Source organism: Cibotium barometz, chromosome 50 (assembly GCF_041138505.1).
Source record: "Cibotium barometz isolate CiBa-2024 chromosome 50, ASM4113850v1, whole genome shotgun sequence".
Taxonomy (NCBI): Eukaryota; Viridiplantae; Streptophyta; class Polypodiopsida; order Cyatheales; family Cibotiaceae; genus Cibotium; species Cibotium barometz.
In genome coordinates, this window is record NC_141095.1 from 43,646,981 (window position 1) to 43,791,159 (window position 144,179).

Below are 144,179 nucleotides of genomic sequence, written 5' to 3' on the forward strand. Positions count from 1 at the left end.
TTGGCACATGTGACAGTATTCCCATTATCAAGAGAAGTGAACATATCACGATGCGAGGTAATGTGCTTTGTAGCACCACTGTCAAAATACCATACATGAGAGTCAACAGAAACTGCCAAACATGCATCATGTACAGATGGGTCATACTGGCAATAGATGCTAAACGCCCATTCTGTATCCTGCACAACATTTGCAGAATCTGCATTTGTAGAGGCATCCGCTATTGTGGCTGCATTTGACTCTTTCTTCTTTGCCTCTTCAGCCTTTTGCTTAGGGCAATTCTTAATGACATGATCATTTGCCTTACAATAGTTGAACCTGATCTTTTTCTTACCTTTATCAAGAGCCTTCTCAGACTTATTGTTGCTACCTGTGGTGGAAGGAGAAGAAGTTGCAGACCTATTAATAGGAGAAGAAACAGTGGAAGGGGTTGCGTTACCACTTCTTCTCTGCTGGGCAGCAATAAATGCTTGATCAACTGCACGCTGCCTGGCCCTGTTTTGCCTGGACTGCGCTTCTTGCAAGAGCTTGTTGACTAAAGTATCATACTTGACCACATCAAGTTTGTCCTCAATAACAAGTCTCCACGTGGAAGCAAAAGTCTGATATGACTCTGGTAAAGCATCAAGAACAATCTGCACAAGAAGAGAATGATCAGGAATAATCTCACCTGCAAAAATCAACTGTTCCTTGAGATCTTTAATCTCAGCAAGAAAAACATTCATGTCATCATCTTCCTGCATAATCTTCGATTCCAGCTCTTTACGCAGATAAGAGATTTTTGCCTCGTTATATCCCAAGCCTGTTTTGCTGTTTTAGCTGAACGAATATGTGGGGTGATGTTACGTTTGACAGAAAGTGCAATCAAGGCATGAGCCTGCACATCTTTATCATCCCAAACAACGAGCTTCTTCAGCAGTGGGTAAAATAGCAGCAACAGTAGAGCTGCTAGAACCTGCAACATCCTCAATAGATCCTACATCCACAGAACCTGGACGTACATCCATACCCTGCACAATGTTCCACACTCCTTTTGCAACCAAAACATGCTGCATCATGTATGCCCAAAGTGGGTAGTTGCTGTCTCCATTCAAATTGTCATCAGCAGATAACATGCGAAATACATCATTGCTGTTATCAGCCATGGCCACTGACTGAAACTGATGCAAAAGCTACCTGTAATGAAGCAAAAGCTACCTGTAATGAAGCAAAGACTGAACAAAAAACAACTCGTGCTATGTAGCACGGTCCACAATAGAACACGTATGCCTGTTTTTTGCAAAAAACTGCACTGTCGAAATTTCTGCAAAAAAATGACGAAATTTCTGCAAAAAATGACGAAAACACGTGCAGAACTTGCAATGCAAAAACGGAGCCCGAAATAACCTCAGATGCGATTTCTGAGAACGCTTATTTGCAGAGTATAGGGAACTGCAAGCGCTCGTGAAAGCTCACCTTAATCGGAGAACATGAGTCGGAGGGTGCTGGCGGTGTAGCCCTGGGAGCCGATGCGCCTGCTCTGATACCAATTGTTGGAATTAGGGTTGTAGGAAAGCACACAAAGCTTGGAGAAGAAGAAGCAAGAATGCACACAACACAAAGTGTATTAGATTGTGTCAATGTACAAAAGATAAGTTAGCCCTAGAATGATAGGCGTATATACAAGCCGCGGGAAAAAACCTCTCCTAAAGAGGGAAAAAGTGCCCTGGCGGTCCTAAGTGTGTTCACCACATCACTCCCTATATATATATGGCAACAGGCTCTGATACACCAAGTTAAATTTGCAATAATGTGATGAGCTATGGTGGATCAAATAGAAGAATTAACATTGTTAGTGAGTGATTAGATGATAATTAAGAGATAAGATTAGTGAGAAATTAACTGATAGCTTAATGTAGGCATGGATACTCAAAAACTAGCAAATTACTCATTAGGCCAATGCCTCAATTTATACAAGTTTGTCCATGATTTGCTCCACTGATTTGTTCCTTAATTTGTGCCACCTCCCCTACATATGGGGGGACACCTCATCCTTGATTCACTCCACCTCTTTTGCTTGATTCTCTCCACCTCTTCACTTTTCCCATAATATCTTCACACATCCTAGATCTTCTCATGCTACCCTTTATTCTCTCCCAGTAGTTAGTAGATACCTCTCACCTTTTCACTGCTACCCACTCATTACTGACTCTCTTTTACAGTCTCTTGCTAAGGGCTTGTTCCCGCACACACCCATTCACCTGTATGTTTCAACAATAGAATCCATAAAAGGAAGAGTTTCATGTGGAAGGGGAGAGAGTGACATATGGTAGGGGGAGATGGCTGGAGAGAGTGACATATGGTAGGGGGAGAAATTTGTGCCTATATAGATAAAAGGAAGAGTTTCATAAAGCTACCATGTGGCTAAAAATTTGGAGGTTCGGGAAGAGGAGGAGGAGGTTCAAGGAGGTTGGGGTAGAATTTGAATTTGGAGGTTTGAGGAGACGTGGGAAGCACGAGTTAGTCCACTAGTCTAATATAAAGGCCTCAAATTCATTTTTATGCAACGTTACACACGACGTACATATTTAGTGTTTTCCATAAGTTCGTTGACTATTTGGTGTAGAGAGAGAGAGAGAGAGAGAGAGAGAGAGAGAGAGAGAGTTTCAGCCTGCACAGTGTTTGTATATTTGCCCTAATTTCTCAGTGGGTGAGAGAGAAAAGGTTCCACCAGTCGTGTTGAGGTTTTACCACCCTTTTGGGGCCATTCGTGCAGACATATTTTCCATCCGAGCAGTGGAGAATTCACAAACGCGGCCGCACGACGCAGAATTACAGCCTGCATAATGTTTGTGTTTGCCCTAATTTCTATGTTGGGTGAGCTTGAAGCGGTTCCAATAGTTGTGCTAGAGTTTTACCCCCCTTTTGGAGCCATTCGTGCAGACAGATTTTCCATCCGGGCAGTGGATCTTCTCCTCTTTGCTTGCAGGGCTGAAACATAGCTCTTCTCTGTCTTCTGATGGAAGCATTAATTTTCGGTGTTTAAGTAGTGAAAATGAGTCATGGAACCATGCATATGGATTTTGTAGAGCCGCATGTCCTAATAGAAGATGCAGAGAAGTTTGGAGGGTGGAGGGCCAGAGCCCGAGCCTAAGCCTGAAGATCAGACTAAAAGGCATAGAATGATCGGAGGTGAATATGGAGGGAAGAAGGCTCATCGAATGCTTCAAGATACCTTTCTTCTTGTTGATACACCTCAGGAAGAGAACCATGAGGTGGCTTTTGACTTTTGAGTTACATAAGCTAATCAAATTGTGCAGCCATATGTGATGGAAAATCATGTTAAGGCTACCAAGATTCCAATAGAGGAAGTGGTAGATGCCCGAGTGGAAACATGGCGGTTTGTGGCACAAGTGGAATCCTTTCATAACAAGGCTACAATTTTATTGGACGAATTCCATTCTTCAACAGGATTATAGATTGGTTACATGATTTATTAAATATGGTAATTTTGTGGATAAGATCTTTAATGGTCCTAGAGAATTCTATGAGGTCCTATTCTCATCTAAAGAAGTTCGAGATTCAGTCATGCAGAAAGTTTCGTTATTTCTAGATAGATAGTTGTGCATGTTATACCCTGGCACCCTATGGCAGAGTATAGAGATATATTGTGCCAGGCATGCCCTATTTGGGTTGAGGTTGTAGACTTTTCATCAACTATGTGGAAATTATTACTATTGGCCATGCTAACTATCGGGGAGGTGTTGGTGGAGCCTAGAATGTCGTCCAATAATAAAAACAGGGTTTGCATGCTGTGGGATATTGGGAAGCCTTGACCTCAACAATTGAGGTTATGCGTGGATGGATTTGACCCTTTGTATTTCGAATTGTAGGCGTTGTGGTTGGGGAGATGTCACTTCATTTCATAGTGTCTAGTGGAGGCGAATGCTTAACCAAACAACCAAATACATCCTAGGTTCTGACTCATAAGGATACATTGGCTCCTATTTTTCCATCTAGTTTAAATATAGAGAAGTGCAAACAAGTAGCAAAACAAAGTGAGCAAGTGGTAGATAAAGGTAAACAAGTTTTGACAGATATAGTAGACCTTGTCTTGTGGTGGCAAAGAGAGACGCGCAGCTACTTCTAGTGGTGTAATCAAAATGTGGGTACTGGTCACGGTGCCCCTCCACGTCATTTCATCCTAGTGCCACAAGATGGACTCGAGAGAAAGATAACCAAGGCAAGGAGGGTATCACACTCTTGGTATAATATGAGACCTCGAGTTACGAAAGAAAATCAGGTAAATTTTCCTCTTCTATTTGATAAAAAAGGGGCTATGGTCTCAACCTGGGACAAGAAGTATCCGGATGTCAAGTGGAGACATGATCCATCACCTAATGATGCCCGTACTTTAGGTGAGAAGGAACCGGTAGATGTTTTGCTACGAAGAGTATGGGAACAGATACACAGAGAGAAGGCATTGAGTGTTAACCACATATTGGTTAACACATTCCTATGACAATTATGTCCGCACACTTATGTAATGGGTGCTCGTGCTATATTGTAAATCCCATCATATGAGGGAAATGCCCTAGCTCCCAAGTATTGAGCTTCAAAGGACAGACAAGAGGATTTTGGCCAAACCATAGAGAAAAACCTTGTAACTATGTTTTGGGCACCTCAGGTCACTTACTCCCAAACGGCCCAATGGGAAAAGGCTTGGAACTATAAAAGCCTATTTCTCTTGTTAGTAACGGATTCTTCCATTTGTGCAATAGAAGTGGAGTGTTCTCTCCTCTCCCTCTCTCTTGCAACTCTAGTCTAGCATGTGTGATATGCTTAGGGTTAGGGTTTGGAAGTGCTAATCACTTGTTCCCTCTTGTTTCCTCTCCCTCTCTCTTGCAACTCTAATCTAGCATGTGTGATATGCTTAGGGTTAGGGTTTGGGAGTGCTAATCACTTGTTCCCTCTTGTTTCCTCTCTCTCTCTCTCTCTCTCTCTCTCTCTCTCTCTCTCGTGATGATTAGGCTAACCAACACGATCCTCTTTCGCAAAGATCCCACACAGTCTTCACGAGAGATCTTGCATCACCCACCATAAGATTAGATCAACTACGTCGGTGTGACAACAAGTGTGGGAGGACGGCGGTGAAACAAGTGACTACGGTGGAGCTCTTGAGCCATGCTTGAGCTTGGTGGACATGCAACTTCCACGACATGTTAGGGTAGGGTTTCCTTAGCATTGAGGATCCTGTGTAATATTTTAAGGAAAGAGAGGCTGATGGTGGTACCTCTCATTGATTGAATTTCTATTTTGATGGATTATGAAGATTGCTCTTTGGAATGTAAAAGGTGTGTTCACTGTCCAAGAATTATTGCATATGGCATACTGTGTTTCAAGGTTAGTGGGATATGTTTTGTGCTGTGGAGCATAAACAACATTCCATGGTTGGACAAGTGTATGATTACAAGGAATTTCGTGTGTTTTATAGTGGGCACCCGACTACACAATCAAGGGTCATGATTGCAGTGAAATCTCAGTTTAAAGCCTTGGCTCAGGGAGTCCAAGATAGTGGTCTCTACAAGTTGACCGCTCTGCTTTCTTCTGGTGCTTCTTTTTTTTCTCTTTGGCATGCTCGGTTTGGCCATTTGAGCTATCAGTTTCTGTAGCGAGCTTCGAAGGATGGGTTGGTTGAGGGATTACCGACCATCAAGGCTCCTTCTACTGCTTGTTCCTCTTGTTTACAGGGGAAGCAACACCGAGCCGCCTTTCCGAAGGAGGCGACACACAACTGTGATTGGAGAGCTGAGGTGGAAAAAGAGACCGATCACTCGGTCAAGGCTCTCAGGACCGATGGAGGGGGTGAGTTCACATCCCAGGAGTTTAAGCAATATTGCAAGACACATGGCATTCGGAGACAGCTTACTACATCATATACTCCATCACAGAATGGAGTTGCCGTGGACTGATCTACTTCGGGCATGGCACTCCCCTATACATGAGTGCCAGCTCTCGTTCACACCATCACTCCCAGGGGGGATTTATTGCCATATATATATAGGCAGTGATGTGTGTGAATATACTTAGGACCGTCGAGGCACTTTTTCCCTCTTTAGGAGGTTTTTTCCCCCAGCTTGTATATACGCCCATCATTCTAGGGCTAACTTATCTTTTGTACATTGACACAATCTAATACACTTTGTGTTGTGTGCATTCTTGCTTCTTCTTCTCCAAGCTTTGTGTGCTTTCCTGCAACCCTAATTCCAACAGAGCCAAGCTTAGGATTCATCTGGATTTTAAGGCTAATTACCTTGCTAATAATTTTACTAATCATAATTATGAGATAATCTAATTTTTGGCTCTTTTTCAACTAGCCTCTGTACCCCCAGGCTGGTGGAGGAGCTCTCTCTCCCTTCACACATAACCATTGCCCAAGTCCTTTTAGAGGCTCATACTAGACTCAAGGACCTACACACAGCTCAAAGGAATCGGGTGAATTCGACGTAGAATGGCGGCGGCAGCGCAATTTGCAGAGGCGCTAAAAGATTTGTGGAAAAAGCTCCATGCAACACACCCCCTTCGAATTGGTCTAATTCCAGATAGGCCTGGGGGTTTTCAAGCATGCTCTACAAGCTGGTGTAGACAGTTTTTTATTTCATCAAGTCTACAGTGAGATCCTTTAAGGTTGCCACAATGTTTTCATATTCTCCTTTGTCCACACTTGTCAGAAGCACTGCTAGTGCCTCATCATCCTCTACCTTATTACCAATGGCTGCCAGTTGTTGCTTAATGCTTTTGTATTTGTTTAAGTGTGTGGTTAGAGGTTCACTTTCCTTCATGTCAAGTTTGTAGAATTGCATTAGCAGATTTATCTTTGATTTTTTTGCTTGAGTTCCAAATTATTTATTGAGTTTATCCCATGCATCTTTTGCCCGTTGTATCCCTGTAATGGGGTGAATGATTTCATCATTTAAACTGAGCAATGAGTCCTAATGCTTTCCCTTCCACTCATTCTCCTCAATCACCTCTGGGCATTCATCTCTTCCCTCAACTAGCCCCCACAGATTTTTCCTCATGAGCAAATACATGGTCTTTGTTTGCCATGTATGAAACTGCTCCCCATTAAATTTAGCTATTTCTTGTGCTGTGCTCATGAGATGATGTGAAGGGGGTCTTACCTCTTGATCCAATTCAAGATTCAAGGATAGTGTCTACCCTTTTACAACTCAAATCTGGTGTTAAATGATGATTACAATAAATTTATCAGCATAAATTTACCAAAAATTACATAAAGCCAAGTGTAGCTGATCTATATTAAATGGTTGGAGTATCAAACATTTCTCTAAATTGTATTCTGAAGTGATAGGGATCTGTATTAGATACCCAATGGTAAATTTGAATCCTCAATTGCACCAAAATATAGTGATTAGTACTGATAAATCACTGATTAGTGAAATAATCTCCTGTTTTGTGTATGCAAAAAATACACTGATTTGGAGGGATTAATCGGGGTAGTGATTATGATAGAAAATTCAATTTGAACACATAGACATGTGTAGCACCTTCCCAATGTTGGATTAGATCCACCAATGCCTAATTAACACCTTGATTAGGTGGATTAATTAAGCAATTTGCCAAGATAATTCATTGTTCATGTGCAAAAGATTGTCCCAACTTGGAGTCTTCAATTGATCCACTTGCACAAATCTAATCTCAAAATGCTTCAATATAGTGGTAGATAAATGTGTCTAGATATGTTTTGAGCCCACAAACATCAATATTGAAGCTTTAATGAAGAATCAATCAAGTGATTAACAGAGGCACTTCCCTGACTGTGCACAGTCAGGGAAGTGCCTAGATACCTTGATTAGGTGGATTAATTAAGCAATTTGCCAAGATAATTCATTGTTCATGTGCAAAAGATTGTCCCAACTTGGAGTCTTCAATTGATCCACTTGCACAAATCTAATCTCAAAATGCTTCAATATAGTGGTAGATAAATGTGTCTAGATATGTTTTGAGTCCACAAACATCAATATTGAAGCTTTAATGAAGAATCAATCAAGTGATTAACAGAGGCACTTCCCTGACTGTGCACAGTCAGGGAAGTGCCTAGATATGTTTTGAGCCCACAAACATCAATATTGAAGCTTTAATGAAGAATCAATCAAGTGATTAACAGAGGCACTTCCCTGACTGTGCACAGTGATGGATCTCACTGTAGACTTGATGAAATAAAAAACTGTCTACACCAGCTTGTAGAGCATGCTTGAAAACCCCCAGGCCTATCTGGAATTAGACCAATTCGAAGGGGGTGTGTTGCATGGAGCTTTTTCCACAAATCTTTTAGCGCCTCTACAAATTGCGCTGCCGCCGCCATTCTACGTCGAATTCACCCGATTCCTTTGAGCTGTGTGTAGGTCCTTGAGTCTAGTATGAGCCTCTAAAAGGACTTGGGCAATGGTTATGTGTGAAGGGAGAGAGAGCTCCTCCACCAGCCTGGGGGTACAGAGGCTAGTTGAAAAAGAGCCAAAAATTAGATTATCTCATAATTATGATTAGTAGAATTATTAGCAAGGTAATTAGCTTTAAAATCCAGATGAATCCTAAGCTTGGCTCTGTTGGAATTAGGGTTGCAGGAAAGCACACAAAGCTTGGAGAAGAAGAAGCAAGAATGCACACAACACAAAGTGTATTAGATTGTGTCAATGTACAAAAGATAAGTTAGCCCTAGAATGATGGGCGTATATACAAGCTGGGGGAAAAAACCTCCTAAAGAGGGTGTGTTTGCATTAGTGCATGTGCACGTGTACATGTGTGTGTGTGTGTGTGTGTGTGTGTGTGTGTGAGAGAGAGAGAGAGAGAGAGAGAGAGAGAGAGAGAAAGAGAATAAAAGTAGATTTCAATAAAATAAATCAAATTAAATTAAATTAAAAATATATGTGTATGTGTGTTTATTTTTATTTACATTTATAAATACACATACACACGTGTGTGTGTGTGTGTGTGTATACATAATAGATAGTATATAGATAGATATATTATATGTATGTGTGTGTCTATATGCATAATAGATATAGATAGATATATTATACACACATGTATATATATATCTATACACACATGTATAGATATATACATTATACATGTGTGTGTATAATATATCTATCTATATCTATACTATCTATTATGCACAAGTTTTTGGGAGGGGACACGTGGTGTTTGGAAGAGGGCCAAGTGTTGGGGGTAGGGGAAAGAGAGAAGGGAGTATGATGGGGGAGGGGAGGAGCCACGTGTTGGGGCACAGGAGAGAGCGAGAGAGAGAGAGAGAGAGAGAGAGAGAGAGAGAGAGGGGGGGGAGGCACATATTGGGGAAAGGGAGAGAGAGAGAGAGAGAGAGGTGTAGGGATATGTTGTGAGAAGAAAAATAAAATAAATAATATAATACAAAAATATAAAGGTATATAATATTTAAGTTTAAAATATACATGATAACAATATATAAACATATAATAAGTAAGGATGTTAAACAAATCTATACTAATATATTATAATATAATGCTATATATATATATAATATTGTAAATAAGAAAATTAAAGACATATATATATATATCTATATTATAATAATGATATATAAATCAATATACATATAGTTAATATATAATGATATTATAAATCAATATACATATAGTTAATATATAATGATATTATATACACATTCATATAGTATGCATACACAGCTACACACGTGCGTGTGGAGGGTGTATGTATGTGTGTGTGTGTGCGAGAGAGAGAGAGAGAGAGAGAGAGAGAGAGAGAGAGGTGTGAGAAGAGAGAGAAAGTGTGTATGCAAGAAAAGAGAGTGTATGTGCATGTGATGTATGTGAGAGAAGGTTCTGTATATGCATGTGACAAAGATGTAAAGAGAATGCACGTGAGAGAGAGACACATAGATATGTGTTTATGTGATAGAGACACATGCACACATGCATATTCGTATTGCTCTCCTATTGACTATTCTATCTCTAAAAATTCATAACTCCCAAACTACTAAGTTGATGAGAGTTTTGATTCCATAGATATTTTTTAAAATGCATGAAAAAAATTCCTATGGAGGAGAATTTATGATTGCTACCCTTAATATCTTTCTTTCTTGAGATAGCTGATTCCAACAGGTCTCTCTCTCTCTCTCTCTCTCTCTCGTCTTGCTGCTTATATGGGCGTAGCACCTATACCTCTAAAATGCATGCCTCCCATACATCGACACTTTGAGGGATGTTTTTATACTTATAACCATTGCTTATCACCAGTGAGTTTGCATTTCTATTCAAGGATGGCAGAGACGACAGCCTCCTTCTACGACTGGACACGTGCAACTGAGGCCTGCTCTTTGGCCAATACATTAGAATTATGCTTGTCAAGCCAAGCTTACCTAGAATTGCGGATGTGTAAAGACGCTTAATGAGCGTACATTTTTTGCCATTAATATTTGGTGCCGAAGCTACCCCTGCTCTATCGTGCTTTTCACTCGTGGTCGTCATCATCATTCATCTGGCGTAGTCGTCATGGGCCTGTGGGAAGCGTTCCTCAATTGGCTGCGCAGGTATGCGTCCGAGATCTGGCTTACACAATAATCTCAGATATAATGGTTAAAATGACGGTAACTGTTAAATTAATGGAGATTAATGTCTTCTGTCTATCGCCCAAGATTTCAGAGGGCGCATCTAAAGCAGAAAGCTTCTTGAGGCCTTTAAAATCACATAAATGCCAGAAAATCTCGTTTCGATTTATGTGGGCATTTTCCAGGTTTAGTAAACAATGCACTTTCTTTATCAAAGCAATAGTTGATGGATCAGGCTAGTATCTTATTGGCACAGACTCTTAAGGCATCAAATAGATGAAGCAGTGCAGGTCTGGAATTATGCCGACCCTAATAATCATTATGTGCTTGCAAAGCCTATCCCTGGGCTTATTCAATTTGGAGGTACTAGAGCTATGGTACCCTATCGTGTAGCAGGGAAGGTGAGGGACGTAGCCACATCCAATAAAGAGCAAACATGCACCTTGGAGATACACCCATGATCACCATGGTGTATCTAAAAATTGAGATACATGGTCCCACGAGACTTTTTGATGATAGATGGGGTGATTTTTTATGTTTTTTAAATTTTTTTTGAGTTCAAGGTCATGGAGAGCAAAAAAAGTTTTTTTTTGGTTTTTTTGGGTGTGAAACATGGCGGTGCTTGCACATTGAGTCCAATACTATTTTAAAAGCAAGATGTGTGGAACACAAGAAAATTATGTTTTACATCCTATGGCAATGGTAAGAAGGAAACACACATGTTGTGGTTACAACTTTGGCAGGACCAACCATAGCTGCTTGACTAAAGGGCATTATTCATGGGTATGCAATGCCCATCTTGTTTGATGGTGGCGTCTTGGAGGACATCATTGAGGATGGTGTGGTAGAGCGGTTGAAGCTGGGAACAGTGTAGTAAGAAAAAGAATTCGGCCCCTTTGGCGTTTGGGGAGTATGCAATGCCCATCTTGTTTGATGATGGGATCTTGGAGGACATCATCGAGGATGGTCTAGTAGAGTGGTTGAAGCTGGAAACAGTGTGGTAAGAAAAAGAATTCGGCCCCTTTGGCTTTTGGGGAGTATTTTGAGAGTTAGACATTCAAGGTGCCATAGTTGTTAGGTCCTGAGAGGGACTGGAAAGAGTACAATCTTTGAGGTGCCCAATGAGCAGCCAAGTGTAGACATAATTCTTATCATTATTTATTTGTTTTAATAAAACAAGATTGGCAGTCAACCAACCCTAGAAGCCAGCCAACTAGCCCATATGACACTATAAACAAAGGGCTAGGTCGGAGAGTCATTGTCAATTCAGGCATTCAGTGAGTAGTAAGTTCAGAGACAGAGGACAGCTTGTGGTTCCTCGACATACTGTGAGCTTACTTCAGCAAGTGCCATCATCATCATTGGCAGCAGCAATAGGGAAGCGCCCCTATAATCAGGCTTTGCATTTACCATACTGCAGCCCATTGTACATATTCATGCATAATGGAATACACAGTAGATTAAGGCGCATATCTCTCTCTTGTCTATTGTGTTTGACAATCACCTCTGTTAATTGTATTAATCTCATCATTAAGACTTCTGACTCTGACTTTGACTTTGATAATTTTTTGTCTGAACACTTTCCACTTTTGATCTCCTCTTCCAAGTCTTGCTAAAGTACGGAGCACTTGTTCCAATGTTGTCCCCATGTCTGCTATCCCTTTTACTTAACACAGCGGCGGGTCACCTGTCGGAACTGATCATGCTTGATGCTAGGCCTTTGGCAATGATTTGGGATCTTAATGATGTATTGGTTTTGAGTACATACCCTTAGGGAATGCTTTCCTCTAGCTTTGCCTATTGGACAGACCACTCCATCTGCTACCTCGTTGCATTCTTCCGATGGATTTGTGCACACCCCCTTGGGACTTATGCTTAGTGGTTGAGCCTAAATGCTCTGATACCAATGTTGCATCCACAGAAGCCTTGCTATACTGATCCACATCTCTAAGCTTGATTAAGAACAAGATGTTGATTTAAACATGATTAAGACAGAGAAGAGAGAGAAAGTTGGTGTAAGGTTTTCTTGTATTTCATATGGTACAAAAGTGTGACTTCATGTCTTCACATGGTTAGGCCCTTGGTCAGCTCGAAAGGGGGTCACCTTTGGCTCCTACTGTAACTTGGTTGAACACAATGCTAATCAATACACTTAAATACACTAAGATTTGATGGACACATGCTCAATACAAGAAGTAATTTGCTGAATTGACAAGACACACAATGAGCCGGAACGGCCGGCTCCTTTCTCAAATAAAGTTTATTGATCTTGGGAGAATCAAGTACATAGTGTCATGGGCATTTCTGACCAGATTTCCATACCAATGCATATGAATACAGTATTGTAATTGGGAGTGTGTAGGAGAGTGATTAGCACCCGAAAACACTCTTGGAAGCTTGAAAAACACCTTAGCAAGCTTGGAAAAGTACAGAAAATATAGCCCAAAATGCCCTCATGAAGGAGGCGCCAATCTCTGAGAGAGAGGAGTGAGGTGGTGTGTTTTCCAGTGTAGGTGGCAGGCAGCAGGTGCTTTGTGGAGCAAGCTAAAGTGGACACATGGCTGGTTACTCCCTTTGTACAAAGGGGATAAGGTCTGGGCGGTGGACATTGGGTTTTGTCCACCTTGGGACATTAGTGTGTGTGAACACTGGACCGAGTTGGTCATAATTTATAAGTGAGTTTTGGTCGCCCAAAACTTAATGAAGTGTGTACACACTCACTTATAAATTAGTGTTAACTCCTAAGGCTAGGTTTATGACCAATATTTACCACACCTATCACATGCCACATAACCATGTCAGCAGACAGTTTCACACGCACGGTTCGCAGGCAGACGTCCCCTTACCCGGAACGACACATTGGTCAAGCAAGCATGAAAATAGCATGCAATTTCAATTGCAAGCAAGCACATAAAAATGCTATGCAATGCAGCATTGGTATGGACAATCCCTGTTCATGAGACTACACCAAAATAGACGTGCTCCAGGCAAGTATACGAGGTATCAGACCCAATGGAACACCAATCCACCAGGCATTTCCGGGCATGTACACAGAGGCACAAGTCCCAACGGAAAGCCAAGTCCACAGTATCACATGAGTGGCATCAATCCCCCGCATATACAACTGCCATGGACACCAGTCCAATGTACATACATGATGAGAAAGCACGGGTGGACCAATTGGGTGGCCAAATGGTGACACCTACATATGCTTCTCTTGACTTCTATGATGACTTAACTGATGGATGACTTGAATGATTTATGCAATGATGACTTCTTGGCTTATATATGTGGAAGAGTGCTGGTCGGCCAGCTACAAGTGCTGTCAGCCTGTTCTGGACAAAGCATATTTATTTGATGAATTTGCTGGCTGTCGATAGGGTCCCATGCCTTCCCATGGTGATGGTGCTGGTGCTGATGTGCTGATGTGTTGATGCTCTAAATGCTGACTTAGTCAGGGATTCTATTGTTCACGTTGAGGAGTAGCCATGGCACAGCGTGCACATGACATTCAATGTCCTTAGTTCTTGAGGAGGCAGTGGCTAAGATAAACTAATCCTAAACTGCTTCCCCAAAGCACCCATGTTACATTGGTATCAAATCTAGGAAACATAGTGCTTTAGCTAGGGTTGCAGCTATGGAGGGTTGAAGAAGACAGCCATGGCTATGGAGTGTAAACAGTGGAGAGAGAGAGAGAGAGAGAGAGAGAGAGAGAGAGAGAGAAATGAAATGATATATTAACGTCTTCAGAAGGCCAAAATGACCTATGAGACCAAAAAGGTTACAACAATTGGTGGATCTGATACAATGTCTGTGTAAGAAAAGCTAAAAACAACTAAACAACTAACTAAAACTGAAACAACTATGAGGAAAAGTACGGTACTAGGAGCTCCTAATGGATAACATCTGGGAGGAAAACTCCAGCAACAAAGGTAAGCATCATACACATCACTATCCAAAGATGTCTCTCATCGGTCGATGGCGGATATCCTCAATGTCCTCCATGGTGAGTACTCTAGTCTCTGACTCGAAGTCTCCCATGCCGTGCTAGTATGGTCCTAATCCTCTGTTGTAGTCTCCGCTGGTGTCGAGATGGGCCTCTCATCTTGGGGCGCCTGAATCGCCCCAGCTCTATAGCCCGATCAATCAGTGTACCTTTGGTGCGGCTATACTCTTGGGCTAGCTGCAATGCCTGTTGGCCTGACTGCTCAGTCTCTGGTCGAAAGAAGTCTGTAATCTGCCTCTGTAGGTGTCTCTCCCTCTCTGATCCCCTCCCTCTCAAGAGATCCTCTATGTCTATGCAGCTCCAGCAAGTATAATCCGAGGCATCTCTGATCCTGGTATCTCATGACTCTAGAAAGTGGTCCGAAACCCTCTCTAAACAGGCAATGAAAATGGCCTCATATCTCATAATATACTGGACAGTGACATGTAATGTAACTCTGTCTCTGGCTCCATGTGGCATAGCTGACAAATCCTGGCCTCAGCCTAGTACTCCTCTGAATCTGCCAGTCTCAATCTCTAGTTGGTGTGAGGATGTGCGCATCTGACCAATAGCACACCGTACCCCATGAGAAAGATGAGTATCCATGTAGGTGGGTCTAATCACAAACCCATCCTCCGTGAGCTGGAGAAGATGATCTCTATAGAAAGCCATCTTCGTACCAAGCTCGTGTGTCGGCTGTATTCATGTCCTCCTAGTGTCCAACTGAGTCAAGTCCTGCCTGATAAGTCTGGTAATCTCTGCCCGTGTGAGAGAGAGGGAGGGTGCATCCAGGGAGTACTGAAATGGAGGTAGCCTATCCATACTAAAGCCATGCAGTTGGAACCAAGCTGTCATCTATGCATACCAACATGATCCGTCTCCCTGTGATGTCAACTGTCGTGAAGACTCCAGGGCTAAGCGAGCATATCTATCTCTAGGGAGAGCCCAAGTGCTATGTATAAAGGAGACTGATCGAGTGAGTGCCTCTACTACCAATGGGGGGCTAGCCATCTCTGCACGGATAATATCATGTGATACGGAGGCCTTGGCCCTAATCATCCGGGAAATCATAGAAACCAAGGGCCTCTCCATACGTCTCCATCCATCAGTGCTACCAGCTCGGCTGTGGTGATCCACTGAGGGTTCCCATATCTCCACTCCATACAGAATGGCTGAAGTGACCAAAGTGTCAAAGAGCCAGAGCTTTGTTCGAGGTTCCTCAAACTAAACCTGCGAACACATCCTCTCTAGTCTCCCCAATGCTACATAAGCTCTGGTCAATCTGGTCTCCACTGCTCTCCTCAAGGAAAATAGTGGGCCACTGAAAACCACATCAAGGTAAGTATATGCATCTGTATACTCCACTGTCTCCTGACCATATGTAAAGGTGGGTACTGACCTCCTAACCCACTGTGCTGTGGTGTTAAACACCATCACCTTGGTTTTACCAAGGTTAACAGACAATCCACTGTCCTGTGCAAACGTGTGCAATGCATCCAAATGACGCTGCATCCCCTCTGGAGAATCTGAGATCAGCACAATATCATCAGCATACAATAACAGCGGAATCCATGTCCCTGCTAGCTGTGCTCCTCTGTCACCCTCCCGCTCTACATAGTCCGAAACCTCATCCACATACATCCCAAATAAGGTGGGAGAAAGGGGGCAGCCTTGTTTCACCCCAATAGTGGAGTGAACCATCTCAGATATACCCTGAGTAGTACGTACCTGCCCCACAACTGTCCTGTATAAAGCCATGATTCCCCAAATCAGCTCTATGGGCACTCCCATCTCCTGTAGTCTGCGCATCAGTCTGGCTCTCGGTACTGTGTCAAAAGCTTTGCGGAAATCCACAAAGCAACAATAAATCCTCCTGCCATATAATCTGCCCTCCTCAATAATAGCTCGAGTGTCAAGATATGGTCAAGAGTGGAGAAACCTCTCCTGAACCCTGCCTGCCCTGATGCACGTATGCCCTCTCTCTCTGCCCATCTACTCAACTCCTGCTCAAGAATAGATGCATATAATCTAGCCAATGTGTGACCAATCATGATGGTACGATAATTCCCAGGAAGCATGGGATCCCCTGACTTGAAGATAGGCACAATCATGGACATATTCCAAGTCTCAGGAAAACCCTCACATGGCTTGGTTAAACATCATAGCAATAAGCTCTGCAAGCATATCTCTGGCATGAATAAAGTGCTCTGCTAGCAAACCATCATGATCATATGCTCTCCCAGTCCTCATCCTGTCAATAGCTTTCCTTACCATCTCAGCAGAGTAAAGAAAGCACATGTCTCGATGGGTCTGGCAGGGGCGGCTGTCCTGGTGCTGCTGTGTACAGGGATGCTGCATACTCACCCCAAATCTCTGTGGAGGTAATGGCTGGTGATGGTGAATGCTCATGGAATAGTCTCCATGCCTCGCCTGAGTCCTGCTGACTCATAAATAACTGATACAAATCCCTCTCTAACTGAGCAAGATAAGCCCTCTTCTTCCGTCGCACTAGGTGCCGGAAGGTAATCCGTGTGACGGTCTGTGAGTGGTAACACCCATGAGCACCTCTCTGTAATCTGATCCTCATCTCTCTCCACTCCTCACCATACCAACTGTTCTGGGGCATGTTCCCAGATCGTCTTCGTGTAGGCTGACTATGGGGATATGCCTCTGATGCTGCAGCATGAAGCGTCTCTATCAATATCTGAGTGAGCTCATCTAATGGCCGTCCCGGCTCCTCGGCACATAAGCGTCTGTATATCTCATCCGTGTACACAGTGTCAGTCTCCCTCGTAAAGGTATAACGAGTGTGTGTGGAGACCTGTCCCAATGGAGCGGTGCTGAACTGAAATGTGAGAGTGAAGGACAAGATAGCATGATCCACTGCTATTCCAACCGGCCTAGTGCCTACCATAAAATCCTGAAAAGAGGGAATGAGACTGGGCTGAGCCATAACATAGTCCACTGTACTAGCACCTTGCCGATGTGGAAAGCTAGTGAAACCGCCCGATGTCGGGAATCTCTGTAGGCCGTTCAGGATGGCCAATCCATGTGCAGTCCCCATGTCTATCAAATACCGCCCATACACTGTATGTTCCTCATCCTCTGAGAGTCTAGATAGGCCCATATCCCTAACATCAAGCTCCCTCAACATCTCCTCGGTCCTGGCATTGAAGTCCCCCAAGAGAATGATGTCACCATCCCTGGAGAACTGTCATCATTCAAAATAGAAAAGGGAGACTGCCCGCTAGGTGATGCAAACACTGATGTACTAGGAGCAAAATAGCATATAGCAATGTAGAGATATCTGCCCGTCTCTGCCCTCAGTCTAACCCACATGTACCTAGCGTGCTCATCTCTGCGGACTATATGTATCAGTGGTTGTAGCTCCTCTCTAAACAATACTGCCAGTCCTCCTAAGCCCCGTCCTCTATATTCCGAACGAGTCTCCTGTCTACAAGCTGTCTCCCATCGGTATCCACTAACATGTGGCATGGATTGTCCAGGAGCCTGATGCGTCTCACAGTAGAAGATGATGCGTCTCAGAGAGAGATTCACGACTCAAATGATGTGATGGTTAGTAATTTCTTCAATGAAAGTACAAGACCTTTATAGGTTCGAAGGTTCTCCTCCTGACATCATTGCTTATGTCAAACCACACACAAATATCTATATATTATTGTGACTCCTCTAAGAGGTGGTTCACACACATACACAAACACATAACTGACCCCTCTAAGAGATGGTTCACATGCATAGGTGAGACCATGATTCCCAACAATCCCCCCCCCCAAGGGATTACCTCATATTGTGTCCAGGATAAATTTGGGCTCTTGATTTCTCATGCCAGCTTTCTTGGTCAAGGATAAATCACATGGCTCTAGTTTCACAAGCCAGTTATGGGATCCAAAGAGTTTAGTACACAGGATCAGGTCACAGTTAACACAAACTTGGACTTTTAAAAAACCCATTCATCATTACAATAGTTTGTTTCCTCTGTGGAAAGCTCTGTCTCCTCAATGATGTTGGCATCTCTCTTTTTGTGGAAGCAATACTTTTCATTGTGGTTGTTTTTCCCACAATGTTTGCATGGCTAAGTGGCTTCTTTGAGTAATAGTTTGTCTTTGCATGGTTGTTTCTACCACAAAGGGAGCACTTGATATCTTTGTAGTTATTCTTGGTGAAGAAGGAGATGTCCTCCTTGCTTCTCTGTTCTTCATCTTCTTCTCCTCTTCCTTGAAAGAGGTTATGACCCCTTCCAAGGTAAGATTGGGCAAGTTCTTCAAGGTGGTGATGAGATTCCCATAAAGCTCATTTGGTATAGACTTGATTAGCGCGGCTACAGCCACATCTTCCTCAACCTTGGCTTTCAGTGCAACAAGCTAGTTCATCACGGACTTCATGTTATTCACATGAGCGTCAAAGCTCTCATGTGACTGCATTATGCATAGACCATAGAACTCTATTTGTAAAGAGACTTTAGGGTTCTTTCCGTGTGCTCCAAAGAGCTTATCTAGCATCTCATAAGCTTCTTTTGAAGTCGGGAGATCAGGAACATGGTGTATGAAATTGTCAAACAGGCTTAGGGCTATGAGGTCAAAGGCTTTTGATCCCGGAGCTTCCAAGCATTGTGGGCTCATCTTTTGCTTCAGCCATTTTCTTGTCTCCTTCAATGAAAGGCCAAAGGCCTTCTCTCATCAAACTAATTTTAGTTTAGTTTACTAGGTATGGGAATTATCCTTGTTAAATCTTTCAATGAATAGATGAGAGGCCATGATAGTTTGTGGATATGGGAAGGTCTTAGCGAAGGAATAAATCCAATGCCAATGTCTAGTTCCTTATCCAAAAAAAAGGCCCAAAAATTAGGGTTTCTAAATTCAGGGTTTTTTGAAATGATGCTATAGGAGGCTATAGCAACATCTTAATGTCATGTATGTGCCCTCAATTTTAGAAAATGGTGGTCCAGCTAAACAACAAAATGACATACTCGAGCAATTGATTTGAAGAAAGGGGGGAGCCTGCAAGCCTGCACCAAATCGACACAAAAAAAAACGTCTCAAGAAGCTACAGATTTGGGGCTTTTATCATTTTTTAAAAATCTATCTTAATCAAAGCATTAATTCCAAATGTTGAGGTGTATATCCACATGGCTAAGTCATGCTGGTTGGCTACGTGGAGGTTGTGTTTGATGGTTAGCTGGTTATGCAACATTGACGATAGTGTTGACAATCGAGCTGAAGCCGCTCACTATTGGTGGGAGTACACGTGGCACACAGCTGTTGCACATGGACGTGTTGGAGCAGGTGCGCTTAGGCGGGCAGAATGGCTGCTAAGCGACGGGCTGTACGTATCCAACAATGGGGAACATGCGGCAATAGGTGGCGGGTGTAGTAGGCTCTGATACCAAATCTAGAAAACACATTGCTTTTAGCTAGGGTTGCAATTATGGAGGGTTGAAGAAGCCAGCCACCATGGCTATGGAGTGTAAATAGTCGAGAGAGAGAGAGAAAGAGAACGCTGCCGATCTACCACACATTGGGTGATAGAAAGGTTAGCCCATTTTGTTTATTTACTCACACACCCAGTGAAGAACGATGTTTTAATGTCGTAGGAACAATCCCAAGAGACCAAACAAGATCTATCCGACAGGAGTGAGATTCAAACACAAGACGTGTTGAATAACAACTCCATGAGCTAACCGATCTACCACACATTGGTTATTATGTGATGGTTATTAATTTCTTCAATGAAAGTACAAGACCTTTATAGGTTCAAAGGTTCTCCTCCTGACATCATTGCTTATGTCAAATCACACACAAATATCTAGATATTATTGTGACCTCTCTAAGAGGTGGTTCACACACACATACACAAACACATAAGAGGTGGTTCATATGGCCTATAACCTCTTCCATTGCCTTAAGGTTTTGGGGTCTGGATGGCTAGACCAATTTGTGGAAACCTCTAGTTAAGCGTGCATTGGCGTGAACACAGTTGGGATGGGTGACCTCCTGGGACTTGGTCCCCCACCCAATCTACAACATGGCATCAGAGCCATGGGTTGAAGTGTAATCTCTGAGCCACGAGAGAAGCCAAGTTGAGCCTCTAAGGCAAGAAAACATGGACAAGTTCAACCTTTGAGCTAAGAAAAAGTGGATAAGTTGGCACCAAGGGGGGTATTGGGAAAAGTGGTGGCAAGTGTAGCACTAGGAGATTTCCACAAAATGGATAGACTGGATGTCCTCCATCACCTTAAGGTTTTGGGGTCTGGATGGCTAGACCAATTTGTGTAAACCTCTAGTTAAGCTCACATTGGACCTCCAATTAAGCACGCATTGGCGTGAACACAACTAGGATGGGTGACCTCTTGGGACTTGGCCCCCCACCCAATTTCCAACATCAGAGTGTCAAGGTTTGATGGAGGAAGGACTGCAATTTTTTCTCATTAGGGCGTGGAGATCCATCGCGAAGAACCCCATCATCAGCAGGGTTTTCACCTTAGGTTTGTGTTTTCTTCATTAAGGTTGCATTTTGCAAATTATGCACCATATAGCTCTTGTGTGGGCAAGGGGTGCTTAGCCAAAGAGCAAGAACGAGAGCCAAACGCACCACGTAGAGGTCGGACAGAGCAAGTAAGGCAAGCCGGCTTATTGGTGATTCCAACATAGCTGAACAAGGGTTGAGGAAGGCACATCAAAGGGGGACGAGTGGTGGGCACTCAACACAGGCATGAGGCCGGCTAGAATCAGCATTCAGTAAGGCTCTTTGCACAAATAGCATTACCATCATAGGGCCCCAACCACCCTGTGTGAAAGGACACCATATGGACATCATTTTATCATTATGCCTTGTACTTGTGGTTGTAAACATACAACCTTATCATTCTAGCACATTCAACATCGTGTTGCTCTACCACCTTTCTCTCTTTGTGCTGATACCTGCTCCCATTTCCTGCACGTTAGGGGTAAGCCTAACCCAACATGTTTTGGAAAGTGTTGCTTATGGTAACACCATTTATGCATATTTTCAATGAAGAATAAAAGCAGAAATTTGACTATGAAGTTCAAAACATTATTAAACTCAACAAGGGTTGGAGATTTACCCAAGTCAAACCAACCAACAACTCACAAGCTTTGCAATTGCCATGGAGAATATACATCTGAAATGGTTGCAAACACGGATGGATTCTAGCATGGACAAAGGTCAAGGCAAAGGTGATTATAATTAGTCCAATGGTGGACAACCTCCCAAAAAAGATATCAAAAAGTGAGAAGAGGCTTTTGAAAAGAAGTCTTAAGTTCCAGAGCCTTAGAGTCTCGACTCTCCTCTCACGCCTCTTGGAAATAGCGACTTAGATGTGCACAGATGTTGCACACACTCAAAAGGGGCTTGACCACAATCTAAATGGTTGCAAACATGGATGGATTCTAGCATGCACAAAGGTCAAGGCAAATGTGATTATAATTAGTCCAATGGTGGACAACCTCCCAAAAAAGATATCAAAAAGTGAGAAGAGGCTTTTGAAAAGAAGTCTTAAGTTTCCAAGCCTTAGAAGTCTTAAGTTTCCAAGCCTTAGAGTCTCGACTCTCCTCTCATGCCTCTTGGAAATAGCGACTTAGATGTGCACAGATGTTGCACACACTCAAAAGGGGCTTGACCACAATCTAAATGGTTGGCAATCATCCTTATGTTGAAAAGCATGTGTGAGAGTCCATACCCGGTATCTTTGGTGCTTTTTCTTCTAAATTTTGGAGTTTGATATTTGCCTTGAAATTTGTAGAGGCCCCTCGACTCTTCCCAATGTTAATTTCTTCTTAGAATTGGAACAATATAAGATGAAAGTTCAAAATAATCTTCCCATTAAAGGAGATCTTCAAGCTCTCGGAATTCAATTCGCAAGACACTCGAACGTCGCTCTTCTCCATGAGCGTACTGGTGTACCATTGAAACATAAAGGAGAGATGGAGATTCAACAAAATTTCAGAATTTAAACTAGCCCACGAACAACACAAAAGCAATAAAAACAAGATGAATGACATAAGCATTGGGTACAATCCTCCCCCCCCCTCCTCCCCAAATGTGAGTGACTTTGTTACATTCCTAATGGCCTAGGGTCAAGGCTAGGGACGTGTGCTAATCTAAGATTAGGATTAGGATTAACCCATGATTAGGATTAAGGCTTAGCCAAGGGCGTGTGGGTACCTGGAGGGTTCACATGTGGGCTAAGGGCGCTAGCAAGAAGAGGTCTCGGGCTATGGGTGTCACCATTTGGCCACCCAATTGGTCTACATGTGCTTTCTCATTATGTGTATACATTGGACTGGTGTCTATGGCAGTTGTATATACTGGGGATTGATGCCACTCATGTGATGCTGTGGCTTTCCGTTGGGTCTTGTGCCTCTATGTACATGCCTAGAAATGCATGGTGGATTGGTGCTCCATTGGGTCTGGTACCTCGTGTACTTGCATGGAGCACGTCTATTTTGGTATAGTCTCATGAACGGGGATTGTCTATACCAATGTTGCATTGCATAGCATATTTATGTGCTTGCTTGCAATTGAAATTGCATGCTGTATTTATGCTTGCTTGACCAATGTGTAGTTTCGGGTAAGGGGACGCTTGCCCGCAAACCGTGCGTGTGAAACTGTCTACTGATATGGTTATGTGGCATGTGATAGGTGGTAAGTATTAGTCATTAACCTAGTCTTAGGAATTAGCACTAATTTATAAGTGACTGTGTACACACTACATTAAGTTTTGGGCGACCAAAACTCACTTATAAATTATGACTAGCTCGGTGTTCACACATACTAATATCCGGAGGTGGATAAAACCCGATGTCAACCGCCCAGACCTTATCCCCTTTGTACAAAGGGAGTAACCAGCTGTCTGTTCTAGCTTGCTCCACAAAGCACCTACCTACCACCTAGAGTGGACAACTCACCATCTCACTCTTCCCTCTCTCTCTAGAAGAAGGCGCCTCCTTCATGAGGAATTTTGGGCTATATTTTCTGCACTTTTTTCTTCCCAACTCCATATCCAAGTTTGCTAGGGTGTTTCCCAAGCTTCCAAGAGTGTTTCCAGGTGCTATTTACTCTCCTACACACTTCCAATGACTGAAATTCAGCAAAACAGCTCTCTTTCTTGTTGTAATTTTTGGTCTTTTTGTTGAAAACTTTGATTTCAGCCTTCCTTTCTTAAGTTGAACCATAGGGGAAGCTTTCCAAGGGTTTCCTTCATCCTCTTGAAGACTTCTGTTGTGAAGAATTGCGACAAATCGAAGCTTTTAACACTCCAAGCACTTCCATCGCGAAGATTTCCGCTGTCATCAACTCTACTTGCAATTGGTAAGCTTTTATGCTTAAATATGGAAGCAAGTAGCAGGAGGGAGGAACCGGATTACAAGATCACATACCCTGTGTAGTGTTCTCTTGTCCTACGTGCTCTCTTGCAAATTGTTGCTACCATGTGTTGGTGGAACAATAGAGACCAGATGGTAGGGAACATGGACACTTGAGAGGGTAGTGTGAGTTACAAGTCTACACCGACAACCACTTTGTTTTCAATACTGTATTCATATGCATTGGTATGGAAATTTGGTCAGAAATGCCCATGACACTATGTACTTGATTCTCCCAAGATCAATATACTTTATTTGAGGGAGGGGCCAACCGTTCCGGCTCATTGTGCATGTCTTGTCAATTCGGCAAATTACTTCTTGTATTGAGCATGTTGTCCATTAAATCTTGGTGTATTTAAGTGTATTGATTAGCATTGTGATTAACCAAGTTACATTGGTATCAGAGCATACGGTTCTCTTTCATTTCTATCGTGAAAGACGATCACCGTGAACACAAGCTATCTCACAGTTAGAACACTATGGACAGCCATATAGTGAATGTTGAAGATGCTAACACAAGAGGCGGAGACAATGAAATGCATGCCTCCAATGCTTTACAGGATGAGCAAATTCATGTGGTGCACAATAGGGAACATGAATATGTGGGACAGCCATCCCATGGCAAAGAGAAGATGAAATGCATGCCTCCAATGCTTTACACGATGAGCAAATTCATGTGGTGCACAATAGGGAACATGAATATGTGGGACAGCCATCCCATGGCAAAGAGAAGATGCAGGAAGAAGAGTCCGTAGTCTTGAGGGCTGAACTTACTCGTATACGGCCTCTTCTCTATGCACAACAAGAAGAATTGAAGCTCTACCGTTGCGAGGATCCGTTGCCAGCCATGCCTTATGCTTACAGGGCACATGTATCTATGCCTTATGCATCACCTTTTGCTCCTAAAATGATGCTAGTCAGAGGGGCTGTCCCAATGAACAAACATGGGGGAAAACATGTTGAGATGCAGGCACATGCATCGAAGTCTCGTGACTTCAAAGCCGGAGCATATTATGGGAAATATGATGCATCAAAGGCACTTGCTTTTATTGCCCAGTTTGATATTGCTTTCATTGATGAGGATTTCACTTAGAAATCCATGATCTCGCATGTAAGTATGTTCATGAAAGGCACTACTGTCCATTTATGGCTCACGGAGAAGCTCTCACCGAATCTTGTTAGATCATGGGAAGAGTTCAAGGAGAGATTCTATGTCCAATTCGTGCCTCCCAATGCATTGAATGAGATAACAATGAAGTGCGATTGGGTGAAGCAAAACGAGGGGGAAATAGTGAATGCATATGTACAAAAGTTTTGGAAAATGCTTTTGGAGATGTCTCCATTTATGCATGTCACTGAAGCGAAAAGGAAGAGAAGGTTTCAATTGGGATTGCAACCCGTGCACAAAGCGGGACTACAAATGTATCCTAGTCACATCTTACACCAACTAATCGCAGTCGCCACACTGCCACTGAGCAATTGGAACTCAAATTGAGTCAATCCAACAAGGCTAAACCCTCATTTCAAGGCAAAGAGAGGGCTGTCCAAACTTGCAAAATAATGGACGGCCACCTAAAAAGGACCAAAACCAAGATAAAAATGGTCCAAAGGTTGAAAATAACTCTACCAAGAAGCGTCCCTTCAAAGTGAGAGACTATGGTCTCACTCCGGAGCAAAAAAAGCAATATATGAGTGAGGGAAAATGCTTTACTTGTGGTAGCACCGAGCATATTGTAAATGCATGTCCAAACAAGAAGAAGCGTGATAATGCAAATGCATCAAAGCCCAATGTATATATGGTTCCGGACGTGCAGGGCAACACTTCACATGATAGCAAAGACAGGGTTGTATGTAAAGCTTGGGGACAGCTTAAGGATCGACCTGCTTTGTTCATGTTTGATGATTGTGCAACTGAGAACTTCATATCTACATAGATGGCAGTTGCTTTGGGTATTGAAGTGGAGGACATGGATCCTTGATAGAATGCGCAGCGGAAGAAGGGAAACTGGAAACACAGGAGAGAGAGTGAGATAGAGAGATGGAGAGGAAACACAGGTATGGACCTGCTCTCAATATCATCAACCAAGAATACATGTCCCGAGCAAGAGGGGAGAAGGCCTCGTATGCGAGGGACTGCAGCAAATAATGCTAAGCAATCAGTAAAGAATGAGGGAGGCAAGCCGGCTATATATATGCCCATATGAAGGCAGCTGACTAGGAAAAAAAGGTCCTCCATGACTAGGGAAAAAGGCCCAAGACTCCATAAAATGGGGAATAATATGGGAAAACATATGAGGGGTGACCAGCCCCTCTAGCTAACATGGTTAGTCCTAGAGGCTAAAATAGGACACCAAACAGGAAGCGATCAACAAGGAGATGATGTCTAACACCCTCTCTTAGCACCGGATGCTGAGTGAACTCCAAGAAGCCAGAGATACCTTCCTCGATCAAAGATGAAAGACTGCAGAAACAGGTACCAAGAAAGCTCCACAAGCAATCTCTTCAGCAACTCAGCTACAAAAGCTACAGAACAAGCTGCCAGGTACACCGCTCCTCTGGAAGAAAACAACCATGGAGGTTGCGACTGTTAGAAGTCATCTCCTGTCTATTTGTATACACCAGGGCCTTTGTTGTGGGTTTGCCCGCCCTTATGAGGTGTTTTATCATTTTTCCACACTCCCCGTATTTTTTTCCTATTTTTTCCCATTTTTCCTAGTGGTGGGAGGGCTGCCAGATGATGCCAGGAGCACCCCAGTGCTGTTGGCCGACTGGATCTTCATCAGTCGTGGGCTTTAGGGCTGCTGGCCGACTGGTTTTCATCAGTCGTGGGCATCTGTATGCTGGTCGACTGCGTTTATGCAGTCGTGGGACTTTTTCTACAGTCGTGTGCACTATTTCTGCTGGCCGACTGTCCTATCAGGGATGTATATATAGCCCCTCAGCCCCCACCACTTTCTCATTCAGTTTTTCCGGGATCTTGTGTATAGAGAAGAGTTTACACACCTATCTCTCTGTGTTTCTTGTGCTGTTTATTTTTTGCAGTCTACTTGCTCTTGTCTACCCAAGTTTGGTTATCATTTTCGCTGCATATCATGGTATCAGAGCCCTAGGCTCTAGGAGATCTTGGGCGTTTTTCTGAGCAAGAGGGGGAGCAACAGGTTGCTGATTGGTGGACTGTTTCGGGCTGAACGGGAAGAGGAGGTGCAAGAGGAAGGCGGGCAAAAGTGCTGGACAGCCACTTGCAGATTTTCAGTTTTTTTTTTCCCACGCACCCACCCTTTCAGGTTACTCTCCGCGATGGCAGATTTATTAGAGATGGCTGAGAAGCACATGAAGATTTATTAGAGATGGCAGATTTATTAGAGATGGCTGAGAAGCACATGAAGATTCTGACTCTCCCCACGTTCCCAGTGGATCGTCAGTTGGACAGGTCCAATTACGGCATCTGGAAGGTCATGATGGAGTCGGTTCTGGAGTCATATGACCTTGCTGATTTTATTATCATAGGGGTGCCACGGCCGGAAGCTGAGGAAGGGGAGTTATTATCGACGAGGAAGGACCGAGAGGCACAGGCACACATGTGGGATCGTGTCAACGCCAGGGTCCGGTCGTTTATTTTCCTCAATTGCACACCACAAGTGATCAACCATGTGAAGCACATGACGCTGGCGAGAGGCATACGGGAGCACTTGGCATCTTTGTATAACAGGGTGTCACCCATGAAACGGATATCCTTGGAAGTGCAGATGCGGGTTATGAACCCTGCAAAGTCTTCGACGATGAGGGAACACATTAACAAGCTGCAGGCCCTTCAGCAGGAAGTCCTTCAAGCTGGGAAAGAGATATCATCCGAAGATATGGCCATCACGTTACTTTCCCACTTGCCTGGTCAGTATTCTGCTTTCTATTCCTCGTTGATCACAAGTGGCAGGCTCAGCACCATTACTTGGGAGGAGCTTGTGCCAATGGTCTTGGACCAGGAGGAACGTTTCACGAACCCTCCTCACGGCGGAGGTTCGGAGGCCTTAACTGGCCAACGGTCGAAAGGCCGTAATACCAACAAGGGCAAAGGGAAGGCTTCACTGGAGAAGTCTTCTGAGAAGAAGCCTGATCCAGAACGAGAGAAGCTGAAGGCCAAAAGATCTTGTAATGATTGTGGCGAGAAAGGCCACTACTGGAGGAAGTGCCACTCTACTGGAGGAAGTGCCCTAAGCGGACAGGGAAGAGTGCTGATTCCTCAGCCTCAGCTCCTGCGAAGACTCCGGCATTTGTGCACTTGGAGATGGTGGACTCCGATGCTTCATCATCTTCGAGCGAGGAGGCAGTTGGCTTCACCGCGAAGGATACCCGGGAATGGATTCTCGACAGTGGTGCTTCCAGGCACATGACTCCAACCCGTGACTTCTTTCTTGATCTGAAACGGTAGTCAGGTCGTATCTTTATTGGTGATAACTCCACTATTCCGATACATAGTGAGGGCCAGATGGAGATTATTCCCGACGGCAAGGGGGGCAAGCATGCTTCCAATGTTCTTTATGTCCCTGCGCTGGGTTTTCATCTTCTGTCAGTGCATGAGGTATGCAAGACTAGCTTTCGGGTGGAATTTGAGGAGCATTCAGTTGCTCTAAGGGACCGTGAGACAGGCAAAGTTGTTTGGGAAGGCGGTGTGGAGAATGGCATCTACAAGCTCTCTGTACTCTCCTCATTGATAGGCTCTCAGGTCCGAGATTTGTGGCACTTTTGTTTTGGCCACTTAAATGTGGATGCTTTGCGGCGCGCCTTCTGGGACCAAATGGTGGTTGGCTTGCCAGATGTTGGTAATAGGCAAGGACGCTGCAGTTCTTGCATACGTGGTAAGCAGCACAGGGAATCCTTTTCGAAGCAGGCTTCCAGGCGGGCTTCGAAACCATTGGAGTTGATTCACACTGACTTGTGTGGACCACAGCAGATACCATCCTTGGGAGGATCTCTCTACTTCATGCTGCTTGTTGATGATTGTACCAGATTCACGTGGGTCTACTTTCTTTCCCAGAAGGACCAGGCTTTTGCTCGGTTCAGGGATTGGCACGTGATGGTGGAGAAAGAGTCTGGATTTCAGGTCAAGACTCTCAGGGCCGATAAAGGAGGTGAATTCTCCTCGACTGTATTTTTTCGGTTTTGTGCAGATCATGGCATCAAGAGGAAATTGGCCAATACCATATCGCCTTCGGAGAATGGAGTTGTTGAACGTAAGAACAAGACTGTGGTAGAGATGGCGAGGACCATGCTAGAGTATCGTGATCTTCCTCGTCCACTTTGGGGTGAGGCTGTGGCAACGGCTGTCCATACCATTAACCGCTCTCCGACGACTTTTGTACCCCATATGACTCCATTTGAGACATATTTTGGTAGGAAACCCAATGTCTCGCACTTCCGTGTCTTTGGGAGTGACGCGTATGTACGTATTCCAAAGAAGCAGAGGGGAAAGCTTGACTCCAAGTCCCGCAAGCTGGTATTTGTGGGGTATAACTCTCTTTCCAAGGGATACAGGTCGTATGATCCAGAGAGGAACGATATTGTTGTCAGCCGGGATGTGGTCTTTGACGAGCATGTTCCAGCATCCACTGTCGAGGAGCCGCCACTTCTTGGAGATCCAGAGGAGTCTGATGGTGATTCCCCGTCTATTACTCCAGTTGATCCACCTCAATCATCACAGGAGGTTGAGCCCGCAGCTGGAGTTGAGCCCCCGCGACCACAGGAGGCTCCACGATCTGTTCGAGTACCTAGGTGGTTGTTAGACACCCTTCGGGAGTCAGGTGTCACGGAGCTACCCTCCGAGTGGATCACGGAGGACGGCCCTCGAAGATCACATCGAGTCCGAGATAAAAGCAACACGGCGGAGCTTCTTCAGGTGAACTATGCTTTGATGTCTCGTATCATGCGGGATAAAGAGCCCACTTCCGTAAAGGAAGCCCTTTCACAGGATACTTGGAGGAAAGCCATGCAGGTGGAACTTGATGCCATCGAGAAGAACAACACTTGGGAGTTGGTACCGAGGCCGTCGAAGCGGTCAGTCATTGGTGTCAAATGGGTCTTTAAGACCAAATATGCATCTGATGGGTCGGTGGACAAACACAAAGCCAGGCTTGTGGTGGCTAAAGGTTACGCTCAGTGGCCAGGCATCGACTACGAGGATACCTTTGCACCGAGAGCGCGGATGACCACGATTTGGACCGTTCTTGCCCTTGCTTCTTCTCAGAGGTGGCCCGTGTACCAGATGGATGTATCTTGGCTGGTGACATCTTGCTACTTTATTGTTCGACAGAGAACAATGTGGCGGACCTCTTCACGAAGTCTCTACCTCAGGCTACGCTCAGGCGGCACTCCAGCTCCCTTGGGTTGGTTTCACAGCCAGGAGCTGAGAGGGGGTGTTAGAAGTCATCTCCGGTCTATTTGTATACACCGAGGCCTTTGTTGTGGGTGTGCCCGCCCTTATGAGGTGTTTTATCATTTTTCCACACTCCCCGTATTTTTTCCCTATTTTTTTCCATTTTCCTAGTGGTGGAAGGGTTGCCAGATGATGCCAGGAGCACCCCAGTGCTGGCCGACTGGATCTTCATCAGTCGTGGGCTTCAGGGCTGCTGGCCGACTGGTTTTCATCAGTCGTGGGCATCTGTATGCTGGCCGACTGCATTTATGCAGTCGTGGGACTTTTTCTACAGTCGTGTGCACTATTTCTCCTGGCCGACTGCCCTATCAGGGTTGTATATCTCAGTCCCCACCACTTTCTCATTCAGTTTTTCCAGGATCTTGTGTATAGATAAGAGTTTGCACACCTATCTCTCTGTGTTTCTTGTGTTGTTTATTTTCTACAGTCTACTTGCTCTTGTCTACCCAAGTTTGGTTATCATTTCCGCTGCATATTCTGACAGCGACGTGCTGCTCCAAATAATGGTGCCAAACCCAAGTGTAAGTACACTCCCCGAAGTAGAATGTCATGTATCCAGCCTGGAGAAGGTATGAAAAACCTCAAAACCAACCAAAATCAAATCGTGTATCCAGAATAGAGAAGGTATGAAAAACCTCAAAACCAACCAAGATCAAATCCTGGAGATAATCAATCGTGGGAGAAGCAAACTGCTTCTCACTGGAACCCTCAAAAGAAATAGAGTCCAACTCTGTACCAAGAGTAGCCAAATGCTGTACAAAAGCATCCTCTAAAAAGGTCGGCATCGCAAGATGTAAAGAATCTAAATAAAAGTAAAAGATGGGGTCCATCTGCCCGAACTCCGTACCATGAGTTGCCCAATGCTGTACATAAGCACACTCCACTGAGGTGGGCATCGCCAAATGAAAGGACTCCACATCTCCCTCTGAAGCACTCCTCTGAAGCACTCTAGGTGCTGTTGCCGTGAACACAATGCAACTGATAGGTGAGGGGGGTATCTCAGGGGTCAAAAACTTGTAGAGGATGACCATGCGGCTGCAATGGAGAAGCACCTGGAAGAGGCAAACGACCAGTAGCAACCTGAGAAAAAAAAACGCAGATCTGACCACCTGAGGAAGCAGCCAACACTGATTTTCACCGGCGCTCTAATACCATGATAGAATGCGTAGCGGAAGAAGGGAAACTGGAAACACATGAGAGAGAGAGTGAGAGAGAGATGGAGAGGAAACACAGGTATGGACCTGCTCTCAATATCATCAACCAAGGATACATGTCCCGAGCAAGAGGGGAGAAGGCCTCGTATTCGAGAGACTGCAGCAAATAATGCTAAGCAATCAGTAAAGAATGAGGGAGGTAAGCCAGCTATATATATGCCCATATGAAGGCACTTGACTAGGGAAAAAGGTTCTCCACGACTAGGGAAAAAAGCCCAAGACTCCATAAAATGGGGAATAATATAGGAAAACATATGTGAGGGGTGACCAGTCCCTCTAGCTAACATGGTCAGCCCTAGAGGCTAAAATAGGACACCAAACAGGAAGCCAACAACAAGTAGATGATGTCTAACAATCCTCAAATTGAAGTAGGGGTTGCCTTTGTTGGTAGAGAAGTGCATGTCATGTCTATTATTGTCAATTTGCGCATACACATTCAAGGCTATGTGGATCATGAGGATTTTCTTGTGGCGCCTTTGAATGGCTATGATGTATTGCTTGGAAAGCCTTGGCATACACGCATTGATCCGTGCAAGGCTTACAAGACCAACATGATCACCTTCATGCATAAAGGCTGAGAGCATGTAATTGATGTTGGTAAAGAGGGTGATATCATTCCCCTTGTATCTCATGTACAAATTAAGAAAGTAATGAAAAAGAGTGTTTTTGCATACTTGATTTTTGTAAGGGATCATGTTGAGGAAAATAATGTACACGTAAGCACTCTTAGTAATGATAGGTTGAAATTCTTGCAAGAGTATAATGATTGTTTTGCTGATGAGTTACCAAATGAGTTGCCATCTGTTGTACGAACGGAAGATCATCACATTGATCTTGTGCCGGGTAGCTCACCACCTAATAGGCCAGCCTATCGCGTAAGTGCATCCCAAAAAGAGATCATGAAGCAGGTAAATGAGCTTCTTGAGAAGGGTTTGGTTCAACCAAGCTCTTTCCCATATTGTTCGCCCGTCCTCTTGGTTCAAAAGAAGGATGGATTCTTTTGTATGTGTGTGGATTATAGAGCTTTGAATAAGCTTACCATCAAGAATCGGTTTCCGATTCCACGCATAGACAACATTCTTGACAAGTTGGATGGATCGGCATGCTTTAGCCGAATTGATCTCAAGAGTGGGTATCATCAAGTGCGTGTAGTGCTTGAGGATGTACACAAAATTGCTTTCAGGAGAGCATTTGGGCTTTATGAGTATCTTGTTATGCCTTTTGGTCTTACGAATGCCCCGGCTATATTCAATAGAATGATGAATCGCATATTCCATGGGTATAGGAAATTTACAGGTGTCTTTTCTAGTCTTCTCGAAGACCAAAGAAGAGTATAGAGCTCATTTGGCTATTGTTTTTGAAGAATTGCGTAAGCATAAACTCTTCATAAATGCAAAGAAGAGTGAGTTCTTTTTATTAGAGATACATTATCTTGGGGGCGTATTGTGTCCAAAGATGGAGTGCGGATGGATCCTGAAAAGATTGATGCAATTCGGAATTGGCCCGAATAGAGTTTGGTGCATAAGATCCGTAGTTTTCTTGGATTATGCTCTTACTACCATAGGTTCATTCGGCACTTTGTATGGATTGCTTCTCCTTTGCATGATTTGACAAAGAAGAAGGCCACATTCAAATGGACTAATGTAGAGAGGGATGCATTCCTCAAATAGAAAGATGCAACTACTCATGGTCTAGTGTTCATCATTCCGGATTTACGAAAGCCTTTTAGTGTGGAATGTGATGCATCTGGAAATTGCATAGGAGCTGTTCTAAATCAAGGACGACATGCTGTGGCTTATGAGAGCCGTAGATTGCGTGATGCAGAGCTATCTCTTGGCATTTATGAGAAAGAGCTCTTGGCTGTAATTCATGCACTTACTATATGGAAACATTACCTTCTTGGGGCTGATTTCACTATGAAAACAGATCACTAGAGTTTGAGGTATTTTATTACCTAAACTAAATTGTCAGAGAAGCATATGAGGATGGCCAATTTTCTCTCTATGTTTCATTTTGGGAGGGGATGTCACCATTTAGCCACCCAATTGGTCCACCCGTGCTTTCTCATCATGTATGTACATTGGACTGGTGTCCATGGCAATTGTATATGTCAGGGATTGATGCCACTCATGTGATACTGTGGACCTGGCTTTCCATTGGGACTTGTTCCTCTGTGTATATGCCCAGAAATGCCTGGTGAATTGGTGTTCCATTGGGTCTGGTACCTCGTGTACTTGCTTGGAGCACGTCTATTTTGGTATAGTCTCATGAACGGGGATTGTCCATACCAATGCTGCATTGCATAGCATCTTTATGTGCTTGCTTGCAATTGAAATTGCATGCTATTTTCATGTTTGCTTGACCAATGTGTAGATCCGGTAAGGGGCGCCTGCCCGCGAACCGTGCGTGTGAAACTGTCTGTTGACATGGTTATGTGGCATGTGATAGGTGGTAAGCATTGGTCATAAACCTAGCCTTAGGAATTAGCACTAATTTATAAGTGAGGGTGTACACACTTCATTAAGTTTTGGGTGACCAAAACTTACTTATAAATTAGACCAGTCCGGTGTTCACACACAATGATGTTCCAAAGTGGACAAAACCCAATGTCCACTGCGCCCAGACCTTATCCCCTTTTTACAAAGAGAGTAACCAACCATGTGTCTGTTCTAGCTTGCTCCACAAAGCACATACCTGCCACCTAGAGTGGACAACTCACCACCTCACTCTTCCCTCTCTCTCTAGAAGAAGGCACCTCCATCATGAGGCATTTTGGGCTGTATTTTCTATAATTTTTACTTCCCAATTCCATATCCAAGCTTGCTAGGGTGTTTCCCAAGCTTCCAAGAGTATTTTCGGGTGCTATTCACTCTCCTACACACTCCCATTGATTGAAATTCAGCAAAACAACTCTTTCTTGTTTTAATTTTTGATCTTTTTGTTGAAAACCCTAATTTTAGCCTTCCTTTTTGTCAAATCTCCATAGGATCTCCTCGTAGAATGCTCCTGGTACGAGACTCGAAACCTGCAAACAAACCAAACAAACATGACGGGGGTGCAGGCTTGACTCACCTCCCAACCTTGACAACCGTCCCATACCGCCATGAAGCTACCCTTGCGAGCCTCGGCTACTGGCCTCGGTTGCATGAAGCAGGTGCACGTCTGCACTAGATCTAGGCTCTTGACCATAGAGCTCTCACAAAGACACGCGAGACTCTATATGACTAATGACTAACCTTGGCCACCCTTTTATAGGCTCTTGGCCTGTCATCCTCAACACGATCCTTCCACTTGATCTTGTATTGCGTGATAAGCGTATTACGCAATCCTCTTTCACGAAATCCAAGAATCTTCTCAGGTTCGTGTGGAACAAATGTCATGTCCTCGATATCTACGATTTTCTGAGGAGTAACTAACTGGTCTGTTCCACCTGGAACTTCCTTAAGTGTACTGACATGAAATAGAGGATGAACTTTCACATGAAAAAGCAAATCCAATTCATATGCAACTGAACCAATCCGTCGTGTAATACGAAATGGTCCATAGTACTAGGGGATAATTTCAAAGATCGACCTGTCTGTAAAGTCTCGGAATCTTTCGGAACTCGCAAATACACCATCGTTCCTTCAGAGAACTCTCTGGGTGAACGATGTCTATTAGAATAAAATCTGTCTCGGTCTTGAGCACGTCTAATAGATTCCTCTGCAACTTGTAACATTTCTTGCAAAAAATTACGTGTTGCATCATGCTGAAGTCCTGAGAATCCCACTGTAACAGGTGATCTAGGTTGAAAACCATACATAAGCATGAAAGGACTAAAATGTGTACTCGTATGCTTAATACTGTTATATGCAAATTCTAACATAGGAAGATAATCCTCCCATGAACTCTGCCTTTTGGATACATATGCTCAAAGCATATCCTCCAAAATCTGATTCACTCTTTCAGTCTGGCCATCAGATTGAGGATGATCTGAGAAACTTAAATTCTAAGTTGTTTCCAACTTCTCAAAAACAAGTTTCCAAAAATCACTAGTAAACTTAGAGTCCCTATCACTGACTATGTCCTGTGCGGTAACCCGTACAGTCTAAAGAATTGCTCGATAACTGCCTTGCTAATTGCGTAGCTGTAATGGTCTTCCGGGTCGGTAAAAATCTAGTCATTTTTGTCAAGCCATCTACCACAACCTAAATAGAATCGTGGCCTTGATGTGTTCTTGGCAATCCGGTAATAAAATCCATGGAAATACTTTCCCATTTATTACCTGGGATTTGCAAAGGATGCAACAACCCAGCCTGTCTAAAGCGTTCAGCTTTATTTGCTTGACAAACTTGACACTTGAGAACATGATTAATCTTCTACATACCCTTTCTTCTTTGGCCAATAAAAAGTGTGTTTCACTAACGATAATGTCCTGTGTACCCCAGGGTGTTCAGCAAAAGGGGTGTCGTGACACTCCTTAAGAATTTTGGACCTAATGTTCGAGATCTGTGGCACACAAATTTTGTCATCACGGAATAGTAAACCATTTCGAATCATCCACTGGCCTCCTGCAGCCTGAATGGTAGGCTGCTCAATCATTGAGTCTTGGTCAATCAATGAGCTCCCGTCCTAGATCTTCTGTCGAAATGGACCAAAATAACTATCAGTCCTGCAAAGCCCTCTCAATGACTGAAATAAATCAATAGAAATCTCGGTGAACGACAAAGTATTCACCTCTCTAATTCGACTAAGCGTATCTGCAACACTATTCATGGACCCTTTTCTATAACAAATCTCAAAATCAAAATCTTGCATTAATTCAGCTTTCCTTCCTCTCAAATCATCCGTATCACACACATACTTGATTGACTGATGATCAGTCAATACCACAAACTTGGAGCCATATAAATTATGTCTCCAGACCTTCAGAGCGTGAATCACTGCATAAAGCTCCTTCTCAAGGGTTGGCCAACAGAATTGAGTGTCGTCTAGCTTTTTACTTTCAAAAGCGACAAATCTATCATCTTGAAATAGAGCAGCCTCGATGGCGTAGTCTCACTGGCATCAGTTTCAAGAACATAAGGCCGATTAGGATCGGGTAATGCTAAGATAGGTGCTTCCTTGACTTTATCTTTCAAAAGTCTGAAGGCCATATCCAGATCGTTATTCCAAGTGATATGCTGATTTGACTTATGTCCACGACCTTTCAACAAGTCAGTCATCGATAGCGTGAGCTGAGAGTACTCCCGCACAGATTTCCGAAGAAAAACAACAAAACCGAGAAAAGAACGAAGTTGTCTCACTGTTCGCGGCACAGGCCAGGCCACAACCTTTTGAACTCGGTCATAGTCAATGCTCAATCCATCTCTAGTGATTTTTTGTCCCAAGTAAATGATGTCTGTCATGAAAAACTCACATTTACTTAATTTAGCATATAGTCGATTCTGTCTTAAAATAGTTAAGACAATCGCGAGTACGACTATATATCAAAATATCATCCAAGAACACAACCACAAATTTTTTCAAATGTTCACGAAAAAGATCGTTCATCATCTGCTAAAAAGTGGTTGGAGCATTGGTTAACCCAAAAGGTAATATGAGAAACTCATAAAGGCCATACCTAGTCCGAAAGGCGGTTCTTTCGACAAGCCTTTCAAGAATACGTATCTGGTGATAGCCAGTACATAAATCTATCTTCGTGAAATATTTCGTTCTTGCTAACCGATCAATCAGGTCATCTGATCTAGGGAGAGGATAACGGTTCTTAATTGTCAGCTTGTTCAATCTCTTGTAATCTATACACATTCTCTTGTTCAATCTCTTGTAATCTATACACATTCTCTAGGTGTTGTCCTTCTCTCTCCTAAGCAACATATGTGCACCCCATGGTGATTTACTTGGACGGATCTGGCCCATCTTCAAATAATCTTCGAGTTGTTTGGTCAACTCATCTTCCTCAGCTTGGCTCATCCTGTAAGGTGGAGTACTAACAGGGTGAGCACCAGGGATCAAGTCAATACGATGATCTACTGCCCTTTTAGGTGGTAAGTATGAGAGATAAAGTGAAATCAATACACAATGGAAAACAGTATACAAAGAAGGATCCATTATATTACCAAAATCAACTGTATTTACGAGAGGGATGTATACAATCACCTAAGATACTATACTGGGTGTTCCTATGTTCAAAAGAAAAAATATGACTAGACCAATCTATCTAGGCTTGAAGAGTCTTAAACCACTCAATCCCTAATAACAAGTCTACATGTTCTAGGTGCATAATATAGCATTCCAGAGTATCTTTGTAGTCCTGAATCCGGATCGGTAGCGTTTCCACCTTTTGATCCCATACTTGCCGACCCGCAGGTAGGCGTACCTCTTAGGTATGATCGCTAGTGGGCGTTGTTTCAAGACCCAATTTCTGCACAAGTTTGTAATTAACAAAATTGTGTGAGTTGCCAGGGTCTAGAGGAATGTGGATTCTATGGCCATTCACTTCTCCATAAACTCGAAGAAGATCATGCAAGCCAAAAACTTTAGAGTTGAACAGATAATCAGAACATGTACTAGGGCGAGAAAGTAGAGTAACTAACGTACCTGTCAAAGACAACTGGTTAGCTGCCTTTGGCTTGGGTCCTGCGTTGGTCTTTGCACCCTTTTGCTTCGGGCACTCGTTACGCATATGTCCTTTTTTCTCGCAGATGAAGCAATGTCTCTCCTTCTTGAGCTTCAAAGCCTTAAGGAGACGTTTCTTCTTTGCTGGTGTCGAAGTTGAATTCTTCGAAGGTTGGTTCGAAGACTTTCCTTCAGTCATGCTAGCCATTGGTGCAGAGAACTTTCTTTTGTGCTTGTTCCCCTACTCGGTTTAACGGGTTTAGACGTAGAAGAGACCATTGTATCATCATAGATACTAGCGGTATGAATGGCTTCGTCCAAAGTAAACGGTATGAGTCGGGTAAACCGGGTACGAAGAAACCCAAAAGAGTTGTGGAATCCATCTTCGTAGCTTTCATCTGCAAGTCCCTAAATTTCTAGAGATAGACCTCATAAGTGAGGTTCTGCGAGGTCATGGTCAAAGTAGTAAACCGGGCAACAACATCATAGTCATCCTCTTTCTTGAGGAATTCTTTCTTGAAGACGTCTTCGAACTGTGCCCAAGTCGTTGGTTTAGGGTTGAGTTCCTTCCACCAAAGCAAAGCTTTGCCTGAGAGGAAACCTGCTGCTAATTGGATCTTTTTTCCATCATCATATGGATGAAACTGAAAATGGACTTGCCACTTATGTAGCCAAGTGTCCACTATCTCCTTGCTACGCTGCTTTTTCTCGCCCCCAAACTGTTCCGAAGTAATATTGGGGCCTAAAGCAGATGCCAAGGTATCCATACCCGAAAGAGTAGATAGGGTAGTGGTCAACAAAGAGATGGAGTTCTGTAAAGCCTGCATCTGCGCGGCGATTTGTGCTTGACGTTCCGAGGAAGAAGCTTCGAGAGCAGCTTTAAACTCTTGGAAATCTGATTTTGAAACATAATCGTCGAAAAGATCGGCATCGGTGGCTTCCGTAGCCGGCAGGGCTTCACGTTCTAGAAAGGGCTCCAACTCGGATTCTTGGGTCGACATCTTGAAGAGGGCAAGGTGAGAGAAAAAGTTGATCTTGCACAAATAAGAGTGCTAGACAACTTGAGAGCTTGAGAGCTTAAGAGCTTGAGAGCTTGAGAGCTTGAGAGATGTGTGGCAAGAAGCCCGCTTAAGGGGAGTTTATAGGCTTCCCCAAAAGCTTACTTAGCTTTTGCTTTTGTGTGTTTTTTTGGCAAAAAAATAAAATAAAATATATATTTATATATTTATATTTATATATTTATATTTATATTTATATTTATATATATTTATAAATATATATATATATATATATATATGTTTTTGGTTTTCTAAAAAAAACACATGGAAAACAAGGCATGGGTTTTTAAACCCCTTTGCTAAGGTTCAGAAAAAAAAACGAAAGCAAGGCAAAGCGTGGTGTGGGTTTTTTCTAATTAAAAAAACAAAAGCTAAAAAAAACTCCACCTGGCGCTGTCGTTTGCTTTTCGCTAATTTCTGTAGCATCTTAGCGCCGCCTACCTACCACCCGTTGGCCTGCGTGTACCCACGAAGGTTGGCCGCCTGCGCCTGGCTGCGCAAAGCAGTCCGACTGCTTGCATACAGTTTGCCTACCAACGTGCACTGGCTCGCCCGCTTGCCTGCCTGTGTATACCAGCTTGCGCACGTGCACCGCTTGTCAGCGTGTGTGTATTACCCGCCTGACTAGTGCAGCGTTCATGTTGCTGGCCTCTTCATACAAGTGGGCTGCACAGCAACCATACAAGCGCTACACAGCTACGGCCCGGCGACCCCTCTCTCTCTCTCTCTCTCTCTCTCTCTCTCTCTTACAAAAACACAGCCGACTGGCTTTTTCTTTTTTTTTTCTCTCTTCAAACTGTTCATACAGTTGAAAGCATATCTAGCCTTCTTCTTTGCAAAGCAAACAACCCATAACAAGACCAAAATCCCCATGACCACGGATTCCTACGATGAAATTGAAAAAAACAGTAGTATACTCAAAAAAACAGCAAGCTTCTTGAACTCATACCTTTTCTTCGACCTCTTTTCTCTACCTACCGACTTGCTCGTTCACGAGGCTTGCTTTGATACCACTGTCAAATCCCCTTAGGATCTCCCGTAGAATGCTCCTGGTACAAGACTCGAAACCTGCAAACAAACCAAACAAACATGACAGGGGTGCAGGCCTGACTCACCTCCCAACCTTGACAGTCGTGGGCAAGCCCACAAGTCTTGGTTGTTCCCACCAAGCCACGAGTTGAGCTAACTAGATGGATGTACCGATCAATCTCTACCTCGTGACGTCCCATACTGCCACGAAGCTACCCTTGTCCATATAAGCAGCAAGACAACAGAGAGAGAGAGAGAGAGAGAGAGAGAGAGAGAGAGAGAGAGAGAGAGAGAGAGAGAGAGAGAGAGAGAGAGACCTGTTGGAATCAGCTATCTCAAGAAAGAAAGATATTAAGGGTAGCAATCATAAATTCTCCTCCATATGAATTTTTTTCATGCATTTTAAAAAATATCTATGGAATCAAAACTCTCATCAACTTAGTAGTTTGGGAGTTATGAATTTTTAGAGATAGAATAGTCAATAGGAGAGCAATACGAATATGCATGTGTGCATGTGTCTCTATCACATAAACACATATCTATGTGTCTCTCTCTCACGTGCATTCTCTTTACATCTTTGTCACATGCATATACAGAACCTTCTCTCACATACATCACATGCACATACACTCTCTTTTCTTGCATACACACTTTCTCTCTCTTCTCACACCTCTCTCTCTCTCTCTCTCTCTCTCTCTCTCTCTCTCTCTCTCGCACACACACACACATACATACACCCTCCACACGCACGTGTGTAGCTGTGTATGCATACTATATGAATGTGTATATAATATCATTATATATTAACTATATGTATATTGATTTATATATCATTATAATAATATATATATATATATATATATGTCTTTTATTTTCTTTTTTATAATATTATATATATATATAGCATTATATTATAATATATTAGTATAGATTTGTTTAACATCCTTACTTATTATATGTTTATATATTGTTATCATGTATATTTTAAACTTAAATATTATATACCTTTATATTTTTGTATTATATTATTTATTTTAATTTTCTTCTCACAACATACCCCTACACCTCTCTCTCTCTCTCTCTCCCTTTCCCCAATATGTGCCTCCCCCCCCCCTCTCTCTCTCTCTCTCTCTCTCTCGCTCTCTCCTGTGCCCCAACACGTGGCTCCTCCCCTCCCCCATCATACTCCCTTGTCTCTTTCCCCTACCCCCAACACTTGGCCCTCTTCCAAACACCACGTGTCTCCTCCCCTCCCAAAAACTTGTGCATAATAGATAGTATAGATATAGATAGATATATTATACACACACATGTATAATGTATATATCTATACATGTTTGTATAGATATATATATACATGTGTATAGATAGATATATACATGTGTGTATAATATATCTATCTATATCTATTATGCATATAGACACACACATACATATAATATATCTATCTATATACTATCTATTATGTATACTCACACACACACACACACACACACACACACACGTGTGTGTATGTGTATTTATAAATGTAAATAAAAATAAACACACATACACATATTTTTAATTTAATTTAATTTGATTTATTTTATTGAAATCTACTTTTATTCTCTCTCTCTCTCTCTCTCTCTCTCTCACACACACACACACACACACATGTACACGTGCACATGCACTAATGCAAACACACACTCTCTTACACATAGAAATTCTCTCTCTCTCTCTCTCTCTCTCTCTCTCTCTCTCTCTCTCACACACACACACACACACACACACATACTCCCTCTCTCTTCTCACACACACTCTCCCGCACATAGAAACTCTCTCTCTCTTCTCTCTCTCTCTCTCTCTCTCTCTCTCTCTCTCTCATGCACACACATGTAAATATATATTATATATAATATTATGTTTTACTATATTTAGACACATATACCTATATATGCATATGTGTGTGTGTGTGTGTGTGTTAATAAAATAAATACACACACACATACACATATAATCCTAATTAATTAAATTTTACTAGGTGGGGATGTGTGGTGAGGTGTGCTCACTCTTAAATAAGTGTATCTTACATACAATGTCTTATCTTTCTTTACAATGAGAGAGAAAGAGAGACATACCTAGAGGTTAAAGTTTTCATCTCATGAAGCTCACCTTTTAAGAAGGAGGCCCCTATTTTTTTCTCAAGAAAATCATTAGGCCCTTTCTCCCTTGGCTCACTGCTTCCTCTCCTTTGGCCATGTGGAAGGGGATATGGCTAGAGAGAGTGACATGTGGTAGGGGGAGAAACTTATGCTGAATAAAAGTTAAATTTACGGCAATGTGACGAGCTATGGTGGATCAAATGGAAGAATCAATATCATTAGTGAGTGATTAGATGATAATTAGGAGATGAGATTAGTGAACAATTAACTGATAGCTTAATGTAGGCATGGATACTCAAAAACTAGCAAATTACTCATTAGGCCAATGCCTCAATTTATACAAGTTTGTCCATGATTTGCTCCACTGATTTGTTCCTTGATTTGTGCGACCTCCCCTACATATGGGGGGGACACCTCATCCTTGATTCACTCCACCTCTTTTACTCGATTCTCTCCACCTCTTCACTTTTCCCATAATATCTCCACACATCCTATATCTTCTCATGCTACCCTTTATTCTCTCCCAGTAGATACCTCTCACCTTTTCACTGCTACCCACTCATTTACTGACTCTCTTTTACATCCTCTTGCTCCCGCACACACCCATTCACTGTAGCCCAGGATCAATGCCTCAAGTCCCTAACTCATAGTCCTGACACACTCTCTCTATGTGTCCAAGGCTTACTACAAGTACCTGTGACCTTGACTAAAGTGCTCACACATACATCTACCACATGGCCTACATCATCGGTGGCTCAGAGGTGGTTTTACTCTGCTAGGGCAGGTTACATTGGGTTGTGCGGTTTCTCTCTCTTTCTCTCTCAGAAAAGATGATCTGACTCCACTTCCTTAGAAGTCTCCATGAAGTTTTCTGATGTCAATCCTTCTTCACTGGGTTTGCTGTAGTTAGCAGTCTCTTGCCATGTGTCCTGGCGTCCCACAGTTGTGGCAAGTGAAGGTTCTTCCTCCTTCCCTGCCTCTTCCTTGTTCTCGTCCTCGTGAGAATCCTCCTCGGGTATAGATTGTTTTTTCCTCTCCAGTTGTTGGGTCCACCCTTTTCTTCTCTTTGTCCTTGGTCTCTTGCTCATCTCATGTAGCTTCAATTGTGGTACATTCTTTAAGGTTGCCACAATGTTTTCATATTCTCCTTTGTCCACACTTGTCAGAAGCACTGCTAGTGCCTCATCATCCTCTACCTTATTACCAATGGCTGCCAGTTGTTGCTTAATGCTTTTGTATTTGTTTAAGTGTGTGGTTAGAGGTTCACTTTCCTTCATGTCAAGTTTGTAGAATTGCATTAGCAGATTTATCTTTGATTTTTTTGCTTGAGTTCCAAATTATTTATTGAGTTTATCCCATGCATCTTTTGCCCGTTGTATCCCTATAATGGGGTGAATGATTTCATCATTTAAACTGAGTGCAATGAGTCCTAATGCTTTCCCTTCCACTCATTCTCCTCAATCACCTCTGGGCATTCATCTCTTCCCTCAACTAGCCCCCACAGATTTTTCCTCATGAGCAAATACATGGTCTTTGTTTGCCATGTATGAAACTGCTCCCCATTAAATTTAGCTATTTCTTGTGCTATGCTCATGAGATGATGTGAAGGGGGTCTTACCTCTTGATCCAATTAAAGATTCAAGGATAGTGTCTACCCTTTTACAACTCAAATTTGGTGTTAAATGATGATTACAATAAATTTATCAGCATAAATTTACCAAAAATTACATAAAGCCAAGTGTAGCTGATCTATATTAAATGGTTGGAGTATCAAACATTTCTCTAAATTGTATTCTGAAGTGATAGGGATCTGTATTAGATACCCAATGGTAAATTTGAATCCTCAATTGCACCAAAATATAGTGATTAGTACTGATAAATCACTGATTAGTGAAATAATCTCCTGTTTTGTGTATGCAAAAAATACACTGATTTGGAGGGATTAATCGGGGTAGTGATTATGATAGAAAATTCAATTTGAACACATAGACATGTGTAGCACCTTCCCAATGTTGGATTAGATCCACCAATGCCTAATTAACACCTTGATTAGGTGGATTAATTAAGCAATTTGCCAAGATAATTCATTGTTCATGTGCAAAAGATTGTCCCAACTTGGAGTCTTCAATTGATCCACTTGCACAAATCTAATCTCAAAATGCTTCAATATAGTGGTAGATAAATGTGTCTAGATATGTTTTGAGCCCACAAACATCAATATTGAAGCTTTAATGAAGAATCAATCAAGTGATTAACAGAGGCACTTCCCTGACTGTGCACAGTCAGGGAGTGCCTAGATACCTTGATTAGGTGGATTAATTAAGCAATTTGCCAAGATAATTCATTGTTCATGTGCAAAAGATTGTCCCAACTTGGAGTCTTCAATTGATCCACTTGCACAAATCTAATCTCAAAATGCTTCAATATAGTGGTAGATAAATGTGTCTAGATATGTTTTGAGCCCACAAACATCAATATTGAAGCTTTAATGAAGAATCAATCAAGTGATTAACAGAGGCACTTCCCTGACTGTGCACAGTCAGGGAAGTGCCTAGATATGTTTTGAGCCCACAAACATCAATATTGAAGCTTTAATGAAGAATCAATCAAGTGATTAACAGAGGCACTTCCCTGACTGTGCACAGTGATGGATCTCACTGTAGACTTGATGAAATAAAAAACTGTCTACACCAGCTTGTAGAGCATGCTTGAAAACCCCCAGGCCTATCTGGAATTAGACCAATTCGAAGGGGGTGTGTTGCATGGAGCTTTTTCCACAAATCTTTTAGCACCTCTGCAAATTGCGCTGCCGCCGCCATTCTATGTCGAATTCACCCGATTCCTTTGAGCTGTGTGTAGGTCCTTGAGTCTAGTATGAGCCTCTAAAAGGACTTGGGCAATGGTTATGTGTGAAGGGAGAGAGAGCTCCTCCACCAGCCTGGGGGTACAGAGGCTAGTTGAAAAAGAGCCAAAAATTAGATTATCTCATAATTATGATTAGTAGAATTATTAGTAAGGTAATTAGCTTTAAAATCCAGATGAATCCTAAGCTTGGCTCTGTTGGAATTAGGGTTGCAGGAAAGCACACAAAGCTTGGAGAAGAAGAAGCAAGAATGCACACAACACAAAGTGTATTAGATTGTGTCAATGTACAAAAGATAAGTTAGCCCTAGAATGATGGGCGTATATACAAGCTGGGGGAAAAAACCTCCTAAAGAGGGTGTGTTTGCATTAGTGCATGTGCACGTGTACATGTGTGTGTGTGTGTGTGTGTGTGTGTGTGTGTGTGTGTGTGTGTGTGTGAGAGAGAGAGAGAGAGAGAGAGAGAGAGAAAGAGAATAAAAGTAGATTTCAATAAAATAAATCAAATTAAATTAAATTAAAAATATATGTGTATGTGTGTTTATTTTTATTTACATTTATAAATACACATACACACGTGTGTGTGTGTGTGTGTGTATACATAATAGATAGTATATAGATAGATATATTATATGTATGTGTGTGTCTATATGCATAATAGATATAGATAGATATATTATACACACATGTATATATATATCTATACACACATGTATAGATATATACATTATACATGTGTGTGTATAATATATCTATCTATATCTATACTATCTATTATGCACAAGTTTTTGGGAGGGGACACGTGGTGTTTGGAAGAGGGCCAAGTGTTGGGGGTAGGGGAAAGAGAGAAGGGAGTATGATGGGGGAGGGGAGGAGCCACGTGTTGGGGCACAGGAGAGAGCGAGAGAGAGAGAGAGAGAGAGAGAGAGAGAGGGGGGGGAGGCACATATTGGGGAAAGGGAGAGAGAGAGAGAGAGAGGTGTAGGGATATGTTGTGAGAAGAAAAATAAAATAAATAATATAATACAAAAATATAAAGGTATATAATATTTAAGTTTAAAATATACATGATAACAATATATAAACATATAATAAGTAAGGATGTTAAACAAATCTATACTAATATATTATAATATAATGCTATATATATATATAATATTGTAAATAAGAAAATTAAAGACATATATATATATATCTATATTATAATAATGATATATAAATCAATATACATATAGTTAATATATAATGATATTATAAATCAATATACATATAGTTAATATATAATGATATTATATACACATTCATATAGTATGCATACACAGCTACACACGTGCGTGTGGAGGGTGTATGTATGTGTGTGTGTGTGCGAGAGAGAGAGAGAGAGAGAGAGAGAGAGAGAGAGGTGTGAGAAGAGAGAGAAAGTGTGTATGCAAGAAAAGAGAGTGTATGTGCATGTGATGTATGTGAGAGAAGGTTCTGTATATGCATGTGACAAAGATGTAAAGAGAATGCACGTGAGAGAGAGACACATAGATATGTGTTTATGTGATAGAGACACATGCACACATGCATATTCGTATTGCTCTCCTATTGACTATTCTATCTCTAAAAATTCATAACTCCCAAACTACTAAGTTGATGAGAGTTTTGATTCCATAGATATTTTTTAAAATGCATGAAAAAAATTCCTATGGAGGAGAATTTATGATTGCTACCCTTAATATCTTTCTTTCTTGAGATAGCTGATTCCAACAGGTCTCTCTCTCTCTCTCTCTCTCTCTCGTCTTGCTGCTTATATGGGCGTAGCACCTATACCTCTAAAATGCATGCCTCCCATACATCGACACTTTGAGGGATGTTTTTATACTTATAACCATTGCTTATCACCAGTGAGTTTGCATTTCTATTCAAGGATGGCAGAGACGACAGCCTCCTTCTACGACTGGACACGTGCAACTGAGGCCTGCTCTTTGGCCAATACATTAGAATTATGCTTGTCAAGCCAAGCTTACCTAGAATTGCGGATGTGTAAAGACGCTTAATGAGCGTACATTTTTTGCCATTAATATTTGGTGCCGAAGCTACCCCTGCTCTATCGTGCTTTTCACTCGTGGTCGTCATCATCATTCATCTGGCGTAGTCGTCATGGGCCTGTGGGAAGCGTTCCTCAATTGGCTGCGCAGGTATGCGTCCGAGATCTGGCTTACACAATAATCTCAGATATAATGGTTAAAATGACGGTAACTGTTAAATTAATGGAGATTAATGTCTTCTGTCTATCGCCCAAGATTTCAGAGGGCGCATCTAAAGCAGAAAGCTTCTTGAGGCCTTTAAAATCACATAAATGCCAGAAAATCTCGTTTCGATTTATGTGGGCATTTTCCAGGTTTAGTAAACAATGCACTTTCTTTATCAAAGCAATAGTTGATGGATCAGGCTAGTATCTTATTGGCACAGACTCTTAAGGCATCAAATAGATGAAGCAGTGCAGGTCTGGAATTATGCCGACCCTAATAATCATTATGTGCTTGCAAAGCCTATCCCTGGGCTTATTCAATTTGGAGGTACTAGAGCTATGGTACCCTATCGTGTAGCAGGGAAGGTGAGGGACGTAGCCACATCCAATAAAGAGCAAACATGCACCTTGGAGATACACCCATGATCACCATGGTGTATCTAAAAATTGAGATACATGGTCCCACGAGACTTTTTGATGATAGATGGGGTGATTTTTTATGTTTTTTAAATTTTTTTTGAGTTCAAGGTCATGGAGAGCAAAAAAAGTTTTTTTTTGGTTTTTTTGGGTGTGAAACATGGCGGTGCTTGCACATTGAGTCCAATACTATTTTAAAAGCAAGATGTGTGGAACACAAGAAAATTATGTTTTACATCCTATGGCAATGGTAAGAAGGAAACACACATGTTGTGGTTACAACTTTGGCAGGACCAACCATAGCTGCTTGACTAAAGGGCATTATTCATGGGTATGCAATGCCCATCTTGTTTGATGGTGGCGTCTTGGAGGACATCATTGAGGATGGTGTGGTAGAGCGGTTGAAGCTGGGAACAGTGTAGTAAGAAAAAGAATTCGGCCCCTTTGGCGTTTGGGGAGTATGCAATGCCCATCTTGTTTGATGATGGGATCTTGGAGGACATCATCGAGGATGGTCTAGTAGAGTGGTTGAAGCTGGAAACAGTGTGGTAAGAAAAAGAATTCGGCCCCTTTGGCTTTTGGGGAGTATTTTGAGAGTTAGACATTCAAGGTGCCATAGTTGTTAGGTCCTGAGAGGGACTGGAAAGAGTACAATCTTTGAGGTGCCCAATGAGCAGCCAAGTGTAGACATAATTCTTATCATTATTTATTTGTTTTAATAAAACAAGATTGGCAGTCAACCAACCCTAGAAGCCAGCCAACTAGCCCATATGACACTATAAACAAAGGGCTAGGTCGGAGAGTCATTGTCAATTCAGGCATTCAGTGAGTAGTAAGTTCAGAGACAGAGGACAGCTTGTGGTTCCTCGACATACTGTGAGCTTACTTCAGCAAGTGCCATCATCATCATTGGCAGCAGCAATAGGGAAGCGCCCCTATAATCAGGCTTTGCATTTACCATACTGCAGCCCATTGTACATATTCATGCATAATGGAATACACAGTAGATTAAGGCATACCTCTCTCTTGTCTACTGTGTTTGACAATCACCTCTGTTAATTGTATTAATCTCATCATTAAGACTTCTGACTCTGACTTTGACTTTGATAATTTTTTGTCTGAACACTTTCCACTTTTGATCTCCTCTTCCAAGTCTTGCTAAAGTACGGAGCACTTGTTCCAATGCTGTCCCCATGTCTGCTATCCCTTTTACTTAACACAGCGGCGGGTCACCTGTCGGAACTGATCATGCTTGATGCTAGGCCTTTGGCAATGATTTGGGATCTTAATGATGTATTGGTTTTGAGTACATACCCTTAGGGAATGCTTTCCTCTAGCTTTGCCTATTGGACAGACCACTCCATCTGCTACCTTGTTGCATTCTTCCGATGGATTTGTGCACACCCCCTTGGGACTTATGCTTAGTTGTTGAGCCTAAATGCTCTGATACCAATGTTGCATCCACAGAAGCCTTGCTATACTGATCCACATCCCTAAGCTTGATTAAGAACATGATGTTGATTTAAACATGATTAAGACAGAGAAGAGAGAGAAAGTTGGTGTAAGGTTTTCTTGTATTTCATATGGTACAAAAGTGTGACTTCATGTCTTCACATGGTTAGGCCCTTGGTCAGCTCGAAAGGGGGTCACCTTTGGCTCCTACTGTAACTTGGTTGAACACAATGCTAATCAATACACTTAAATACACTAAGATTTGATGGACACATGCTCAATACAAGAAGTAATTTGCTGAATTGACAAGACACACAATGAGCCGGAACGGCCGGCTCCTTTCTCAAATAAAGTTTATTGATCTTGGGAGAATCAAGTACATAGTGTCATGGGCATTTCTGACCAGATTTCCATACCAATGCATATGAATACAGTATTGTAATTGGGAGTGTGTAGGAGAGTGATTAGCACCCGGAAACACTCTTGGAAGCTTGGAAAACACCTTAGCAAGCTTGGAAAACTCCTAAGGCTAGGTTTATGACCAATACTTACCACACCTGTCACATGCCACATAACCATGTCAGCAGACAGTTTCACATGCACGGTTCGCAGGCAGACGTCCCCTTACTCGGAACGACACATTGGTCAAGCAAGCATGAAAATAGCATGCAATTTCAATTGCAAGCAAGCACATAAAAATGCTATGCAATGCAGCATTGGTATGGACAATCCCTGTTCATGAGACTACACCAAAATAGACGTGCTCCAGGCAAGTATACGAGGTATCAGACCCAATGGAACACCAATCCACCAGGCATTTCCGGGCATGTACACAGAGGCACAAGTCCCAACGGAAAGCCAAGTCCACAGTATCACATGAGTGGCATCAATCCCCCGCATATACAACTGCCATGGACACCAGTCCACCCAATGTACATACATGATGAGAAAGCACGGGTGGACCAATTGGGTGGCCAAATGGTGACACCTACATATGCTTCTCTTGACTTCTATAATGACTTAACTGATGGATGACTTGAATGATTTATGCAATGATGACTTCTTGGCTTATATATGTGGAAGAGTGCTGGTCGGCCAGCTACAAGTGCTGTCAGCCTGTTGTGGACAAAGCATATTTATTTGATGAATTTGCTGGCTGTCGATAGGGTCCCATGCCTTCCCATGGTGATGGTGCTGGTGCTGATGTGCTGATGTGTTGATGCTCTAAATGCTGACTTAGTCAGGGATTCTATTGTTCACGTTGAGGAGTAGCCATGGCACAGCGTGCACATGACATTCAATGTCCTTAGTTCTTGAGGAGGCAGTGGCTAAGATAAACTAATCCTAAACTGCTTCCCCAAAGCACCCATGTTACATTGGTATCAAATCTAGGAAACATAGTGCTTTAGCTAGGGTTGCAGCTATGGAGGGTTGAAGAAGACAGCCATGGCTATGGAGTGTAAACAGTGGAGAGAGAGAGAGAGAGAGAGAGAAATGAAATGATATATTAACGTCTTCAGAAGGCCAAAATGACCTATGAGACCAAAAAGGTTACAACAATTGGTGGATCTGATACAATGTCTGTGTAAGAAAAGCTAAAAACAACTAAACAACTAACTAAAACTGAAACAACTATGAGGAAAAGTACGGTACTAGGAGCTCCTAATGGATAACATCTGGGAGGAAAACTCCAGCAACAAAGGTAAGCATCATACACATCACTATCCAAAGATGTCTCTCATCGGTCGATGGCGGATATCCTCAATGTCCTCCATGGTGAGTACTCTAGTCTGTGACTCGAAGTCTCCCATGCCGTGCTAGTATGGTCCTGATCCTCTGTTGTAGTCTCCGCTGGTGTCGAGATGGGCCTCTCATCTTGGGGCGCCTGAATCGCCCCAGCTCTATAGCCCGATCAATCAGTGTACCTTTGGTGCGGCTATACTCTGGGGCTAGCTGCAATGCCTGTTGGCCTGACTGCTCAATCTCTGGTCGAAAGAAGTCTGTAATCTGCCTCTGTAGGTGTCTCTCCCTCTCTGATCCCCTCCCTCTCAAGAGATCCTCTCTATGTCTACGCAGCTCCAGCAAGTATAATCCGAGGCATCTCTGATCCGGGTATCTCATGACTCTAGAAAGTGGTCCGAAACCCTCTCTAAATAGGCAATGAAAATGGCCTCGTATCTCATAATATACTGGACAGTGACATGTAATGTAACTGTGTCTCTGGCTCCATCTGGCATAGCTGACAAATCCTGGCCTCAGCTAGTACTCCTCTGAATCTGCTAGTCTCAATCTCTAGCTGGTGTGAGGATGTGCGCATCTTACCAATAGCACACCGTACCCCATGAGAAAGATGAGTATCCATGTAGGTGGGTCTAATCACAAACCCATCCTCCGTGAGCTGGAGAAGATGATCTCTATAGAAAGCCATCTTCGTACCAACAAGCTCGTGTGTCGGCTGTATTCATGTCCTCCTAGTGTCCAGCTGAGTCAAGTCCTGCCTGATAAGTCTGGTAATCTCTGCCCGTGTGAGAGAGAGGGAGGGTGCATCCAGGGAGTACTGAAATGGAGGTAGCCTGTCCGTACTAAAGCCATGCAGTTGGAACCAAGCTGTCATCTGTGCATACCAACATGATCCGTCTCCCTGTGATGTCAACTGTCGTGAAGACTCCAGGGCTAAGCGAGCATATCTGTCTCTAGGGAGAGCCCAAGTGCTATGTATAAAGGAGACTGATCGAGTACTACCAATGGGGGGCCAGCCATCTCTGCACGGATAATATCATGTGATACGGAGGCCTTGGCCCTAATCATCCGGGAAATCATAGAAACCAAGGGCCTCTCCATACGTCTCCATCCATCAGTGCTACCAGCTCGGCTGTGGTGATCCACTGAGGGTCCCCATATCTCCACTCCATACAGAATGGCTGAAGTGACCAAAGTGTCAAAGAGCCAGAGCTTTGTTCGAGGTTCCTGAAACTAAACCTGCGAACACATCCTCTCTAGTCTCCCCAATGCTACATAAGCTCTGGTCAATCTGGTCTCCACTGCTCTCCTCAAGGAAAATAGTGGGCCACTAAAAACCACACCAAGGTAAGTATATGCATCTGTATACTCCACTGTCTCCTGACCATATGTAAAGGTGGGTACTGACCTCCTAACCCACTGTGCTGTGGTGTTAAACACCATCACCTTGGTTTTACCAAGGTTAACAGACAATCCACTATCCTGTGCAAACGTGTGCAATGCATCCAAATGACGCTGCATCCCCTCTGGAGAATCTGAGATCAGCACAATATCATCAGCATACAATAACAGCGGAATCCATGTCCCTGCTAGCTGTGCTCCTCTGTCACCCTCCCGCTCTACATAGTCCGAAACCTCATCCACATACATCCCAAATAAGGTGGGAGAAAGGGGGCAGCCTTGTTTCACCCCAATAGTGGAGTGAACCATCTCAGATATACCCTGAGTAGTACGTACCTGCCCCACAACTGTCCTGTATAAAGCCATGATTCCCCAAATCAGCTCTATGGGCACTCCCATCTCCTGTAGTCTGCGCATCAGTCTGGCTCTCGGTACTATGTCAAAAGCTTTGCGGAAATCCACAAAGCAGCAATAAATCCTCCTGCCATATAATCTGCCCTCCTCAATAATAGCTCGAGTGTCAAGATATGGTCAAGAGTGGAGAAACCTCTCCTGAACCCTGCCTGCCCTGATGCACGTATGCCCTCTCTCTCTGCCCATCTACTCAACTCCTGCTCAAGAATAGATGCATATAATCTAGCCAATGTGTGACCAATCATGATGGTACGATAATTCCCAGGAAGCATGGGATCCCCTGACTTGAAGATAGGCACAATCGTGGACATATTCCAAGTCTCAGGAAAACCCTCACATGGCTCGGTTAAACATCATAGCAATAAGCTCTGCAAGCATATCTCTGGCATGAATAAAGTGCTCTGCTACCAAACCATCATGATCATATGCTCTCCGAGTCCTCATCCTGTCAATAGCTTTCCTTACCATCTCAGCAGTAAAGAAAGCACATGTCTCTAGGCATGGCTCGATGGGTCTGGCAGGGGCGGCTATCCTGGTGCTGCTCTGTACATGGATGCTGCATACTCACCCCAAATCTCTGTGGAGGTAATGGCTGGTGATGGTGAATGCTCATGGAATAGTCTCCATGCCTCGCCTGAGTCCTGCTGACTCATAAATAACTGATACAAATCCCTCTCTAACTGAGCAAGATAAGCCCTCTTCTTCTGTCGCACTAGGTGCCGGAAGGTAATCCGTGTGACGGTCTGTGAGTGGTAACACCCATGAGCACCTCTTTGTAATCTGATCCTCATCTCTCTCCACTCCTCACCATACCAACTGTTCTGGGGCATGTTCCCAGATCGTCTCCGTGTAGGCTGACTATGGGGATATGCCTCTGATGCTGCAGCATGAAGCGTCTCTATCAATATCTGAGTGAGCTCATCTAATGGCCGTCCCCGGCTCCTCGGCACATAAGCGTATGTATATCTCATCCGTGTACACAGTGTCAGTCTCCCTCGTAAAGGTATAACGAGTGTGTGTGGAGACCTGTCCCAATGGAGCGGTGCTGAACTGAAATGTGAGAGTGAAGGACAAGATAGCATGATCCACTGCTATTCCAACCGGCCTAGTGCCTACCATAAAATCCTGAAAAGAGGGAATGAGACTCGGCTGAGCCATAACATAGTCCACTGTACTAGCACCTTGCCGATGTGGAAAGCTAGTGAAACCGCCCGATGTCGGGAATCTCTGTAGGCCATTAAGGATGGCCAATCCATGTGCAGTCCCCATGTCTATCAAATACTGCCCATACACTGTATGTTCCTCATCCTCTGAGAGTCTAGATAGGCCAATATTCATAACATCAAGCTCCCTCAACATCTCCTCTGAGGTATCATAAAATACTGTCTGGTTATGGGCGGTCCTGGCATTGAAGTCCCCCAAGAGAATGATGTCACCATCCCTGGAGAACTCCCAAATGTCATCATTCAAAATAGAAAAGGGAGACTGCCCGCTAGGTGATGCATACACTGATGTACTAGGAGCAATATAGCATATAGCAATGTAGAGATATCTGCCCGTCTCTGCCCTCTGTCTAACCCACATGTACCTAGCCTGCTCATCTCTGCGGACTATATGTATCAGTGGTTGTAGCTCCTCTCTAAACAATATTGCCAGTCCTCCTAAGCCCCGTCCTCTATATTCCGAACGAGTCTCCTGTCTACAAGCTGTCTCCCATCATCAGTATCCACTAACATGTGGCATGGATTGTCCAGGAGCCTGATGCGTCTCACAGTAGAAGATGATGCGTCTCAGAGAGAGATTCACGACTCAAATGATGTGATGGTTAGTAATTTCTTCAATGAAAGTACAAGACCTTTATAGGTTCGAAAGTTCTCCTCTTGACATCATTGCTTATGTCAAACCACACACAAATATCTATATGTTATTGTGACTCCTCTAAGAGGTGGTTCACACACATACACAAACACATAACTGACCCCTCTAAGAGATGGTTCACATGCATAGGTGAGACCATGATTCCCAACAATCCCCCCCCCCCAAGGGATTACCTCATATTGTGTCCAGGATAAATTTGGGCTCTTGATTTCTCATGCCAGCTTTCTTGGTCAAGGATAAATCACATGGCTCTAGTTTCACAAGTCAGTTATGGGATCCAAAGAGTTTAGTACACAGGATCAGGTCACAGTTAACAACACACAACACAAACTTGGACTTTTAAAAAGCCCATTCATCATTACAATAGTTTGTTTCCTCTGTGGAAAGCTCTGTCTCCTCAATGATGTTGGCATCTCTCTTTTTGTGGAAGCAATACTTTTCATTGTGGTTGTTTTTCCCACAATGTTTGCATGGCTAAGTGGCTTCTTTGAGTAATAGTTTGTCTTTGCATGGTTGTTTCTACCACAAAGGGAGCACTTGATATCTTTGTAGTTATTCTTGGTGAAGAAGGAGATGTCCTCCTTGCTTCTCTGTTCTTCATCTTCTTCTCCTCTTCCTTGAAAGAGGTTATGACCCCTTCCAAGGTAAGATTGGGCAAGTTCTTCAAGGTGGTGATGAGAACGTCTCAAGAAGCTACAGATTTGGGGCTTTTATCATTTTTTAAAAATCTATCTTAACCAAAGCATTACTTCCAAATGTTGAGGTGTATATCCACATGGCTAAGTCATGCTGGTTGGCTACGTGGAGGTTGTGTTTGATGGTTAGCTGGTTATGCAACATTGACGATAGTGTTGACAATCGAGCTGAAGCCGCTCACTATTGGTGGGAGTACACGTGGCACACAGCTATTGCACATGGACGTGTTGGAGCAGGTGCGCTTAGGCGGGCAGAATGGCTGCTAAGCGACGGGCTGTGCGTATCCAACAATGGGGAACATGCGGCAATAGGTGGCGGGTGTAGTAGGCTCTGATACCAAATCTAGAAAACACATTGCTTTTAGCTAGGGTTGCAATTATGGAGGGTTGAAGAAGCCAGCCACCATGGCTATGGAGTGTAAATAGTCGAGAGAGAGAGAGAAAGAGAACGTTGCCGATCTACCACACATTGGGTGATAGAAAGGTTAGCCCATTTTGTTTATTTACTCACACACCCAGTGAAGAACGATGTTTTAATGTCGTAGGAACAATTCCAAGAGACCAAACAAGATCTATCCGACAGGAGTGAGATTCAAACACAAGACGTGTTGAATAACAACTCCATGAGCTAACCGATCTACCACACATTGGTTATTATGTGATGGTTATTAATTTCTTCAATGAAAGTACAAGACCTTTATAGGTTCAAAGGTTCTCCTCCTGACATCATTGCTTATGTCAAATCACACACAAATATCTAGATATTATTGTGACCTCTCTAAGAGGTGGTTCACACACACATACACAAACACATAAGAGGTGGTTCATATGGCCTATAACCTCTTCCATTGCCTTAAGGTTTTGGGGTCTGGATGGCTAGACCAATTTGTGGAAACCTCTAGTTAAGCATGCATTGGCGTGAACACAGTTGGGATGGGTGACCTCCTGGGACTTGGTCCCCCACCCAATCTACAACATGGCATCAGAGCCATGGGTTGAAGTGTAATCTCTGAGCCACGAGAGAAGCCAAGTTGAGCCTCTAAGGCAAGAAAACATGGACAAGTTCAACCTTTGAGCTAAGAAAAACTGGACAAGTTGGCACCAAGGGGGGTATTGGGAAAAGTGGTGGCAAGTGTAGCACTAGGAGATTTCCACAAAATGGATAGACTGGATGTCCTCCATCACCTTAAGGTTTTGGGGTCTGGATGGCTAGACCAATTTGTGTAAACCTCTAGTTAAGCTCACATTGGACCTCCAATTAAGCACGCATTGGCGTGAACACAACTAGGATGGGTGACCTCTTGGGACTTGGCCCCCCACCCAATTTCCAACATCAGAGTGTCAAGGTTTGATGGAGGAAGGACTGCAATTTTTTCTCATTAGGGCGTGGAGATCCATCGCGAAGAACCCCATCATCAGCAGGGTTTTCACATTAGGTTTGTGTTTTCTTCATTAAGGTTGCATTTTGCAAATTATGCACCATATAGCTCTTGTGTGGGCAAGGGGTGCTTAGCCAAAGAGCAAGAACGAGAGCCAAACGCACCACGTAGAGGTCGGACAGAGCAAGTAAGGCAAGCCGGCTTATTGGTGATTCCAACATAGCTGAACAAGGGTTGAGGAAGGCACATCAAAGGGGGACGAGTGGTGGGCACTCAACACAGGCATGAGGCCGGCTAGAATCAGCATTCAGTAAGGCTTTTTGCACAAATAGCATTACCATCATAGGGCCCCAACCACCCTGTGTGAAAGGACACCATATGGACATCATTTTATCATTATGCCTTGTACTTGTGGTTGTAAACATACAACCTTATCATTCTAGCACATTCAACATCGTGTTGCTCTACCACCTTTCTCTCTTTGTGCTGATCCCTGCTCCCATTTCCTGCACGTTAGGGGTAAGCCTAACCCAACATGTTTTGGAAAGTGTTGCTTATGGTAACACCATTTATGCATATTTTCAATGAAGAATAAAAGCAGAAATTTGACTATGAAGTTCAAAACATTATTAAACTCAACAAGGGTTGGAGATTTACACAAGTCAAACCAACTAACAACTCACAAGCTTTGCAATTGCCATGGAGAATATACATCTGAAATGGTTGCAAACACGGATGGATTCTAGCATGGACAAAGGTCAAGGCAAAGGTGATTATAATCAGTCCAATGGTGGACAATCTCCCAAAAAAGATATCAAAAAGTGAGAAGAGGCTTTTGAAAAGAAGTCTTAAGTTCCACAGCCTTAGAGTCTCGACTCTCCTCTCACGCCTCTTGGAAATAGCGACTTAGATGTGCACAGATGTTGCACACACTCAAAAGGGGCTTGACCACAATCTAAATGGTTGCAAACATGGATGGATTCTAGCATGCACAAAGGTCAAGGCAAATGTGATTATAATTAGTCCAATGGTGGACAACCTCCCAAAAAAGATATCAAAAAGTGAGAAGAGGCTTTTGAAAAGAAGTCTTAAGTTTCCAAGCCTTAGAGTCTCGACTCTCCTCTCATGCCTCTTGGAAATAGCGACTTAGATGTGCACAGATGTTGCACACACTCAAAAGGGGCTTGACCACAATCTAAATGGTTGCAAACATGGATGGATTCTAGCATGCACAAAGGTCAAGGCAAATGTGATTATAATTAGTCCAATGGTGGACAACCTCCCAAAAAAGATATCAAAAAGTGAGAAGAGGCTTTTGAAAAGAAGTCTTAAGTTTCCAAGCCTTAGAGTCTCGACTCTCCTCTCATGCCTCTTGGAAATAGCGACTTAGATGTGCACAGATGTTGCACACACTCAAAAGGGGCTTGACCACAATCTAAATGGTTGGCAATCATCCTTATGTTGAAAAGCATGTGTGAGAGTCCATACCCGGTATCTTTGGTGCTTTTTCTTCTAAATTTTGGAGTTTGATATTTGCCTTGAAATTTGTAGAGGCCCCTCGACTCTTCCCAATGTTAATTTCTTCTTAGAATTAGAACAATATAAGATGAAAGTTCAAAATAATCTTCCCATTAAAGGAGATCTTCAAGCTCTCGGAATTCAATTCGCAAGACACTCGAACATCGCTCTTCTCCATGAGCGTACCGGTGCACCATTGAAACATAAAGGAGAGATGGAGATTCAACAAAATTTCAGAATTTAAACTAGCCCAGGAACAACACAAAAGCAATAAAAACAAGATGAATGACATAAGCATTGGGTACAATCCTCCCCCCCCTCCTCCCCAAATGTGAGTGACTTTGTTACATTCCTAATGGCCTAGGGTCAAGGCTAGGGACGTGTGCTAATCTAAGATTAGGATTAGGATTAACCCATGATTAGGATTAAGGCTTAGCCAAGGGCGTGGGTACCTGGAGGGTTCACATGTGAGCTAAGGGCGCTAGCAAGAAGAGGTCTCGATGGGCTATGGGTGTCACCATTTGGCCACCCACAATTGGTCTACCTGTGCTTTCTCATCATGTGTATACATTGGACTTGTGTCTATGGCAGTTGTATATACTGGGGATTGATGCCACTCATGTGATGCTGTGGCTTTCCGTCGGGTCTTGTGCCTCTATGTACATGCCTAGAAATGCATGGTGGATTGGTGCTCCATTGGGTCTGGTACCTCGTGTACTTGCATGGAGCATGTCTATTTTGGTATAGTCTCATGAACGGGGATTGTCCATACCAATGTTGCATTGCATAGCATATTTATGTGCTTGCATGCAATTGAAATTGCATGCTGTATTTATGCTTGCTTGACCAATGTGTAGTTTCGGGTAAGGGGACGCTTGCCCGCGAACCGTGCGTGTGAAACTGTCTACTGACATGGTTATGTGGCATGTGATAGGTGGTAAGTATTGGTCATTAACCTAGCCTTAGGAATTAGCACTAATTTATAAGTGACTGTGTACACACTACATTAAGTTTTGGGCGACCAAAACTCACTTATAAATTATGACTAGCTCGGTGTTCACACATACTAATATCCGGAGGTGGATAAAACCCGATGTCAACCGCCCAGACCTTATCCCCTTTGTACAAAGGGAGTAACCAGCTGTCTGTTCTAGCTTGCTCCACAAAGCACCTACCTACCACCTAGAGTGGACAACTCACCATCTCACTCTTCCCTCTCTCTCTAGAAGAAGGCGCCTCCTTCATGAGGCATTTTGGGCTATATTTTCTGCACTTTTTTCTTCCCAACTCCATATCCAAGTTTGCTAGGGTGTTTCCCAAGCTTCCAAGAGTGTTTCCAGGTGCTATTTACTCTCCTACACACTTCCAATGACTGAAATTCAGCAAAACAGCTCTCTTTCTTGTTGTAATTTTTGGTCTTTTTGTTGAAAACTCTGATTTCAGCCTTCCTTTCTTAAGTTGAACCATAGGGGAAGCTTTCCGAGGGTTTCCTTCATCCTCTTGAAGACTTCTGTTGTGAAGAATTGCGACAAATTGAAGCTTTTAACACTCCAAGCACTTCCATCGCGAAGATTTCCGCTGTCATCGACTCTACTTGCAATTGGTAAGCTTTTATGCTTAAATATGGAAGCAAGTAGCAGGAGGGAGGAACCGGATTACAAGATCACATACCCTGTGTAGTGTTCTCTTGTCCTACGTGCTCTCTTGGAAATTGTTGCTACCATGTGTTGGTGGAACAATAGAGACCAGATGGTAGGGAACATGGACACTTGAGAGGGTAGTGTGAGTTACAAGTCTACACCGACAACCACTTTGTTTTCAATACTGTATTCATATGCATTGGTATGGAAATTTGGTCAGAAATGCCCATGACACTATGTACTTGATTCTCCCAAGATCAATATACTTTATTTGAGGGAGGGGCCAACCGTTCCGGCTCATTGTGCATGTCTTGTCAATTCGGCAAATTACTTCTTGTATTGAGCATGTTGTCCATTAAATCTTGGTGTATTTAAGTGTATTGATTAGCATTGTGATTAACCAAGTTACATTGGTATCAGAGCATACGGTTCTCTTTCATTTCTATCGTGAAAGACGATCACCGTGAACACAAGCTATCTCACAGTTAGAACACTATGGACAGCCATATAGTGAATGTTGAAGATGCTAACACAAGAGGCGGAGACAATGAAATGCATGCCTCCAATGCTTTACAAGATGAGCAAATTCATGTGGTGCACAATAGGGAACATGAATATGTGGGACAGCCGTCCCATGGCAAAGAGAAGATGCAGGAAGAAGAGTCCGTAGTCTTGAGGGCTGAACTTACTCGTATACAGCCTCTTCTCTATGCACAACAAGAAGAATTGAAGCTCTACCGTTACGAGGATCCATTGGTACATGACCGTTTGAAAACCAAGAAAGCTGAATCTTATATGGATCATGCAATGGCAACGATTGATTTTAAGAGTTGCACATGCAACCGAGGGATGCAACACGTGCATACTTGGCTCGTACCGAGGATGTCTATGCAGAAAAGGTAACCATCCCACATGTCTTGGAATACCCACAGGTGCCCGAATAAGAATTTATGTCTAAGAGGATGAATCTCCATGGCACATGCTATGGGAGAGGAACCGTCGGCAACTTCATGCCATGCAGGAGTACCTTATGTAGCCCATGAAGGATACAATGTTTATGGCAGTGGCCAAAATGTATGTCAAATGACATTGTCGGTTGAAAATATGCATGCACAACACATGCAACATGGGCTGCAATTTTTTGTTGGTGTAGGTATTCCACGTATCTCTCATGCCACTCATGCCTTCGAGTGTGCTCGTGAGGAAGAAGCTATGACTGAAAATGCACCAATGCATGTTCAGGAGCCAGCCATGCCTAATGCTTATAGGGCACATGTATCTATGCCTTATGCATCACCTTTTGCTCCTAAAATGATGCTAGTCAGAGGGGCTGTCCCAATGAACAAACATGGGGAAAAACATGTTGAGATGCAGGCACATGCATCGAAGTCTCGTGACTTCAAAGCCGAAGCATATCATGGGAAATATGATGCATCAAAGGCACTTGCTTTTATTGCCCAGTTTGATATTGCTTTCATTGATGAGGATTTCACTTAGAAATCCATGATCTCGCATGTAAGTATGTTCATGAAAGGCACTACTGTCCATTTATGGCTCACGGAGAAGCTCTCACCGAATCTTGTTAGATCATGGGAAGAGTTCAAGGAGAGATTCTATGTCCAATTCGTGCCTCCCAATGCATTGAATGAGATAACAATGAAGTGCGATTGGGTGAAGCAAAACGAGGGGGAAATAGTGAATGCATATGTACAAAAGTTTTGGAAAATGCTTTTGGAGATGTCTCCATTTATGCATGTCACTGAAGCGAAAAGGAAGAGAAGGTTTCAATTGGGATTGCAACCCGTGCACAAAGCGGGACTACAAATGTATCCTGGTCACATCTTACACCAACTAATCGCAGTCGCCACTGCCACCACTGAGCAATTGGAACTCAAATTGAGTCAATCCAACAAGGCTAAACCCTCATTTCAAGGCAAAGAGAGGGCTGTCCAAACTTGCAAAATAATGGACGGCCACCTAAAAAGGACCAAAACCAAGATAAAAATGCAAAGGTTGAAAATAAATCTACCAAGAAGCGTCCCTTCAAAGTGAGAGACTATGGTCTCACTCCGGAGCAAAAAAAGCAATATATGAGTGAGGGAAAATGCTTTACTTGTGGTAGCACCGAGCATATTGCAAATGCATGTCCAAACAAGAAGAAGCGTGATAATGCAAATGCATCAAAGCCCAATGTATATATGGTTCCGGACGTGCAGGGCAACACTTCACATGATAGCAAAGACAGGGTTGTATGTAAAGCTTGGGGACAGCTTAAGGATCGACCTGCTTTGTTCATGTTTGATGATTGTGCAACTGAGAACTTCATATCTACATAGATGGCAGTTGCTTTGGGTATTGAAGTGGAGGACATGGATCCTTGATAGAATGCGCGGTGGAAAAAGGGAAACTGGAAACACAGGAGAGAGAGTGAGATAGAGAGATGGAGAGGAAACACAGGTATGGACCTGCTCTCAATATCATCAACCAAGAATACATGTCCCGAGCAAGAGGGGAGAAGGCCTCGTATGCGAGGGACTGCAGCAAATAATGCCAAGCAATCAGTAAAGAATGAGGGAGGCAAGCCGGCTATATATATGCCCATATGAAGGCAGCTGACTAGGGAAAAAGGTCCTCCATGACTAGGGAAAAAGGCCCAAGACTCCATAAAATGGGGAATAATATGGGAAAACATATGAGGGGTGACCAGCCCCTCTAGCTAACATGGTTAGTCCTAGAGGCTAAAATAGGACACCAAATAGGAAGCGATCAACAAGGAGATGATGTCTAACACCCTCTCTTAGCACCGGCGGATGCTGAGTCAACTCCAAGAAGCCAGAGATACCGTCCTCGATCAAAGATGAAAGACTGCAGAAACAGGTACCAAGAAAGCTCCACAAGCAATCTCTTCAGCAACTCAGCTACAAAAGCTACAGAACAAGCTGCCAGGTACACCGCTCCTCTGGAAGAAAACAACCATGGAGGTTGCGACTGTTAGAAGTCATCTCCTGTCTATTTGTATACACCAGGGCCTTTGTTGTGGGTTTGCCCGCCCTTATGAGGTGTTTTATCATTTTTCCACACTCCCCGTATTTTTTTCCTATTTTTTCCCATTTTTCCTAGTGGTGGGAGGGCTGCCAGATGATGCCAGGAGCACCCCAGTGCTGGCCGACTGGATCTTCATCAGTCGTGGGCTTTAGGGCTGTTGGCCGACTGGTTTTCATCAGTCGTGGGCATCTGTATGCTGGTCGACTGCGTTTATGCAGTCGTGGGACTTTTTCTACAGTCGTGTGCACTATTTCTGCTGGCCGACTGTCCTATCAGGGATGTATATATAGCCCCTCAGCCCCCACCACTTTCTCATTCAGGGATGTATATATAGCCCCTCAGCCCCCACCACTTTCTCATTCAGTTTTTCCGAGATCTTGTGTATAGAGAAGAGTTTACACACCTATCTCTCTGTGTTTCTTGTGCTGTTTATTTTCTGCAGTCTACTTGCTCTTGTCTACCCAAGTTTGGTTATCATTTCCGCTGCATATTCTGACATGGTATCAGAGCCCTAGGCTCTAGGAGATCTTGGGTGTTTTTCTGAGCAAGAGGGGGAGCAACAGGTTGCTGATTGGTGGACTGTTTCGGGCTGAACGGGAAGAGGAGGTGCAAGAGGAAGGCGGGCAAAAGTGCTGGACAGCCACTTGCAGATTTTCAGATTTTTTTTTCCCACCGACCCACCCTTTCAGGTTACTCTCCGCGATGGCAGATTTATTAGAGATGGCTGAGAAGCACGTGAAGATTCTGACTCTCCCCACGTTCCCAGTGGATCGTCAGTTGGACAGGTCCAATTACGGCATCTGGAAGGTCATGATGGAGTCGGTTCTGGAGTCATATGACCTTGCTGATTTTATTATCATAGGGGTGCCATGGCCGGAAGTTGAGGAAGGGGAGTTATTATCGACGAGGAAGGACCGAGAGGCACAGGCACACATGTGGGATCGTGTCAACGCCAGGGTCCGGTCGTTTATTTTCCTCAATTGCACACCTTAAGTGATCAACCATGTGAAGCACATGACGCTGGTGAGAGGCATACGGGAGCACTTGGCATCTTTGTATAACAGGGTGTCACCCATGAAACGGATATCCTTGGAAGTGCAGATGCAGGTTATGAACCCTGCAAAGTCTTCGACGATGCGGGAGCACTTGGCATACGGGAGCACTTGGCATCTTTGTATAACAGGGTGTCACCCATGAAACGGATATCCTTGGAAGTGCAGATGCAGGTTATGAACCCTGCAAAGTCTTCGACGATGCGGGAACACATTAACAAGCTGCAGGCCCTTCAGCAGGAAGTCCTTCAAGCTGGGAAAGAGATATCATCCGAAGATATGGCCATCACGTTACTTTCCCACTTGCCTGGTCAGTATTCTGCTTTCTATTCCTCCTTGATCACAAGTGGCAGGCTCATCACCATTACTTGAGAGGAGCTTGTGCCAATGGTCTTGGACCAGGAGGAACGTTTCACGAACCCTCCTCACGGCGGAGGTTCGGAGGCCTTAACTGGCCAACGGTCGAAAGGCCGTAATACCAACAAGGGCAAAGGGAAGGCTTCACTGGAGAAGTCTTCTGAGAAGAAGCCTGATCCAGAACGAGAGAAGCTGAAGGCCGAAAGATCTTGTAATGATTGTGGCGAGAAAGGCCACTACTGGAGGAAGTGCCCTAAGCGGACAAGGAAGAGTGCTGATTCCTCAGCCTCAGCTCCTGCGAAGACTTCGGCATTTGTGCACTTGGAGATGGTGGACTCCGATGCTTCATCATCTTCGAGCGAGGAGGCAGTTGGCTTCCGGGAATGGATTCTTGACAGTGGTGCTTCCAGGCACATGACTCCATCCCGTGACTTCTTTCTGGATCTGAAACGGTAGTCAGGTCGTATCTTTATTGGTGATAACTCCACTATTCCGATACATAGTGAGGGCCGGATGGAGATTATTCCCGACGGCAAGGGGGGCAAGCATGCTTCCCGTGTTCTTTATGTCCCTGCGCTGGGTTTTCATCTTCTGTCAGTGCATGAGGTATGCAAGACTAGCTTTCGGGTGGAATTTGAGGAGCATTCAGTTGCTCTAAGGGACCGTGAGACAGGCAAAGTTGTTTGGGAAGGCGGTGTGGAGAATGGCATCTACAAGCTCTCTGTACTCTCCTCATTGACAGGCTCTCAGGTCCGAGATGTGTGGCACTTTTGTTTTGGCCACTTAAATGTGGATGCTTTGCGGCGCGCCTTCTGGGACCAGATGGTGGTTGGCTTGCCAGATGTTGGTAATAGGCAAGGACGCTACAGTTCTTGCATACGTGGTAAGCAGCACAGGGAATCCTTTTCGAAGCAGGCTTCCAGGCGGGCTTCGAAACCATTGGAGTTGATTCACACTGACTTGTGTGGAGCACAGCAGATACCATCCTTGGGAGGATCTCTCTACTTCATGCTGCTTGTTGATGATTGTACCAGATTCACGTGGGTCTACTTTCTTTCCCAGAAGGACCAGGCTTTTGCTCGGTTCAAGGATTGGCATGTGATGGTGGAGAAAGAGTCTGGATTTCAGGTCAAGACTCTCAGGGCTGACAAAGGAGGTGAATTCTCCTCGACTGTATTTTTCCGGTTTTGTGCAGATCATGGCATCAAGAGGGAATTGGCCAATACCGGATCGCCTTCGGAGAATGGAGTTGTTGAACGTAAGAACAAGACTGTGGTAGAGATGGCGAGGACCATGCTGGAGCATCGTGATCTTCCTCGTCCACTTTGGGGTGAGGCTGTGGCAACGGCTGTCCATACCATTAACCGCTCTCCGACGACTTTTGTACCCCATATGACTCCATTTGAGACATATTTTGGTAGGAAACCCGATGTCTCGCACTTCCATGTCTTTGGGAGTGACGCGTATGTACATATTCCGAAGAAGCAGAGGGGGAAGCTTGACTCCAAGTCCCGCAAGCTGGTATTTGTGGGGTATAACTCTCTTTCCAAGGGATACAGGTCGTATGATCCAGAGAGGAACGATATTGTTGTCAGCCGGGATGTGGTCTTTGACGAGCATGTTCCAGCATCCACTATCGAGGAGCCGCCACTTCTTGGAGATCCAGAGGAGTCTGATGGTGATTCCCCGTCTACTACTCCAGTTGATCCACCTCAGTCATCACAGGAGGTTGAGCTCGCAGGCAGCTGGAGTTGAGCCCCCGCGACCACAGGAGGCTCCACGATCTGTTCGAGTACCTAGGTGGTTGTTAGACACCCTTCCGGAGTCAGGTGTCACGGAGCTACCCTCCGAGTGGACCACGGAGGAACGGCCTCGAAGATCACATCGAGTCCGAGATAAAAGCAACACGGCGGAGCTTCTTCAGGTGAACTATGCTTTGATGTCTCGTATCATGCGGGATAAAGAGCCCACTTCCGTAAAGGAAGCCCTTTCACAGGATACTTGGAGGAAAGCCATGCAGGTGGAACTTGATGCCATCGAGAAGAACAACACTTGGGAGTTGGTACCGAGGCCGTCGAAGCGGTCAGTCATTGGTGTCAAATGGGTCTTTAAGACCAAATACGCGTCTGATGGGTCGGTGGACAAACACAAAGCCAGGCTTGTGGCTAAAGGTTACGCTCAGCAGCCAGGCATCGACTACGAGGATACCTTTGCACCGAGAGCGCGGATGACCACGATTCGGACCGTTCTTGCCCTTGCTTCTTCTCAGAGGTGGCCCGTGTACCAAATGGATGTAAAATCTACATTCCTTTATGGTGACCTGCAGGAGGAGGTGTACGTTGAGCAGCCTCCAGGCTTTATTGTTCCAGGATCGGAAGTCTAAGCACGCTCCCAGGGCTTGGAATCAAAAGATTGATTCCTTCTTTATTCGGACTGGATTTCAGAGATCGGTTGCAGATCCGAACCTGTATCTCTTTCGGGAACGCAGCATGGTCACAATTATCATCCTTTATGTGGATGATCTCATTCTCACCGGCGGTCATGTGGAGCACATTGGAGTGACGAAGGCTGCCTTGTCAAAGGAGTTTGAGATAACCGATTTAGGCTTACTCCACTTCTTCTTGGGATTGGAGATCTGGTAGACCCAGAGGGGGTTTTTCGTCTCTCAGCAGCGGTATGTTCATGAGTTGCTTGAGGCCTTTGGGATGGAGAACTGCAAGCCTATTACTTCGCCGATGGACCCGAACACAAAGTTAACCGTTACAGATCCTTGTGAGCCAGTTGATGCCTCGCAGTACTGGAAGTTGGTTGGTTCATTGATCTGGTTGCTGAACAGATTGGACTTGAGCTTCTCCGTGGGGCTGTTGAGCTCTTTTATGCAGACGCCATTGAAGTCTCATTGGGACGCAGGATTGCGGATCTTGCGGTATCTGCAGAGTACAAAGGATCTGGGACTCTTTTACACAGGAGGGAATGGAGTCAAGCTCCAAGGTTGGAGTGACTCAGATTGGGGAGGAGATCCACAGACACGAGGAGATCTACTTCAGGATACAGTTTTACCCTCGGCTCAGGAGCAGTTTCTTGGAGCAGCAACAAGAGGCAGCCAACTATTGCCCTTTCTTCGACAGAGGCAGAGTATCGGGCTGCTTGTGGTGCTGCTTATGAGGTTGTATGGCTGCGGAGGCTGCTAGGCGAGATTGGGTTTCCACAGAGAGAGCCCACAGTCATCCAGTGCGATAACCAGAGTTGTATAGCTATTGCTCGGAACCCGGTTTTCCATGCCCGGACCAAGCATATAGAGATACAATATCACTTTGTACGTGAGAAGATCTTGGCTGGTGACATCTTGCTACTTTATTGTTCGACGGAGAACAATGCGGCGGACCTCTTCACGAAGTCTCTACCTCAGGCTACGCTCAGGCAGCACTCCAGCTCCCTTGGGTTGGTTTCACAGCCAGGAGCTGAGAGGGGGTGTTAGAAGTCATCTCCTGTCTATTTGTATACACCGGGGCCTTTGTTGTGGGTGTGCCCGCTCTTATGAGGTGTTTTATCATTTTTCCACACTCCCCGTATTTTTTCCCTATTTTTTTCCATTTTTCCTAGTGGTGGGAGGATTGCCAAATGATGCCAGGAGCACCCCAGTGCTGGCCGACTGGATCTTCATCAGTCGTGGGCTTCATGGCTGCTGGCCCACTGGTTTTCATCAGTCGTGGGCATCTGTATGCTGGCCGACTGCATTTATGCAGTCGTGGGACTTTTTCTACAGTCGTGTGCACTATTTCTCCTGGCCGACTGCCCTATCAGGGTTGTATATCTCAGTCCCCACCACTTTCTCATTCAGTTTTTCCAGGATCTTGTGTATAGAGAAGAGTTTGCACACCTATCTCTCTGTGTTTCTTGTGCTGTTTATTTTCTACAGTCTACTTGCTCTTGTCTACCCAAGTTTGGTTATCATTTCCGCTGCATATTCTGACAGCGACGTGCTGCTCCAAATAATGGTGCCAAACCCAAGTGTAAGTACACTCCCCGAAGTAGAATGTCATGTATCCAGCCTGGAGAAGGTATGAAAAACCTCAAAACCAACCAAAATAAAATCGTGTATCCATCCTAGAGAAGGTATGAAAAACCTCAAAACCAACCAAGATCAAATCCTGGAGATAATCAATCGTGGGAGAAGCAAACTGCTTCTCACTGGAACCCTCAAAAGAAATAGAGTCCAACTCTGTACCAAGAGTAGCCAAATGCTGTACAAAAGCATCCTCTGAAAAGGTCGGCATCGCAAGATGTAAAGAATCTAAATAAAAGTAAAAGATGGGGTCCATCTGCCCGAACTCCGTACCATGAGTTGCCCAATGCTGTACATAAGCACACTCCACTGAGGTGGGCATCGCCAAATGAAAGGCCTCCACATCTCCCTCTGAAGCACTCTAGGTGCTGTTGCCGTGAACACAATGCAACTGATAGGTGAGGGGGGTATCTGAGGGGTCAAAAACTTGTAGAGGATGACCATGCGGCTGCAATGGAGAAGCGCCTGGAAGAGGCAAACGACCAGTAGCAACCTGAGAAAAAAAAACGCAGATCTGACCACCTGAGGAAGCAGCCAACACTGATTTTCACCGGCACTCTAATACCATGATAGAATGCGTAGCGGAAGAAGGGAAACTGGAAACACATGAGAGAGAGAGTGAGAGAGAGAGAGAGTGAGAGAGAGATGGAGAGGAAACACAGGTATGGACCTGCTCTCAATATCATCAACCAAGAATACATGTCCCGAGCAAGAGGGGAGAAGGCCTCATATACGAGAGACTGCAGCAAATAATGCTGCAATCAGTAAAGAATGAGGGAGGTAAGCCAGCTATATATATGCCCATATGAAGGCACTTGACTAGGGAAAAAGGTTCTCCACGACTAGGGAAAAAAGCCCAAGACTCCATAAAATGGGGAATAATATAGGAAAACATATGTGAGGGGTGACCAGTCTCTCTAGCTAACATGGTCAGCCCTAGAGGCTAAAATAGGACACCAAACAGGAAGCCAACAACAAGTAGATGATGTCTAACAATCCTCAAATTGAAGTAGGGGTTGCCTTTGTTGGTAGAGAAGTGCATGTCATGTCTATTATTGTCAATTTGCGCATACACATTCAAGGCTATGTGGATCATGAGGATTTTCTTGTGGCGCCTTTGAATGGCTATGATGTATTGCTTGGAAAGCCTTGGCATACACGCATTGATCCGTGCAAGGCTTACAAGACCAACAGGATCACCTTCATGCATAAAGGCTGAGAGCATGTAATTGATGTTGGTAAAGAGGGTGATATCATTCCCCTTGTATCTCATGTACAAATTAAGAAAGTAATGAAAAAGAGTGTTTTTGCGTACTTGATTTTTGTAAGGGATCATGTTGAGGAAAATAATGTACACGTAAGCACTCTTAGTAATGATAGGTTGAAATTCTTGCAAGAGTATAATGATTGTTTTGCTGATGAGTTACCAAATGAGTTGCCATCTGTTGTACGAACGGAAGATCATCACATTGATCTTGTGCCGGGTAGCTCACCACCTAATAGGCCAGTCTATCGCGTAAGTGCATCCCAAAAAGAGATCATGAAGCAGGTAAATGAGCTTCTTGAGAAGGGTTTGGTTCAACCAAGCTCTTTCCCATATTGTTCGCCCGTCCTCTTGGTTCAAAAGAAGGATGGATTCTTTTGTATGCGTGTGGATTATAGAGCTTTGAATAAGCTTACCATCAAGAATCGGTTTCCGATTCCACGCATAGACAACATTCTTGACAAGTTGGATGGATCGGCATGCTTTAGCCGAATTGATCTCAAGAGTGGGTATCATCAAGTGCGTGTAGTGCTTGAGGATGTACACAAAATTGCTTTCAGGAGAGCATTTGGGCTTTATGAGTATCTTGTTATGCCTTTTGGTCTTACGAATGCCCCGGCTATATTCAATAGAATGATGAATCGCATATTCCATGGGTACAGGAAATTTACAGGTGTCTTTTCTAGTCTTCTCGAAGACCAAAGAAGAGTATAGAGCTCATTTGGCTATTGTTTTTGAAGAATTGCGTAAGCATAAACTCTTCATAAATGCAAAGAAGAGTGAGTTCTTCTTATTAGAGATACATTATCTTGGGCGTATTGTGTCCAAAGATGGAGTGCGGATGGATCCTGAAAAGATTGATGCAATTCGGAATTGGCCCGAATTGAGTTTGGTGCATAAGATCCGTAGTTTTCTTGGATTATGCTCTTACTACCATAGGTTCATTCGGCACTTTGTATGGATTGCTTCTCCTTTGCATGATTTGACAAAGAAGAAGGCCACATTCAAATGGACTAATGTAGAGAGGGATGCATTCCTCAAATAGAAAGATGCAACTACTCATGGTCTAGTGTTCATCATTCCGGATTTACGAAAGCCTTTTAGTGTGGAATGTGATGCATCTGGAAATTGCATAGGAGCTGTTCTAAATCAAGGACGACATGCTGTGGCTTATGAGAGCCGTAGATTGCGTGATGCAGAGCTATCTCTTGGCATTTATGAGAAAGAGCTCTTGGCTGTAATTCATGCACTTACTATATGGAAACATTACCTTCTTGGGGCTGATTTCACTATGAAAACATATCACTAGAGTTTGAGGTATTTTATTACCTAAACTAAATTGTCAGAGAAGCATATGAGGATGGCCAATTTCCTCTCTATGTTTCATTTTAGGAGGGGATGTCACCATTTAGCCACCCAATTGGTCCACCCGTGCTTTCTCATCATGTATGTACATTGGACGGGTGTCCATGGCAGTTGTATATGTCGGGGATTGATGCCACTCATGTGATACTGTGGACCTGGCTTTCCATTGGGACTTGTTCCTCTGTGTATATGCCCAGAAATGCCTGGTGAATTGGTGTTCCATTGGGTCTGGTACCTCGTGTACTTGCTTGGAGCACGTCTATTTTGGTATAGTCTCATGAACGGGGATTGTCCATACCAATGCTGCATTGCATAGCATCTTTATGTGCTTGCTTGCAATTGAAATTGCATGCTATTTTCATGTTTGCTTGACCAATGTGTAGATCCGGTAAGGGGCGCCTGCCCGCGAACCGTGCCCGCGAACCGTCTGTTGTTGATATGGTTATGTGGCATGTGATAGGTGGTAAGCATTGGTCATAAACCTAGCCTTATGAATTAGCACTAATTTATAAGTGAGGGTGTACACACTTCATTAAGTTTTGGGCGACCAAAACTTACTTATAAATTAGACCAGTTCGGTGTTCACACACAATGATGTTCCAAAGTGGACAAAACCCAATGTCCACTGCGCCCAGACCTTATCCCCTTTTTACAAAGAGAGTAACCAACCATGTTTCTGTTCTAGCTTGCTCCACAAAGCACATACCTGCCACCTAGAGTGGACAACTCACCACCTCACTCTTCCCTCTCTCTCTAGAAGAAGGCACCTCCATCATGAGGCATTTTGGACTGTATTTTCTATAATTTTTACTTTCCAATTCCATATCCAAGCTTGCTAGGGTGTTTCCCAAGCTTCCAAGAGTATTTTCGTGTGCTATTCACTCTCCTACACACTCCCATTGATTGAAATTCAGCAAAACAACTCTTTCTTGTTTTAATTTTTGGTCTTTTTGTTAAAAACCCTAATTTTAGCCTTCCTTTTTGTCAAATCTCCATAGGATCTCCTCGTAGAACGCTCCTGGTACAAGACTCGAAACCTGCAAACAAACCAAACAAACATGACGGGGGTGCAGGCTTGACTCACCTCCCAACCTTGACAACCGTGGGCAAGCCCACAAGTCTTGGCTGTTTCCACCGAGCCACGAGCTGAGCTAACTAGATGGATGTACCGACCAATCTCTACCTCGTGACGTCTCATACCACCACGAAGCTACCCTTGCGGGCCTCAAGACTGCTGTCGGCCTCGGTTGCATGAAGCAGGTGTACGTTAGTGCCCGTCCGTCCATACTTGGGTGCCCGCCCGTTAGTCTTCCCTAACTAAGCTCGCCAATCAACTTGCCTAGCTCCAAGCTTCCCCAAACTTTGAAGCTAGTCTTGTGTGCGTGTAGCACACGGTATATACACACTGTGCAAATGACATAATCGAGCTTTCCTTCCTCTCTGATACCACTGTCAAAGCCCCATAAGATCTCCTCGTAGAGTGCTCCTGGTAAAAGACTCGAAACCTGTAAACAAACGAAACAAACATGACGGGGGTGCAAGCCTGACTCACCTCCCAACCTTGACAGTCGTGGGCAAGCCCACAAGTCTTGGCTGTCCCCACCGAGCCATGAGCTGAGCTAACTAGATGGACGTACTGACCAATCTCTACCTCGTGACGTCCCATACCGCCATGAAGCTACCCTTGCGAGCCTCGACTGCTGGCCTCGGCTGCATGAAGCAGGTGCACGTCTGCACTAGATTTAGGCTCTTGACCATAGAGCTCTCACAAAGACACGCGAGACTCTATATGACTAATGACTAACCTTGGCCACCCTTTTATAGGCTCTTGGCCTGTCATCCTCAACACGATCCTTCCACTTGATCTTGTATTGCGTGATAAGCGTATTACGCAATCCTCTTTCACGAAATCCAAGAATCTTCTCAGGTTCGTGTGGAACAAATGTCATGTCCTTGACATCTACGATTTTCTGAGGAGTAACTAACTGGTCTGTTCCACCTGGAACTTCCTTAAGTGTACTGACATGAAATAGAGGATGAACTTTCACATGAAAAAGCAAATCCAATTCATATGCAACTGAACCAATCCGTCATGTAATACGAAATGGTCCATAGTACTAGGGGATAATTTCAAAGATCGACCTGTCTGTAAAGTCTCGGAATCTTTCGGAACTCGCAAATACACCATCGTTCCTTCAGAGAACTCTCTGGGTGAACGATGTCTATTAGAATAAAATATGTCTCGGTCTTGAGCACGTCTAATAGATTCCTCTGCAACTTGTAACATTTCTTGCAAAAAATTACGTGTTGCATCATGCTGAAGTCCTGAGAATCCCACTGTAACAGGTGATCTAGGTTGAAAACCATACATAAGCATGAAAGGACTAAAATGTGTACTCGTATGCTTAATACTGTTATATGCAAATTCTAACATAGAAAGATAATCCTCCCATGAACTCTGCCTTTTGGATACATATGCTCGAAGCATATCCTCCAAAATCTGATTCACTCTTTCAGTCTGGCCATCAGATTGAGGATGATCTGAGAAACTTAAATTCTAAGTTGTTTCCAACTTCTCAAAAACAAGTTTCCAAAAATCACTAGTAAACTTAGAGTCCCTATCACTGACTATGTCCTGCGGTAACCCGTACAGTCTAAAGAATTGCTCGATGACTGCCTTGCTAATTGCGTAGCTGTAATGGTCTTCCGGGTCGGTAAAAATCTAGTCATTTTTGTCAAGCCATCTACCACAACCTAAATAGAATCGTGGCCTTGATGTGTTCTTGGCAATCCGGTAATAAAATCCATGGAAATACTTTCCCATTTATTACCTGGGATTTGCAAAGGATGCAACAACCCAGCCTGTCTAAAGCGTTCAGCTTTATTTGCTTGACAAACTTGACACTTGAGAACATGATTAATCTTCTACATACCCTTTCTTCTTTGGCCAATAAAAAGTGTGTTTCACTAACGATAATGTCCTGTGTACCCCAGGGTGTTCAGCAGAAGGGGTGTCGTGACACTCCTTAAGAATTTTGGACCTAATGTTTGAGATCTGTGGCACACAAATTTTGAGATCACGGAATAGTAAACCATTTCGAATCATCCACTGGCCTCCTGCAGCCTGAATGGTAGGCTGCTCAATCATTGAGTCTTGGTCAATCAATGAGCTCCCGTCCTAGATCTTCTGTCGAAATGGACCAAAATAACTATCAGTCCTGCAAAGCCCTCTCAATGACTGAAATAAATTAGTAGAAATCTCGGTGAACGACAAAGTATTCACCTCTCTAATTCGACTAAGCGTATCTGCAACACTATTCATGGACCCTTTTCTATAACGAATCTCAAAATCAAAATCTTGCATTAATTCAGCTTTCCTTCCTCTCAAATCATCCGTATCACACACATACTTGATTGACTGATGATCAGTCAATACCACAAACTTGGAGCCATATAAATTATGTCTCCAGACCTTTAGAGCGTGATAAAGCTCCTTCTCAAGGGTTGGCCAACAGAATTGAGTGTCGTCTAGCTTTTTACTTTCAAAAGCAACATGTCTATCATCTTGAAATGGAGCAGCCTCGATGGCGTAGTCACTGGCATCAGTTTCAAGAACATAAGGCCGATTAGGATCGGGTAATGCTAAGATAGGTGCTTCCTTGACTTTATCTTTCAAAAGTCTGAAGGCCATATCCAGATCGTTATTCCAAGTGATATGCTGATTTGACTTATGTCCACGACCTTTCAACAAGTCAGTCATCGATAGCGTGAGCTGAGAGTACTCCCGCACAGATTTCCGAAGAAAAACAACAAAACCGAGAAAAGAACGAAGTTGTTTCACTGTTCGCGGCACAGGCCAGGCCTCAACCTTTTGAACTCGGTCATAGTCAATGCTCAATCCATCTCTAGTGATTTTTTGTCCCAAGTAAATAATGTCTGTCATGAAAAACTCACATTTACTTAATTTAGCATATAGTCGATTATGTCTTAAAATAGTTAAGACAATCGTGAATACGACTATATATCAAAATATCATCCAAGAACACAACCACAAATTTTTCCAAATGTTCACGAAAAAGATCGTTCATCATCTGCTAAAAAGTGGTTGGAGCATTGGTTAACCCAAAAGGTAATATGAGAAACTCATAAAGGCCATACCTAGTCCGAAAGGCAGTTCTTTCGACATGCCTTTCATGGATACGTATCTGGTGATAGCCAGTACGTAAATCTATCTTCGTGAAATATTTCGTTCTTGCTAACCAATCAATCAGGTCATCTGATCTAGGGAGAGGATAACGGTTCTTAATTGTCAGCTTGTTCAATCTCTTGTAATCTATACACATTCTCTAGGTGTTGTCCTTCTCTCTCCTAAGCAACACAAGTGCACCCCAAGGTGATTTACTTGGACAGATTTGGCCCATCTTCAAATAATCTTCGAGTTGTTTGGTCAACTCATCTTCCTCAGCTTGGCTCATCCTGTAAGGTGGAGTACTAACAGGGTGAGCACCAGGGATCAGGTCAATACGATGATCTACTGCCCTTTTAGGTGGTAAGTATGAGAAATGAAGAAAGTGGAATCAATACACAATGGAAAACAGTATACAAAGAAGGATCCATTATATTACCAAAATCAACTGTATTTACAAGAGGTCCTTGAGAGGGATGTATACAATCACCTAAGATACTATACTGGGTGTTCCTATGTTCAAAAGAAAAAATATGACTAGACCAATCTATCTAGGCTTGAAGAGTCTTAAACCACTCAATCCCTAATAACAAGTCTACATGTTCTAGGTGCATAATATAGCATTCCAGAGTATCTTTGTAGTCCTGAATCCGGATCGGTAGCGTCTCCACCTTTTGATCCCATACTTGCCGACCAGCAGGTAGGCGTAACTCTTAGGTATGATCGCTGGGCGTTGTTTCAAGACCCAATTTCTGTGTAATTAACAAAATTGTGTGAGTTGCCAGGGTCTAGAGGAATGTGGATTCTATGGCCATTCACTTCTCCATAAACTCGAAGAAGATCATGCAAGCCAAAAACTTTAGAGTTGAACAGATAATCAGAACATGTACTAGGGCGAGAAAGTAGAGTAACTGACGTACCTGTCAAAGACAACTGGTTAGCTGCCTTTGGCTTGGGTCCTGCGTTGGTCTTTGCACCCTTTTGCTTCGGGCACTCGTTACACATATGTCCTTTTTCCTCGCAGATGAAGCAATGTCTCTCCTTCTTGAGCTTCAAAGCCTTAAGGAGACGTTTCTTCTTTGCTGGTGTCGAAGTTGAATTCTTCGAAGGTTGGTTCGAAGACTTTCCTTCAGTCATGCTAGCCATTGGTGCGGAGAACTTTCTTTTGTGCTTGTTCCCCTACTCGGTAACGGGTTTAGACGTAGAAGAGACCATTGTATCATCATAGATACTAGCGGTGTGAATGGCTTCGTCCAAAGTTTTGCATTTGTTGTTTTTAACCTGTAAACGGTATGAGTCGGGTAAACCGGGTACGAAGAAACCCAAAAGAGTTGTGGAATCCATCTTCGTAGCTTTCATCTGCAAGTCCCTAAATTTCTAGAGATAGACCTCATAAGTGAGGTTCCGCGAGGTCATGGTCAAAGTAGTAAACCGGGCAACAACATCATAGTCATCCTCTTTCTTGAGGAATTCTTTCTTGAAGACGTCTTCGAACTGTGCCCAAGTTGTTGGTTTAGGGTTGAGTTCCTTCCACCAAAGCAAAGCTTTGCCTGAGAGGAAACCTGCTGGTGCTAATTGGATCTTTTTTCCATCATCATATGGATGAAACTGAAAATGGACTTGCCACTTATGTAGCCAAGTGTCCACTATCTCCTTGCTACACTGCTTTTGCTCGCCCCCAAACTGTTCCGAAGTAATATTGGGGCCTAAAGCAGATGCCAAGGTATCCATACCCGAAAGAGTAGATAGGGTAGTGGTCAACAAAGAGATGGAGTTCTGTAAAGCCTGCATCTGCGCGGCGGCAATTTGTGCTTGACGTTCCGAGGAAGAAGCTTCGAGAGCAACTTTAAACTCTTGGAAATCTGATTTTGAAACATAATTGTCGAAAAGATCAGCATCGGTGGCTTCCGTAGCCGGCAGAGCTTCACGTTGTAGAAAGGGCTCCAACTCGGATTCTTGGGTCGACATCTTGAAGAGGGCAAGGTGAGAGAAAAAGTTGATCTTGCACAAATAAGAGTGCTAGACAACTTGAGAGCTTGAGAGCTTAAGAGCTTGAGAGCTTGAGAGCTTGAGAGATGTGTGGCAAGAAGCCCGCTTAAGGGGAGTTTATAGGCTTCCCCAAAAGCTTACTTAGCTTTTGCTTTTGTGTGTTTTTTTTGGCAAAAAAAATAAAATAATATATATATATATATATATATATATATATATATATATATATATGTTTTTGGTTTTCTAAAAAAGACACATGGAAAACAAGGCATGGGTTTTTAAACCCCTTTGTTAAGGTTCACAAAAAAAAACGAAAGTAAGGCAAAGCGTGGTGTGGGTTTTTTCTAATAAAAAAACAAAAGCTAAAAAAAACTCCACCTGGCGCTGTCGTTTGCTTTTCGCTAATTTCTGTAGCATCTTAGCGCCGCCTACCTACCACCCGTTGGCCTGCGTGTACCCGCGAACGTTTGCCGCCTGCGCCTGGCTGCGCAAAGCAGTCCAACTGCTTGCATACAGTTTGCCTACCAACGTGCACTGGCTCGCCCATCTGCCTGCCTGTGTATACCAGCTTGCGCACGTGCACCGCTTGTCAGCGTGTGTGTATTACCCGCCTGACTGGTGCAGCGTTCATGTTGCTGGCCTCTTCATACAAGTGGGCTGCACAGCAACCATACAAGCGCTACACAGCTACGGCATGCGACCCCTCTCTCTCTCTCTCTCTCTCTCTCTCTCTCTCTCTCTCTTACAAAAACACAGTTGACTGGCTTTTTCTTTTTTTTTTCTCTTCAAACTGTTCATACAGTTGAAAGCATATCTAGCCTTCTTCTTTGCAAAGCAAACAACCCATAACAAGACCAAAATCCCCATGACCACGGGTTCCTACGATGAAATTGAAAAAAACAGCAGTATACTCAAAAAAACAGCAAGCTTCTTGAACTCATACCTTTTTCTTCGACCTCTTTTCTCTACCTACCGACTTGCTCGTTCACGAGGCTTGCTTTGATACCACTGTAAAATCCCCTTAGGATCTCCCGTAGAAAGCTCTTGGTACAAGACTCGAAACCTGCAAACAAACCAAACAAACATGCGGGGGTGCAGGCCTGACTCACCTCCCAACCTTGACAGTCGTGGGCAAGCCCACAAGTCTTGGCTGTTCCCACCAAGCCACGAGTTGAGCTAACTAGATGGATGTACTGACCAACGTCTACCTCGTGACGTCCCATACTGCCACGAAGCTACCCTTGCCCATATAAGCAGCAAGACAACAGAGAGAGAGACAGAGAGAGAGAGAGAGACAGAGAGAGAGAGAGAGAGAGAGAGAGAGAGAGAGAGAGAGAGACAGAGAGAGAGAGAGAGAGAGACCTGTTGGAATCAGCTATCTCAAGAAAGAAAGATATTAAGGGTAGCAATCATAAATTCTCCTCCATAGGAATTTTTTTCATGCATTTTAAAAAATATCTATGGAATCAAAACTCTCATCAACTTAGTAGTTTGGGAGTTATGAATTTTTAGAGATAGAATAGTCAATAGGAGAGCAATACGAATATACATGTGTGCATGTGTCTCTATCACATAAACACATATCTATGTGTCTCTCTCTCACGTGCATTCTCTTTACATCTTTGTCACATGCATATACAGAACCTTCTCTCACATACATCACATGCACATACACTCTCTTTTCTTGCATACACACTTTCTCTCTCTTCTCACACCTCTCTCTCTCTCTCTCTCTCTCTCTCTCTCTCGCACACACACACACATACATACACCCTCCACACGCACGTGTGTAGCTGTGTATGCATACTATATGAATGTGTATATAATATCATTATATATTAACTATATGTATATTGATTTATATATCATTATTATAATATAGATATATATATATATATATATGTCTTTAATTTTCTTATTTACAATATTATATATATATATAGCATTATATTATAATATATTAGTATAGATTTGTTTAACATCCTTACTTATTATATGTTTATATATTGTTATCATGTATATTTTAAACTTAAATATTATATACCTTTATATTTTTGTATTATATTATTTATTTTAATTTTCTTCTCACAACATACCCCTACACCTCTCTCTCTCTCTCCCTTTCCCCAATATGTGCCTCCCCCCCCCCCCTCTCTCTCTCTCTCTCTCTCTCTCTCTCTCTCTCTCTCTCTCTCTCTCTCTCTCTCTCTCGCTCTCTCTCTCTCTCGCTCTCTCCTGCGCCCCAACACGTGGCTCCTCCCCTCCCCCATCATACTCCCTTCTCTCTTTCCCCTACCCCCAACACTTGGCCCTCTTCCAAACACCACGTGTCTCCTCCCCTCCCAAAAACTTGTGCATAATAGATAGTATAGATATAGATAGATATATTATACACACACATGTATAATGTATATATCTATACATGTGTGTATAGATATATATATACATGTGTGTATAATATATCTATCTATATCTATTATGCATATAGACACACACATACATATAATATATCTATCTATATACTATCTATTATGTATACACACACACACACACACACGTGTGTGTATGTGTATTTATAAATGTAAATAAAAATAAACACACATACACATATTTTTAATTTAATTTAATTTGATTTATTTTATTGAAATCTACTTTAATTCTCTCTCTCTCTCTCTCTCTCTCTCTCTCTCTCTCTCACACACACACACACACACACGTACACGTGCACATGCACTAATGCAAACACACACTCTCTTACACATAGAAATTCTCTCTCTCTCTCTCTCTCTCTCTCTCTCTCTCTCTCTCTCTCTCTCTCACTCTCACTCTCTCTCTCTCTCTCTCTCTCTCTCTCACACACACACACACACACACACACACACACATATACTCCCTCTCTCTTTCTCTCTCTCTCTCTCTCTCTCTCTCTCTCTCTCTCACACACACACACACACACACACATACTCCCTCTCTCTTCTCACACACACTCTCCCGCACATAGAAACTCTCTCTCTCTCTCTCTCTCTCTCTCTCTCTCTCTCTCTCTCTCTCTCTCATGCACACACATGTAAATATATATTATATATAATATTATGTTTTACTATATTTAGACACATATACCTATATATGCATATGTGTGCGTGTGTGTGTGTGTGTTAATAAAATAAATACACACACACATACACATATAATCCTAATTAATTAAATTTTACTAGGTGGGGATGTGTGGTGAGGTGTGCTCACTCTTAAATAAGTGTATCTTACATACAATGTCTTATCTTTCTTTACAATGAGAGAGAAAGAGAGACATACCTAGAGGTTAAAGTTTTCATCTCATGAAGCTCACCTTTTAAGAAGGAGGCCCCTATTTTTTTCTCAAGAAAATCATTAGGCCCTTTCTCCCTTGGCTCACTGCTTCCTCTCCTTTGGCCATGTGGAAGGGGATATGGCTAGAGAGAGTGACGTGGTAGGGGGAGAAACTTATGCTTAATAAAAGTTAAATTTACAGCAATGTGACGAGCTATGGTGGATCAAATGGAAGAATCAACATCATTAGTGAGTGATTAGATGATAATTAGGAGACGAGATTAGTGAACAATTAACTGATAGCTTAATGTAGGCATGGATACTCAAAAACTAGCAAATTACTCATTAGGCCAATGCCTCAATTTATACAAGTTTGTCCATGATTTGCTCCACTGATTTGTTCCTTGATTTGTGCCACCTCCCCTACATATGGGGGGGGGACACCTCATCCTTGATTCACTCCACCTCTTTTACTCGATTCTCTCCACCTCTTCACTTTTCCCATAATATCTCCACACATCCTATATCTTCTCATGCTACCCTTTATTCTCTCCCAGTAGATACCTCTCACCTTTTCACTGTTACCCACTCATTTACTGACTCTCTTTTACATCCTCTTGCTCCCGCACACACCCATTCACTGTAGCCCAGGATCAAATTAAAATAAATAATATAATACAAAAATATAAAGGTATATAATATTTAAGTTTAAAATATACATGATAACAATATATAAACATATAATAAGTAAGGATGTTAAACAAATCTATACTAATATATTATAATATAATGCTATATATATATATATATATAATATTATAAATAAGAAAATTAAAGACATATATATATATATCTATATTATAATAATGATATATAAATCAATATACATATAGTTAATATATAATGATATTATAAATCAATATACATATAGTTAATATATAATGATATTATATACACATTCATATAGTATGCATACACAGCTACACACGTGCATGTGGAGGGTGTATGTATGTGTGTGTGTGTGCGAGAGAGAGAGAGAGAGAGAGAGAGAGAGAGAGAGAGAGAGAGAGAGGTGAGAGAGAGAGAGAGAGAGAGAGAGAGAGAGAGAGAGAGAGAGGTGTGAGAAGAGAGAGAAAGTGTGTATGCAAGAAAAGAGAGTGTATGTGCATGTGATGTATGTGAGAGAAGGTTCTGTATATGCATGTGACAAAGATGTAAAGAGAATGCACGTGAGAGAGAGACACATAGATATGTGTTTATGTGATAGAGACACATGCACACATGCATATTCGTATTGCTCTCCTATTGACTATTCTATCTCTAAAAATTCATAACTCCCAAACTACTAAGTTGATGAGAGTTTTGATTCCATAGATATTTTTTAAAATGCATGAAAAAAATTCCTATGGAGGAGAATTTATGATTGCTACCCTTAATATCTTTCTTTCTTGAGATAGCTGATTCCAACAGGTCTCTCTCTCTCTCTCTCTCTCTCTCTCTCTCTCTCTCTCTCTCTCTCTCTTGTCTTGCTGCTTATATGGGCGTAGCACCTATACCTCTAAAATGCATGCCTCCCATACATCTACACTTTGAGGGATGTTTTTATACTTATAACCATTGCTTATCACCAGTGAGTTTGCATTTCTATTCAAGGATGGCAGAGACGACAGCCTCCTTCTACGACTGGACACGTGCAATTGAGGCCTGCTCTTTGGCCAATACATTAGAATTATGCTTGTCAAGCCAAGCTTACGTAGACTTCATCTTGGATTCGTAGGCTGCCTCTTTGGCAGTGTTGGGTTTAATGAAGGTCTTTTGGAGGCAAGCTTCGATCTCTTTGAAGTGCTCATCGATGTCTTTCGAGGTTGCCCCGATGTGGCCTGGGGGGCAAGGTAAACTTATTGGCCTCAAATTCACTAAATACCTTGTGTGGCTGCTCCTTACGTTATGACACTAGGTCAAAGGCCTTGGCCAGGGATGCCATCATAGGACAACTTCTATAGATGAAAGAAACAAATAGACAACAGAACAACAATGTAGGATATAAATGCTTACACCACCGCTTGGGAGGACAAGAGAACATGAGAGAGCATGAATAGTACCTGTCAAGGTGTAAGAGAACATGAGAGATCTTGAATAGTACCTGCCAAGGTCTGGCTATTGTTATGTGTCTTAACGTGGTTTCACCGCATCCGTCTGCCCACAACACCCTGCTCACATTCCATTTCCCTCGTGTGCTCCATGACAATGATGATTTATTGTCTACGATCATTCGTTATTTTGCGCATGATGTTTGATTCTAACAGTGTGTGTAAACGTGTGTCATGGGTGTGCATGCGCACGCGAGAGAGAGAGGATACAACTTGGAAATAGTCTCATTGATGAGCAGCAAAATCGATCATCCTCAAACGGCTTGCAACGTTTAATATTTTTTTTAAGAAAAAACTAGTAGTAAGGTTTACAAAACTTATGAACACTAACAAAATTATCTAAGTCTCCCTTATTTATTAATCGAATATCTTTTTTTACTCATTGTAGGCCCCTATTCGTATACACGCATGAGCACATAAACATATACGAACACACACCACACATAAAAACACACCAGAATTGCGGATGTGTAAAGACGCTTAATGAGCGTACATTTTTTGCCATTAATATTTGGTGCCGAAGCTACCCCTGCTCTATCGTGCTTTTCACTCGTGGTCGTCATCATCATTCATCTGGCGTAGTCGTCATGGGCCTGTGGGAAGCGTTCCTCAATTGGCTGCGCAGGTATGCGTCCGAGATCTGGCTTACACAATAATCTCAGATATAATGGTTAAAATGACGGTAACTGTTAAATTAATGGAGATTAATGTCTTCTGTCTATCGCCCAAGATTTCAGAGGGCGCATCTAAAGCAGAAAGCTTCTTGAGGCCTTTAAAATCACATAAATGCCAGAAAATCTCGTTTCGATTTATGTGGGCATTTTCCAGGTTTAGTAAACAATGCACTTTCTTTATCAAAGCAATAGTTGATGGATCAGGCTAGTATCTTATTGGCACAGACTCTTAAGGCATCAAATAGATGAAGCAGTGCAGGTCTGGAATTATGCCGACCCTAATAATCATTATGTGCTTGCAAAGCCTATCCCTGGGCTTATTCAATTTGGAGGTACTAGAGCTATGGTACCCTATCGTGTAGCAGGGAAGGTGAGGGACGTAGCCACATCCAATAAAGAGCAAACATGCACCTTGGAGATACACCCATGATCACCATGGTGTATCTAAAAATTGAGATACATGGTCCCACGATACTTTTTGATGATAGATGGGGCGATTTTTTATGCTTTTTAAATTTTTTTTGAGTTCAAGGTCATGGAGAGCAAAAAAAGTTTTTTTTTGTTTTTTGTTTTTTTTTTGGTGTGAAACATGGCGGTGCTTGCACATTGAGTCCAATACTATTTTAAAAGCAAGATGTGTGGAACACAAGAAAATTATGTTTTACATCCTATGGCAATGGTAAGAAGGAAACACACATGTTGTGGTTACAACTTTGGCAGGACCAACCATAGCTGCTTGACTAAAGGGCATTATTCATGGGTATGCAATGCCCATCTTGTTTGATGGTGGCGTCTTGGAGGACATCATTGAGGATGGTGTGGTAGAGCGGTTGAAGCTGGGAACAGTGTAGTAAGAAAAAGAATTCGGCCCCTTTGGCGTTTGGGGAGTATGCAATGCCCATCTTGTTTGATGATGGGATCTTGGAGGACATCATCGAGGATGGTCTAGTAGAGTGGTTGAAGCTGGAAACAGTGTGGTAAGAAAAAGAATTCGGCCCCTTTGGCTGTTGGGGAGTATTTTGAGAGTTAGACATTCAAGGTGCCATAGTTGTTAGGTCCTGAGAGGGACTTGAAAGAGTACAATCTTTGAGGTGCCCAATGAGCAGCCAAGTGTAGACATAATTCTTATCATTATTTATTTGTTTTAATAAAACAAGATTGGCAGTCAACCAACCCTAGAAGCCAGCCAACTAGCCCATATGACACTATAAACAAAGGGCTAGGTCGGAGAGTCATTGTCAATTCAGGCATTCAGTGAGTAGTAAGTTCAGAGACAGAGGACAGCTTGTGGTTCCTCGACATACTGTGAGCTTACTTCAGCAAGTGCCATCATCATCATTGGCAGCAGCAATAGGGAAGCGCCCCTATAATCAGGCTTTGCATTTACCATACTGCAGCCCATTGTACATATTCATGCATAATGGAATACACAGTAGATTAAGGCATACCTCTCTCTTGTCTACTGTGTTTGACAATCACCTCTGTTAATTGTATTAATCTCATCATTAAGACTTCTGACTCTGACTTTGACTTTGATAATTTTTTGTCTGAACACTTTCCACTTTTGATCTCCTCTTCCAAGTCTTGCTAAAGTACGGAGCACTTGTTCCAATGCTGTCCCCATGTCTGCTATCCCTTTTACTTAACACAGCGGCGGGTCACCTGTCGGAACTGATCATGCTTGATGCTAGGCCTTTGGCAATGATTTGGGATCTTAATGATGTATTGGTTTTGAGTACATACCCTTAGGGAATGCTTTCCTCTAGCTTTGCCTATTGGACAAACCACTCCATCTGCTACCTCGTTGCATTCTTTCGATGGATTTGTGCACACCCCCTTGGGACTTATGCTTAGTTGTTGAGCCTAAATGCTCTGATACCAATGTTGCATCCACAGAAGCCTTGCTATACTGATCCACATCTCTAAGCTTGATTAAGAACAAGATGTTGATTTAAACATGATTAAGACAGAGAAGAGAGAGAAAGTTGGTGTAAGGTTTTCTTGTATTTCATATGGTACAAAAGTGTGACTTCATGTCTTCACATGGTTAGGCCCTTGGTCAGCTCGAAAGGGGGTCACCTTTGGCTCCTATTGTAACTTGGTTGAACACAATGCTAATCAATACACTTAAATACACTAAGATTTGATGGACACATGCTCAATACAAGAAGTAATTTGCTGAATTGACAAGACACACAATGAGCCGGAACGGCCGGCTCCTTTCTCAAATAAAGTTTATTGATCTTGGGAGAATCAAGTACATAGTGTCATGGGCATTTCTGACCAGATTTCCATACCAATGCATATGAATACAGTATTGTAATTGGGAGTGTGTAGGAGAGTGATTAGCACCCGAAAACACTCTTGGAAGCTTGGAAAACACCTTAGCAAGCTTGGAAAACTCCTAAGACTAGGTTTATGACCAATACTTACCACACCTGTGTCACATGCCACATAACCATGTCAGCAGACAGTTTCACACGCACGGTTCGCAGGCAGACGTCCCCTTACCCGGAATGACACATTGGTCAAGCAAGCATGAAAATAGCATGCAATTTCAATTGCAAGCAAGCACATAAAAATGCTATGCAATGCAGCATTGGTATGGACAATCCCTGTTCATGAGACTACACCAAAATAGACGTGCTCCAGGCAAGTATACGAGGTATCAGACCCAATGGAACACCAATCCACCAGGCATTTCCGGGCATGTACACAGAGGCACAAGTCCCAATGGAAAGCCAAGTCCACAGTATCACATGAGTGGCATCAATCCCCCGCATATACAACTGCCATGGACACCAGTCCAATGTACATACATGATGAGAAAGCACGGGTGGACCAATTGGGTGGCCAAATGGTGACACCTACATATGCTTCTCTTGACTTCTATGATGACTTAACTGATGGATGACTTGAATGATTTATGCAATGATGACTTCTTGGCTTATATATGTGGAAGAGTGCTGGTCGGCCAGCTACAAGTGCTGTCAGCCTGTTCTGGACAAAGCATATTTATTTGATGAATTTGCTGGCTGTCGATAGGGTCCCATGCCTTCCCATGGTGATGGTGCTGGTGCTGATGTGCTGATGTGTTGATGCTCTAAATGCTGACTTAGTCAGGGATTCTATTGTTCACGTTGAGGAGTAGCCATGGCACAGCGTGCACATGACATTCAATGTCCTTAGTTCTTGAGGAGGCAGTGGCTAAGATAAACTAATCCTAAACTGCTTCCCCAAAGCACCCATGTTACATTGGTATCAAATCTAGGAAACATAGTGCTTTAGCTAGGGTTGCAGCTATGGAGGGTTGAAGAAGACAGCCATGGCTATGGAGTGTAAACAGTGGAGAGAGAGAGAGAGAGAGAGAGAGAGAGAGAGAGAGAGAGAGAGAGAGAAATGAAATGATATATTAACGTCTTCAGAAGGCCAAAATGACCTATGAGACCAAAAAGGTTACAACAATTGGTGGATCTGATACAATGTCTGTGTAAGAAAAGCTAAAAACAACTAAACAACTAACTAAAACTGAAACAACTATGAGGAAAAGTACGGTACTAAGAGCTCCTAATGGATAACATCTGGGAGGAAAACTCCAGCAACAAAGGTAAGCATCATACACATCACTATCCAAAGATGTCTCTCATCGGTCGATGGCGGATATCCTCAATGTCCTCCATGGTGAGTACTCTAGTCTCTGACTCGAAGTCTCCCATGCCGTGCTAGTATGGTCCTGATCCTCTGTTGTAGTCTCCGCTGGTGTCGAGATGGGCCTCTCATCTTGGGGCGCCTGAATCGCCCCAGCTCTATAGCCCGATCAATCAGTGTACCTTTGGTGCGGCTATACTCTGGGGCTAGCTGCAATGCCTGTTGGCCTGACTGCTCAATCTCTGGTCGAAAGAAGTCTGTAATCTGCCTCTGTAGGTGTCTCTCCCTCTCTGATCCCCTTCCTCTCAAGAGATCCTCTCTATGTCTACGCAGCTCCAGCAAGTATAATCCGAGGCATCTCTGATCCTGGTATCTCATGACTCTAGAAAGTGGTCCGAAACCCTCTCTAAACAGGCAATGAAAATGGCCTCGTATCTCATAATATACTGGACAGTGACATGTAATGTAACTCTGTCTCTGGCTCCATCTGGCATAGCTGACAAATCCTGGCCTCAGCTAGTACTCCTCTGAATCTGCCAGTCTCAATCTCTAGCTGGTGTGAGGATGTGCGCATCTGACCAATAGCACACCGTACCCCATGAGAAAGATGAGTATCCATGTAGGTGGGTCTAATCACAAACCCATCCTCCGTGAGCTGGAGAAGATGATCTCTATAGAAAGCCATCTTCGTACCAACAAGCTCGTGTGTCGGCTGTATTCATGTCCTCCTAGTGTCCAGCTGAGTCAAGTCCTGCCTGATAAGTCTGGTAATCTCTGCCCGTGTGAGAGAGAGGGAGGGTGCATCCAGGGAGTACTGAAATGGAGGTAGCCTGTCCGTACTAAAGCCATGCAGTTGGAACCAAGCTGTCATCTGTGCATACCAACATGATCCGTCTCCCTGTGATGTCAACTGTCGTGAAGACTCCAGGGCCAAGCGAGCATATCTGTCTCTAGGGAGAGCCCAAGTGCTATGTATAAAGGAGACTGATCGAGTGAGTGCCTCTACTACCAATGGGGGGCCAGCCATCTCTGCACGGATAATATCATGTGATACGGAGGCCTTGGCCCTAATCATCCGGGAAATCATAGAAACCAAGGGCCTCTCCATACGTCTCCATCCATCAGTGCTACCAGCTCGGCTGTGGTGATCCACTGAGGGTCCCCATATCTCCACTCCATACAGAATGGCTGAAGTGACCAAAGTGTCAAAGAGCCAGAGCTTTGTTCGAGGTTCCTGAAACTAAACCTGCGAACACATCCTCTCTAGTCTCCCCAATGCTACATAAGCTCTGGTCAATCTGGTCTCCACTGCTCTCCTCAAGGAAAATAGTGGGCCTGTATACTCCACTGTCTCCTGACCATATGTAAAGGTGGGTACTGACCTCCTAACCCACTGTGCTGTGGTGTTAAACACCATCACCTTGGTTTTACCAAGGTTAACAGACAATCCACTGTCCTATGCAAACGTGTGCAATGCATCCAAATGACGCTGCATCCCCTCTGGAGAATCTGAGATCAGCACAATATCATCAACATACAATAACAGCGGAATCCATGTCCCTGCTAGCTGTGCTCCTCTGTCACCCTCCCGCTCTACATAGTCCGAAACCTCATCCACATACATCCCAAATAAGGTGGGCAGCCTTGTTTCACCCCAATAGTGGAGTGAACCATCTCAGATATACCCTGAGTAGTACGTACCTGCCCCACAACTGTCCTGTATAAAGCCATGATTCCCCAAATCAACTCTATGGGCACTCCCATCTCCTGTAGTCTGCGCATCAGTCTGGCTCTCGGTACTGTGTCAAAAGCTTTGCGGAAATCCACAAAGCAACAATAAATCCTCCTGCCATATAATCTGCCCTCCTCAATAATAGCTCGAGTGTCAAGATATGGTCAAGAGTGGAGAAACCTCTCCTGAACCCCTGCCTGCCCTGATGCACGTATGCCCTCTCTCTCTGCCCATCTACTCAACTCCTGCTCAAGAATAGATGCATATAATCTAGCCAATGTGTGACCAATCATGATGGTACGATAATTCCCAGGAAGCATGGGATCCCCTGACTTGAAGATAGGCACAATCGTGGACATATTCCAAGTCTCAGGAAAACCCTCACATGGCTCGGTTAAACATCATAGCAATAAGCTCTGCAAGCATATCTCTGGCATGAATAAAGTGCTCTGCTACCAAACCATCATGATCATATGCTCTCCCAGTCCTCATCCTGTCAATAGCTTTCTTTACCATCTCAGCAGTAATGAAAGCACATGTCTCTGGGCATGGCTTCGATGGGTCTGGCAGGGGCGGCTGTCCTGGTGCTGCTGTGTACAGGGATGCTGCATACTCACCCCAAATCTCTGTGGAGGTAATGGCTGGTGATGGTGAATGCTCATGGAATAGTCTCCATGCCTCGCCTGAGTCCTGCTGACTCATAAATAACTAATACAAATCCCTCTCTAACTGAGCAAGATAAGCCCTCTTCTTCCGTCGCACTAGGTGCCGGAAGGTAATCCGTGTGACGGTCTGTGAGTGGTAACACCCATGAGCACCTCTCTGTAATCTGATCCTCATCTCTCTCTACTCCTCACCATACCAACTGTTCTGGGGCATGTTCCCAGATCGTCTCCGTGTAGGCTGACTATGGGGATATGCCTCTGATGCTGCAGCATGAAGCGTCTCTATCAATATCTGAGTGAGCTCATCTAATGGCCGTCCCGGCTCCTCGGCACATAAGCGTATGTATATCTCATCCGTGTACACAGTGTCAGTCTCCCTCGTAAAGGTATAACGAGTGTGTGTGGAGACCTGTCCCAATGGAGCGGTGCTGAACTGAAATGTGAGAGTGAAGGACAAGATAGCATGATCCACTGCTATTCCAACCGGCCTAGTGCCTACCATAAAATCCTGAAAAGAGGGAATGAGACTGGGCTGAGCCATAACATAGTCCACTGTACTAGCACCTTGCCGATGTGGAAAGCTAGTGAAACCGCCCGATGTCGGGAATCTCTGTAGGCCATTCAGGATGGCCAATCCATGTGCAGTCCCCATGTCTATCAAATACCGCCCATACACCGTATGTTCCTCATCCTCTGAGAGTCTAGATAGGCCAATATCCCTAACATCAAGCTCCCTCAACATCTCCTCTGAGGTATCATAAAATACTGTCTGGTTATGGGCGGTCCTGGCATTGAAGTCCCCCAAGAGAATGATGTCACCATCCCTGGAGAACTCCCAAATGTCATCATTCAAAATAGAAAAGGGAGACTGCCCGCTAGGTGATGCATACACTGATGTACTAGGAGCAATATAGCATATAGCAATGTAGAGATATCTGCCCGTCTCTGCCCTCAGTCTAACCCACATGTACCTAGCCTGCTCATCTCTGCGGACTATATGTATCAGTGGTTGTAGCTCCTCTCTAAACAATACTGCCAGTCCTCCTAAGCCCCGTCCTCTATATTCCGAACGAGTCTCCTGTCTACAAGCTGTCTCCCATCGGTATCCACTAACATGTGGCATGGATTGTCCAGGAGCCTGATGCGTCTCACAGTAGAAGATGATGCGTCTCAGAGAGAGATTCACGACTCAAATGATGTGATGGTTAGTAATTTCTTCAATGAAAGTACAAGACCTTTATAGGTTCGAAGGTTCTCCTCCTGACATCATTGCTTATGTCAAACCACACACAAATATCTATATATTATTGTGACTCCTCTAAGAGGTGGTTCACACACATACACAAACACATAACTGACCCCTCTAAGAGATGGTTCACATGCATAGGTGAGACCATGATTCCCAACAATCCCCCCCCCCAAGGGATTACCTCATATTGTGTCCAGGATAAATTTGGGCTCTTGATTTCTCATGCCAGCTTTCTTGGTCAAGGATAAATCACATGGCTCTAGTTTCACAAGCCAGTTATGGGATCCAAAGAGTTTAGTACACAGGATCAGGTCACAGTTAACAACACACAACACAAACTTGGACTTTTAAAAAGCCCATTCATCATTACAATAGTTTGTTTCCTCTGTGGAAAGCTCTGTCTCCTCAATGATGTTGGCATCTCTCTTTTTGTGGAAGCAATACTTTTCATTGTGGTTGTTTTTCCCACAATGTTTGCATGGCTAAGTGGCTTCTTTGAGTAATAGTTTGTCTTTGCATGGTTGTTTCTACCACAAAGGGAGCACTTGATATCTTTGTAGTTATTCTTGGTGAAGAAGGAGATGTCCTCCTTGCTTCTCTGTTCTTCATCTTCTTCTCCTCTGCCTTGAAAGAGGTTATGACCCCTTCCAAGGTAAGATTGGGCAAGTTCTTCAAGGTGGTGATGAGATTCCCGTAAAGCTCATCTGGTATAGACTTGATTAGCGCGGCTACAGCCACATCTTCCTCAACCTTGGCTTTGAGTGCAACAAGCTAGTTCATCACGGACTTCATGTTATTCACATGAGCGTCAAAGCTCTCATGTGACTGCATTATGCATAGACCATAGAACTCTATTTGTAAAGAGACTTTAGGGTTCTTTCCGTGTGCTCCAAAGAGCTTATCTAGCATCTCATAAGCTTCTTTTGAAGTCGGGAGATCAGGAACATGGTGTATGAAATTGTCAAACAGGCTTAGGGCTATGAGGTCAAAGGCTTTTGATCCCGGAGCTTCCAAGCATTGTGGGCTCATCTTTTTCTTCAGCCATTTTCTTGTCTCCTTCAATGAAAGGCCAAAGGCCTTCTCTCATCAAACTAATTTTAGTTTAGTTTACTAGGTATGGGAATTATCCTTGTTAAATCTTTCAATGAATAGATGAGAGGCCATGATAGTTTGTGGATATGGGAAGGTCTTAGCGAAGGAATAAATCCAATGCCAATGTCTAGTTCCTTATCCAAAAAAGGCCCAAAAATTAGGGTTTCTAAATTCAGGGTTTTTTGAAATGATGCTATAGGAGGCTATAGCAACATCTTAATGTCATGTATGTGCCCTCAATTTTAGAAAATGGTGGTCCAGCTAAACAACAAAATGACATACTCGAGCAATTGATTTGAAGAAAGGGGGGAGCCTGCAAGCCTGCAAGCCTGCACCAAATCGAGCAATTGATTTGAAGAAAGGGGGGAGCTTGCAAGCCTGCACCAAATCGACACAAAAAAAATCGTCTCAATAAGCTATAGATTTGGGGCTTTTATCATTTTTTGAAAATCTATCTTAATCAAAGCATTAATTCCAAATGTTGAGGTGTATATCCACATGGCTAAGTCATGCTGGTTGGCTACGTGGAGGCTTGTTTGATGGTTAGCTGGTTATGCAACATTGACGATAGTGTTGACAATCGAGCTGAAGCCGCTCACTATTGGTGGGAGTACATGTGGCACACAGCTGTTGCACATGGACGTGTTGGAGCAGGTGCGCTTAGACGGGCAGAATGGCTGCTAAACGACAGGCTGTGCGTATCCAACAATGGGGAACATGCGGCAATAGGTGGCGGGTGTAGTAGGCTCTGATACCAAATCTAGAAAACACATTGCTTTTAGCTAGGGTTGCAATTATGGAGGGTTGAAGAAGCCAGCCACCATGGCTATGGAGTGTAAATAGTCAAGAGAGAGAGAGAAAGAGAACGTTGCCGATCTACCACACATTGGGTGATAGAAAGGTTAGCCCATTTTGTTTATTTACTCACACACCCAGTGAAGAACGATGTTTTAATGTCGTAGGAACAATCCCAAGAGACCAAACAAGATCTATCCGACAGGAGTGAGATTCAAACACAAGACGTGTTGAATAACAACTCCATGAGCTAACCGATCTACCACACATTGGTTATTATGTGATGGTTATTAATTTCTTCAATGAAAGTACAAGACCTTTATAGGTTCAAAGGTTCTCCTCCTGACATCATTGCTTATGTCAAATCACACACAAATATCTAGATATTATTGTGACCTCTCTAAGAGGTGGTTCACACACACATACACAAACACATAAGAGGTGGTTCATATGGCCTATAACCTCTTCCATTGCCTTAAGGTTTTGGGGTCTGGATGGCTAGACCAATTTGTGGAAACCTCTAGTTAAGCGTGCATTGGCGTGAACACAGTTGGGATGGGTGACCTCCTGGGACTTGGTCCCCCACCCAATCTACAACATGGCATCAGAGCCATGGGTTGAAGTGTAATCTCTGAGCCACGAGAGAAGCCAAGTTGAGCCTCTAAGGCAAGAAAACATGGACAAGTTCAACCTTTGAGCTAAGAAAAAGTGGACAAGTTGGCACCAAGGGGGGTATTGGGAAAAGTGGTGGCAAGTGTAACACTAGGAGATTTCCACAAAATGGATAGACTGGATGTCCTCCATCACCTTAAGGTTTTGGGGTCTGGATGGCTAGACCAATTTGTGTAAACCTCTAGTTAAGCTCACATTGGACCTCCAATTAAGCACGCATTGGCGTGAACACAACTAGGATGGGTGACCTCTTGGGACTTGGCCCCCCACCCAATTTCCAACATCAGAGTGTCAAGGTTTGATGGAGGAAGGACTGCAATTTTTTCTCATTAGGGCGTGGAGATCCATCGCGAAGAACCCCATCATCAGCAGGGTTTTCACCTTAGGTTTGTGTTTTCTTCATTAAGGTTGCATTTTGCAAATTATGCACCATATAGCTCTTGTGTGGGCAAGGGGTGCTTAGCCAAAGAGCAAGAACGAGAGCCAAACGCACCACGTAGAGGTCGGACAGAGCAAGTAAGGCAAGCCGGCTTATTGGTGATTCCAACATAGCTGAACAAGGGTTGAGGAAGGCACATCAAAGGGGGACGAGTGGTGGGCACTCAACACAGGCATGAGGCCGGCTAGAATCAGCATTCAGTAAGGCTTTTTGCACAAATAGCATTACCATCATAGGGCCCCAACCACCCTGTGTGAAAGGACACCATATGGACATCATTTTATCATTATGCCTTGTACTTGTGGTTGTAAACATACAACCTTATCATTCTAGCACATTCAACATCGTGTTGCTCTACCACCTTTCTCTCTTTGTGCTGATCCCTGCTCCCATTTCCTGCACATTAGGGGTAAGCCTAACCCAACATGTTTTGGAAAGTGTTGCTTATGGTAACACCATTTATGCATATTTTCAATGAAGAATAAAAGCAGAAATTTGACTATGAAGTTCAAAACATCATTAAACTCAACAAGGGTTGGAGATTTACCCAAGTCAAACCAACCAACAACTCACAAGCTTTGCAATTGCCATGGAGAATATACATCTGAAATGGTTGCAAACACGGATGGATTCTAGCATGGACAAAGGTCAAGGCAAAGGTGATTATAATTAGTCCAATGGTGGACAACCTCCCAAAAAAGATATCAAAAAGTGAGAAGAGGCTTTTGAAAAGAAGTCTTAAGTTCCAGAGCCTTAGAGTCTCGACTCTCCTCTCACGCCTCTTGGAAATAGCGACTTAGATGTGCACAGATGTTGCACACACTCAAAAGGGGCTTGACCACAATCTAAATGGTTGCAAACATGGATGGATTCTAGCATGCACAAAGGTCAAGGCAAATGTGATTATAATTAGTCCAATGGTGGACAACCTCCCAAAAAAGATATCAAAAAGTGAGAAGAGGCTTTTGAAAAGAAGTCTTAAGTTTCCAAGCCTTAGAGTCTCGACTCTCCTCTCATGCCTCTTGGAAATAGCGACTTAGATGTGCACAGATGTTGCACACACTCAAAAGGGGCTTGACCACAATCTAAATGGTTGGCAATCATCCTTATGTTGAAAAGCATGTGTGAGAGTCCATACCCGGTATCTTTGGTACTTTTTCTTCTAAATTTTGGAGTTTGATATTTGCCTTGAAATTTGTAGAGGCCCCTCGACTCTTCCCAATGTTAATTTCTTCTTAGAATTGGAACAATATAAGATGAAAGTTCAAAATAATCTTCCCATTAAAGGAGATCTTCAAGCTCTCGGAATTCAATTCGCAAGACACTCGAACGTCGCTCTTCTCCATGAGCGTACCGGTGCACCATTGAAACATAAAGGAGAGATGGAGATTCAACAAAATTTCAGAATTTAAACTAGCCCAGGAACAACACAAAAGCAATAAAAACAAGATGAATGACATAAGCATTGGGTACAATCCTCCCCCCCGCCGCTCCTCCCCAAATGTGAGTGACTTTGTTACATTCCTAATGGCCTAGGGTCAAGGCTAGGGACGTGTGCTAATCTAAGATTAGGATTAGGATTAATCCATGATTAGGATTAAGGCTTAGCCAAGGGCGTGGGTACCTGGAGGGTTCACATGTGAGCTAAGGGCGCTAGCAAGAAGAGGTCTCGATGGGCTATGGGTGTCACCATTTGGCCACCCAATTGGTCTACCTGTGCTTTCTCATCATGTGTATACATTGGACTGGTGTCTATGGCAGTTGTATATACTGGGGATTGATGCCACTCATGTGATGCTGTGGCTTTCCGTTGGGTCTTGTGCCTCTATGTACATGCCTAGAAATGCATGGTGGATTGGTGCTCCATTGGGTCTGGTACCTCGTGTACTTGCATGGAGCGCGTCTATTTTGGTATAGTCTCATGAACGGGGATTGTCCATACCAATGTTGCATTGCATAGCATATTTATGTGCTTGCTTGCAAATTGGAATTGCATGCTGTATTTATGCTTGCTTGACCAATGTGTAGTTTCGGGTAAGGGGACGCTTGCCCGCGAACCGTGCGTGTGAAACTGTCTACTGACATGGTTATGTGGCATGTGATAGGTGGTAAGTATTGGTCATTAACCTAGCCTTAGGAATTAGCACTAATTTATAAGTGACTGTGTACACACTACATTATGTTTTGGGCGACCAAAACTCACTTATAAATTATGACTAGCTCGGTGTTCACACATACTAATATCCGGAGGTGGATAAAACCCGATGTCAACAGCCCAGACCTTATCCCCTTTATAAATTATGACTAGCTCGGTGTTCACACATACTAATATCCGGAGGTGGATAAAACCCGATGTCAACCGCCCAGACCTTATCCCCTTTGTACAAAGGGAGTAACCAGCTGTCTGTTCTAGCTTGCTCCACAAAGCACCTACCTACCACCTAGAGTGGACAACTCACCATCTCACTCTTCCCTCTCTCTCTAGAAGAAGGCGCCTCCTTCATGAGGCATTTTGGGCTATATTTTCTGCACTTTTTTCTTCCCAACTCCATATCCAAGTTTGCTAGGGTGTTTCCCAAGCTTCCAAGAGTGTTTCCAGGTGCTATTTACTCTCCTACACACTTCCAATGAGACTGAAATTCAGCAAAACAGCTCTCTTTCTTGTTGTAATTTTTGGTCTTTTTGTTGAAAACTCTGATTTCAGCCTTCCTTTCTTAAGTTGAACCATAGGGGAAGCTTTCCGAGGGTTTCCTTCATCCTCTTGAAGACTTCTGTTGTGAAGAATTGCGACAAATCGAAGCTTTTAACACTCCAAGCACTTCCATCGCGAAGATTTCCGCTGTCATCGACTCTACTTGCAATTAGTAAGCTTTTATGCTTAAATATGGAAGCAAGTAGCAGGAGGGAGGAACCGGATTACAAGATCACATACCCTGTGTAGTGTTCTCTTGTCCTATGTGCTCTCTTGCAAATTGTTGCTACCATGTGTTGGTGGAACAATAGAGACCAGATGGTAGGGAACATGGACACTTGAGAGAGTAGTGTGAGTTACAAGTCTACACCGACAACCACTTTGTTTTCAATATTGTATTCATATGCATTGGCATGGAAATTTGGTCAGAAATGCCCATGACACTATGTACTTGATTCTCCCAAGATCAATATACTTTATTTGACGGAGGGGCCAGCCGTTTCGGCTCATTGTGCATGTCTTGTCAATTCGGCAAATTACTTCTTGTATTGAGCATGTTGTCCATTAAATCTTGGTGTATTTAAGTGTATTGATTAGCATTGTGATTAACCAAGTTACATTGGTATCAGAGCATACGGTTCTCTTTCATTTTTATCGTGAAAGACGATCACCGTGAACACAACTATCTCACAGTTAGAACACTATGGACAGCCATATAGTGAATGTTGAAGATGCTAACACAAGAGGTGGAGACAATGAAATGCATGCCTCCAATGCTTTACAGGATGAGCAAATTCATGTGGTGCACAATAGGGAACATGAATATGTGGGACAGCCATCCCATGGCAAAGAGAAGATGCAGGAAGAAGAGTCCGTAGTCTTGAGGGCTGAACTTACTCGTATACGGCCTCTTCTCTATGCACAACAAGAAGAATTCAAGCTCTACCGTTGCGAGGATCCATTGGTACATGACCGTTTGAAAACCAAGAAAGCTGAATCTTATATGGATCATGCAATGGCAACGATTGCTTTTAAGAGTTGCACATGCAACCAAGGGATGCAACACGTGCATACTTGGCTCGTACCGAGGATGTCTATGCAGAAAAGGTAACCATCCCACATGTCTTGGAATACCCACAGGTGCCCGAATAAGAATTTATGTCTAAGAGGATGAATCTCCATGGCACATGCTATGGGAGAGGAACCGTCGGCAACTTCATGCCATGCAGGAGTACCTTATGTAGCCCATGAAGGATACAATGTTTATGGCAGTGGCCAAAATGTATGTCAAATGCCATTGTCGGTTGAAAATATGCATGCACAACACATGCAACATGGGCTGCAATTTTTTGTTGGTGTAGGTATTCCACGTATCTCTCATGCCACTCATGCCTTCGAGTGTGCTCGTGAGGAAGAAGCTATGACTGAAAATGCACCAATGCATGTTCAGGAGCCAGCCATGCCTTATGCTTATAGGGCACATGTATCTATGCCTTATGCATCACCTTTTGCTCCTAAAATGATGCTAGTCAGAGGGGCTGTCCCAATGAACAAACATGGGGAAAAACATGTTGAGATGCAGGCACATGCATCGAAGTCTCGTGACTTCAAAGCCGGAGCATATCATGGGAAATATGATGCATCAAAGGCACTTGCTTTTATTGCCCAGTTTGATATTGCTTTCATTGATGAGGATTTCACTTAGAAATCCATGATCTCGCATGTAAGTATGTTCATGAAAGGCACTACTGTCCATTTATGGCTCACGGAGAAGCTCTCACCGAATCTTGTTAGATCATGGGAAGAGTTCAAGGAGAGATTCTATGTCCAATTCGTGCCTCCCAATGCATTGAATGAGATAACAATGAAGTGCGATTGGGTGAAGCAAAATGAGGGGGAAATAGTGAATGCATATGTACAAAAGTTTTGGAAAATGCTTTTGGAGATGTCTCCATTTATGTATGTCACTGAAGCGAAAAGGAAGAGAAGGTTTCAATTGGGATTGCAACCCGTGCACAAAGCGGGACTACAAATGTATCCTGGTCACATCTTACACCAACTAATCGCAGTCGCCACTGCCACTGAGCAATTGGAACTCAAATTGAGTCAATCCAACAAGGCTAAACCCTCATTTCAAGGCAAAGAGAGGGCTGTCCAAACTTGCAAAATAATGGACGGCCACCTAAAAAGGACCAAAACCAAGATAAAAATGGTCCAAAGGTTGAAAATAACTCTACCAAGAAGCGTCCCTTCAAAGTGAGAGACTATGGTCTCACTCCGGAGCAAAAAAAGCAATATATGAGTGAGGGAAAATGCTTTACTTGTGGTAGCACCGAGCATATTGCAAATGCATGTCCAAACAAGAAGAAGCATGATAATGCAAATGCATCAAAGCCCAATGTATATATGGTTCCGGACGTGCAGGGCAACACTTCACATGATAGCAAAGACAGGGTTGTATGTAAAGCTTGGGGACAGCTTAAGGATCGACCTGCTTTGTTCATGTTTGATGATTGTGCAACCAAGAACTTCATATCTACATAGATGGCAGTTGCTTTGGGTATTGAAGTGGAGGACATGGATCCTTGATAGAATGCGCAGTGGAAGAAGGGAAACTGGAAACAGAGGAGAGAGAGTGAGATAGAGAGATGGAGAGGAAACACAGGTATGGACCTGCTCTCAATATCATCAACCAAGAATACATGTCCCGAGCAAAAGGGGAGAAGGCCTCGTATGCGAGGGACTGCAGCAAATAATGCTAAGCAATCAGTAAAGAATGAGGGAGGCAAGCCGGCTATATATATGCCCATATGAAGTCAGCTGACTAGGGAAAAAGGTCCTCCATGACTAGGGAAAAAGGCCCAAGACTCCATAAAATGGGGAATAATATGGGAAAACATATGAGGGGTGACCAGCCCCTCTAGCTAACATGGTTAGTCCTAGAGGCTAAAATAGGACACCAAACAGGAAGCGATCAACAAGGAGATGATGTCTAACACCCTCTCTTAGCACCGGCGGATGCTGAGTGAACTCCAAGAAGCCAGAGATACCGTCCTCGATCAAAGATGAAAGACTGCAGAAACAGGTACCAAGAAAGCTCCACAAGCAATCTCTTCAGCAACTCAGCTACAAAAGCTACAGAACAAGCTGCCAGGTACACCGCTCCTCTGGAAGAAAACAACCATGGAGGTTGCGACTGTTAGAAGTCATCTCCTGTCTATTTGTATACACCAGGGCCTTTGTTGTGGGTTTACCCGCCCTTATGAGGTGTTTTATCATTTTTCCACACTCCCCGTATTTTTTTCCTATTTTTTCCCATTTTTCCTAGTGATGGGAGGGCTGCCAGATGATGCCAGGAGCACCCCAGTGCTGGCCGACTGGATCTTCATCAGTCGTGGGCTTTAGGGCTGCTGGCCGACTGGTTTTCATCAGTCGTGGGCATCTGTATGCTGGTCGACTGCGTTTATGCAGTCGTGGGACTTTTTCTACAGTCGTGTGCACTATTTCTGCTGGGGCCGACTGTCCTATCAGGGATGTATATATAGCCCCTTAGCCCCCACCACTTTCTCATTCAGTTTCTCCGAGATCTTGTGTATAGAGAAGAGTTTACACACCTATCTCTCTGTGTTTCTTGTGCTGTTTATTTTCTGCAGTCTACTTGCTCTTGTCTACCCAAGTTTGGTTATCATTTTCGCTACATATTCTGACATGGTATCAGAGCCCTAGGCTCTAGGAGATCTTGGGCGTTTTTCTGAGCAAGAGGGGGAGCAACAGGTTGCTGATTGGTGGACTGTTTCGGGCTGAACGGGAAGAGGAGGTGCAAGAGGAAGGCGGGCAAAAGTGCTGGACAGCCACTTGCAGATTTTCAGATTTTTTTTTCCCACCGACCCACCCTTTCAGGTTACTCTCTGCAATGGCAGATTTATTAGAGATGGCTGAGAAGCACGTGAAGATTCCGACTCTCCCCACGTTCCCAGTGGATCGTCAGTTGGACAGGTCCAATTACGGCATCTGGAAGGTCATGATGGAGTCGGTTCTGGAGTCATATGACCTTGCTGATTTTATTATCATAGGGGTGCCACGGCCGGAAGCTGAGGAAGGGGAGTTATTATCGAAGAGGAAGGACCGAGAGGCACAGGCACACATGTGGGATCGTGTCAACGCCAGGGTCCGGTCGTTTATTTTCCTCAATTGCACACCTTAAGTGATCAACCATGTGAAGCACATGACGCTAGCGAGAGGCATACGGGAGCACTTGGCATCTTTGTATAACAGGGTGTCACCCATGAAACGGATATCCTTGGAAGTGCAGATGCGGGTTATGAACCCTACAAAGTCTTCGACGATGCGGGAACATATTAACAAGCTGCAGGCCCTTCAGCAGGAAGTCCTTCAAGCTGGGAAAGAGATATCATCCGAAGATATGGCCATCACGTTACTTTCCCACTTGCCTGGTCAGTATTCTGCTTTCTATTCCTCCTTGATCACAAGTGGCAGGCTCATCACCATTACTTGAGAGGAGCTTGTGCCAATGGTCTTGGACCAGGAGGAACATTTCACGAACCCTCCTCACGGCGGAGGTTCGGAGGCCTTAACTGGCCAACGGTCGAAAGGCCGTAATACCAACAAGGGCAAAGGGAAGGCTTCACTGGAGAAGTCTTCTGAGAAGAAGCCTGATCCAGAACGAGAGAAGCTGAAGGCCGAAAGATCTTGTAATGATTGTGGCGAGAAAGGCCACTACTGTGGAAGTGCCCTAAGCGGACAAGGAAGAGTGCTGATTCCTCAGCCTCAGCTCCTGCGAAGACTTCGGCATTTGTGCACTTGGAGATGGTGGACTCCGATGCTTCATCATCTTCGAGCGAGGAGGCAGTTGGCTTCACCGCGAAGGATACCCGGGAATGGATTCTCGACAGTGGTGCTTCCAGGCACATGACTCCATCCCGTGACTTCTTTCTGGATCTGAAACGGTAGTCAGGTCGTATCTTTATTGGTGATAACTCCACTATTCCGATACATAGTGAGGGCCGGATGGAGATTATTCCCGACGGCAAGGGGGGCAAGCATGCTTCCCGTGTTCTTTATGTCCCTGCGCTGGGTTTTCATCTTCTGTCAGTGCATGAGGTATGCAAGACTAGCTTTCGGGTGGAATTTGAGGAGCATTCAGTTACTCTAAGGGACCGTGAGACAGGCAAAGTTGTTTGGGAAGGCGGTGTGGAGAATGGCATCTACAAGCTCTCTGTACTCTCCTCATTGACAGGCTCTCAGGTCCGAGATTTGTGGCACTTTTGTTTTGGCCACTTAAATGTGGATGCTTTGCGGCGCGCCTTCTGGGACCAGATGGTGGTTGGCTTGCCAGATGTTGGTAATAGGCAAGGACGTTGCAGTTCTTGCATACGTGGTAAGCAGCACAGGGAATCCTTTTCGAAGCAGGCTTCCAGGCGGGCTTCGAAACCATTGGAGTTGATTCACACTGACTTGTGTGGAGCACAGCAGATACCATCCTTGGGAGGATCTCTCTACTTCATGCTGCTTCTTGATGATTGTACCAGATTCACGTGGGTCTACTTTCTTTCCCAGAAGGACCAGGCTTTTGCTCGGTTCAAGGATTGGCACGTGATGGTGGAGCAAGAGTCTGGATTTCAGGTCAAGACTCTCAGGGCTGACAAAGGAGGTGAATTCTCCTCGACTGTATTTTTTCGGTTTTGTGCAGATCATGGCATCAAGAGGGAATTGGCCAATACCGGATCGCCTTCGGAGAATGGAGTTGTTGAACGTAAGAACAAGACTGTGGTAGAGATGGCGAGGATCATGCTGGAGCATCGTGATCTTCCTCGTCCACTTTGGGGTGAGGCTGTGGCAACGGCTGTCCATACCATTAACCGCTCTCCGATGACTTTTGTACCCCATATGACTCCATTTGAGACATATTTTGGTAGGAAACCCGATGTCTCGCACTTCCGTGTCTTTGGGAGTGACGCGTATGTACATATTCCAAAGAAGCAGAGGGGGAAGCTTGACTCCAAGTCCCGCAAGCTGGTATTTGTGGGGTATAACTCTCTTTCCAAGGGATACAGGTCGTATGATCCAGAGAGGAACGATATTGTTGTCAGCCGGGATGTGGTCTTTGACGAGCACGTTCCAGCATCCACTATCGAGGAGCCGCCACTTCTTGGAGATCCAGAGGAGTCTGATGGTGATTCCCCGTCTACTACTCCAGTTGATCCACCTCAGTCATCACAGGAGGTTGAGCCCGCAGCTGGAGTTGAGCCCCCGCGACCCCCACAGGAGACTCCACGATCTGTTCGAGTACCTAGGTGGTTGTTAGACACCCTTCGGGAGTCAGGTGTCACGGAGCTACCCTCCGAGTGGACCACGGAGGAACGGCCTCGAAGATCACATCGAGTCCGAGATAAAAGCAACACGGCGGAGCTTCTTCAGGTGAACTATGCTTTGATGTCTCGTATCATGCGGGATAAAGAGCCCACTTCCGTAAAGGAAGCCCTTTCACAGGATACTTGGAGGAAAGCCATGCAGGTGGAACTTGATGCCATCGAGAAGAACAACACTTGGGAGTTGGTACCGAGGCCGTCTCGAAGCGGTCAGTCATTGGTGTCAAATGGGTCTTTAAGACCAAATACGCGTCTGATGGGTCGGTGGACAAACACAAACCAGGCTTGTGGCTAAAGGTTACGCTCATCAGCCAGGCATTGACTACGAGGATACCTTTGCACCGAGAGCGCGGATGACCACGATTCGGACCGTTCTTGCCCTTGCTTCTTCTCAGAGGTGGCCCGTGTACCAGATGGATGTAAAATCTGCATTCCTTTATGGTGACCTGCAGGAGGAGGTGTACGTTGAGCAGCCTCCAGGCTTTATTGTTCCAGGATCGGAAGTCTAAGCAGGCTCCCAGGGCTTGGAATCAAAAGATTGATTCCTTCTTTATTCGGACTGGATTTCAGCAGCGATCGGTTGCAGATCCGAACCTGTATCTCTTTCGGGAACGCAGCATGGTCACACTTATCATCCTTTATGTGGATGATCTCATTCTCACCGGCGGTCATGTGGAGCACATTGGAGTGACGAAGGCTGCCTTGTCAAAGGAGTTTGAGATAACCGATTTAGGCTTACTCCACTTCTTCTTGGGATTGGAGATCTGGCAGACCCAGAGGGGGTTTTTCGTCTCTCAGCGCAGCGCTATGTTCATGAGTTGCTTGAGGCCTTTGGGATGGAGAACTGCAAGCCTATTACTTCGCCGATGGACCCGAACACAAAGTTAACCGTTACAGATCCTTGTGAGCCAGTTGATGCCTCGCAGTACCGAAAGTTGGTTGGTTCATTGATCTGGTTGCTGAACAGATTGGACTTGAGCTTCTCCGTGGGGCTGTTGAGCTCTTTTATGCAGACGCCATTGAAGTCTCATTGGGATGCAGGATTGCGGATCTTGCGGTATCTGCAGAGTACAAAGGATCTGGGACTCTTTTACACAGGAGGGAATGGAGTCAAGCTCCAAGGTTGGAGTGACTCAGATTGGGGAGGAGATCCAGACACGAGGAGATCTACTTCAGGATACAGTTTTACCCTCGGCTCAGGAGCAGTTTCTTGGAGCAGCAAGAGGCAGCCAACTATTGCCCTTTCTTCGACAGAGGCAGAGTATCGGGCTGCTTGTGGTGCTGCTTATGAGGTTGTATGGCTGCGGAGGCTGCTAGGCGAGATTGGGTTTCCACAGAGGGAGCCCACAGTCATCCAGTGCGATAACCAGAGTTGTATAGCTATTGCTCGGAACCCTGTTTTCCATGCCCAGACCAAGCATATAGAGATACAATATCACTTTGTACGTGAGAAGATCTTGGCTGGTGACATCTTGCTACTTTATTGTTCGACGGAGAACAATGCGGCGGACCTCTTCACGCAGTCTCTACCTCAGGCTACGCTCAGGCGGCACTCCAGCTCCCTTGGGTTGGTTTCACAGCCAGGAGCTGAGAGGGGGTGTTAGAAGTCATCTCCTGTCTATTTGTATACACCGCGGCCTTTGTTGTGGGTGTGCCCGCCCTTATGAGGTGTTTTATCATTTTTCCACACTCCCCGTATTTTTTCCCTATTTTTTTCCATTTTTCCTAGTGGTGGGAGGATTGCCAGATGATGCCAGGAGCACCCCAGTGTGCAGGCCGACTGGATCTTCATCAGTCGTGGGCTTCAGGGCTGCTGGCCCACTGGTTTTCATCAGTCGTGGGCATCTGTATGCTGGCCGACTGCATTTATGCAGTCGTGGGACTTTTTCTACAGTCGTGTGCACTATTTCTCGTGGCCGACTGCCCTATCAGGGTTGTATATCTCAGTCCCCACCACTTTCTCATTCAGTTTTTCCAGGATCTTGTGTATAGAGAAGAGTTTGCACACCTATCTCTATGTGTTTCTTGTGCTGTTTATTTTCTACAGTCTACTTGCTCTTGTCTACCCAAGTTTGGTTATCATTTCTGCTGCATATTCTGACAGCGACGTGCTGCTCCAAATAACGGTGCCAAACCCAAGTGTACGTACACTCCCCGAAGTAGAATGTCATGTATCCAGCCTGGAGAAGGTATGAAAAACCTCAAAACCAACCAAAATCAAATCGTGTATCCAGCCTAGAGAAGGTATGAAAAACCTCAAAACCAACCAAGATCAAATCCTGGAGATAATCAATCGTGGGAGAGGCAAACTGCTTCTCACTGGAACCCTCAAAAGAAATAGAGTCCAACTCTGTACCAAGAGTAGCCAAATGCTGTACAAAAGCATCCTCTGAAAAGGTCGGCATCGCAAGATGTAAAGAATCTAAATAAAAGTAAAAGATGGGGTCCATCTGCCCGAACTCCGTACCATGAGTTGCCCAATGCTGTACATAAGCACACTCCACTGAGGTGGGCATCGCCAAATGAAAGGCCTCCACATCTCCCTCTGAAGCACTCTAGGTGCTGTTGCCGTGAACACAATGCAACTGATAGGTGAGGGGGGTATCTCAGGGGTCAAAAACTTGTAGAGGATGACCATGCGGCTACAATGGAGAAGCGCCTGGAAGAGGCAAACGACCAGTAGCAACCTGAGAAAAAAAAACGCAGATCTGACCACCTGAGGAAGCAGCCAACACTGATTTTCACCGGCACTCTAATACCATGATAGAATGCGTAGCGGAAGAAGGGAAACTGGAAACACATGAGAGAGAGTGAGAGAGATTTACCTTGCCCAGGCAATTCTAATGTATTGGCCAAAGAGCAGGCCTCAGTTGCACGTGTCCAGTCGTAGAAGGAGGCTGTCGTCTCTGCCATCCTTGAATAGAAATGCAAACTCACTGGTGATAAGCAATGGTTATAAGTATAAAAACATCCCTCAAAGTGTAGATGTATGGGAGGCATGCATTTTAGAGGTATAGGTGCTACGCCCATATAAGCAGCAAGACAACAGAGAGAGAGAGAGAGAGAGAGAGAGAGAGAGAGAGAGAGAGAGACCTGTTGGAATCAGCTATCTCAAGAAAGAAAGATATTAAGGGTAGCAATCATAAATTCTCCATAGGAATTTTTTTCATGCATTTTAAAAAATATCTATGGAATCAAAACTCTCATCAACTTAGTAGTTTGGGAGTTATGAATTTTTAGAGATAGAATAGTCAAATAGGAGAGCAATACGAATATGCATGTGTGCATAGTCAATAGGAGAGCAATACGAATATGCATGTGTGCATGTGTCTCTATCACATAAACACATATCTATGTGTCTCTCTCTCACGTGCATTCTCTTTACATCTTTGTCACATGCATATACAGAACCTTCTCTCACATACATCACATGCACATACACTCTCTTTTCTTGCATACACACTTTCTCTCTCTTCTCACCTCTCTCTCTCTCTCTCTCTCTCTCTCTCTCTCTCTCTCTCTCGCACACACACACACATACATACACCCTCCACACGCACGTGTGTAGCTGTGTATGCATACTATATGAATGTGTATATAATATCATTATATATTAACTATATGTATATTGATTTATAATATCATTATATATTAACTATATGTATATTGATTTATATATCATTATTATAATATAGATATATATATATATATATGTCTTTAATTTTCTTATTTATAATATTATATATATATATATAGCATTATATTATAATATATTAGTATAGATTTGTTTAACATCCTTACTTATTATATGTTTATATATTGTTATCATGTATATTTTAAACTTAAATATTATATACCTTTATATTTTTGTATTATATTATTTATTTTAATTTTCTTCTCACAACATATCCCTACACCTCTCTCTCTCTCTCTCTCTCTCCCTTTCCCCAATATGTGCCTCCCCCCCCTCTCTCTCTCTCTCTCTCTCTCGCTCTCTCCTGTGCCCCAACACGTGGCTCCTCCCCTCCCCCATCATACTCCCTTCTCTCTTTCCCCTACCCTCAACACTTGGCCCTCTTCCAAACACCACGTGTCCCCTCCCCCCCCCTCTCTCTCTCTCTCTCTCTCTCGCTCTCTCATGTGCCCCAACACGTGGCTCCTCCCCTCCCCCATCATACTCCCTTCTCTCTTTCCCCTACCCTCAACACTTGGCCCTCTTCCAAACACCACGTGTCCCCTCCCAAAAACTTGTGCATAATAGATAGTATAGATATAGATAGATATATTATACACACAGATGTATAATGTATATATCTATACATGTGTGTAGATATATCTATACATGTGTGTAGATATATCTATACATGTGTATAGATATATTATACACACAGATGTATAATGTATATATCTATACATGTGTGTAGATATATATATACATGTGTGTATAATATATCTATCTATATCTATTATGCATATAGACACACACATACATATAATATATCTATCTATATACTATCTATTATGTATACACACACACACACACGTGTGTGTATGTGTATTTATAAATGTAAATAAAAATAAACACACATACACATATATTTTTAATTTAATTTAATTTGATTTATTTTATTGAAATCTACTTTTATTCTCTCTCTCTCTCTCTCTCTCTCTCTCTCTCTCACACACACACACACACACACACACACATGTACACGTGCACATGCACTAATGCAAACACACCCTCTTTAGGAGGTTTTTTCCCCCAGCTTGTATATACGCCCATCATTCTAGGACTAACTTATCTTTTGTACATTGACACAATCTAATACACTTTGTGTTGTGTGCATTCTTGCTTCTTCTTCTCCAAGCTTTGTGTGCTTTCCTGCAACCCTAGTTCCAACAGAGCCAAGCTTAGGATTCATCTGGATTTTAAGGCTAATTACCTTGCTAATAATTCTACTAATCATAATTATGAGATAATCTAATTTTTTGGCTCTTTTTCAACTAGCCTCTGTACCCCCAGGCTGGTGGAGGAGCTCTCTCTCCCTTCACACATAACCATTGCCCAAGTCCTTTTAGAGGCTCATACTAGACTCAAGGACCTACACACAGCTCAAAGGAATCGGGTGAATTCGACGTAGAATGGCGGCGGCAGCGCAATTTGTAGAGGCGCTTTAAGATTTGTGGAAAAAGCTCCATGCAACACACCCCCTTCGAATTGGTCTAATTCCAGATAGGCCTGGGGGTTTTCAAGCATGCTCTACAAGCTGGTGTAGACAGTTTTTTATTTCATCAAGTCTACAGTGAGATCCATCACTGTGCACAGTCAGGGAAGTGCCTTTGTTAATCACTTGATTGATTCTTCATTAAAGCTTCAATATTGATGTTTGTGGGCTCAAAACATATCTAGACACATTTATCTACCACTATATTGAAGCATTTTGAGATTAGATTTGTGCAAGTGGATCAATTGAAGACTCCAAGTTGGGACAATCTTTTGCACATGAACAATGAATTATCTTGGCAAATTGCTTAATTAATCCACCTAATCAACGTGTTAATTAGGCATTGGTGGATCTAATCCAACATTGGGAAGGTGCTACACATGTCTATGTGTTCAAATTGAATTTTCTATCATAATCACTACCCCGATTAATCCCTCCCAATCAGTGTATTTTTTGCATACACAAAACAGGAGATTATTTCACTAATCAGTGATTAATCAATACTAATCACTATATTTTGGTGCAATTGAGGATTCAAATTTACCATTGGGTATCTAATACAGATCCCTATCACTTCAGAATACAATTTAGAGAAATGTTTGATACTCCAACCATTTAATATAGATCAGCTACACTTGGCTTTATGTAATTTTTGGTAAATTTATGCTGATAAATTTGTTGTAATCATCATTTAACACCAGATTTGAGTTGTAAAAGGGTAGACACTATCCTTGAATCTTTAATTGGATCAAGAGGTAAGACCCCCTTCACATCATCTCAAGAGCACAGCACAAGAAATAGCTAAATTTAATGGGGAGCAGTTTCATACATGGCAAACAAAGACCATGTATTTGCTCATGAGGAAAAATCTGTGGGGGCTAGTTGAGGGAAGAGATAAATGCCCAGAGGTGATTGAGGAGAATGAGTGGAAGGGAAAGCATTAGGACTCATTGCACTCAGTTTAAATGATGAAATCATTCACCCCATTACAGGGATACAACGGGCAAAAGATGCATGAGATGAACTCAATAAATTATTTGGAACTCAAGCAAAAAAATCAAAGATAAATCTGCTAATGCAATTCTACAAACTTGACATGAAGGAAAGTGAACCTCTAACCACACACTTAAACAAATACAAAAGCATTAAGCAACAACTGGCAGCCATTGGTAATAAGGTAGAGGATGATGAGGCACTAGCAGTGCTTCTGACAAGTGTGGACAAAGGAGAATATAAAAACATTGTGGCAACCTTAAAGAATGTACCAGAATTGAAGCTACATGAGATAGAAGGAGCTCTACTAGAGCAAGAGACCAAGGACAAAGAGAAGAAAAGGGTGGACCCAACAACTCGAGAGGAAAAAACAATCTATACCCGAGGAGGATTCTCACGAGGACGAGAACAAGGAAGAGGCAGGGAAGGAGGAAGAACCTTCACTTGCCACAACTGTGGGACGCCAGGACACATGGCAAGAGACTGCTAACTATAGCAAACCCAGTGAAGAAGGATTGACATCAGAAAACTTCATGGAGACTCCTAAGGAAGTGGAGTCAGATCATCTTTTCTGAGAGAGAAAGAGAGAGAAACCGCACAACCCAATGTAACCTGTCCCAGCAGAGAAAAACAACTCTGAGCCACCGATGATGTAGGCCATGTGGTAGATGTATGTGTGAGCACTTTAGTCAAGGTCACAGGTACTTGTAGTAAGCCTTGGACACATAGAGAGAGTGTGTCAGGACTATGAGTTAGGGACTTGAGGCATTGATCCTGGGCTACAGTGAATGGGTGTGTGCGGGAGCAAGAGGATGTAAAAGAGAGTCAGTAAATGAGTGGGTAGCAGTGAAAAGGTGAGAGGTATCTACTGGGAGAGAATAAAGGGTAGCATGAGAAGATATAGGATGTGTGGAGATATTATGGGAAAAGTGAAGAGGTGGAGAGAATCGAGTAAAAGAGGTGGAGTGAATCAAGGATGAGGTGTCCCCCCCATATGTAGGGGAGGTGGCACAAATCAAGGAACAAATCAGTGGAGCAAATCATGGACAAACTTGTATAAATTGAGGCATTGGCCTAATGAGTAATTTGCTAGTTTTTGAGTATCCATGCCTACATTAAGCTATCAGTTAATTGTTCACTAATCTCGTCTCCTAATTATCATCTAATCACTCACTAATGATGTTGATTCTTCCATTTGATCCACCATAGCTCGTCACATTGCTGTAAATTTAACTTTTATTAAGCATAAGTTTCTCCCCCTACCACGTCACTCTCTCTAGCCATATCCCCTTCCACATGGCCAAAGGAGAGGAAGCAGTGAGCCAAGGGAGAAAGGGCCTAATGATTTTCTTGAGAAAAAAATAGGGGCCTCCTTCTTAAAAGGTGAGCTTCATGAGATGAAAACTTTAACCTCTAGGTATGTCTCTCTTTCTCTCTCATTGTAAAGAAAGATAAGACATTGTATGTAAGATACACTTATTTAAGAGTGAGCACACCTCACCACACATCCCCACCTAGTAAAATTTAATTAATTAGGATTATATGTGTATGTGTGTGTATTTATTTTATTAACACACACGCACACATATGCATATATAGGTATATGTGTCTAAATATAGTAAAACATAATATTATATATAATATATATTTACATGTGTGTGCATGAGAAAGAGAGAGAGAGAGAGAGAGAGAGAGAGTTTCTATGTGCGGGAGAGTGTGTGTGAGAAGAGAGAGGGAGTATGTGTGTGCATGAGAGAGAGAGAGAGAGAGAGAGAGAGAGAGAGAGAGAGTTTCTATGTGCGGGAGAGTGTGTGTGAGAAGAGAGAGGGAGTATGTGTGTGTGTGTGTGTGTGAGAGAGAGAGAGAGAGAGAGAGAGAGTTTCTATGTGCGGGAGAGTGTGTGTGAGAAGAGAGAGGGAGTGTGTGTGTGTGTGTGTGTGTGTGTGTGTGTGAGAGAGAGAGAGAGAGAGAGAGAGAGAGAGAGTTTCTATGTGTGTGCATGAGAGAGAGAGAGAGAGAGAGAGAGAGAGAGAGAGAGAGTTTCTATGTGTGTGCATGAGAGAGAGAGAGAGAGAGAGAGAGAGAGAGTTTCTATGTGCGGGAGAGTGTGTGTGAGAAGAGAGAGGGAGTATGTGTGTGTGTGTGTGTGTGTGTGTGTGTGTGTGTGAGAGAGAGAGAGAGAGAGAGAGGGAGTATGTGTGTGTGTGTGTGTGTGTGTGTGTGAGAGAGAGAGAGAGAGAGAATTTCTATGTGTAAGAGAGTGTGTGTTTGCATTAGTGCATGTGCACGTGTACGTGTGTGTGTGTGTGTGTACGTGTACGTGTGTGTGTGTGTGTGTGTGTGTGAGAGAGAGAGAGAGAGAGAGAGAGAATAAAAGTAGATTTCAATAAAATAAATCAAATTAAATTAAATTAAAAATATGTGTATGTGTGTTTATTTTTATTTACATTTATAAATACACATACACACACGTGTGTGTGTGTGTGTGTGTGTATACATAATAGATAGTATATAGATAGATATATTATATGTATGTGTGTGTCTATATGCATAATAGATATAGATAGATATATTATACACACATGTATATATATATCTATACACACATGTATAGATATATACATTATACATGTGTGTGTATAATATATCTATCTATATCTATACTATCTATTATGCACAAGTTTTTGGGAGGGGAGGAGACAGGTGGTGTTTGGAAGAGGGCCAAGTGTTGGGGGTAGGGGAAAGAGAGAAGGGAGTATGATGCGGGAGGGGAGGAGCCACGTGTTGGGGCACAGGAGAGAGCGAGAGCGAGCGAGAGAGAGAGAGAGAGCGAGAGAGAGAGAGAGAGAGAGGGGAGGAGACACGTGGTGTTTGGAAGAGGGCCAAGTGTTGGGGGTAGGGGAAAGAGAGAAGGGAGTATGATGCGGGAGGGGAGGAGCCACGTGTTGGGGCACAGGAGAGAGCGAGAGAGAGAGAAAGAGAGAGAGGGGGGGGAGGCACATATTGGGGAAAGGGAGAGAGAGAGAGAGAGGTGTAGGGGTATGTTGTGAGAAGAAAATTAAAATAAATAATATAATACAAAAATATAAAGGTATATAATATTTAAGTTTAAAATATACATGATAACAATATATAAACATATAATAAGTAAGGATGTTAAACAAATCTATACTAATATATTATAATATAATGCTATATATATATATATAATATTGTAAATAAGAAAATTAAAGACATATATATATATATCTATCTATATTATAATAATGATATAAAAATCAATATACATATAGTTAATATATAATGATATTATATACACATTCATATAGTATGCATACACAGCTACACACGTGCGTGTGGAGGGTGTATGTATGTGTGTGTGTGTGCGAGAGAGAGAGAGAGAGAGAGAGAGAGAGAGAGAGAGAGAGAGGTGAGAAGAGAGAGAAAGTGTGTATGCAAGAAAAGAGAGTGTACGTGCATGTGATGTATGTGAGAGAAGGTTCTGTATATGCATGTGACAAAGATGTAAAGAGAATGCACGTGAGAGAGAGACACATAGATATGTGTTTATGTGATAGAGACACATGCACACATGTATATTCGTATTGCTATCCTATTGACTATTCTATCTCTAAAAATTCATAACTCCCAAACTACTAAGTTGATGAGAGTTTTGATTCCATACATATTTTTTAAAATGCATGAAAAAAATTCCTATGGAGGAGAATTTATGATTGCTACCCTTAATATCTTTCTTTCTTGAGATAGCTGATTCCAACAGGTCTCTCTCTCTCTCTCTCTCTCTCTCTCTCTCTCTCTCTCTCTCTCTCTCTCTCTCTCTCTCTCTCTCTCTCTCTCTGTCTCTCTCTCTCTCTCTCTCTGTTGTCTTGCTGCTTATATGGGCAAGGGTAGCTTCGTGGCAGTATGGGACGTCACGAGGTACATTGGTCGGTACATCCATCTAGTTAGCTCAACTCGTGGCTTGGTGGGAACAGCCAAGACTTGTGGGCTTGCCCACGACTGTCAAGGTTGGGAGGTGAGTCAGGCCTGCACCCCCGTCATGTTTGTTTGGTTTGTTTGCAGGTTTGCAGGTTTCGAGTCTTGTACCAGGAGCTTTCTACGGGAGATCCTAAGGGGATTTGACAGTGGTATCAAAGCAAGCCTCGTGAACGAGCAAGTCGGTAGGTAGAGAAAAGAGGTCGAAGAAAAGGTATGAGTTCAAGAAGCTTGCTGTTTTTTGAGTATACTGCTGTTTTTTTCAATTTCATCGTAGGAACCCGTGGTCATGGGGATTTTGGTCTTGTTATGGGTTGTTTGCTTTGCAAAGAAGAAGGCTAGATATGCTTTCAACTGTATTAACAGTTTGAAGAGAAAAAAAAAAAAGAAAAAGCCAATCGGCTGTGTTTTTGTAAGAGAGAGAGAGAGAGAGAGAGAGAGAGAGGTCGCCGGCCGTAGCTGTGTAGCGCTTGTATGGTTGCTGTGCGCCCACTTGTATGAAGAGGCCAGCAACATGAACGCTGCACCAGTCAGGCGGGTAATACACACACGCTGACAAGCGGTGCACATGCGCAAGCTGGTATACACAGGCAGGCAGATGGGCGAGCCAGTGCACGTTGGTAGGCAAACTGTATGCAAGCAGTCGGACTGCTTTGCGCAGCCAGGCGCAGGCGGCCAACCTTCGCGGGTACACGCAGGCCAACGGGTGGTAGGTAGGCGGCGCTAAGATGCTACAGAAATTAGCGAAAAGCAAACGACAGCGCCAGGTGGAGTTTTTTTTAGCTTTTGTTTTTTTATTAGAAAAAACCCACACCACGCTTTGCCTTGCTTTCGTTTTTTTTTGTGAACCTTAGCAAAGGGGTTTAAAAACCCATGCCTTGTTTTCCATGTGTTTTTTTTAGAAAACCAAAAACATATATTTATTTATTTATTTATTTATTTATTTTATTTTATTTTATTTTATTTTATTTTATTTTATTTTATTTTTTTTGCCAAAAAAAACACACAAAAGCAAAAGCTAAGTAAGCTTTTGGGGAAGCCTATAAACTCCCCTTAAGCAGGCTTCTTGCCACACATCTCTCAAGCTCTCAAGCTCTCAAGCTCTTAAGCTCTCAAGCTCTCAAGTTGTCTAGCACTCTTATTTGTGCAAGATCAACTTTTTCTCTCACCTTGCCCTCTTCAAGATGTTGACCCAAGAATCCGAGTTGGAGCCCTTTCTAGAACGTGAAGCCCTGCCGGCTACTACGGAAGCCACCGATGCCGATCTTTTCGACGATTATGTTTCAAAATCAGATTTCCAAGAGTTTAAAGTTGCTCTCGAAGCTTCTTCCTCGGAACGTCAAGCACAAATCGCCGTGCAGATGCAGGCTTTACAGAACTCCATCTCTTTGTTGACCACTACCCTATCTACTCTTTCGGGTATGGATACCTTGGCATCTGCTTTAGGCCCCAATATTACTTCGGAACAGTTTGGGGGCGAGCAAAAGCAGCGTAGCAAGGAGATAGTGGACACTTGGCTACATAAGTGGCAAGTCCATTTTCAGTTTTATCCATATGATGATGGAAAATGGATCCAATTAGCAGCAGGTTTCCTCTCAGGCAAAGCTTTGCTTTGGTGGAAGGAACTCAACCCTAAACCAATGACTTGGGCACAGTTCGAAGACGTCTTCAAGAAAGAATTCCTCAAGAAAGAGGATGACTATGATGTTGTTGCCCGGTTTACTACTTTGACCATGACCTCGCAGAACCTCACTTATGAGGTCTATCTCTAAAAATTTAGGGACTTGCAGATGAAAGCTACGAAGATGGATTCCACAACTCTTTTGGGTTTCTTCGTACCCGGTTTACCCGACTTATACCGTTTACAGGTTAAAAACAACAAATGCAAAACTTTGGACGAAGCCATTCATACCGCTAGTATCTATGATGATACAATGGTCTCTTCTACGTCTAAACCCGTTACCGAGTAGGGGAACAAGCACAAAAGAAAGTTCTCCACACCAATGGCTAGCATGACTGAAGGAAAGTCTTCGAACCAACCTTCGAAGAATTCAACTTCGACACCAGCAAAGAAGAAACGTCTCCTTAAGGCTTTGAAGCTCAAGAAGGAGAGACATTGCTTCATCTGCGAGGAAAAAGGACATATGCGTAACGAGTGCCCGAAGCAAAAGGGTGCAAAGACCAACGCAGGACCCAAGCCAAAGGCAGCTAACCAGTTGTCTTTGACAGGTACGTCAGCTACTCTACTTTCTCGCCCTAGTACATGTTCTGATTATCTGTTCAACTCTAAAGTTTTTGGCTTGCATGATCTTCTTCGAGTTTATGGAGAAGTGAATGGCCATAGAATCCACATTCCTCTAGACCCTGGCAACTCACACAATTTTGTTAATTACAAACTTGTGCAGAAATTGGGTCTTGAAACAACGCCCAGCGATCATACCTAAGAGGTACGCCTACCTGCGGGTCGGCAAGTATGGGATCAAAAGGTGGAGACGCTACCAATCCGGATTCAGGACTACAAAGATACTCTGGAATGCTATATTATGCACCTAGAACATGTAGACTTGTTATTAGGGATTGAGTGGTTTAAGACTCTTCAAGCCTAGATAGATTGGTCTAGTCATATTTTTTCTTTTGAACATAGGAACACCCAGTATAGTATCTTAGGTGATTGTATACATCCCTCTCAAGGACCTCTTGTAAATACAGTTGATTTTGGTAATATAATGGATCCTTCTTTGTATATTGTTTTCCATTGTGTATTGATTCCACTTTCTTCATTTCTCATACTTACCACCTAAAAGGGCAGTAGATCATCGTATTGTGCTCACCCTGTTAGTACTCCACCTTACAGGATGAGCCAAGCTGAGGAAGATGAGTTGACCAAACAACTCGAAGATTATTTGAAGATGGGCCAGATCCGTCCAAGTAAATCACCTTGGGGTGCACCTGTGTTGCTTAGGAGAGAGAAGGACAACACCTAGAGAATGTGTATAGATTACAAGAGATTGAACAAGCTGACAATTAAGAACCGTTATCCTCTCCCTAGATCAGATGACCTGATTGATCGGTTAGCAAGAACGAAATATTTCACGAAGATAGATTTACGTACTGGCTATCACCAGATACGTATTCATGAAAGGCATGTCGAAAGAACCGCCTTTCGGACTAGGTATGGCCTTTATGAGTTTCTCATATTACCTTTTGGGTTAACCAATGCTCCAACCACTTTTTAGCAGATGATGAATGATCTTTTTCGTGAACATTTGGAAAAATTTGTGGTTGTGTTCTTGGATGATATTTTGATATATAGTCGTACTCACGATTGTCTTAACTATTTTAAGACAGAATCGACTATATGCTAAATTAAGTAAATGTGAGTTTTTCATGTGACAGACATTATTTACTTGGGACAAAAAATCACTAGAGATGGATTGAGCATTGACTATGACCGAGTTCAAAAGGTTGTGGCCTGGCCTGTGCCGCGAACAGTGAAACAACTTCGTTCTTTTCTCGGTTTTGTTGTTTTTCTTCGGAAATCTGTGCGGGAGTACTCTCAGCTCACGCTATCCGATGACTGACTTGTTGAAAGGTTGTGGACATAAGTCAAATCAGCATATCACTTGGAATAACGATCTGGATATGGCCTTCAGACTTTTGAAAGATAAAGTCAAGGAAGCACCTATCTTAGCATTACCCGATCCTAATCGGCCTTATGTTCTTGAAACTGATGCCAGTGACTACGCCATCGAGGCTGCTCTATTTGATGATAGACCTGTTGCTTTTGAAAGTAAAAAGCTAGACGACACTCAATTCTGTTGGCCAACCCTTGAGAAGGAGCTTTATGCAGTGATTCACGCTCTAAAGGTCTGGAGACATAATTTATATGGCTAGACGACACTCAATTCTGTTGGCCAACCCTTGAGAAGGAGCTTTATGCAGTGATTCACGCTCTAAAGGTCTGGAGACATAATTTATATGGCTCCAAGTTTGTGGTATTGACTGATCATCAGTCAATCAAGTATGTGTGTGATACGGATGATTTGAGAGGAAGGAAAGCTGAATGAATGCAAGATTTTGATTTTGAGATTCGTTATAGAAAAGGGTCCATGAATAGTGTTGCAGATACGCTTATTCGAATTAGAGAGGTGAATACTTTGTCGTTCACCGAGATTTCTACTGATTTATTTCAGTCATTGAGAGGGCTTTGCAGGACTGATAGTTATTTTGGTCCATTTCGACAGAAGATCTAGGACGGGAGCTCATTGATTGACCAAGACTCAATGATTGAGCAGCCTACCATTCAGGCTGCAGGAGGCCAGTGGATGATTCAAAATGGTTTACTATTCCGTGATGACAAAATTTGTGTGCCACAGATCTCGAACATTAGGTCCAAAATTCTTAAGGAGTGTCACGACACCCCTTCTGCTGAACACCCTGGGGTACACAGGACATTATCGTTAGTGAAACACACTTTTTATTGGCCAAAGAAGAAAGGGTATGTAGAAGATTAATCATGTTCTCAAGTGTCAAGTTTGTCAAGCAAATAAAGCTGAACGCTTTAGACAGGCTGGGTTGTTGCATCCTTTGCAAATCCCAGGTAATAAATGGGAAAGTATTTCCATGGATTTTATTACCGGATTGCCAAGAACACATCAAGGCCACGATTCTATTTAGGTTGTGGTAGATGGCTTGACAAAAATGACTAGATTTTTACCGACCCGGAAGACCATTACAGCTACGCAATTAGCAAGGCAGTTATCGAGCAATTCTTTAGACTGTACGGGTTACCGCAGGACATAGTCAGTGATAGGGACTCTAAGTTTACTAGTGATTTTTGGAAACTTGTTTTTGAGAAGTTGGAAACAACTTAGAATTTATGTTTCTCAGATCATCCTCAATCTGATGGCCAGACTGAAAGAGTGAATCAGATTTTGGAGGATATGCTTCGAGCATATGTATCCAAAAGGCAGAGTTCATGGGAGGATTATCTTCCTATGTTAGAATTTGCATATAACAATATTAAGCATACGAGTACACATTTTAGTCCTTTCATGCTTATGTATGGTTTTCAACCTAGATCACCTGTTACAGTGGGATTCTCAGGACTTCAGCATGATGCAACACGTAATTTTTTGCAAGAAATGTTACAAGTTGCAGAGGAATCTATTAGACGTGCTCAAGACCGAGACAGATTTTATTCTAATAGACATCGTTCACCCAGAGAGTTCTCTGAAGGAACGATGGTGTATTTGCGAGTTCCGAAAGATTCCGAGACTTTACAGACAGGTCGATCTTTGAAATTATCCCCTAGTACTATGGACCATTTCGTATTACACGACGGATTGGTTCAGTTGCATATGAATTGGATTTGCTTTTTCATGTGAAAGTTCATCCTCTATTTCATGTCAGTACACTTAAGGAAGTTCCAGGTGGAACAGACCAGTTAGTTACTCCTCAGAAAATCGTAGATGTCGAGGACATGACATTTGTTCCACACGAACCTGAGAAGATTCTTGGATTTCGTGAAAGAGGATTGCGTAATACGCTTATCACGCAATACAAGATCAAGTGGAAGGATCGTGTTGAGGATGACAAGCCAAGAGCCTATAAAAGGGTGGCCAAGGTTAGTCATTAGTCATATAGAGTCTCGCGTGTCTTTGTGAGAGCTCTATGGTCAAGAGCCTAGATCTAGTGCAGACGTGCACCTGCTTCATGTAGCCGAGGCCAGCAGTCGAGGCTCGCAAGGGTAGCTTCATGGCGGTATGGGATGTCACGAGGTAGAGATTGGTTAGTACGTCCATCTAGTTAGCTCAGCTCATGGCTCGGTGGGGACAGCCAAGACTTGTGGGCTTGCCCACGACTGTGTCAAGGTTGGGAGGTGAGTCAGGCTTGCACCCCCGTCATGTTTGTTTCGTTTGTTTACAGGTTTCGAGTCTTTTACCAGGAGCACTCTACGAGGAGATCCTATGGGGCTTTGACAGTGGTATCAGGCCTCAAATTCACTAAATACCTTGTGTGGCTGCTCCTTACGTTATGACACTAGGTCAAAGGCCTTGGCCAGGGATGCCATCATAGGACAACTTCTACAGATGAAAGAAACAAATAGACAACAGAACAACAATGTAGGATATAAATGCTTACACCACCGCTTGGGAGGACAAGAGAACATGAGAGAGCATGAATAGTACCTGTCAAGGTGTAAGAGAACATGAGAGATCTTGAATAGTACCTGCCAAGGTCTGGCTATTGTTATGTGTCTTAACGTGGTTTCACCGCATCCGTCTGCCCACAACACCCTGCTCACATTCCATTTCCCTCGTGTGCTCCATGACAATGATGATTTATTGTCTACGATCATTCGTTATTTTGCGCATGATGTTTGATTCTAACAGTGTGTGTAAACGTGTGTCATGGGTGTGCATGCGCACGCGAGAGAGAGAGGATACAACTTGGAAATAGTCTCATTGATGAGCAGCAAAATCGATCATCCTCAAACGGCTTGCAACGTTTAATATTTTTTTTAAGAAAAAACTAGTAGTAAGGTTTACAAAACTTATGAACACTAACAAAATTATCTAAGTCTCCCTTATTTATTAATCGAATATCTTTTTTTACTCATTGTAGGCCCCTATTCGTATACACGCATGAGCACATAAACATATACGAACACACACCACACATAAAAACACACCAGAATTGCGGATGTGTAAAGACGCTTAATGAGCGTACATTTTTTGCCATTAATATTTGGTGCCGAAGCTACCCCTGCTCTATCGTGCTTTTCACTCGTGGTCGTCATCATCATTCATCTGGCGTAGTCGTCATGGGCCTGTGGGAAGCGTTCCTCAATTGGCTGCGCAGGTATGCGTCCGAGATCTGGCTTACACAATAATCTCAGATATAATGGTTAAAATGACGGTAACTGTTAAATTAATGGAGATTAATGTCTTCTGTCTATCGCCCAAGATTTCAGAGGGCGCATCTAAAGCAGAAAGCTTCTTGAGGCCTTTAAAATCACATAAATGCCAGAAAATCTCGTTTCGATTTATGTGGGCATTTTCCAGGTTTAGTAAACAATGCACTTTCTTTATCAAAGCAATAGTTGATGGATCAGGCTAGTATCTTATTGGCACAGACTCTTAAGGCATCAAATAGATGAAGCAGTGCAGGTCTGGAATTATGCCGACCCTAATAATCATTATGTGCTTGCAAAGCCTATCCCTGGGTTTATTCAATTTGGAGGTACTAGAGCTATGGTACCCTATCGTGTAGCAGGGAAGGTGAGGGACGTAGCCACATCCGATAAAGAGCAAACATGCACCTTGGAGATACACCCATGATCACCATGGTGTATCTAAAAATTGAGATACATGGTCCCACGATACTTTTTGATGATAGATGGGGTGATTTTTTATGTTTTTTAAATTTTTTTTGAGTTCAAGGTCATGGAGAGCAAAAAAAAGTTTTTTTTTGTTTTTTGTTTTTTTTTTGGGTGTGAAACATGGCGGTGCTTGCACATTGAGTCCAATACTATTTTAAAAGCAAGATGTGTGGAACACAAGAAAATTATGTTTTACATCCTATGGCAATGGTAAGAAGGAAACACACATGTGGTTACAACTTTGGCAGGACCAACCATAGCTGCTTGACTAAAGGGCATTATTCATGGGTATGCAATGCCCATCTTGTTTGATGGTGGCGTCTTGGAGGACATCATTGAGGATGGTGTGGTAGAGCGGTTGAAGCTGGGAACAGTGTAGTAAGAAAAAGAATTCGGCCCCTTTGGCGTTTGGGGAGTATGCAATGCCCATCTTGTTTGATGATGGGATCTTGGAGGACATCATCGAGGATGGTCTAGTAGAGTGGTTGAAGCTGGAAACAGTGTGGTAAGAAAAAGAATTCGGCCCCTTTGGCTTTTGGGGAGTATTTTGAGAGTTAGACATTCAAGGTGCCATAGTTGTTAGGTCCTGAGAGGGACTGGAAAGAGTACAATCTTTGAGGTGCCCAATGAGCAGCCAAGTGTAGACATAATTCTTATCATTATTTATTTGTTTTAATAAAACAAGATTGGCAGTCAACCAACCCTAAAAGCCAGCCAACTAGCCCATATGACACTATAAACAAAGGGCTAGGTCGGAGAGTCATTGTCAATTCAGGCATTCAGTGATTTGAGTAGTAAGTTCAGAGACAGAGGACAGCTTGTGGTTCCTCGACATACTGTGAGCTTACTTCAGCAAGTGCCATCATCATCATTGGCAGCAGCAATAGGGAAGCGCCCCTATTATCAGGCTTTGCATTTACCATACTGCAGCCCATTGTACATATTCATGCATAATGGAATACACAGTAGATTAAGGCATACCTCTCTCTTGTCTACTGTGTTTGACAATCACCTCTGTTAATTGTATTAATCTCATCATTAAGACTTCTGACTCTGACTTTGACTTTGATAATTTTTTGTCTGAACACTTTCCACTTTTGATCTCCTCTTCCAAGTCTTGCTAAAGTACGGAGCACTTGTTCCAATGCTGTCCCCATGTCTGCTATCCCTTTTACTTAACACAGCGGCGGCGGGTCACCTGTCGGAACTGATCATGCTTGATGCTAGGCCTTTGGCAATGATTTGGGATCTTAATGATGTATTGGTTTTGAGTACATACCCTTAGGGAATGCTTTCCTCTAGCTTTGCCTATTGGACAGACCACTCCATCTGCTACCTCGTTGCATTCTTCCAATGGATTTGTGCACACCCCCTTGGGACTTATGCTTAGTGGTTGAGCCTAAATGCTCTGATGCCAATGTTGCATCCACAGGAGTCTTGCTATACTGATCCACATCCCTAAGCTTGATTAAGAACAAGATGTTGATTTAAACATGATTAAGACAGAGAAGAGAGAGAAAGTTGGTGTAAGATTTTCTTGTATTTCATATGGTACAAAAGTGTGACTTCATGTCTTCACATGGTTAGGCCCTTGGTCAGCTTGAAAGGGGGTCACCTTTGGCTCCTACTGTAACTTGGTTGAACACAATGCTAATCAATACACTTAAATACACTAAGATTTGATGGACACATGCTCAATACAAGAAGTAATTTGCTGAATTGACAAGACACACAATGAGCCGGAACGGTCGGCTCCTTTCTCAAATAAAGTTTATTGATCTTGGGAGAATCAAGTATATAGTGTCATGGGCATTTCTGACCAGATTTCCATACCAATGCATATGAATACAGTATTGTAATTGGGAGTGTGTAGGAGAGTGATTAGCACCCGGAAACACTCTTGGAAGCTTGGAAAACACCTTAGCAAGCTTGGAAAAGTGCAGAAAATATAGCCCAAAATGCCCTCATGAAGGAGGCGCCAATCTCTAGAGAGAGAGGAGTGAGGTGGTGAGTTGTCCAGTGTAGGTGGCAGGCAGCAGGTGCTTTGTGGAGCAAGCTAAAGTGGACACATGGCTGGTTACTCCCTTTGTACAAAGGGGATAAGGTCTGGGCGGTGGACATTGGGTTTTGTCCACCTCGGGACATTAGTGTGTGTGAACACTGGACCGAGTTGGTCATAATTTATAAGTGAGTTTTGGTCGCCCAAAACTTAATGAAGTGTGTACACACTCACTTATAAATTAGTGTTAACTCCTAAGGCTAGGTTTATGACCAATACTTACCACACCTATCACATGCCACATAACCATGTCAGCAGACAGTTTCACACGCACGGTTCGCAGGCAGACGTCCCTTACCCGGAACGACACATTGGTCAAGCAAGCATGAAAATAGCATGCAATTTCAATTGCAAGCAAGCACATAAAAATGCTATGCAATGCAGCATTGGTATGGACAATCCCTGTTCATGAGCTACACCAAAATAGACGTGCTCCAGGCAAGTATACGAGGTATCAGACCCAATGGAACACCAATCCACCAGGCATTTCCGGGCATGTACACAGAGGCACAAGTCCCAACGGAAAGCCAAGTCCACAGTATCACATGAGAAGCATCAATCCCCCGCATATACAACTGCCATGGACACCAGTCCAATGTACATACATGATGAGAAAGCACGGGTGGACCAATTGGGTGGCCAAATGGTGACACCTACATATGCTTCTCTTGACTTCTATGATGACTTAACTGATGGATGACTTGAATGATTTATGCAATGATGACTTCTTGGCTTATATATGTGGAAGAGTGCTGGTCGGCCAGCTACAAGTGCTATCAGCCTGTTCTGGACAAAGCATATTTATTTGATGAATTTGCTGGCTGTCGATAGGGTCCCATGCCTTCCCATGGTGATGGTGCTGGTGCTGATGTGCTGATGTGTTGATGCTCTAAATGCTGACTTAGTCAGGGATTCTATTGTTCACGTTGAGGAGTAGCCATGGCACGAGCGTGCACATGACATTCAATGTCCTTAGTTCTTGAGGAGGCAGTGGCTAAGATAAACTAATCCTAAACTGCTTCCCCAAAGCACCCATGTTACATTGGTATCAAATCTAGGAAACATAGTGCTTTAGCTAGGGTTGCAGCTATGGAGGGTTGAAGAAGACAGCCATGGCTATGGAGTGTAAACAGTGGAGAGAGAGAGAGAGAGAGAGAGAGAGAAATGAAATGATATATTAACGTCTTCAGAAGGCCAAAATGACCTATGAGACCAAAAAGGTTACAACAATTGGTGGATCTGATACAATGTCTGTGTAAGAAAAGCTAAAAACAACTAAACAACTAACTAAAACTGAAACAACTATGAGGAAAAGTACGGTACTAGGAGATCCTAATGGATAACATCTGGGAGGAAAACTCCAGCAACAAAGGTAAGCATCATACACATCACTATCCAAAGATGTCTCTCATCGGTCGATGGCGGATATCCTCAATGTCCTCCATGGTGAGTACTCTAGTCTCTGACTCGAAGTCTCCCATGCCGTGCTAGTATGGTCCTAATCCTCTGTTGTAGTCTCCGCTGGTGTCGAGATGGGCCTCTCATCTTGGGGCGCCTGAATCGCCCCAGCTCTATAGCCCGATCAATCAGTGTACCTTTGGTGCGGCTATACTCTTGGGCTAGCTGCAATGCCTGTTGGCCTGACTGCTCAGTCTCTGGTCGAAAGAAGTCTGTAATCTGCCTCTGTAGGTGTCTCTCCCTCTCTGATCCCCTCCCTCTCAAGAGATCCTCTCTATGTCTACGCAGCTCCAGCAAGTATAATCCGAGGCATCTCTGATCCTGGTATCTCATGACTCTAGAAAGTGGTCCGAAACCCTCTCTAAACAGGCAATGAAAATGGCCTCATATCTCATAATATACTGGACAGTGACATGTAATGTAACTCTGTCTCTGGCTCCATCTGGCATAGCTGACAAATCCTGGCCTCAGCTAGTACTCCTCTGAATCTACCAGTCTCAATCTCTAGCTGGTGTGAGGATGTGCGCATCTGACCAATAGCACACCGTACCCCATGAGAAAGATGAGTATCCATGTAGGTGGGTCTAATCACAAACCCATCCTCCGTGAGCTAGAGAAGATGATCTCTATAGAAAGCCATCTTCGTACCAAGCTCGTGTGTCGGCTGTATTCATGTCCTCCTAGTGTCTAACTGAGTCAAGTCCTGCCTGATAAGTCTGGTAATCTCTGCCCGTGTGAGAGAGAGGGAGGGTGCATCCAGGGAGTACTGAAATGGAGGTAGCCTGTCCATACTAAAGCCATGCAGTTGGAACCAAGCTGTCATCTGTGCATACCAACATGATCCGTCTCCCTGTGATGTCAACTGTCGTGAAGACTCCAGGGCTAAGCGAGCATATCTATCTCTAGGGAGAGCCCAAGTGCTATGTATAAAGGAGACTGATCGAGTGAGTGCCTCTACTACCAATGGGGGGCTAGCCATCTCTGCACGGATAATATCATGTGATACGGAGGCCTTGGCCCTAATCATCCGGGAAATCATAGAAACCAAGGGCCTCTCCATACGTCTCCATCCATCAGTGCTACCAGCTCGGCTGTGGTGATCCACTGAGGGTTCCCATATCTCCACTCCATACAGAATGGCTGAAGTGACCAAAGTGTCAAAGAGCCAGAGCTTTGTTCGAGGTTCCTGAAACTAAACCTGCGAACACATCCTCTCTAGTCTCCCCAATGCTACATAAACTCTGGTCAATCTGGTCTCCACTGCTCTCCTCAAGGAAAATAGTGGGCCACTAAAAACCACACCAAGGTAAGTATATGCATCTGTATACTCCACTGTCTCCTGACCATATGTAAAGGTGGGTACTGACCTCCTAACCCACTGTGCTGTGGTGTAAAACACCATCACCTTGGTTTTACCAAGGTTAACAGACAATCCACTGTCCTGTGCAAACGTGTGCAATGCATCCAAATGACACTGCATCCCCTCTGGAGAATCTGAGATCAGCACAATATCATCAGCATACAATAACAACGGAATCCATGTCCCTGCTAGCTGTGCTCCTCTGTCACCCTCCCGCTCTACATAGTCCGAAACCTCATCCACATACATCCCAAATAAGGTGGGAGAAAGGGGGCAGTCTTGTTTCACCCCAATAGTGGAGTGAACCATCTCAGATATACCCTGAGTAGTACGTACCTGCCCCACAACTGTCCTGTATAAAGCCATGATTCCCCAAATCAGCTCTATGGGCACTCCCATCTCCTGTAGTCTGCGCATCAGTCTGGCTCTCGGTACTGTGTCAAAAGCTTTGCGGAAATCCACAAAGCAACAATAAATCCTCCTGCCATATAATCTGCCCTCCTCAATAATAGCTCGAGTGTCAAGATATGGTCAAGAGTGGAGAAACCTCTCCTGAACCCTGCCTGCCCTGATGCACGTATGCCCTCTCTCTCTGCCCATCTACTCAACTCCTGCTCAAGAATAGATGCATATAATCTAGCCAATGTGTGACCAATCATGATGGTACGATAATTCCCAGGAAGCATGGGATCCCCTGACTTGAAGATAGGCACAATCGTGGACATATTCCAAGTCTCAGGAAAACCCTCACATGGCTTGGTTGAACATCATAGCAATAAGCTCTGCAAGCATATCTCTGGCATGAATAAAGTGCTCTGCTACCAAACCATCATGATCATATGCTCTCCCAGTCCTCATCCTGTCAATAGCTTTCCTTACCATCTCAGCAGTAAAGAAAGCACATGTCTCGATGGGTCTGGCAGGGGCGGCTATCCTGGTGCTGCTGTGTACAGGGATGTTGCATACTCACCCCAAATCTCTGTGGAGGTAATGGCTGGTGATGGTGAATGCTCATGGAATAGTCTCCATGCCTCGCCTGAGTCCTGCTGACTCATAAATAACTGATACAAATCCCTCTCTAACTGAGCAAGATAAGCCCTCTTCTTCCGTCGCACTAGGTGCCGGAAGGTAATCCGTGTGACGGTCTATGAGTGGTAACACCCATGAGCACCTCTCTGTAATCTGATCCTCATCTCTCTCCACTCCTCACCATACCAACTGTTCTGGGGCATGTTCCCAGATCGTCTTCGTGTAGGCTGACTATGGGGATATGCCTCTGATGCTGCAGCATGAAGCGTCTCTATCAATATCTGAGTGAGCTCATCTAATGGCCGTCCCGGCTCCTCGGCACATAAGCGTCTGTATATCTCATCCGTGTACACAGTGTCAGTCTCCCTCGTAAAGGTATAACGAGTGTGTGTGGAGACCTGTCCCAATGGAGCGGTGCTGAACTGAAATGTGAGAGTGAAGGACAAGATAGCATGATCCACTGCTATTCCAACCGGCCTAGTGCCTACCATAAAATCCTGAAAAGAGGGAATGAGACTGGGCTGAGCCATAACATAGTCCACTGTACTAGCACCTTGCCGATGTGGAAAGCTAGTGAAACCGCCCGATGTCGGGAATCTCTGTAGGCCATTCAGGATGGCCAATCCATGTGCAGTCCCCATGTCTATCAAATACCGCCCATACACTGTATGTTCCTCATCCTCTGAGAGTCTAGATAGGCCCATATCCCTAACATCAAGCTCCCTCAACATCTCCTCTGAGGTATCATAAAATACTATCTGGTTATGGGCGGTCCTGGCATTGAAGTCCCCCAAGAGAATGATGTCACCATCCCTGGAGAACTCCCAAATGTCATCATTCAAAATAGAAAAGGGAGACGCCCGCTAGGTGATGCATACACTGATGTACTAGGAGCAAAATAGCATATAGCAATGTAGAGATATCTGCCCGTCTCTGCCCTCAGTCTAACCCACATGTACCTAGCGTGCTCATCTCTGCGGACTATATGTATCAGTGGTTGTAGCTCCTCTCTAAACTATACTGCCAGTCCTCCTAAGCCCCGTCCTCTATATTCCGAACGAGTCTCCTGTCTACAAGCTGTCTCCCATCGGTATCCACTAACATGTGGCATGGATTGTCCAGGAGCCTGATGCGTCTCACAGTAGAAGATGATGCGTCTCAGAGAGAGATTCACGACTCAAATGATGTGATGGTTAGTAATTTCTTCAATGAAAGTACAAGACCTTTATAGGTTCGAAGGTTCTCCTCCTGACATCATTGCTTATGTCAAACCACACACAAATATCTATATATTATTGTGACTCCTCTAAGAGGTGGTTCACACACATACACAAACACATAACTGACCCCTCTAAGAGATGGTTCACATGCATAGGTGAGACCATGATTCCCAACAATCCCCCCCCCAAGGGATTACCTCATATTGTGTCCAGGATAAATTTGGGCTCTTGATTTCTCATGCCAGCTTTCTTGGTCAAGGATAAATCACATGGCTCTAGTTTCCCAAGCCAGTTATGGGATCCAAAGAGTTTAGTACACAAGATCAGGTCACAGTTAACAACACACAACACAAACTTGGACTTTTAAAAAGCCCATTCATCATTACAATAGTTTGTTTCCTCTGTGGAAAGCTCTGTCTCCTCAATGATGTTGGCATCTCTCTTTTTGTGGAAGCAATACTTTTCATTGTGGTTGTTTTTCCCACAATGTTTGCATGGCTAAGTGGCTTCTTTGAGTAATAGTTTGTCTTTGCATGGTTGTTTCTACCACAAAGGGAGCACTTGATATCTTTGTAGTTATTCTTGGTGAAGAAGGAGATGTCCTCCTTGCTTCTCTGTTCTTCATCTTCTTCTCCTCTTCCTTGAAAGAGGTTATGACCCCTTCCAAGGTAAGATTGGGCAAGTTCTTCAAGGTGGTGATGAGATTCCCGTAAAGCTCATCTGGTATAGACTTGATTAGCGCGGCTACAGCCACATCTTCCTCAACCTTGGCTTTGAGTGCAACAAGCTAGTTCATCACGGACTTCATGTTATTCACATGAGCGTCAAAGCTCTCATGTGACTGCATTATGCATAGACCATAGAACTCTATTTGTAAAGAGACTTTAGGGTTCTTTCCGTGTGCTCCAAAGAGCTTATCTAGCATCTCATAAGCTTCTTTTGAAGTCGGGAGATCAGGAACATGGTGTATGAAATTGTCAAACAGGCTTAGGGCTATGAGGTCAAAGGCTTTTGATCCCGGAGCTTCCAAGCATTGTGGGCTCATCTTTTGCTTCAGCCATTTTCTTGTCTCCTTCAATGAAAGGCCAAAGGCCTTCTCTCATCAAACTAATTTTAGTTTAGTTTACTAGGTATGGGAATTATCCTTGTTAAATCTTTCAATGAATAGATGAGAGGCCATGATAGTTTGTGGATATGGGAAGGTCTTAGCGAAGGAATAAATCCAATGCCAATGTCTAGTTCCTTATCCAAAAAAAAGGCCCAAAAATTAGGGTTTCTAAATTCAGGGTTTTTTGAAATGATGCTATAGGAGGCTATAGCAACATCTTAATGTCATGTATGTGCCCTCAATTTTAGAAAATGGTGGTCCAGCTAAACAACAAAATGACATACTCGAGCAATAGATTTGAAGAAAGGGGGGAGCCTGCAAGCCTGCACCAAATCGACACAAAAAAAAACGTCTCAAGAAGCTACAGATTTGGGGCTTTTATCATTTTTTAAAAATCTATCTTAATCAAAGCATTAATTCCAAATGTTGAGGTGTATATCCACATGGCTAAGTCATGCTGGTTGGCTACGTGGAGGTTGTGTTTGATGGTTAGCTGGTTATGCAACATTGACGATAGTGTTGACAATTGAGCTAAAGCCGCTCACTATTGGTGGGAGTACACGTGGCACACAGCTGTTGCACATGGACGTGTTGGAGCAGGTGCGCTTAGGCGAGCAGAATGGCTGCTAAGCGACGGGCTGTGCGTATCCAACAATGGGGAACATGCGGCAATAGGTGGCGGGTGTAGTAGGCTCTGATACCAAATCTAGAAAACACATTGCTTTTAGCTAGGGTTGAAATTATGGAGGGTTGAAGAAGCCAGCCACCATGGCTATGGAGTGTAAATAGTCGAGAGAGAGAGAGAGAAAGAGAACGCTGCCGATCTACCACACATTGGGTGATAGAAAGGTTAGCCCATTTTGTTTATTTACTCACACACCCAGTGAAGAACGATGTTTTAATGTCGTAGGAACAATCCCAAGAGACCAAACAAGATCTATCCGACAGGAGTGAGATTCAAACACAAGACGTGTTGAATAACAACTCCATGAGCTAACCGATCTACCACACATTGGTTATTATGTGATGGTTATTAATTTCTTCAATGAAAGTACAAGACCTTTATAGGTTCAAAGGTTCTCCTCCTGACATCATTGCTTATGTCAAATCACACGCAAATATCTAGATATTATTGTGACCTCTCTAAGAGGTGGTTCACACACACATACACAAACACATAAGAGGTGGTTCATATGGCCTATAACCTCTTCCATTGCCTTAAGGTTTTGGGGTCTGGATGGCTAGACCAATTTGTGGAAACCTCTAGTTAAGCATGCATTGGCGTGAACACAGTTGGGATGGGTGACCTCCTGGGACTTGGTCCCCCACCCAATCTACAACATGGTATCAGAGCCATGGGTTGAAGTGTAATCTCTGAGCCACGAGAGAAGCCAAGTTGAGCCTCTAAGGCAAGAAAACATGGACAAGTTCAACCTTTGAGCTAAGAAAAAGTGGATAAGTTGGCACCAAGGGGGGTATTGGGAAAAGTGGTGGCAAGTGTAGCACTAGGAGATTTCCACAAAATGGATAGACTGGATGTCCTCCATCACCTTAAGGTTTTGGGGTCTGGATGGCTAGACCAATTTGTGTAAACCTCTAGTTAAGCTCACATTGGACCTCCAATTAAGCACGCATTGGCGTGAACACAACTAGGATGGGTGACCTCTTGGGACTTGGCCCCCCACCCAATTTCCAACATCAGAGTGTCAAGGTTTGATGGAGGAAGGACTGCAATTTTTTCTCATTAGGGCGTGGAGATCCATCGCGAAGAACCCCATCATCAGCAAGGTTTTCACCTTAGGTTTGTGTTTTCTTCATTAAGGTTGCATTTTGCAAATTATGCACCATATAGCTCTTGTGTGGGCAAGGGGTGCTTAGCCAAAGAGCAAGAACGAGAGCCAAACGCACCACGTAGAGGTCGGACAGAGCAAGTAAGGCAAGCCGGCTTATTGGTGATTCCAACATAGCTGAACAAGGGTTGAGGAAGGCACATCAAAGGGGGACGAGTGGTGGGCACTCAACACAGGCATGAGGCCGGCTAGAATCAGCATTCAGTAAGGCTCTTTGCACAAATAGCATTACCATCATAGGGCCCCCAACCACCCTGTGTGAAAGGACACCATATGGACATCATTTTATCATTATGCCTTGTACTTGTGGTTGTAAACATACAACCTTATCATTCTAGCACATTCAACATCATGTTGCTCTACCACCTTTCTCTCTTTGTGCTGATCCCTGCTCCCATTTCTTGCACGTTAGGGGTAAGCCTAACCCAACATGTTTTGGAAAGTGTTGCTTATGGTAACACCATTTATGCATATTTTCAATGAAGAATAAAAGCAGAAATTTGACTATGAAGTTCAAAACATTATTAAACTCAACAAGGGTTGGAGATTTACCCAAGTCAAACCAACCAACAACTCACAAGCTTTGCAATTGCCATGGAGAATATACATCTGAAATGGTTGCAAACACGGATGGATTCTAGCATGGACAAAGGTCAAGGCAAAGGTGATTATAATTAGTCCAATGGTGGACAACCTCCCAAAAAAGATATCAAAAAGTGAGAAGAGGCTTTTGAAAAGAAGTCTTAAGTTCCAGAGCCTTAGAGTCTCGACTCTCCTCTCACGCCTCTTGGAAATAGCGACTTAGATGTGCACAGATGTTGCACACACTCAAAAGGGGCTTGACCACAATCTAAATGGTTGCAAACATGGATGGATTCTAGCATGCACAAAGGTCAAGGCAAATGTGATTATAATTAGTCCAATGGTGGACAACCTCCCAAAAAAGATATCAAAAAGTGAGAAGAGGCTTTTGAAAAGAAGTCTTAAGTTTCCAAGCCTTAGAGTCTCGACTCTCCTCTCATGCCTCTTGGAAATAGCGACTTAGATGTGCACAGATGTTGCACACACTCAAAAGGGGCTTGACCACAATCTAAATGGTTGGCAATCATCCTTATGTTGAAAAGCAGTGTGAGAGTCCATACCCGGTATCTTTGGTGCTTTTTCTTCTAAATTTTGGAGTTTGATATTTGCCTTGAAATTTGTAGAGGCCCCTCGACTCTTCCCAATGTTAATTTCTTCTTAGAATTGGAACAATATAAGATGAAAGTTCAAAATAATCTTCCCATTAAAGGAGATCTTCAAGCTCTCGGAATTCAATTCGCAAGACACTCGAACGTCGCTCTTCTCCATGAGCGTACTGGTGTACCATTGAAACATAAAGGAGAGATGGAGATTCAACAAAATTTCAGAATTTAAACTAGCCCACGAACAACACAAAAGCAATAAAAACAAGATGAATGACATAAGCATTGGGTACAATCCTCCCCCCCCTCCTCCCCAAATGTGAGTGACTTTGTTACATTCCTAATGGCCTAGGGTCAAGGCTAGGGACGTGTGCTAATCTAAGATTAGGATTAGGATTAACCCATGATTAGGATTAAGGCTTAGCCAAGGGCGTGTGGGTACCTGGAGGGTTCACATGTGGGCTAAGGGCGCTAGCAAGAAGAGGTCTCGATGGGCTATGGGTGTCACCATTTGGCCACCCAATTGGTCTACATGTGCTTTCTCATCATGTGTATACATTGGACTGGTGTCTATGGCAGTTGTATATACTGGGGATTGATGCCACTCATGTGATGCTGTGGCTTTCCGTTGGGTCTTGTGCCTCTATGTACATGCCTAGAAATGCATGGTGGATTGGTGCTCCATTGGGTCTGGTACCTCGTGTACTTGCATGGAGCACGTCTATTTTGGTATAGTCTCATGAACGGGGATTGTCTATACCAATGTTGCATTGCATAGCATATTTATGTGCTTGCTTGCAATTGAAATTGCATGCTGTATTTATGCTTGCTTGACCAATGTGTAGTTTCGGGTAAGGGGACGCTTGCCCGCGAACCGTGCGTGTGAAACTGTCTACTGACATGGTTATGTGGCATGTGATAGGTGGTAAGTATTAGTCATTAACCTAGTCTTAGGAATTAGCACTAATTTATAAGTGACTGTGTACACACTACATTAAGTTTTGGGCGACCAAAACTCACTTATAAATTATGACTAGCTCGGTGTTCACACATACTAATATCCGGAGGTGGATAAAACCCGATGTCAACCGCCCAGACCTTATCCCCTTTGTACAAAGGGAGTAACCAGCTGTCTGTTCTAGCTTGCTCCACAAAGCACCTACCTACTACCTAGAGTGGACAACTCACCATCTCACTCTTCCCTCTCTCTCTAGAAGAAGGCGCCTCCTTCATGAGGCATTTTGGGCTATATTTTCTGCACTTTTTTCTTCCCAACTCCATATCCAAGTTTGCTAGGGTGTTTCCCAAGCTTCCAAGAGTGTTTCCAGGTGCTATTTACTCTCCTACACACTTCCAATGAGACTGAAATTCAGCAAAACAGCTCTCTTTCTTGTTGTAATTTTTGGTCTTTTTGTTGAAAACTTTGATTTCAGCCTTCCTTTCTTAAGTTGAACCATAGGGGAAGCTTTCCGAGGGTTTCCTTCATCCTCTTGAAGACTTCTGTTGTGAAGAATTGCGACAAATCGAAGCTTTTAACACTCCAAGCACTTCCATCGCGAAGATTTCCGCTGTCATCAACTCTACTTGCAATTGGTAAGCTTTTATGCTTAAATATGGAAGCAAGTAGCAGGAGGGAGGAACCGGGTTACAAGATCACATACCCTGTGTAGTGTTCTCTTGTCCTACGTGCTCTCTTGCAAATTGTTGCTACCATGTGTTGGTGGAACAATAGAGACCAGATGGTAGGGAACATGGACACTTGAGAGGGTAGTGTGAGTTACAAGTCTACACCGACAACCACTTTGTTTTCAATACTGTATTCATATGCATTGGTATGGAAATTTGGTCAGAAATGCCCATGACACTATGTACTTGATTCTCCCAAGATCAATATACTTTATTTGAGGGAGGGGCCAGCCGTTCCGGCTCATTGTGCATGTCTTGTCAATTTGGCAAATTACTTCTTGTATTGAGCATGTTGTCCATTAAATCTTGGTGTATTTAAGTGTATTGATTAGCATTGTGATTAACCAAGTTACATTGGTATCAGAGCATACGGTTCTCTTTCATTTCTATCGTGAAAGACGATCACCGTGAACACAAGCTATCTCACAGTTAGAACACTATGGACAGCCATATAGTGAATGTTGAAGATGCTAACACAAGAGGCGGAGACAATGAAATGCATGCCTCCAATGCTTTACAGGATGAGCAAATTCATGTGGTGCACAATAGGGAACATGAATATGTGGGACAGCCATCCCATGGCAAAGAGAAGATGCAGGAAGAAGAGTCCGTAGTCTTGAGGGCTGAACTTACTCGTATACGGCCTCTTCTCTATGCACAACAAGAAGAATTGAAGCTCTACCGTTGCGAGGATCCATTGGTACATGACCGTTTGAAAACCAAGAAAGCTGAATCTTATATGGATCATGCAATGGCAATGATTGCTTTTAAGAGTTGCACATGCAACCGAGGGATGCAACACGTGCATACTTGGCTCGTACCGAGGATGTCTATGCAGAAAAGGTAACCATCCCACATGTCTTGGAATACCCACAGGTGCCCGAATAAGAATTTATGTCTAAGAGGATGAATCTCCATGGCACATGCTATGGGAGAGGAACCGTCGGCAACTTCATGCCATGCAGGAGTACCTTATGTAGCCCATGAAGGATACAATGTTTATGGCAGTGGCCAAAATGTATGTCAAATGCCATTGTCGGTTGAAAATATGCATGCACAACACATGCAACATGGGCTGCAATTTTTTGTTGGTGTAGGTATTCCACGTATCTCTCATGCCACTCATGCCTTCGAGTGTGCTCGTGAGGAAGAAGCTATGACTGAAAATGCACCAATGCATGTTCAGGAGCCAGCCATGCCTTATGCTTACAGGGCACATGTATCTATGCCTTATGCATCACCTTTTGCTCCTAAAATGATGCTAGTCAGAGGGGCTGTCCCAATGAACAAACATGGGGGAAAACATGTTGAGATGCAGGCACATGCATCAAAGTCTCGTGACTTCAAAGCCGGAGCATATCATAAGAAATATGATGCATCAAAGGCACTTGCTTTTATTGCCCAGTTTGATATTGCTTTCATTGATGAGGATTTCACTTAGAAATCCATGATCTCGCATGTAAGTATGTTCATGAAAGGCACTACTGTCCATTTATGGCTCATGGAGAAGCTCTCACCGAATCTTGTTAGATCATGGGAAGAGTTCAAGGAGAGATTCTATGTCCAATTCGTGCCTCCCAATGCATTGAATGAGATAACAATGAAGTGCGATTGGGTGAAGCAAAACGAGGGGGAAATAGTGAATGCATATGTACAAAAGTTTTGGAAAATGCTTTTGGAGATGTCTCCATTTATGCATGTCACTGAAGCGAAAAGGAAGAGAAGGTTTCAATTGGGATTGCAACCCGTGCACAAAGCGGGACTACAAATGTATCCTGGTCACATCTTACACCAACTAATCGCAGTCGCCACTGCCACTGCCACTGAGCAATTGGAACTCAAATTGAGTCAATCCAACAAGGCTAAACCCTCATTTCAAGGCAAATAGAGGGTCCAAACTTGCAAAATAATGGACGGCCACCTAAAAAGGACCAAAACCAAGATAAAAATGGTCCAAAGGTTGAAAATAACTCTACCAAGAAGCGTCCCTTCAAAGTGAGAGACTATGGTCTCACTCCGGAGCAAAAAAAGCAATATATGAGTGAGGGAAAATGCTTTACTTGTGGTAGCACCGAGCATATTGCAAATGCATGTCCAAACAAGAAGAAGCGTGATAATGCAAATGCATCAAAGCCCAATGTATATATGGTTCCGGACGTGCAGGGCAACACTTCACATGATAGCAAAGACAGGGTTGTATGTAAAGCTTGGGGACAGCTTAAGGATCGACCTGCTTTGGGGACAGGGTTGTATGTAAAGCTTGGGGACAGCTTAAGGATCGACCTGCTTTGTTCATGTTTGATGATTGTGCAACTGAGAACTTCATATCTACATAGATGGCAGTTGCTTTGGGTATTGAAGTGGAGGACATGGATCCTTGATAGAATGCGTAGCGGAAGAAGGGAAACTGGAAACACAGGAGAGAGAGTGAGATAGAGAGATGGAGAGGAAACACAGGTATGGACCTGCTCTCAATATCATCAACCAAGAATACATGTCCCGAGCAAGAGGGGAGAAGGCCTCGTATGCGAGGGACTGCGGCAAATAATGCTAAGCAATCAGTAAAGAATGAGGGAGGCAAGCCGGCTATATATATGCCCATATGAAGGCAGCTGACTAGGAAAAAAGGTCCTCCATGACTAGGGAAAAAGGCCCAAGACTCCATAAAATGGGGAATAAAATGGGAAAACATATGAGGGGTGACCAGCCCCTCTAGCTAACATGGTTAGTCCTAGAGGCTAAAATAGGACACCAAACAGGAAGCGATCAACAAGGAGATGATGTCTAACACCCTCTCTTAGCACCGGATGCTGAGTGAACTCCAAGAAGCCAGAGATACCTTCCTCGATCAAAGATGAAAGACTGCAGAAACAGGTACCAAGAAAGCTCCACAAGCAATCTCTTCAGCAACTCAGCTACAAAAGCTACAGAACAAGCTGCCAGGTACACCGCTCCTCTGGAAGAAAACAACCATGGAGGTTGCGACTGTTAGAAGTCATCTCGTGTCTATACACCAGGGCCTTTGTTGTGGGTTTGCCCGCCCTTATGAGGTGTTTTATCATTTTTCCACACTCCCCGTATTTTTTTCCTATTTTTTCCCATTTTTCCTAGTGGTGGGAGGGCTGCCAGATGATGCCAGGAGCACCCCAGTGCTGGCCGACTGGATCTTCATCAGTCGTGGGCTTTAGGGCTGCTGGCCGACTGGTTTTCATCAGTCGTGGGCATCTGTATGCTGGTCGACTGCGTTTATGCAGTCGTGGGACTTTTTCTACGGTCGTGTGCAGTATTTCTGCTGGGGCCGACTGCCCTATCAGGGATGTATATATAGCCCCTCAGCCCCCACCACTTTCTCATTCAGTTTTTCCGGGATCTTGTGTATAGAGAAGAGTTTACACACCTATCTCTCTGTGTTTCTTGTGTTGTTTATTTTTTGCAGTCTACTTGCTCTTGTCTACCCAAGTTTGGTTATCATTTCCGCTGCATATTCTGACATGGTATCAGAGCCCTAGGCTCTAGGAGATCTTGGGCGTTTTTCTGAGCAAGAGGGGGAGCAACAGGTTGCTGATTGGTGGACTGTTTCGGGCTGAACGGGAAGAGGAGGTGCAAGAAGAAGGCGGGCAAAAGTGCTGGACAGCCACTTGCAGATTTTCAGTTTTTTTTTTGCCACCCACACACCCTTTCAGGTTACTCTCCGCGATGGCAGATTTATTAGAGATGGCTGAGAAGCACGTGAAGATTCTGACTCTCCCCACGTTCCCAGTGGATCGTCAGTTGGACAGGTCCAATTACGGCATCTGGAAGGTCATGATGGAGTCGGTTCTGGAGTCATATGACCTTGCTGATTTTATTATCATAGGGGTGCCACGGCCGGAAGCTGAGGAAGGGGAGTTATTATCGACGAGGAAGGACCGAGAGGCACAGGCACACATGTGGGATCGTGTCAACGCCAGGGTCCGGTCGTTTATTTTCCTCAATTGCACACCACAAGTGATCAACCATGTGAAGCACATGACGCTGGCGAGAGGCATACGGGAGCACTTGGCATCTTTGTATAACAGGGTGTCACCCATGAAACGGATATCCTTGGAAGTGCAGATGCGGGTTATGAACCCTGCAAAGTCTTCGACGATGCGGGAACACATTAACAAGCTGCAGGCCCTTCAGCAGGAAGTCCTTCAAGCTGGGAAAGAGATATCATCCGAAGATATGGCCATCACGTTACTTTCCCACTTGCCTGGTCAGTATTCTGCTTTCTATTCCTCGTTGATCACAAGTGGCAGGCTCAGCACCATTACTTGGGAGGAGCTTGTGCCAATGGTCTTGGACCAGGAGGAACGTTTCACGAACCCTCCTCACGACGGAGGTTCGGAGGCCTTAACTGGCCAACGGTCGAAAGGTCGTAATACCAACAAGGGCAAAGGGAAGGCTTCACTGGAGAAGTCTTCTGAGAAGAAGCCTGATCCAGAACGAGAGAAGCTGAAGGCCAAAAGATCTTGTAATGATTGTGGCGAGAAAGGCCACTACTGGAGGAAGTGCCCTAAGCGGACAGGGAAGAGTGCTGATTCCTCAGCCTCAGCTCCTGCGAAGACTCCGGCATTTGTGCACTTGGAGATGGTGGACTCCGATGCTTCATCATCTTCGAGCGAGGAGGCAGTTGGCTTCACCGCGAAGGATACCCGGGAATGGATTCTCGACAGTGGTGCTTCCAGGCACATGACTCCAGCCCGTGACTTCTTTCTGGATCTGAAACGGTAGTCAGGTCGTATCTTTATTGGTGATAACTCCACTATTCCGATACATAGTGAGGGCCAGATGGAGATTATTCCCGACGGCAAGGGGGGCAAGCATGCTTCCCGTGTTCTTTATGTCCCTGTGCTGGGTTTTCATCTTCTGTCAGTGCATGAGGTATGCAAGACTAGCTTTCGGGTGGAATTTGAGGAGCATTCAGTTGCTCTAAGGGACCGTGAGACAGGCAAAGTTGTTTGGGAAGGCGGTGTGGAGAATGGCATCTACAAGCTCTCTGTACTCTCCTCATTGATAGGCTCTCAGGTCCGAGATTTGTGGCACTTTTGTTTTGGCCACTTAAATGTGGATGCTTTGCGGCGCGCCTTCTGGGACCAAATGGTGGTTGGCTTGCCAGATGTTGGTAATAGGTAAGGACGCTGCAGTTCTTGCATACGTGGTAAGCAGCACAGGGAATCCTTTTCGAAGCAGGCTTCTAGGCGGGCTTCGAAACCATTGGAGTTGATTCACACTGACTTGTGTGGACCACAGCAGATACCATCCTTGGGAGGATCTCTCTACTTCATGCTGCTTGTTGATGATTGTACCAGATTCACGTGGGTCTACTTTCTTTCCCAGAAGGACCAGGCTTTTGCTCGGTTCAAGGATTGGCACGTGATGGTGGAGAAAGAGTCTGGATTTCAGGTCAAGACTCTCAGGGCTGATAAAGGAGGTGAATTCTCCTCGACTGTATTTTTCCGGTTTTGTGCAGATCATGGCATCAAGAGGGAATTGGCCAATACCGGATCGCCTTCGGAGAATGGAGTTGTTGAACGTAAGAACAAGACTGTGGTAGAGATGGCGAGGACCATGCTCGAGCATCGTGATCTTCCTCGTCCACTTTGGGGTGAGGCTGTGGCAACGGCTGTCCATACCATTAACCGCTCTCCGACGACTTTTGTACCCCATATGACTCCATTTGAGACATATTTTGGTAGGAAACCCAATGTCTCGCACTTCCGTGTCTTTGGGAGTGACGCGTATGTACATATACCGAAGAAGCAGAGGGGAAAGCTTGACTCCAAGTCCCGCAAGCTGGTATTTGTGGGGTATAACTCTCTTTCCAAGGGATACAGGTCGTATGATCTAGAGAGGAACGATATTGTTGTCAGCCGGGATGTGGTCTTTGACGAGCATGTTCCAACATCCACTGTCGAGGAGCCGCCACTTCTTGGAGATCCAGAGGAGTCTGATGGTGATTCCCCGTCTACTACTCCAGTTGATCCACCTCAATCATCACAGGAGGTTGAGCCCGCAGCTGGAGTTGAGCCCCCGCGACCACAGGAGGCTCCACGATCTGTTCGAGTACCTAGGTGGTTGTTAGACACCCTTCGGGAGTCAGGTGTCACGGAGCTACCCTCCGAGTGGATCACGGAGGACGGCCCTCGAAGATCACATCGAGTCCGAGATAAAAGCAACACGGCGGAGCTTCTTCAGGTGAACTATGCTTTGATGTCTCGTATCATGCGGGATAAAGAGCCCACTTCCGTAAAGGAAGCCCTTTCACAGGATACTTGGAGGAAAGCCATGCAGGTGGAACTTGATGCCATCGAGAAGAACAACACTTGGGAGTTGGTACCGAGGCCGTCGAAGCGGTCAGTCATTGGTGTCAAATGGGTCTTTAAGACCAAATACGCATCTGATGGGTCGGTGGACAAACACAAAGCCAGGCTTGTGGCTAAAGGTTACGCTCAGTGGCCAGGCATCGACTACGAGGATACCTTTGCACCGAGAGCGCGGATGACCACGATTTGGACCGTTCTTGCCCTTGCTTCTTCTCAGAGGTGGCCCGTGTACCAGATGGATGTAAAATCTGCATTCCTTTATGGTGACCTGCAGGAGGAGGTGTACGTTGAGCAGCCTCCAGGCTTTATTGTTCCAGGATCGGAAGTCTAAGCAGGCTCCCAGGGCTTGGAATCAAAAGATTGATTCCTTCTTTATTCGGACTGGATTTCAGAGATCGGTTGCAGATCCGAACCTGTATCTCTTTCGCGAACGCGGCATGGTCACACTTATCATCCTTTATGTGGATGATCTCATTCTCATCGGCGGTCATGTGGAGCACATTGGAGTGACGAAGGCTGCCTTGTCAAAGGAGTTTGAGATAACCGATTTAGGCTTACTCCACTTCTTCTTGGGATTGGAGATCTGGCAGACCCAGAGGGGGTTTTTCGTCTCTCAGCAGCGGTATGTTCATGAGTTGCTTGAGGCCTTTGGGATGGAGAACTACAAGCCTATTACTTCGCCGATGGACCCGAACACAAAGTTAACCGTTACAGATCCTTGTGAGCCAGTTGATGCCTCGCAGTACCGGAAGTTGGTTGGTTCATTGATCTGGTTGCTGAACACCAGATTGGACTTGAGCTTCTCCGTGGGGCTGTTGAGCTCTTTTATGTAGACGCCATTGAAGTCTCATTGGGACGCAGGATTGCGGATCTTGCGGTATCTGCAGAGTACAAAGGATCTGGGACTCTTTTACACAGGAGGGAATGGAGTCAAGCTCCAAGGTTGGAGTGACTCAGATTGGGGAGGAGATCCAAACACGAGGAGATCTACTTCAGGATACAGTTTTACCCTCGGCTCAGGAGCAGTTTCTTGGAGCAGCAAGAGGCAGCCAACTATTTCCCTTTCTTCGACAGAGGCAGAGTATCGGGCTGCTTGTGGTGCTGCTTATGAGGTTGTATGGCTGCGGAGGCTGCTAGGCGAGATTGGGTTTCCACAGAGGGAGCCCACAGTCATCCAGTGCGAAAACCAGAGTTGTATAGCTATTGCTCGGAACCTGGTTTTCCATGCCCGGACCAAGCATATAGAGATACAATATCACTTTGTACGTGAGAAGATCTTGGCTGGTGACATCTTGCTACTTTATTGTTCGACGGAGAACAATGCGGCGGACCTCTTCACGAAGTCTCTACCTCAGGCTACGCTCAGGCGGCACTCCAGCTCCCTTGGGTTGGTTTCACAGCCAGGAGCTGAGAGGGGGTGTTAGAAGTCATCTCCTGTCTATTTGTATACACCGGGGCCTTTGTTGTGGTGTGCCCGCCCTTATGAGGTGTTTTATCATTTTTCCACACTCCCCGTATTTTTTCCCTATTTTTTTCCATTTTCCTAGTGGTGGAAGGGTTGCCAGATGATGCCAGGAGCACCCCAGTGCTGGCCGACTGGATCTTCATCAGTCGTGGGCTTCAGGGCTGCTGGCCGACTGGTTTTCATCAGTCGTGGGCATCTGTATGCTGGCCGATTGCATTTATGCAGTCGTGGGACTTTTTCTACGGTCGTGTGCACTATTTCTCCTGGCCGACTGCCCTATCAGGGTTGTATATCTCAGTCCCCACCACTTTCTCATTCAGTTTTTCCAGGATCTTGTGTATAGAGAAGAGTTTGCACACCTATCTCTCTGTGTTTCTTGTGCTGTTTATTTTCTACAGTCTACTTGCTCTTGTCTACCCAAGTTTGGTTATCATTTCCGCTGCATATTCTGACAGCGACGTACTGCTCCAAATAATGGTGCCAAACCCAAGTGTAAGTACACTCCCCGAAGTAGAATGTCATGTATCCAGCCTGGAGAAGGTATGAAAAACCTCAAAACCAACCAAAATCAAATCGTGTATCCAGCCTAGAGAAGGTATGAAAAACCTCAAAACCAACCAAGATCAAATCCTGGAGATAATCAATCGTGGGAGAAGCAAACTGCTTCTCACTGGAACCCTCAAAAGAAATAGAGTCCAACTCTGTACCAAGAGTAGCCAAATGCTGTACAAAAGCATCCTCTGAAAAGGTCGGCATCGCAAGATGTAAAGAATCTAAATAAAAGTAAAAGATGGGGTCCATCTGCCCGAACTCCGTACCATGAGTTGCCCAATGCTGTACATAAGCACACTCCACTGAGGTGGGCATCGCCAAATGAAAGGACTCCACATCTCCCTCTGAAGCACTCCTCTGAAGCACTCTAGGTGCTGTTGCCGTGAACACAATGCAACTGATAGGTGAGGGGGGTATCTCAGGGGTCAAAAACTTGTAGAGGATGACCATGCGGCTGCAATGGAGAAGCACCTGGAAGAGGCAAACGACCAGTAGCAACCTGAGAAAAAAAAACGCAGATCTGACCACCTGAGGAAGCAGCCAACACTGATTTTCACCGGCGCTCTAATACCATGATAGAATGCGTAGCGGAAGAAGGGAAACTGGAAACACATGAGAGAGAGAGTGAGAGAGAGAGAGAGAGTGAGAGAGAGATGGAGAGGAAACACAGGTATGGACCTGCTCTCAATATCATCAACCAAGAATACATGTCCCGAGCAAGAGGGGAGAAGGCCTCGTATTCGAGAGACTGCAGCAAATAATGCTAAGCAATCAGTAAAGAATGAGGGAGGTAAGCCAGCTATATATATGCCCATATGAAGGCACTTGACTAGGGAAAAAGGTTCTCCACGACTAGGGAAAAAAGCCCAAGACTCCATAAAATGGGGAATAATATAGGAAAACATATGTGAGGGGTGACCAGTCCCTCTAGCTAACATGGTCAGCCCTAGAGGCTAAAATAGGACACCAAACAGGAAGCCAACAACAAGTAGATGATGTCTAACAATCCTCAAATTGAAGTAGGGGTTGCCTTTGTTGGTAGAGAAGTGCATGTCATGTCTATTATTGTCAATTTGCGCATACACATTCAAGGCTATGTGGATCATGAGGATTTTCTTGTGGCGCCTTTGAATGGCTATGATGTATTGCTTGGAAAGCCTTGGCATACACGCATTGATCCGTGCAAGGCTTACAAGACCAACAGGATCACCTTCATGCATAAAGGCTGAGAGCATGTAATTGATGTTGGTAAAGAGGGTGATATCATTCCCCTTGTATCTCATGTACAAATTAAGAAAGTAATGAAAAAGAGTGTTTTTGCATACTTGATTTTTGTAAGGGATCATGTTGAGGAAAATAATGTACACGTAAGCACTCTTAGTAATGATAGGTTGAAATTCTTGCAAGAGTATAATGATTGTTTTGCTGATGAGTTACCAAATGAGTTGCCATCTGTTGTACGAACGGAAGATCATCACATTGATCTTGTGCCGGGTAGCTCACCACCTAATAGGCCAGCCTATCGCGTAAGTGCATCCCAAAAAGAGATCATGAAGCAGGTAAATGAGCTTCTTGAGAAGGGTTTGGTTCAACCAAGCTCTTTCCCATATTGTTCGCCCGTCCTCTTGGTTCAAAAGAAGGATGGATTCTTTTGTATGTGTGTGGATTATAGAGCTTTGAATAAGCGTACCATCAAGAATCGGTTTCCGATTCCACGCATAGACAACATTCTTGACAAGTTGGATGGATCGGCATGCTTTAGCCGAATTGATCTCAAGAGTGGGTATCATCAAGTGCGTGTAGTGCTTGAGGATGTACACAAAATTGCTTTCAGGAGAGCATTTGGGCTTTATGAGTATCTTGTTATGCCTTTTGGTCTTACGAATGCCCCGGCTATATTCAATAGAATGATGAATCGCATATTCCATGGGTATAGGAAATTTACAGGTGTCTTTTCTAGTCTTCTCGAAGACCAAAGAAGAGTATAGAGCTCATTTGGCTATTGTTTTTGAAGAATTGCGTAAGCATAAACTCTTCATAAATGCAAAGAAGAGTGAGTTCTTCTTATTAGAGATACATTATCTTGGGGGCGTATTGTGTCCAAAGATGGAGTGCGGATGGATCCTGAAAAGATTGATGCAATTCGGAATTGGCCCGAATTGAGTTTGGTGCATAAGATCCGTAGTTTTCTTGGATTATGCTCTTACTACCATAGGTTCATTCGGCACTTTGTATGGATTGCTTCTCCTTTGCATGATTTGACAAAGAAGAAGGCCACATTCAAATGGACTAATGTAGAGAGGGATGCATTCCTCAAATAGAAAGATGCAACTACTCATGGTC

General features: G+C 43.7%; 1 long non-coding RNA gene across 1 annotated transcript; it reads left to right on the forward strand.

Annotated features, from left to right (window-relative positions):
• Positions 1-47,346: 47,346 nt before the first annotated feature.
• LOC147610139 (uncharacterized) lies at positions 47,347-49,056 on the forward strand. Its single transcript, XR_015264175.1, has 2 exons — positions 47,347-47,506; positions 48,268-49,056. It is a non-coding gene; the product is annotated as an uncharacterized LOC147610139 (long non-coding RNA).
• Positions 49,057-144,179: the final 95,123 nt, after the last annotated feature.